This window comes from Vulpes vulpes, chromosome X (genome assembly GCF_048418805.1).
Source record: "Vulpes vulpes isolate BD-2025 chromosome X, VulVul3, whole genome shotgun sequence".
Classification (NCBI taxonomy): Eukaryota; Metazoa; Chordata; class Mammalia; order Carnivora; family Canidae; genus Vulpes; species Vulpes vulpes.
The window spans coordinates 19,517,919-19,639,814 of record NC_132796.1 but is presented as its reverse complement, the minus strand read 5'-3'; the positions used below and the strand labels follow the sequence as shown (position 1 = coordinate 19,639,814).

At 38.7% G+C, this 121,896-nt stretch overlaps 3 protein-coding genes across 5 annotated transcripts in view; 1 reads left to right on the top strand and 2 right to left on the bottom strand.

The window, feature by feature from the left end:
* Nucleotides 1–13,165: 13,165 nt before the first annotated feature.
* EIF2S3 (eukaryotic translation initiation factor 2 subunit gamma) lies at nucleotides 13,166–42,751 on the bottom strand. Its single transcript, XM_072744487.1, has 13 exons — nucleotides 42,666–42,751; nucleotides 31,100–31,364; nucleotides 30,459–30,522; nucleotides 29,248–29,375; nucleotides 29,037–29,158; nucleotides 27,918–28,012; nucleotides 25,573–25,731; nucleotides 24,192–24,326; nucleotides 21,869–21,963; nucleotides 21,386–21,530; nucleotides 19,824–19,993; nucleotides 19,388–19,560; nucleotides 13,166–13,588 (listed from the first exon to the last, which is right to left on the bottom strand). Exons 2-13 carry the CDS (start codon nucleotides 31,166–31,168, stop codon nucleotides 13,525–13,527), a joined length of 1,419 nt encoding a protein of 472 aa, XP_072600588.1. The 5' UTR covers nucleotides 31,169–31,364; nucleotides 42,666–42,751; the 3' UTR covers nucleotides 13,166–13,524.
* KLHL15 (kelch like family member 15) lies at nucleotides 42,486–78,049 on the top strand. Of its 2 annotated transcripts, XM_072744486.1 has the most exons (4): nucleotides 42,486–42,547; nucleotides 43,122–43,322; nucleotides 56,744–57,455; nucleotides 72,660–78,049. In XM_072744486.1, exons 3-4 carry the CDS (start codon nucleotides 56,751–56,753, stop codon nucleotides 73,767–73,769), a joined length of 1,815 nt encoding a protein of 604 aa, XP_072600587.1. In that variant the 5' UTR covers nucleotides 42,486–42,547; nucleotides 43,122–43,322; nucleotides 56,744–56,750; the 3' UTR covers nucleotides 73,770–78,049. The 2 variants fall into 2 exon arrangements, with proteins under 2 accessions (XP_072600587.1, XP_025853226.2); XM_025997441.2 differs by lacking the exon at nucleotides 42,486–42,547 and having other exon boundaries at nucleotides 42,781–43,322.
* An 8,746-nt stretch (nucleotides 78,050–86,795) lies between these two features.
* The window catches only part of CXHXorf58 (chromosome X CXorf58 homolog), a 50,426-nt gene continuing 15,325 nt past the window's right edge, over nucleotides 86,796–121,896 (bottom strand). Inside the window, exons 6-10 of one of the 2 annotated variants that reach the window (XM_072744481.1) lie at nucleotides 120,974–121,105; nucleotides 115,496–115,725; nucleotides 113,183–113,345; nucleotides 87,546–87,649; nucleotides 86,796–86,928 (exon numbers count right to left, since the gene is read on the bottom strand). In XM_072744481.1, the coding sequence (XP_072600582.1) occupies nucleotides 86,910–86,928; nucleotides 87,546–87,649; nucleotides 113,183–113,345; nucleotides 115,496–115,725; nucleotides 120,974–121,105 (648 nt within the window). In that variant the 3' untranslated portion in view covers nucleotides 86,796–86,909. Of the gene's footprint in view, nucleotides 86,929–87,545; nucleotides 87,650–109,185; nucleotides 112,437–113,182; nucleotides 113,346–115,495; nucleotides 115,726–120,973; nucleotides 121,106–121,896 lie in introns of those variants that run through there. The other variant, XM_025997408.2, reaches the window with a different exon arrangement.

Sequence of the window (121,896 nt, the reverse complement as noted above, 5' to 3'; positions counted from 1 at the left end):
CTGATGAAAGAAATACAAGAATTTCTAAATAAATGGAGAAATATTCTGTGTTCATTAACTGGAAGACTCAATATAAAAAGATATCAATTCTCACCCAATTCATACACATGTTTAATGAAATTCCTATCAAAATCCCAGCAATATTTTTATATAGACAAGCTTATCCTAAAATTTTTTTTCTTATCCTAAAATTTATATGGAAAGAAAAAGGAACTAGATTAGCTAAATTAATTTTGAAAAAAAGAGTAAAGTGGAAGAAATCACTATACCTGATTTCATGATTTATTATATAGCTCTAGTATCCAGATTATGTGATATTTGCAGGGAAATCTATAAAGATTAATGAAGAGATTAGAGAACCCAGAAACAAACTCACACAAATATGCCCAACTGACTTTTTTTTTCCAACTGACTTCTGACAAAGGTGCAAAAAGTAATTCAATGGAAGAAGGAGAGCCCTTTTGTCAAATGGTGCTGGATCAAAAAAAAAAAAATTCATAATCCAAAAAATGAATCTCAATCCAAACCTCACAACGCATACAGAAATCAATGCAAAATAAATTGTGTACTTAAATGTAAAACATAAAACTATAAAATTTTCAGGAAGAAAACATATGAGAAAATCTTCAGGACCAAGGAAGGGTGAAGTATTCTTAGGCTTAACACCAAAAGCACCATACAGGGAAAAATGGACAAGCTGAACTTCACCAAAATGTAAAATTCTTCTGTATGAAAGACCGTATTTGGAAGATTAAAAGTCAAGCTACAACTAGGAGAAAATATCTGCAAATCGCATTGATCTGAGAAAGGATTAGTATCTCAAAACTCAATTGTGAAAAAGCAAATATTATAATATGAGGAGATTACATAAACAGACATTTCACCAAAGAGGATATACAGATGGCAAATAAGCCCACAAACAGATGTTTAATTATCATTAGCCATTACAGATGTAAATTAAAACCACAATGAGATATCACTACACACCTAACAGAATAGCTAAAATAAAAAACAGTGACATCATCTGGCAAGGATATGGAAAAAGGAGATATACTGCTGATAGGAATGTAAAATTAGTACAGCCATTCTGGAAAACTACTTGGCAGTTTCTCGAAAAACTCAACATGTAATTACCACACTACTCAGCAACTGCACTCCTAGGCATTAACTCTGGAGAACTAAAAACTTTGGTTCACATAAAGACATTCCATGAATGTTTACAGCAACTTTTTTTTGTTGTTGTTTACAGCAACTTTAATTGTAATAAGCAATAACTGGAAACAACCCAGATGTCCATCAATGGGTGAATGGTTAAACAAACTATATGGTATATCCATACCAAGGAATATGATTTAGTAATAAAAAGGAATGAACTATGAAAGTATGATTCTGTTTATATAACATTTTTGAAATAACAAAATTATGGAAATAGATAACAGATTAGCAGTTGCCAGGGGGTTAAGTAAAGACTGAGGGGAAGCAGGGGTGAGGAGGTGGGCAAGAGGAAAGCAGGTATAGCTACATGAGGGCAACACGAGGGATCTTTAATGATGGAAAAGTACTGTATCTTGACCATATCAATGTCAGTATCTTGGTTGTGATATGCTACTATATATAGTTTTATAAGATATTACCAGCAGAGGACACTGTAAAAAGGGTACAAGGGATCTGTGTGCCATTTCTTAGAAATAATAGCATGTGAATTCACAATTCTCTCATAATAAAAAGTTTAGTTTTCAGGTGTGTCTGGGTGGTGAAGTTAGTTAAGCATCTGACTCTTGGTTTCAGCTCAGATCATGATCTCAGGGTTATGCAATCCTGCCCCACATAGGGCTCTGTCCTCAGCATGGAGTCGGCTTGGGGCTTTCTCATGCTCTCCCTCTATCCCTCTCCCCCACACTTGTGTTCTCTCTCTCTCTCTCTAAAACAAACAAACAAACAAACAAACAAACAAATAAATAAAAATTTTAAGAGTTTAATTTTAAAAACACGGTGGGAGGGGCACCTGGGTGGCTCAGCTGGTTAAGCGCCTGACTCGGTTTTGGCTCAGGCCATGATCAGGTGATGAGATTGAGCCCCATTCAGGCTTAGCAGGGAGTCTGCTTGAAATTCCCCTCTGCCCTTCCCTCTGGCACAGGCATCCACGCTCTCTCTTTCTCAATAAATCAATAAATAAAATCTTTTTAAAAATTAAAAAAATAAAAACAGGATAGGATATAGAGAAAATGGTGCTTGGAGGGAAATTTTTAGCTTTATTTTTTAATTTTTTTAAAGATTTTATTTATTTATTCATGAGACACACACACACACACACACACACACACAGAGAGAGAGAGAGAGAGAGAGAGAGGCAGAGACACAGGCAGAGGGAGAAGCAGGCTCCATGCAGGAAGCCCAATGTGGGACTCTATCCCAGGACTCTGGGATTACGCCCTGAGCCAAAGGCAGACATTCAACCACTGAGCCACTCAGGCGTCCCAAATTTGTAGCTTTAAATATCTATATAAAAGAAGATACAGGGCAGTCCGGGTGGCTCAGCGGTTTAGAGCCGCCTTCAGTCCAGGTCGTGATCCTAGAGACCTGGGATCAAGTCCCATGTCGGGCCTCCTGCATGAAGCCTGCTTCTCCCTCTCTCTGCCTGTGTCTCTGCCTGTCTCTCTCTGTGTCTCTCATGAATGAATAAATAAAATCTTAAAAAAAAGAAAAGATACAAAATCAATAACCTACACTTCTACTTCAAGAAACTAGAAAAAGAAGTGCAAACTATACCCAAAGCAGGTAAAGAAATAATAACGATTAGAACTGAAATCAATGGAACACAAAACAGAAAAACAATAAAATCAAAGAAATTAAAAGTTGGTTCTTTGAAAAAAATCAATAAAACTGACAAGTTTTTAGCTGGACTGACCACACACACACACACACACACAAGAGAGAGAGAGAGAAGAAATGAATAACCAAGATCAGGAATGAACTAGAAGACAGCACTATCCATGCTACAGAAATTTAAATTTTAAAGGATTAAAAGGAATTACATGAACAATTTTCTGCCCACACATTAAATAAATAATTAAGTATAAACCAACTGAATTAAGCAATATATTAAAAGGGATCATACGCTGTGATTTAACCTGGGAATACAGGGTTGATCTAACAACCAAAAATCAATTAATGTAATATACTGTGCTTATAAAGAATAATGAAAAAAAACTGTTTATCTTTATAGATGTAGAAAAAAAATCTCACAAAATCATCACCCACCCAAGATAAAAACTCTCAGCAAACAAAGAATTGGAAAGGAACTTCCTCAACCTAAAAATCTACAGTTAACATCATAGTTTGTAGTAATAGACCGAATGCTTTCTCTCTTAAAATTAGGAAGAAGACTAAGATGTTTTTGCTATTGCCACTTTTGGTCAACATTGTTCTGGAGGTATTATCCAGTATAATAAAGAATAGAAAGGTTAAAGGCAACCAAACTGGAAAGGAAGATGTAAAACTGTCTTTATTTGCAGGTGACATGATCTTATATACAGAAAATACCAAGGAATTCACACACAAAAAAATGATTAGCAGTAATAAACTAGTTGTCAAGGCCACAGGATGTATGATCAATATATGAAAATCAACTATATTTTTATATGTGAGCAGCAAACAATCCAAAAATGAAATTATGAAAACAATTCTATTCACAGTAGCATCAAAAATAACTAGTTAGGGGTGCCTGGGTGGCTCAGAAGGTTAAGTGTCTGCCTTCAGCTCAGGTCCTGATCCCAGGGTCCGGGAATTGAGCCTCTCATCAGGCTCCCTGTTCAGTGGGGTGTCTGCTTCCCCTTCTCCCTCTGTCTGCTTTGTCTCTCCCTCTTCCTCCTGCTCCTCTACTTGTGCTCTGTCAAATAAGTAAAAACTTTAAATAAAAAAAAAAGGACCCAACTCTTTAAAAATAACTAGAAATAAATTTAACAAAAACGTGCAAGACTTGTATGCTGAGAACTAACAAAATATTACTGAAAGAAATTAAAAGAAAATCTAAATAAATAGAAAGACATTCCATATTTATGAACTGGAAGAAGCAACATTGTCAAACGGTAATCCCTTCCAAACTGCATCTATAAATTTAATACAATCTGTATCAAAATTTCAGGAGGCTTCTTTTTTAAGATTTTATTTATTTATCCATGAGAGACACAGAGATGCAGAGAGAGAGGCAGAGACACAAGCAGAGGGAGAAGCAGGCTCCATGCAGGGAGCCTGACGTGGGACTGGATTCCGAGTCTCCAGGATCACACCCTGGGCTGAAGGTGTAGCTAAACCGCTGAGCCACCTGGGATGCCCCAGGAGGCTTTTTTTTTTTTTTTTTTTTTAGAAACTGACAAGCTGAACCTAAAACCTATATGGAAATTCAAAGGATTTAGAATAGTCAAAAGAATTAGGAAAAAAATTTGGGGGGAGGATTTTATTACCTAATTTAAAACTTACTGTAAAGCCATAATAATCAAGAGAATGTGGCATATAGATCAATAGAATTCAATAAATTAACCTTCACATCTATGTCAAATATTTTTTATATAAGTGCCAAGACAGGGGCTCCTGGGTGGTCCAGTCCGTTAAGTGTCTGCCTTTGGCTCTGGTCATGATTCTGGAGTCCCAGGATTGAGCCTCACATTAGGCTCCCTGCACAGCAGGAGTCTGCTTCTCCCTCTGACCCTCCCCCATCTCGTGTTCTCTTTCAAATAAATAAATACAATCTTTTTTAAAAAAAGTCAATGAGATATCACCTCACACCTGTCAGAATGGCTAAAATAAAAAAAAAACACACACAAGAAACAAATGTTGGTGAGGATATGGAGAAAAAGGAACCTTCTTGCACTGTTGATGGGAATGCAAATGGTGCAGCCATTATGGAAAACAGTATGGAGGTTCCTCAAAATGTTAAAAAAAAAAAAAAAAAAAAGAGAACTACCCTATGACCTAGCAATTGCATTACTAGGTATTTACCCAAAGGATACAAAAGTACAGATTTGAGGGGTTACACACATCCTTATGTTTATTGCAGCATTATTTACAATAACCAAATTACAGAAGCAGCCCAAGTGTCCACCAACAGATGAATGGATAAAGATGTGGCATAGATACACAATGGAACATTATTCAGCCATAAAAAAGAATGAAATTTTGCCATTTGCAACAACACAGATGGAGCTAGACAGTATTATGCTACACAAAGTAAGTCAGAGAAAGACAAATACCATGATTCCACTCGTGGAATTTTAGAAATAAATGAACAAAGGGAAAAGGGGTGGCAAATCAAGAAAGGTACTCTTTTTTTTTTAAGATTTAATTTATTTATTCATGAGAGACACACACACAGAGAGGCAGACACACAGGCAGAGGGAAAAGCAGGCTCCCTGTGGGGACTTGATCCCAGGACCCTGGGTCATGACCTGAGCTGAAGGCAGATGCTCAGCCACTGAGCCACCCAGGTGCCCAGGAAAGGTATTCTTAATTATAGAGAACAAACTGATCGTTACCAGAGGGGAGTAGGTATGGATGATGGGTGAAACAGGTGAAGGGGATTAAGTAGGGCACTTGTGATGAGCACTGGGTGTTGTATGGAAGTGTTGAATCACTGTATTGTATACCTGAAACTAATATGTAACACTGTATATTAACTATACTGGAATTAAAATTTTAAGAAATAAACGTTTTTGTAACAAAAAAAAAATAACTCAAAATAGTCACAGACCTAGATGTAGAAACCAAAACTATAAAACTTCTGGAACAAAGAAAATATTTGTGACCTTGGAGTAGGCAGAGTTCTGAGATAGAATCCCAAAAGTATAATCCATAAAAGAAAAAAAAGATAAATTGGACTTCATCATGAAAACTGCACTTCAAAAGACACCAATGAGAAAATAAAGACAAGCCACAGAACAGGAGACAATACTTGCAAATCATGTATCTAATAAGAGGTTTGTATTGAGAATATATAAAGAACTTCTGCAACTCAGTAACAGAATAATCCAGCCAAAAAATTGGCAAAATATTTGAATATCATTTCGCCAAAGGAATATGAATGGTTAATAAGCACATGAAAAGATGCTGTCATTAGGAAAATAAAAATCAAAACGCCAATGAGATAGCACTATATACCCACTAAAATGATTATAATAAAAAGAGAGAGAGGGATGCCTGGGTGGCTCAGTGGTTGAACACCTGCCTTCGACTCAGGGTGTGATCTCGGGGCCCTGGGATCGAGTCCTGCATCGGGCTCCCCGTAGGGAGCCTGCATCTCCCTCTGCCTATGTCTCTGCCTCTCTCTGTGTCTTTCATGAATAAATAAATAAAATTAAATTTAAAAAAAGAGAGAGAGTGTGAGAGAGATAGTACCAGGTGTTGGGAAGGATGTGGAAAAACTGGAATATTCACATATTGCTGATGGGAATACAAAATGGTATAGCTCCTTTGGAAAATGGTTTAGAAGGCTCTTAAAAAGTGGAACATAGGCTTATCATACAACCTAACATTTATTTCATTCCTAGGACTCTACTCAAGAGAAATGAAAACGTGTCTACACAAACTTGGATGCTAATGTTCACTGAAGCATTATTCTTAATAGCCAAAAAGTGGAAACAATCCAAATGTCTATCAACTGGTGAATGCATAAACAAAATATGGTGTGCCTTTATAGCAGAATATTATTCAGCTATAAAAAGAAACTACTGATACAGGTTACAACATAGATGAATCTCAAAAACATCTTATGTGGAAGAATTCAGGTGCTAAAAGACTACATATTGCAGGCGCATGAGGAATTTTCTGGACTGATGGAAAGGTTCTATATCTTATTTGGGCTGATAGATACATGGTTGTATAAAATAACCAAAACTCATCAAACCAAACACTCATGATTTGTGCATTTTATTGAATGTAGATTGTATCTAAATAAATGAATAAAACCCTGTTTGATTCTGCTATGGAAGTCCCAAGGAAGTGTTTGGCCTTCAATATTTATATTAGAAATGAAAAAGACTGAAAAGAAAATTAAGTACTTAGTGAAAAAACAGGACAATAAATCCAAAGAAAGTAAAAGAAAGAAAATAATAAAGGTAAGAAGTCAATGAAATAAAAACAAGAGACCCAAAAACTCAAGAAATGGTCTTTTGAAAAAAGAAAAATAGGCCATGAATCATAATAGTAGGTGATAAAAAACTTTAAGACAAAAGATTGTTGAATTAGTGCAAAATATTGTTGAAGGAGTTTGAGAATACAAACCACTGGACTAATGGGTTTTCTTGTAGTTTTACAATCCTTTGGAGAAGGTTGAAGATGATTCTCAAGGGATAAAGGTCTTATTTGCGTTCGAGCTACACATATTCAGTTATCTTGCCATCACTAAAATGTGTTCCTGGTTAGGTGAAGCTCCTGCTGTGACATTCTTGATGTACATATTATCTATAAAGGACTTACTTTTAACTCTTTCGGAGTTATGATTCTTGCTAAGTTTTTATGTTTGTTGAGAGAATTACTGTATGCATGTAATAGGAAATTATATTTATTAGAAAGTATTTATTGTAAGAATATAAATTGTAAAAAATAAACCAGTCTGACAGTGGTCAACTTTAATGTATAATTTCACTACTATGTAAGTAGCATGAATTCACTTGCTGGCCTTGGCTTTCTTTCTATAAACTTGTGATTCTAACAGAATCAATGCTAATGCTGACATAAAGCTTATTCCTTTGACACCATTCTTTCTGCTGAAGTGAACAACAATCAATAGTGCTTTATGAATTCTCAAAGTACTTTAAGTCAAAGAGATTACTTCCTCGTAGGGGTTTTCATAAAACACTTTTAGGACCAAGATTTTCACCTTCAATTTTAACCAGGGCTGAATCAAAGATGGCTTATAGTTTTAATTAATAATAGAGTAAATGTACCATAAAAGGTATTTAATCACTCCCTTCTAACATTTAGGTGTCTTACAACTGTTGCTATAATAAACAATGCTGAAATAAACATCCTATATAGATCTTTGTGAACATGAGCAAATATTTGTTTATGATGCATTCCCAGACAAGGAATTCTGGGTCAGAGGATGAGATATTTTAAATCTGGATAGATAAAATCACAGTCCTCTTCAAAGAACATTCTAGTTTATACTTCCCAACAATATAGCCTCACCAACACCAATTGCTATAAATCTTTTCAACTTTTGCCAAATTTTTTTAGTATAGTTGACACAATTTTTACAAATTTTATTTTATTTATTTTTTTTTAATTTTTACAAATTTTAATAAGTGAAAATGAATCCAATTGTTTTCACATTTCTTATTACCAGACAGGCTCAGCACTTTACAAATATGTACTGGGTATTTTTGTATTTCTTGTACAAATAGCCCATACATATTTGCAAGATGGATTTTCCCTGCGGCCAAAAGCTGAAGTCAGACATATTGTTTAACAGCAGTGCTCCATCCCCCTAGAATGCAATGTTATGCCCCTGATGCCCAATATTTGTAAACATTCTCTTAAATGAAAGCGTTAACTATTTGTCTAAGTTCTTCCCAAACAGTAACACAATCCTTGAGTATAAAAGTACAATGGCCCAGAGGGCACCCAAGTGGCTCAGTTGGTTGAGTGTCTAAGTGTTGGTTTTGGCTCTGGTCGTGATCTCAAAGTCGTGTGATCAAGGCCCAGATCAAGGCCCACACTGGGCTTGGAGCTCAGCACCCAGTCTGCTTGAGATTCTCTCTTGCCCTCCCTCTGCCCCTCTTCCTGTTCTCGCATGCTCTCTTTCTAAAATAAAGAAAATCTTAAAAAAAAAAAAAAAGCACAGTGGCCCAGGACAAAACTCATTTTCTCTAATCCAGCAAGGACTGACCTTACAAGACAGTCACTGGGCAGTAGCACAGCTCCTCCCTGTTAAGTCTGAGGCACAGAGAGAACTCCATGGAGATGTCACATCCGCTCCTGCCTGTGGGATCACTTGACTGTCACTAACTGCAGTCTTCACCCAGGTCAAATCAGTATGCTCATGAGTCAACATGAGCTCTCTTCCTGCTGGTCCTTAGCCCACTGAATGGGATGCAATAAATATTTTATTCCATTTCTGCTTTTTCATCTTACTGATTTGTTCTAGGAATATTAATATTTCACATGTCATGTAAGTCATAAATATTTTCTCTCAATCTATCATCTTTTACATCTGTGATATCTTTGGCCTCATTCTGAGCTTTTAGACATCAGATCTGTTAACTTCTCCTTTACACCTTTTGGGTTTGTTTTGCACTCCTCATACAAATGATTAAAATTCTTACTTTTTCTTTGTTCTGAATTTTGTCTCAATAAAATGAAATCTTAAATAAGATTTTAAGTAAAAGATCTTTAATCTCCAAATGGTTAGCCATTTGGACTCTTTCCTTTTCCTCACAGACATAAAATGCAGCCTATAGCATATATTATTAAAATTTTATATATGGTTGTTGTTTGTTTCAATGATCAATTTCTGCATCAATACCACACTTCTTGTATTATAGCTTTCTATATTCTAAAACATTGTAAGTCAACTCTCCCATTATAATTTGTTTCTAAAAGTTTACTTACTACTTTTGTGAATTTATTTTCTAAATCTTTATCAGCTGAACAAGTTCTTTAAAGTCTTACTGAAATTTTTATTCAGATTACACTGAATTTATAGCAAAAAATGGCAGCCATCTATACAATATTGAGTATTACCATACAGGAATATTGCCTATTTTCTCATTATTTCTATCTCCTTCTTTTGTCCTTTAGCCAATGTTTTATTCATAAAGATTTTGCAGTCTTGTTAAATTTATACCTGGATAGCTTATACCAACTGTATTTTCTGATCTGTATGTGTGTGTGTGGGGGGGTATAAACTAATTAGTAAATTATTTAATAAACTAATAATTTTTGCATGTTTATCTTGAACCCTTTCACCTCACTGAACTTAGCAGTTCATGTTTTTCAGTTTCTAAGTTGTATTTTCTAGACAATCTTATACCTTGTAAATAATGTTCTATTGCTTCCATTCCCAATATCTGTACCTCATCTGCTAAGCCCCAGAGAACACTGTTGTAGAACTGAAGTGGTAGCTGACATTCTTGACTTGCTACAGACCTTAATGAGAATAGAGAAACAAGCACATGAATTCCAGTGTCATGCAACTGATAACTGCTTCCCATCCTGAATTTTACTCTACTTATTACTTCATTAACCTCACAACTCCACATTTTTACCCAACTCAAACTTTTTACCCCACATATGGCATCTTGGAGGGATGTTACTGTGCTCCAGTATTTCATCATTCAAAACCATGATGCTGAGCACATGACATCAAGTTTCCTTCTCTACATTACCTACATTTAAAAAGTTATTGTGGACTATATTAAATACATCTTCAAGGTATGCTTTTCTCTTTCAATCTCTGTAATTTCCAGGTTATTCTTTTAATTTATTACTGGACCTAATTTACTAATAATTTTATTTATTTAGATTTTATTTGACAGAGAGTGCACGTGCACAACCAGGGGGAGCAGCAGGCTCCTCGCTGAGCAGAGGAGCAATGAGAGGCTCGATCCCAAGACCCTGGGATCATGACCTGAGCCAAAGGCAGACACAACTGACTGAGCCACCCAGGTGACCCAATTTACTAATATTTTAACATGGATTTTATAACTTGGTGAGAATATGTTCCAGTGGTTTTGTCATTTTGTTTTTGGTAGTTTTCTCTCCAGGTTTGGGCAGCAGGGATAGAACTTTGAACAATGAATTATGAGGTCTCCTTTTTTTGTCTCTTCATTTCCCATATTCTGAAAAAGTTTAAACAGAAATTACCTATTCAGGGGCACCTGGGTGACTCACTTGGTTAAGCGTCTGGTGTTGGCTCAGGTCCTGATCCCCAGTCCTGGGATCAAGCCCTGCATCGGGCTCCCTGCTCAGTGTTCTCCCTGTGCCCCTCCCCCGACTCGTGCTTTCTCTCTCTCAAAATCTTTTTTAAAAATTACCTATTCTTTGAAATTTGGCAGAAGATACAGTTTGTGGAAATTTCTGCCGATATATTTTTTTTTTAGTAATCTGAGCTTGATTTTAAGTATACTAAGGATATCTGTTTCAAGAATTTTTAAAAATTTTATGTATTTCTTGAAAAGCATCCATTTCACTGAATGCTTCACCATATTCAATTTTTCTAGAAACAGGATTTCAGAAGTTTTATGAATGCAACTATATGCACTCTTATCAGAAGAAAATTCTTTGGGATGCCTGAGTGGCTGAGCGTCTGCCTTTAGCTCAGGGTGTGATCCCAGAGTTCCAGAATTGAGTCCTGCATCAGGCTTCCCATGGGGAGCCTGCTTCTCTCTCTGCCTCTGCCTTTCTGTGTCTCTCATAAATAAATAAATAAAATCTTAAAAAAATAATAAAATTCTTTTTCCTCTGCAAAATGAAAACACACATACACACACACACCATCTTTGGAGTTTACATTCAGTGAAACAGAACTTAAGGCAGCCTGAAAATCCTTTGCATGTCACAGCTAGGTTGCCCTCATGCTCCCCATTTCTGAGACTTGACAACTTATCATTAAGCTGTACACACAGCTTTCTCTTACAGAAAGAGTAGCACCGGCTATGTTGAGAACAGACCGCAGTGGGGCAAGTATGGAAGCATGGAGGAGTTATGCAGTGCTATTCTAGGTGATAGCCAATGGTAGCTTCAACTATGTTAACAGTGGAGGGAATGAGAACTGGTCAGACTCCAAAAATACCTTGACAGGTAAGCCAAGAGGATTTACACACACAATGTATTATCATCAGTAACAGTGCATTACAGGCAGATAGATTCTCAACCAGGTACAGCTTTTGCTAAGAACCAATGCACTCCAAGTTTTAAGAAAATTAGGCCCACTGTTTTCACATTTGTGTATATCTATTTACATTACGCATAGTGCTTTGTAAATTTGTTGAAATTCATGTAGATGTTGGAAACAGACCAAACTTCTTTCTATTGTGACACGAGATTTACTTAAGATAAATTTAGTCAACTGCCAAAGCTTTGGGTCTTGTTATCCCAGAATTTCTGGTGGCAGAGGCTTACAAAACAAATTCGGACATGTTAAATATAAAATTAATGTCTGGATTAGGACTTTGTTTTATTAAATGTGTCCTTCATGCTACATACAATACAACCCTTCAAAGCTGATCAACTATGCAGCATTATATGCTTCTGCAGAACTTATAAATTTAAGTAACAATTCATAGCCACACCTTCTCAATTTCTATAAGGCAGCTTCAACGCCTGAAAAGGCTTATTAGACTGTGGCATCAAGTTTAATGCAAACTTAAGAAAAGCAACTAGAGACCATTACCGGACTACCAAAACTAAGCCAATTCTGTATTATTTGATACACCTACTTCTCAACTCTCTTAAAATTATTTCTTAACACTAGGAAGTTGTGAAAAACATCAATGCCAGGGCTCCATCCCTAGTCAATTAAATCAGAATCTCTTCAGGCTATCTTTTTCTTTCTTTCTTTTCAGGTTCTCCAGCAAATCTAATGTTAGCCAGAGTCGGGAGCTACTGTTTTAAGAGAATCTTACAAATAAATAAATAAAAATAAAGCATAGTACAGGAAAAGTGTAAGAAAATGGAAACGAAGTTAAAAATGAAAAGGCTCACGCTTTGCTTTCTAACATCATTGACCTCTTGAAAGGTCCAAAAGTTACTAAAATTAGAATCTACATTATAACTGTTATCAATTAGGCAGTTAAGAAAAAGCATAAAATAAGGCCTATAAAGATCTACGTTACTTATCTAGAATCATCTGGTCTAACAGTGTTTTCCAATATGGGGAGGTTATCAGATTTCAGGTATAAACCAATGCAGAAACAACTGGCAGGACACCACAGGAAGAAGGTGACAAACCTCTGGCTCTGGTTTCCTGTGTTCCAGTTCAGGAAAAGAGGGAGAGAACAAAATGGTGTGTCCATGGGAATGAGCTCCTATGCTCTAAAGGATAACTTTTATTAATTTCCTTTTCACTCATAAGAAACCAAAGCTGGTTTTTAAGAACTTGTGTCTTCAAATCTTTACTGGTACAATAGTCCTTCAAGCCTGGAATCAATCAAAGATGAATCATGCAAAGTAAGAAGAAAATCTTTATTTGAAATAGGTTTGATACGTGTGCTACAGAACAGGCTGGTTCTAGCAAATAGTTTCATTTCAAACCTGTACTGATGTATAAATTAGACATTATTTGGGAATGATTAATTTCTGCTAAAATGTAGATTGAATCTAACATTATGCCAATTTTTACATTTATTGTAGACCCTATTTTAGCACTAGAGGTTAAATTTTCATCACCAAAAAATGAGAATAACCTTACAGCTACCACTAAGGTAATGAGCTGTGAAATTAATTTCCCAGTATTGCTTTGAAAATATACCCCTAGGTTGTAATGAGAAATTCCAACTCCATCCAAATGTATGATTTCCCTGGAATTCTTCAGTCATCATCTACTGTTGGCTTGATTGTCACTCCTCTTCTTATTTGACCCCAACCAATTAAACTGCAAAAAAGAAAATTTTAAAAACCATGAATTTTACACCCATTTCATTATCATTACCACACAATCATAACTGGTTTTACTTGCCTATCTGCTAAATTTGAATGTTCCCCAAAACTGCTGTTCCATTAAGAAAGCTGATACTTTTCTTCCTAGGTCCTCAGGGCCACAAAGATGGGCTCCAGACAGAATGAATGACCAAAAAAGCAAACAAAAAGTTGCTACTACAAATATGTTTGTCTTCACTCTACTGAAGTATACTCACCCCTCCAGAACCACCAGAGCCTTCCAGTCCACCTAAGGAATCATGCTGATACACAATCTATCACAGTCTGATTTTCTAAAAAATCTCATTTCCTATCCTCTTCTCTTGAAAAATGCTTGCTTATTTATTTATTTATTTATTTATTTATTTATTTATTTATTTATTTATTTATTTACCATTCACAGCACTCAACAGATCACAAAGGATTCAGCATGACCTTAGCTGGTAATGAATATTAAGGGGAGAACTAGAAGAATGTACACTCTATTAGCAGATTACTCTTAAATAGCAGAGGGACTTCCGCTCCCTCTTACAATGTTTGCTCTAATCAATGACTAGGCTGAATTGCTACCCCAACAATAGCTTCTAGAACAAAACCCATCTAAACATGGGGTAAAACCACAATTCTAAAGAACGTAAAAATCAGGGCAGCCCGGGTGGCTCAGCGGTTTAACACCGCCTTCGGCCTGGGACGTGATCCTGGGAACCCAGGATCGAGTCCCATGTCAGGTTCTCTGCATGGAGCCTGCTTCTCCCTCTGCCTGTGTCCCTGCCTCTCCCTCTGTGTCTCTCATGAATAAATAAATGAAATCTTAAAAAGAAAAAAATGAATGTAAAAATCATTCAGATGCTCTCATTTAACAATTTTAACATACTTGCTAATTTTTAAAAACCTGTTTTTTATTTCAATTTGTTATTATTGAAGTATAATTGACATACAGTATTATATTGGTTTCAGGTGTACAACATAGTAATTTGCCAATTCTATATATTACTCAATGTTTACCATTAAGTGTACTCACCATCTGGCACCATACATTATATTATTGACTATGCTCTCTAAACTGTACTTTCCATCTCCAGGACTTGTTTTATAACTGGAAGTGTTTTTTTTTTTAATTTTTTTTTTCAATTTTTATTTATTTATGATAGTCACAGAGAGAGAGAGAGAGAGAGAGAGAGAGGCAGAGACACAGGCAGAGGGAGAAGCGGGCTCCATGCACCGGCAGCCCGACGTGGGATTCGATCCCGGGTCTCCAGGATCGCGCCCTGGGCCAAAGGCAGGCGCTAAACCGCTGCGCCACCCAGGGATCCCTATAACTGGAAGTGTTAATCCCTTTCACCTATTGCACTACCCTACCCACTTTGTTCCGCTCACCAGAAACCACCAGTTTGTTCTTGGTATTTACGGGCCTGTTTGTTTTTTAGATTTCACCTTTGAGTGAAATCATATAGTATCTGTCTTTCTCTGATTTATTTCACTTAGCATAATACCCTCTACAACCATCCATGCTGTCACAAATAGCAAGATTTTATTCTATTTTTTTTATGGCTAATATTTCATTGTGTATATATACCATATCTACCTCATCCAATCATCTATGGATAGACACATGGCTATTGTAAGTAATGCTATAAGAAATATATATATATATGTATATATTTTCAAATTAGTGTTTTTGTTTTTTTAGGGGTAAATACCCAGTAGTAGAATTACTGGATCACATGATTATTTTGAAATTTTTGAGGAACTTCCATACTGTTTTCCACAGTAGTTGCACCAATTTATATTCCCATAAACACTGCATGAGAGCTCCATTTACTCCACATCCTTACCAACATTTGTTATTTCTTGACTTTTTTTTTTTTTTTTAAGATTTACTTACTTGAGAGACAAAGAGTGTGCACGTGCACAAGGGGGAAGGGCAGAGAAAGAGGAAGAGAGAGAGGAAGAGAGAGAGAAACTCAAGAAGACTCCCCACTAAGAATGAGTGGACCCCAATACAGGGCTTGATCTCACGACACTGAGATCATGACCAGAGCTGAAATCAAGTCAGATATCCAATCAATTTAGCCACCCAGGTGCCCCTTTTTCTTGTCTTTTTGACACTAACCATCCAGTGTGGTGTAAGGTGAAAATTCATTGTGGTTTTGATTTGCATTTCTCCCCAAAAATTATTGATGTTGAGTATTTTTTCATGTGGTTGTTGACCATCTGTATGTCTTTGGAAAAATGACTATTAAGGTGCACTGCCCTTTTTTAAATGGAATTGTTTGGCTTGTTTGGTGTCATGCAAGTTCTTTATATATTTTGGCTATTAAGCCCTTGTTGAACATACTGTTTGCAAATACCTTTTCCCATTTAGTAGGTTGTCTTTTCATTTTTTGCTGTGCAAAAACTCTGTATTTTGGTGTAGTCCCAATAGTTTATTTTTGCTTTTGTTTCCCTTGCTTGAGGAGACCTATCCATAAATATACTGCTAAAGCTGATGTCAAAAATTACTGCCTATGTTTTCTTTTAAGAGTTTTATGTTTCAGTCTCACATTTAGGCCTTGAATTTATTTTTGTGTATGGTGTAAAAAAGCGGTCCAGTTTCGGGGCACCTGGGTTTAGTGTCTGCCTTCAGCTTACGTCATGATCTCAGGGTCCTGAGGACTGAGCCCCGATTAGTGCTACCTGCTTGGTAGGGAGTCTGCTCCTTCCCCCCACTCGTGCATATGTTTTCTATTTCAAATAAATAAATAAATAAAATCTTAAAAAAAAAAAAAAAGCCATCAGTTTCATTCTTTCACATGTAGCTGTCCAGTTAGTTTTCCCAGCATCATTCATTGAAGAGACTCTCCTTTTCCCACTATACATTGTCATAGATTAATTGACCATATAAGCATGGGTTTATATCTTGCCCATCTTATTCCATTTATCTATGTGTCTATTTTTGTGCCAGTATCATACTGTTTTGATTACTACAGCTCTGTAATATAGCTTGAAATCTGAGACTATGGTATCTGCAGCTTTATATTTCTTTCTCAAGACTGTTTTGGCTATTTGGGATCTTTTCCATACAGATTTTAGGATTTATTCTAGTTTTATGAAAAATGCTATGCTATTTTGATAGGAACTGCACTGAATTTATAGACTGCTTTGGACAGTAGCAACATTTCAACATGAGTAATTCTAATCCTTAAGCATAGTATATCTATTTGCTTGTGTTGTCTTTAATTTCTTTCACCAAAGTCTTACAGTTTTCAGAGTATAGGTCTTTCATCTCCTTGGTTAAATTTATTCCTAGATATTTTATTCTTTTTTTTTTTTTTTTTTTTGGTATTTTATTCTTTTTGGAGCAACTGTAAATAAAATTGTTTTCCTAATCTTTCTGCTGCTTTATTAGTATATAAAACTACAACAAACTTGTATATATTAATATTGTGTCCTGCAACTTTCCTGCATCCACCTATTATTAGTTCTAACAGTTTTCTGGTGAAGACTTGCCAATTTTTAAGCAAAATCTAAAGTTTCATGTGGATAGAATCCTCTTATAGTATTACTGAGAGACACAAAAAAATCCTTTTATTTTAAAACCTGTTCTGATCTAGGAAATCATTCTAACCAAGTACAAATAATACATTCCCTGTTAAGAGTTTCTGAAAATTTATTATTTAAGACTATTTTAAAATACCCTGGAAATCAGTGTGTCTATAATAGCAAATGGTATAATCACACCAAAGAGTAAAATCAAATGACAAAAATCACCACAAAGCAGGATTATTTACTTAAAATTCAACCAGAAGTTCAACTCCCTCTAAATTATAGAGTAATAATTGAGATGAATCTTCTGAACAGATGATGAGACACCTTCATGGGGCACAGTATCAAGAAGCCTTAATAAGGGAAGTAAGTAGTGAGAAAAGAACAGAGAACCAAAAGTGATTTGAATAATTATGACAATAATGAGGTCTCAGAACAGTGTAATTGAGAGAGTTTGTATGAGACAAAGCAGGAACAAACATAAAATGCTTCCAGAAAGGTCCAGAGTATCATAAAGTAGTGAGAACCTACTGGAAATTATTGAAGACAGCATCATAAAAATGGTTTAGGGAGATAAATTTTGACTGAGCTCTTAACTAACAAAGGAAGATGAAATTAGGAATCTTTTGCAGTTAACTTTTACGTGTGAAACAATGGCAGTAAGGGGAATAAGACCACACAGAATAGAAAGCAAAGGGTAGATTCAGCAACTAACCAGGTAACTAAAAGCAGAGTCAGAAATCAAAGATATGTATTTCCTAGCTTATCCATTCAAAGGACCTAGAAGGAAGAGCACCCTAGGAATAAGAGCAGACCTAGCACCCAAATCTTCATTTCTAAATATTTCCTACTAAAGGAAACCAGGCTTCCTTGGAGAAATGGCCAATTTTAAAACTGGAGCAGGGGAGGTACAAGATGGGTTTAGAATCTCTTGGGCCAGAAACTAAGGAATTGTTCATATTAAAAGGCAGCTCTGGTGGCTCAGAGGTTTAGTGCTGCCTTCAGCCCAAGGCATGATCCTGGAGACCTGGGATCAAGTCCCACATCGGGCTCCCTGCATGGAGTCTGCTTCTCCCTCTGCCTGTGTCTCTGCCTCTCTCTTTCTGTGTCTCTCATGAATAAATAAAATCTTTAAAAAAAAGAAAAAAAAAAAAAAAAGGACATAGGAGCCAGCTTGAAGAGCTTCTACTAGACAAATCCTGAACAATCAAAATAAACAAGGACATTAACGAAATCTTAACTACTGAATAAAACAGAACTCTGAGTATAACTAGTTAAGTAAATAATAGGAAAGAAAGAACAATAAATGAGAAGTGGTAGGTTGGAGGAAGGGTGTCACCATTTTGTAATCCTAAAATCAAGTTCAATTCAGACACGAATCGTCAGTGGAGGCTAAATCCGGGGAGTGAGATGTGATGAGGAGTAGGTTATTCACACGGTCTCAGGGAGTCTTCCTACAAAATGCTTACTAGGTGCACAGGTAAAAAGACGATGAGGTAGAAAAACTGGCCAATGCTGACTGCATAATCAAAATTAACCTCAACAAGGAGGATCAATCAGATCTCATGTGCTTCTGGCTGTGATTTCCTGAGGAGACATCACCACCTCTGTAAGTATTCCGGCCAAAAATACATAATCTGAATCTAATCTTAGAAAGTATCAGATAAACTCAAATTAAGGAAGAGTAAAAATGTATTCTTCAAAATAGTCAACATTAAGTAAGACAAAGAAAAGCTGAGGAAGTACCCAATTAGAGATAAAAGAGACATGACAGCTAAATGCAGCGCGGGAGCCTAGACCAGAGGGACTAGAGGACATTATTGGGACAAGCTGTATAACTAGAATATCAACTGTAGGTTTAATTTATCGAGAAAGAAGTTTATACATATAAAAGAGTATATACACACACACGTAAAAGTATATGGTCTATCTAGGAAAAGAGAATAGGGGTGTGTGCAATTCTTGCAATTTTTTTAAGTCTGAAATTATTTCCAAATATAGTTTTAAAAAGCCAAAAGAGAAATAATGAATCTAATAAACTCCTGGTCTTTTCATATGTTGTGTGTATCACAAACCGGGGCTAGAAATACAGATTCAAAGTTATCCAAAGAAATAGTTGAGCTAAAGTGTCACTAAGTGTTGTGCTCAAGGTAAACTGTGCGTGTCCAAGATCTTAGGGGAATCGACTGTGTCTTTTTTATTAGATAGTGACAAGGGCTAGTAAACTTACCGCCAATGTTTCTCAACTCTTCGGCTAAGGGCAATTTTTTCCCCTACTTCTGTGCACACAGGATTAGTCAAAACGATTTTGCCCAAGTCAGCCTTGACTGCGCTAACTCTTCCTCCTGTTGACAGGGATCCTATGTTCACCATGAGCACTTCATTCTTAGACAGCTTTTGCACCTAGGAAAAAAAATCGAGGACAAATAAACATCATAATCAAGAAAATGCTTTCTAAAAATGACTGCTTATTTTCCTACATCCTTGCCAACTACAGATTATTGGCAATTTTCCATCTCTGCTAACCTAATATGAGACTTAACTTCCTGAAAGTCAAATTTACTCACCTTTTCTTAATCCCATGTTAGCTATAAAAGAATGAACCTCAAAACTGGTCTTAACATCGCTGCCACTTTTCGGAAATAGGACTTACAGAAAGCACTTACCTTTGCTGCTTTCTTGTCTCCTTCAGTACGTACACCTAGAAGCCGTCTGAGTAAGAAATAGGATATTTCCAATTCTGTGAAGATCTCTGGTAAAGCTCCAACTGCACCAAGTACCTGTCCCACCATTCTGTCAGCCCGGCACAAAGTGGGGTCAATTTTTGTTCCCACTCCTGATATAAAACAAGATAAAAAAGCCCAACTTTTTATTTTCTATAAAGCTGTTTACACAAAACTTAGTCAAATAAGTACAGCATACACCTATACTTTTTTACACACATTTATATTCCCATACTCATATAAGAATTACATAGGGCATAACAAAATACCTGTCTTACCTGAAGAAACAGAATCATAAACTCATAGATTAGTTGGGCATTTGAGAACAATCTCTTGATTTAAATTCTATGAACAGGACAGCCCAGGGGGCTCAGCGGTTTAGCGCTGCCTTCAGCCCAGGGTGTGATCCTGGAGACCCGGGATCAAGTCCCATGTCGGGCTTCCTGCATGGAGCTTGCTTCTCCCTCTGCCTGTGTCTCTGCCTCTATCTCTCTCTCTGTTTATCTCATGAATAAATAAAATCTTTAAAAAGATAAAATAAAAAATAAATTCTATAAACAAAGGACAGAGATGATTGCCTAACTCAAAAATAAGTATGAATATACTTATTAAAGGTTGAAAAAATACAAAATTCATAACGAGCAATTTGTAGAATATTTGCCTGCCATTTCTCCCCTGGAAGGCTAATTAAAAAATTAACTTCAGGACTTTACATATGATTCCTGGGATCCACTTCAAGATATTTTAGCTGTGAATGAGGAGGGAAGAAGATATAAAGATGAAGACTGGTAAAGTATTGGTAATTGTTCAAGCTCAGCAGTGGCTACGTGAGCATTATCATTAAATTATATACAGTAAACTCTTAATTATGGGATAGAAAAGTGAATTATATACCCCAAAACCAGAGAACCAAAAAACAAACTCCTCCTTTACCCAATAATTTCTACTGTAATCCAAAGGTACAACATGTCAAATTCTCACTGAATCTTGTCTTTTTCGGGGCATGGGTTGTAAGTTGTAAATTGTAAGAGACTAGAAAACCTATAAATCATCTCAGTAATTACTTCACAATTGAAGGCATTTTTTAATTCTACCTCAGAGTAAACATGATCTGACAGGATTCAACTGACATTTGTGGATAACTTTCCATTTGCAAAACACACAAAAAAACAACCACTCTCTACCACCAAAATTGTGTAGACAAAAAAGTATACTTAATCATTTTAAATGCTGGATCATAAAACTTATTTTATTATTGCTAAAAGGAGTCACTTCACATACTAAACCAAAATGTGTTCTTCTTTATGCTTAGAAATAATTTTTACAAACATATGAAACCATCTTATGAACTAAAATCAACAGCTTAACCACATGAATGTTCCCCCACCCCAGTCAATTATTTAAAATACTCATTTAAAAATCTACAATGTATCTTTTTGGGTAATCCTTTTCCCATGAAAAATACAGCCATGTTAAAAATGTAGGGATGAGAGAAAAATCCTTACCAATAAGACCTCCTGGAGCAGCATACTGAAGATCATTATGCTCTGCAAAGAGTGACACGATTTTGGAAAAGATTGGTTTACACATGAGTTTTCCTTCACTATCTTTGGAGACAATACCAGGTCTGACTTCTATCTCCTGGCCCACCTGTAAACACATGAGTTAGTAATTAGAATCACTGTGGGATGATACCATTAACACTAACATATCAAAAGTCCTAACAGGGTGACCTCAAAACTGAAAAGGCAATTATTTCTCTTATGTTGAAGACTGTTAAAAAAAGAAAAGAGCTTCAAAATGAGAACCATCCAACCAACTGTTGCTAACTACCTACCACAAAAGCCTATCTCCATATAAAATGTGCTACATCCTCACACACACACACGTAAGTTTACTTTTTCATTTGGAGTATCCATACTATTCACTTCATGATTAAGACCAGGGAAAAACAAACAAAATAACACAATAATCAAAATCCAGTTCACCTTTAATACTCCTTTTAGAATACTACCACCAGCTACACCACCCTTAAGGTCATCAACTTCACAGCCAGGTTTGTTGACATCAAAGGACCTAATAACTAAAAGAAAAACAAATTAAAGCCAATTCTGCTCATTTTAACTTTAAAAGAAATATATTTTTTTCTAAGTTAACTTCTCTAGGATAATAATAGTCACGTAATATTTATACACACAGGGGTGACTTTGTGACAAAATCTATTATTATTACTCCTATATTTATCACACTCTTACTTATGATGAAAATAGTGGAGGACAGCCCCGGTGGCTCAGCGGTTTAGCACTGCCCTCAGCCCAGGGCGTGATCTTGGAGAGCCAGGATCAAGTCCCACATGGGGCTCCCTGCATGGAGCCTGCTTCTCCCTCTGCCTGTGTCTCTGCCTTTCTCTGTCTCTGTGTCTCTCATGAATAAATAAATAAAATCTTAAAAAAAAAAAAAATAGTGGAAATAAAAGTTAATTGATGGGAGCATATTATGGTACATCCATACTATGGAATTTCATGCGGATATTTAAAAAGAATGTTGTTTTTTTAAAAGATTTGAGAGAGCACATGTGCACACACTGGGGGTAGGGGCAGAGGGAGAGGGAGAAATTTAAGCAGATTGCACTGAGCTTGGAGCCCGATGTGGGGCCTGATCCCATGACCCTGAGATCATGACCTGAGCTGAAACCAAAAGTTGGATGCCTAACCGACTATGCTACCCAGGCACCCCCAAAAAAGAATGTTTGACTTATAATGTAATGACCTGAAAGGATAACCCACAAACACTGTTAAAAAAAAAAAAAAAAAACCCAACAACCTAATTAAAGTAACACACAGAGTACGATCCCATTTCTTTCTTTCTTTCTTTCTTTCTTTCTTTCTTTTTTTTAAAATATTTTATTTATTTATTCATGAGAGACACAGAGAGAGAGAGAGAGAGAGGCAGAGACACAGGCAGAGGGAGAAGCAGGCTCCATGCAGGGAGCCCAACGTGGGACTCGATTCCGGGACTCCAGGAACACGCCCTGGGCTGAAGGCAGGTGCTAAACCGCTGAGCCACCCAGGGATCCTCATGATCCCATTTCTACAAAGTAAAACTAAAACAGGAAACATGTACATGTTTATACATAATGATGTGAATAAAGAGGAAGGCATGGGAATAATACACACCACCTGTTAACTTTGGCTACTTCAGGGCTAAGGGGCCAGAAGTGAAAGGCAGGGAGATGGGACTTTTCTTTATCTACCTCTGTATAACTTCTTGAATTAAAATTTAGTTTTAAAACTATAAAACAAGGACACCTGGGTGGCTCAGTGGTTGAGCATCTATCTGCCTTCAGCTCAGGGCATGATCCTTGGGTCCTGGGATCGAGTGCCACATCAGGCTCCCCAAAGGGAGCCTGCTTCTCCCTCTGCCTGTGTCTGTCTCTCATGAAAAAAATAAATAAAACCATAAAACACCTTTGGAACTACATGAACTGAGTTCCTGAGAGCAGTGACCCTTAGCAAGGACACACAGCACAATCACCCAAGAGAACACTTCCCACAATATAAAGGGGGGCACCAGGTACAGGCCCAGAGAAGCTCAAATGTCTGTTTTAAAAAGGCTCCTAAAAAAACAAAACAAAACAAAACAAAACAAACAAAAAAAGGCTCCTACCTCTCTATAGAGGAACCACAACCACATCAGATGATCAAATTATATCAATAGTGGTACTATGAACTTAAAGTGAAAGGGACATGAAAATCTTCATTAATGGTACAATGAAAACATTTGTATGAAAGCTCTTAAGACTGATTCATTCATTCATTCATTCATTCATTCATTCATTCATTCATGAGAGACACAGAGAGAGGCAGAGACATAGGTAGAGGGAGAAGTAGGCTCCCTGCAGGGAGCCGGATGAGGGACTCAATCCCAGAAGCCTGGGATCATGACCTGAGCCAAAGGCAGACAATCACTGAGCCACCTAGGTGCCCTGTATGAAACTTCTAATATCCTGTTCCTGACTAAAACATTTTGATTCCATGGAGAATACTGTATGACTCCATCTTAATCATGTAATATACCATATATATACACATCACAGAAAGATTAAAAGTTGCTTCTGTGTTCAGTACTCTGTCCCTCTTCCAGCAATGCAATCTAGCATTATCAATACAATCCCAGAATCAAAAAATTTTTTACGAAGATTATTATTTATTATCTCTGCAGAAAGAGGAAGTTATTAATAAACACCCTCAAAGGGAACCACCAAAGTGAAAAAGATCAAATTAAGAGTTAAAGATAAATACTATCACTTACCAATAAGTCGGGGTTCTGAAGTAAAGTCTCTTGGGGGTACTGGAATTTTCTTCACTATGTACTCACAGACAACTTCAATATTGTATTTCAGCTGAGCAGAAATTGGAATAATAGGAGCTCCTTCTGCTACTGTGCCTATACAAAATTCAGCAAGATTAAGACTCTTTAGTTTTACAAACGTGATCTTTCTGTTACATCAGTTAAGATAACCAAAACAGATGCCTAAACATCCTCCCACAAATGCCAGCAACAGATGCAAAGTGCTAATTCTGTTCAGAAAGGTAGCAGCATTCTGTTTTTACTCATAAAAATGAATACTAGTCCCCTTTCGGAAAAAAGTTGTTAAAATATATTAACACACATATTTAATATACTAAAATGGTAACACTGTCTAAAGGAATAAAGCACTAACACTCCTGGGAAAAAGCACTTTACTAGTTGAAAGATTTCTAATAACATGTAATTAACCCCCCCAATAAATGTCAGGTTAAAATTACAGACTCTTTACTAATCAAAGACAACTGGCTTATATAATATTTGCTCCCTATTAATTATATGTTAAACAGGTTGGTCAAAGAAATGGACCAAACATAATTAGTTTTTAATCAAAATGACTTATTCTTTTCATCATGACAGAACTAGGTTCATTAGAGTCAACCCTTCCAACAAGGCTGAGAGAGAATTGTCAACAATAGCATGCATCATGTCTTCCCTAAAATGAAAAACCCTATGCTGTTAGAGAAATGAACACTAGGAAGATTTAATATATCATTGTCAGTTCCAAAGATCAAAGTACTCAGTAAGAATAGTCTAAGACTTAAGTTTTTTCAAAAGATGCTTCTGTTCATTAAGGAGGACTTTTTTCCTAAACTGACTAACAGTTTCCAGAATATAACTTCAGTTCTTTCAGCCAGCAAAAATAAACTTTAAACTTTCAATTATAAAATAAGTCACTGAAAAAAAAATTCACTGGGATGAAATGTGAATACAGTCAATAATATTTTAACAATTTTGTTGTTACAGACGGTAACTACACTTATTGAGCACTGCATAATGCACAGAATTACCAGAACTGTCCAATCAGTATGTTGTAGACTTGAAACTAACACAAGAGTACGTCAACTACACTTGAATAAAAGAAAATATTCTAGATATATCTGGATGAAAAAATGTATGCGCTTTAGTTTATCAAATTCACAAACACAGATTTCACTAACTATCTGGTGGTTACGAAGTGGTAGGTAGAGAAATAGGTTTTAAGATCCATAAACTTCTCTATTTCAGATAGTCTCTTTTATTAAAAGTTAATTTAACATCTGGTATCTGGATTAAATACCTCTCAAAGTGATTCATAGATTTATTATAGATTATGGCTTCTTACCTTGTACAAACGCAAGGATCTGTTCATACTGTTCCTTAGCCTGACTTTCTTTTACCAAATCAATTTTATTTTGTAAAATCAAAATATGCTTCAGTTTCATGATTTCTATAGCAGCCAAGTGTTCAGAAGTCTGAGGTTGAGGACAAGACTCATTACCAGCTAGATGATGAAGAATAAAAAAGATGCATGAGAATTAACTGGAAATATCCAGAATAGGCAAATCCATAGGGACAAAAAGCTGATTAGTGGTTGCCAGGAGCTGGGGGAAGGACACAGCGTAGAGTGACTGCTTAATGGGCATGAGGTTTCCTTTTGGGGTAATGAAAATGTTCTGGAACCAGAAAATGGTGATGCTTGTAGAACACTGTCAATGTACTTAATGTCACTGAGTTGTACACCTTAAATAGTTGTAACGATAAATTTTATGTATATTTTACTACTTAAAAAAAGCTTACCTGGTATCTAATAAAGAAAACTTCTGCATGTCCTAGCTATACCAGCAAAAGTCCTACATATCACTGCCAAGCGTCCACCTTTTGTCCTTGTTTAACACTCTGTGCCTGCATTCACTGGAGTCTTCAGATAATTTGGTTCTCATCCCTGGTGCTAAGCAAGAAGCTTGGATCAACAAGTTTGGCATCCCAGGGTCTGCCCCTAGCCTTTGCTCAGGTATAAGGTATACCCTCTGGCTGTATCCAGTCTTAGAGATGCTATGGCCCAGTTAAGCTCCTGAGAGGCAGAGAATAATTAAGAGAAGACACTACAGTCTGTGAATTTCAACTACTACCAAAGGGTACTCCCTAACAAAACGAGATAAGAACACTAGATGTAAAGTGTTCTTTATACTCCTTCATTGTGTACTTGTATTGGAATTCAGAACTCTACCCTGGTAGGAAAGCACCAAAGCATGTGGGGGAAGCGAGACATTCTGGAATGAAGCATGTAGCTATATGGGGGGGAGGGGAGAGGGCTGCCTGAAAAACATGGTCTATGGGAATGACAAGCAGGGATTTTTTTTTAAATTTATTTATTTATTTATGATAGTCACACACACACACACACACACAGAGAGAGAGAGAGGCAGAGACACAGGCAAAGGGAGAAGCAGGCTCGATGCACTGGGAGCCCGACGTGGGATTCGATCCCGGGTCTCCAGGATCGCGCCCTGGGCCAAAGGCAGGCACCAAACCGCTGCGCCACCCAGGGATCCCGCAGGGATGGTTTTTATGTGTCTTTTTATTTTTGTAAAAAGGAAAACTTGGAAAGACGGAGAGAATACATTTTATATCTGGATTTTTCCAAATAAAGATGGCTATGGTAATGCGGGGTGGGGCAGGATGGGGGGGGAACCTAGAGTAAGGCTAGAACAGTGTATTATTAAGAAATTGGCATGTTTTTTTGGGCCCTCCAACAATCATCTTCCCCAGGCAGTGATGTTCAGGTGTCCTACACTATCTACTTGGCATCCTTTCAAAAATTATGTCCCATAGGTTAGCATCTGCCTTCAGCTAAGGTCATAACACCAGAGTCCTGGGATCCAGCCCCACGTCATGCTCCCTGCTCATCGGGGAGCATGCTTCTCCTTCTCCTCCCTGCTCTCGATCTCTCTCTCTCAAATAATATGTCCCATTAGCAATGAAATCTGACAGCTCACATAAGGAATGTAGTACAACTCTAGCTTTGAAAAATTCCAATGAGAAAAAAAAAAAAAAGAAAATCCCAATGAGGTCTACACTTTAGCACTTTATTTTTTTTACACTTTAGCACTTATTATAAATGAGATTTGCATCCAAATAAAACCACTATACGTAACTATTGCAGTGGACAAAAAATATACATACATTTATACACAAATTTAAAACTAGAATAATAAATCATCTCATGTGATCTAGGTGGGAAAAATGCACTACTGACTTTAATTTAAAATATATACTAACCGGGATGCCTGGGTGGCTCAGCGCCTGCCTTTGGCCCAGGGCATGATCCTGAAGTCCCAGGATCAAGTCCCACATTGGGCTCCCTGCATGGAGCCTGCTTCTCTCTCTACCTGTGTCTCTCTCTCTCTCTCTCTCTCTGTGTGTCTCTCATTAATAAATAAATAAAATCTTAAAAAAAAAAAAAAATATATATATATATATACTAACCTATACAGCCCCAGAGCTATCTTGCTTAGTTATTTTATGATACCTGATAGGCAGGGATGTCATCATGGATGACATGTTAACTCCCATTTGTGTCGCTCTTAGGTAACGGATATGGCCCTTAATGGCCTTAGTTCCCCTTTAAATATAACATCTTGGATTTGCTCCACATTGATTTGTCAAAACCAATTCTGATATATTTACCTATCAACAGAAGAGCTGCATCCATCACTGCTGCACCGTTTAGCATAGTAGCCATCAAAATATCATGGCCAGGACAGTCAACAAAGGAAACATGTCTAGCAATTAAGAAATAACGATTAGTCCTAAGATCAATTCAATTTCAAAAGATAGAAATCCCCAAATCCAATCAAAATGAATATGGTATAGAATATAGTATAGAAAATATACTAGAAATGTCACCAATTTGAAAGCTAAAACAGTGTTTACAGAATGGGCAATGCCATCTGAAAAAATGATTTGTAAAAAATTCCTCTAGCACCTTGAAAAGCTGGAACTGCCAATCTGAAGTAGAGATGGTAGTACTATTTTAGCAAAACTGCTACTTACTGAAAATCACTATTTTTAAAGAATGTAATGCTCACATTGTTATGATCTAAAAAGGGGTTAGCAAACTAAAGCCCTTAGGCCAAATCTTGCCTATGCCCACTCAAGCACATATTATTTGCATCTGCTTTCATAATACAAAGGCAGAGATGAGTAGCCTCTTCCCAGTGCCATCTGAGGACCAGAAGTAGGGTGAAGCCAAGTGAGATATTTGCTTCAGGGGCAAAATTTAAGGGAGTGACAAAAAACTCACTAATCAAGATAAATATTTAAACTTAAAAACAAAATTAATGCCAAAAATTTCATGATGGGCAAAATATCAAAATTAACTTAACAATGTCACACTGAGCCCAAAATAGTGATACTGAAGCAAGGGGAAAAAGATCCGTGATTTTGAGCTTGTCTTTTTTTAAACAAACGATATTTTATGACAATTCTTTGCATCACTTTCAAAAAGCACCACCTCGAAATACTGTTTACTGAGGTTTTTGGTTTTTTGTTGTTGTTGTTGTTTAGGATTTTTTCTCTTATATTCTGGGCCCAAGGCAAGGGCCTCACTCACCTCTATCCAGTCCCAGCATTGCCCCAATGTAAAAAATTTCCTTGTGGGCCATCCCCAAACCCCAGTAACATCACTAGGTAGAAGCTGTATCCTCTGATAAAGAACCAGGATATGAATCACACTCAAAAAATAGATAGGCAACAAAAACATTCAGCAATTAGTTTCATTACAATGTGTTTTTTGAAATAGATCACCTGACTAATTTAAAATTCCCTTTGGTCCCTGGAATGTCTGTAGGAAATTCATCTGGTGTACTACTTCCACAGGATCTGTAACATTCTGGCCGAGGACAACTTGGGTCGTCAAGTTTATAAATCTAAAAATTCCAACGAAGAAAATATTCGAACTTGTTATCTGCACATTTAATAATCAAAGTTATTTCTAGTTCCACAGTACACAGCTCACCTTAGCATTAGCATATCCAAGCTTGATTGTAATATTTCTTTCTAGTTCATTTTTGAACCTGACAGTGTGAACTCCAGAAATAGCTTTTACAACTGTGGATTTCCCATGAGCCACATGACCAATTGTACCTATAGACAAAGTTTAAGAAATTAATTCATGTGCATTCAATTACACCAAACACTATTTCAAAAAGCATTGGAGTACAAAATCCAAAGCTATAACTTACTATAAATATCAATGTAAAAGAGTGACTTCAATTTTTCCTCCTTCATATTCTTTCCTACTAAAACCTTATTCTGGTACAGGACTGAATGGAACTTTCCATGTAATGACAATCTCATTCAAAAACTACACTCAGTCCTAGAGACCCAGGATCGAGTCCCAAGTCAGGCTCCCTGCATGGAGCCTGCTTCTCCCTGTCTCTACTAAATAAATTAAAAATCTCAAAAAACAAAACAAAACAAAAAAAAACACTACAGTCAGTATAGTAAGTTATTCATCTTATGTTTCCAATCACATAAAAGACTGCCTTCATTTAAAATAAACACTCCACAAGAAAGAATTCTGTATACTAAGGAACTTTACAGCATAACCAGAGCAAAGTAAGTAGGTATGAGTCCTGACACAATCAAAAAGAATCTATGAAAACAGGAAAACAACCCAGGTTTAATTATGGTAATGCTATCAAGGATAGCATATATCTTATAGCTTTTTAATAACCTGATGGCAGAGCTTTACTATTAACTAGATTTGATTGTGCTGTCTGTACAGGTTGTCAAATACCCTAAATTTACACTCAGTCAACATATCTTCTTCTGTAAAGTTCTAGATGGCAATTGTGGGGAGGGGGGACCCTTCTACTTATTAATAGCTTATATACCAAATAAAACTTTAGAAAATTATGCCTTTGCAATAACCCTGTATGGCAAATACCACCACATTTTCATCTCTTCTGCTACATAGGACTACACCTTGCCTTATGCTACTAAAATTTTCATGTGTCTGTATTTTTTCTTTTCACCTATACATAAACTAAGCATGAACAATATGTGCTTCCCACAAAATCTGGCAGGTGCTTTGCTCACACAAGCTCAATGTCTATTTCCTGAATGTCTGTGACCTCACAAAATTCAGGTAATCACACAAAGGGAGAAGTTAAAATTACTCGTCCTGATCAAGCAAGTCAGGTCACCAAGTTATTCTTATCTTACCTATATTAATTGTGGCTTGTCTGCTGATAACTTCGTGTGAAAGTGGAGTCAACCTGGTAACATCCTACAATGAAACATTTTTATTTTAAAACGCTGTACATAAGACAAATCACAGCTTTTCCTTTGACTTTACATTTGCTACCCACAGCTTGCCACCATGTGAACAGCTCTCCTCTACTCCCTAAAGCACTTTTCCTGCAAAAGTGCTTTCTTGTACTCTGATGAATAGGAAGCCCTAAAAGCCCTTCATCGTTTCAGGAGACTACACCTCCACTCACTATGGGAGATGAGAAAGCCCGAGACCCCCCAACCTCCCACTTTGACAGCATTAGCACTGAGGATGATGTGGATATTCCCTTCCCAGATCTTCAGAAGCAAAAGCCTTAGTAACACTTAGCATTAGGCCTTTCCAGCCGAATCCGTCAGGGATTTGAGGTCCCACAACCTCATATCCCCACGCAAAGCTCGCGCGGACGTGCCGAGGTGCAAGCGGCGGCACCAACACGGTTTAGGGCGCCCCAGTCCGAATCTCCCTAACACATGCTCCCGACATCCCGGCACTGCCTCGTCTCCACGCCTCCCGGGAGGCTCGATCATCCATTTCTGAGTTCACTCCGCATCCCTGCAGAACGTAACCTTACCAAGGTGGCGAGATCCTGGCGAGAAAGGTGCGGCTGCCCCAGAGTCACTCCAGCCTCGCCCCCCGCCATCTTGCTCCGAGAGGAAGGAAGTCGCCTCAGTCGCTGCCTGACCGAAAGCAGGTCCCCTTGTGTGGGGCGGGGAAACGGAGGGCGGGAAGGCCGACTAGGACCCACGCCTGGGAAAAGAGGGGAGCCGGTGCGGCAGGGGCCTCGCTGCTTGGACTTCTCTCCGCTTGGGCTTACGCAGTGCCTGCCTGAAGACTCACTAAAAAACAGGAGGCAAAGCTTCGGAATCCATACGCTGCTGCCCTGGCGGATATTTGTGTAGGCAACGCTAAGGGCAGCCCCAAAAAAGACCCTTTGCTAGGCGGGTGATGCAACCGCCAAGCGCGCTGGCGAGGGAGAAGCCATTTCCGGTTCCCGTAGGGATGGCCGGAAGTTTCCTGGAACCTGGGAACGTTCTCGCGGGGGCCGGGGGGGGGGTGAGGCTAGACGGAGGGGCTGTCCATCTTTACTGATTTCCATAATTTAATAAGGCGAGATCGGCTCGGGGTGCGGCTCGCCTGTAATGGCCACGCTGGCAGCGCTCATGGCCCTGCGCGTCACCTGGCGAGTGGCGGGGAGGGCGCCCTCGCGCGGAGATTTGATGAAGTGGTCAGAGGCCCGGGGATGGGAAGAGCCAAGTCCCTAACTTGTTCTCAGAGACAGGTTTCTAGGGCCCGGAAGGCGGGTCCATGGTGGCTCTAAACTGCACAGCATAGAGTTAACGTAGGATAGAAGCGAAGTGTTGTAAAAGCGCCCAAGAAGGTTTGCTTTTGTTTTAAGCCCATACAGAAAAACTAACTTCTTTAATGGAAAAATTACCATCCAATCGGTATTTTAAAATTTAAAGACTTCGGGGACTTTACTTTTTTTCACAGGGTATCAAAAAGAAGCCGAGTAATTTTTGTTTCTCCCCATGCATTTCTACACTTTTACAAATTTTCTGTCATGAACAGCTGTTCATTTCTAGCCAGCAAAAAATGTAAGGAGAAGCGACTAAGAATTTAGATTACCTGTGTTTATTGAATACTTAAGTAAGATTAATAGGAATATAGGTTTTCTATCACATAAGTTTTAGGTTACAACAGTTTACCTAAAATAGGAAATCTTATTTCAGTAAGTGCATTCATTGGTTAAGTGATGGTAGAGAACTGTACAATGTATTGTATTTGAATGGAAGCATTTCTTTCCTAAATTTAGCAACTTATAAATTTGTAAGTTTATAAATTTAGAATTTATCTTACATTCTAAATAGTTATACCAGCCAATTCAGGAAACCTATTGAGGTGATAAAAATGTAGAAATGTCAACTCATTATGCTATACACCTGAAACTAATGTAATATTGTATGTCAACTATAATGAAAGATAAATGTTGAACTAGTGGTGATGGTTGCACAACTTTGTGAATATACTAAAAACCAATGAATTGTATGGTTTAAAAGAGTGAATCTTGTATGTGAATTGTATCTCAGTGAAAAATAAAATTCATTGATAATGAATAGAACATAATATGCTTTATTGTCAAACGTATCCTGGAAGTAGAAATGTCACAAGAAATAATGTTATTAAGAATTATAAATATTGGCACTGACTTAATAGGTATTTATTTATTTTATTTAACCCTCACAACAATCCAATGAGGTAGATAGTATTACCCCATTTTTACAGGTGAGGAAAGTGGGTCCTTGAAAGATTATATAACATGCCCACAGTCCCACAGCTTCTTTTTTTTTTTTTTTAGTCCCACAGCTTCTAAGTAGCAGAACTGGAATTCATAGGCAATTACAAGCATACTCTTTTTAAAGAGTCGGCTTTGAGGTAAAGCTTGCATACCATGAAATTCACTCACTTTAAATATACAAGTCAGTGATTTTAGTAAATGTACAGAGCTGTGTAACCACAGTCCAAATTTTGAATATTTCTGTCACCCCAAAGAGACCCCTCATGTCTACCTGCTGTTAATCCCCCTTTCCATCTCTGGCCCCAGGCAACCACTAAAGATCTTTGTCTCTACAGACAATTTCTGGACATTTCACATAAATGGAAGCATATAATGTTTTCTTGCATCTGGCTTCTCACACTGAGCATAGTGGTTTTGAGATTCATCCATGTTAGAATAATTCCATCACATGGGCATATCATATTTTGTTAATCCTTTCATCAGTTGATGGATATTTGGATTGTTTGCACTTTTGGCTATTGTAAATAATACTGCTATGAACGTTGGTGTACGAGTTTTTGTTGTGAATAATGCTATGAACATTTCTGTACACATTTTTATGAAAACATGTTTTCATTGCTCTTGGTAAATATCTAGCTGTCCAATTGCTGAGTGCAATGGTAAATCTATGTTTAACATTTTGTGGAACAAACTTTTCTAAAGTGGCTGCACCATTCATTCCTACCAGCAATCTATGAGGGCTCTAGTTTCTCCACATGCTCCCAATGCTTGATTCTGTTTTTTTCTTTTTATTGAAGACATTCTAATAGGTGCAGTTTTCATTTGCATTTCTCTAATGACTAATGATGTGTTGAGCATCTTTTCATGTACTTATTAGCCATTCACATTTCTTTTTTTTAAGATTTTATTTTATTCATGAGAGACAGAGAGAGAGAGAGAGAGAGAGAGAGGCAGAGACACAGGCAGAGGGAGAAGCAGGCTCCATGCAGGGAGCCCAACATGGGACTCGATCCTGAGTCTCCAGGATCACGCTCTGGACTGAAGGCGATGCCAAACCGCTGAGCCACCCGGGCTGCCCGCCATTAACATTTCTTCGGCAAAAAAGCTATTCCAGCCCATTCTTAAATTGGGTTGCTTATTTTCTTATTATTGAGTTGCAAGAGTTCTTTATATAGTCTGGATACAAGTTTCTATCAGATACATGATTTGCAAACATTTTCTGCCAGTCTGTCGCTTCTCTTTTCACTTTTTTTTTTCTTTTAAGATTTTATTTGACAGAGAGAGCAAGTGCGCAGGCAGAGGGAGACAGAGAAGCAGGCTCCCCACTGAGCAAAAAGCCCTACATGGGGCTTGATCCCAGGAATCTGGGATCATGACCTAAGCCAAAGGCAGGCACTTACTATCTGAGCCACCCAGGTGCTCCAGTCTTTTCATTTTCTTAATGGTATCTTGGAAGAGCAAAAGTTTTTAACTTTGATAAAGTCCAATTTATTTCTTCATTTATGAATCATGCTTTTGGTATCATTATTTAAGACTGCTTTACCTAGCTGAAGTTCACGAAGATTTACTTCTAGGGTGTTTTTTTTTTTTTTTTTAGGTTTTCTTTTTAAAGATTGATAGTTTTGGAACGCCTGGGTGGCTCAGTGGTTGAGCGTCTGCCTTTGGTTCAGTGCATGACCCCAGGGTCCATGGATCAAGTCTTGCACTGGGCTCCCTGTGGGGAGCCTGCTTCTCCCTCTACCTGCGTCTCTGCCTTTCCCTCTGTGTCTCTCATGAATAAATAAATAAAATCTTAAAAAATATTGTTTTAGCGCTTATATTTAGGCCTATGATCTATTTTAAGTTAATTATTGTGTAAAGTGTGAGGAAAGAATTTAACTCCATCCAAAAGTTTAAATCTTTTTACATGCAATTGTCCCACCACTATTTGTTGAAAAGACAGTCCCTTCCCTATTGAATTGCCTTGGCATTGTTGTAAAAAATAAACTGACCATAAAAGGGGTTTTTCTGGACTCTAAATACTGTTCCATTATCTATATGTCCATACTTATGCCAGTACCACGCTGTCTTGATTTCTGTAGTTTTATAGTACATTTTGAAATTGAAAAGTGTAAGTCTCTCAACTATGTTTTTTTTCAAAACTGTTTTGGCCCTTCTAGAGTTTTTGCATTTCCATATAAATTTCAGGATCAGCCTGTCAATTTCTGCCAAAAAAGCGGGGGATAGGGGGTGGGGGGGGGAAGCCTACCAGGTTTTTTATATGGATTGTTTTGAATCTGCAGATCAATTTAGGGAGAATCACCATTTCAACAGTATTGAAACTTCAATCCCATAGGGCTATCCTGCCTTACCTATACTTAGCATTGCAATGCCCCTCACCAAAACAGTGCTGTTCCTCTCTCAAGTCGCTGGAAAGCATGAAGCTCAGTGGTCCTTTCAGCCAGGCTTGAGCCCTGCTGTTCATGTAATGCTTTCCCTGCTTCTACTTCAGCTACCACCGCCCCAAGCTGTGGCAGCCAGAACTAACTTACCTAAAGTCCCTCTCTACCCTGTATCGACAAAGACATTTTGTCCCAAGAGAGCTATGCAATCACTGTTTTTTTTAAAGAACTTAGTTTTAGAACCAATAAATAACCTCAGAGCTTGGATTCAATCCCGTCTCTATCCTTAACCACACTCCCCAAACCCTAAAGCTGTGCTTCTGGCAACAGTTATTACTGAAGGCTTTTTTTCACTTCTTTCATTGAGCAAACACCATATAGCAGCTCGTCTTTGCTCCCACTCACCTCAGCTCTGGCGCTCACACTTGGTGTGTGTGTGTGTGTGTGTGTGTGTGTGTTTTCATGCACATCTACTGAAATGCAGGGCTTATGAATATGTGGCTTGTACCCTGAGGCTTCTAAAGTATAGTGTTGCTTTTCATTGGTTCATAAAGAACATAAGAATGATTAACTTGGCGGGGGGAGGAATTTGTCCTTTTTCACACATTCATTTACAAGGGGGCATTGTCTACTTTGTGTTTCAAAGTAAATATAGTCCATTAAAAAACGGTGACATTCATTTCGTCTTTTATAGATAATGGATGTTTAACAACTTACAATACTTTTCTATCTGGCTTGGCATATCACATTCTTTGTTTAACCCGTATCTCACTGGCTACTCCTCTTGTCTCCTTGACAATTCTTTATCTTTTCCTGGATGACTCCCTAATATTGGAGTGCCTCAGGCCCAGTCCTTGCTTTACTTCATTCAGCCCCTTTGTAATCTCATAAACACCTCATGAACATGTGGCTTGCAATGTTGAGGCTTCTGAAACATAGTGTTATTTTTTGCTGTTTTAGCAGGAGTACAAAAATGATTAGCTTTTTAAACATTCTTTGTTCATTTTCAAGGGGACCTTGTCTACTCTGCATTTCCAAGTAATCTATTCAGTTAAATTGGCAACATTCATGGCACCTTTTATTGATGACAGACATTTAGCAACTTCTAGTACCTATCTCTCCAGCTGGTAAGCATAGCACACTCTAGTCTTCTGCACCAGCTCCCTGTTCGGGATAGCTCCCTCCCCTTGGCATGCCCCCTCCTCCTTTCCCCCCACCCCCTCTTCAAGCCTGCTCCTCTTGAGATCTTCCCCATGTCAGGAAATGCCAGTTCCATCCTTCCAGTCACTCAGGCTGGAAACCTAGGTGATATCCTTGACATCTGTCTTCCCTTTATCCCAATATCCAGGAAACTCTGTTGGCTATACCTTCAGAATATTTGCAGTCTGGCCACTTCCTACAGTCTCTCCTTTAGCCAGTGTTCTATTCCTTTGTTAGACAAGTCTCCTTACCCATTTCCCTGCTTTCACATTTGTCTACTTAAATTTTTAAATAGCCTATTTTATTATTGATATGTGTATGTGCGTTATATGTCCAGTGGGTTTTTTCTTTAGTTTTACTGACATACAGCCCTGTATAAGTTAAAGGTGTATGGCATAATGACTTGGCATAAACATATTGTGAAATATAGTAAGTTAACATCCATCATCTCATACAGAGAAAAAAATGTGTTTTTTTCCCTGTAATGAGAACTTTGAGGATTTACTCTCTCAGCAACTTTCAAATATCCCATACAGTAGTGTTAACTATAGTCATCATGTTGTACATTACCTATGCCTAAACTCTTATTATTTACACAGCAGCCTTAGTGTGAATTATATTGCGCCTTTTCTCAAGAGCTTCCAGTGGTTCCCAGTTTCTCAGTGGCCAAAGCCCTTACAATGGTCTACAAAGCTTTACACAGTCTGGTCCTTCACCTGCTTTAAGTCAAACGCAATCTCCTAACTTGACCATCCCAGTTAAAACTGGAACAGTCCTCCTCCTCAACATTCCTAATCTCTTTGTCCTGCTCTGTTTTTTCCTATTGCACTTATCACATTCTGAGGCCACATAATTTGCTTATTTATTACCTCATTTATTTAATCTCTGAAATGGCAAGGGCTGTCATACGTTTTGGTCACTGACAGATCCCCAGGGCTTAGTACAGGACTTGGCACACAGTAGGCACTCATAAATACTGATGGCATGAAAAAGTAAATTAGCGTAGATTAGTATTGATTAGATTACTATAGTAAACAAACAGTTTATGGAATTATATAGGAGTAAAAATGCAAGATCATTTAATATGTTCACTAGTATAATAGTATTAGAGTTGAAAAAGCATGGTGAGAGAGGCCACGCAGGAAGGCCTCAGTCTATACTCAGCGGTCTGGTTTTTCTTCTTTTCCCTCTGTCCTTCTTGTGTCCTACACTATAAGCCTATGAAATTATCAGTGGTTCTCTGAATAAAGCTGCCTTGCTGCCTCTCTTAGGCCTGGAACAGACTGTGCTATGGGAGGTTCTTTACTCTCTTCCCTTTCCCTTTGGACTGAATTTAGAAATTACTTCCTCTGATGGGGTACCTGGATGGCTCAGTCAGTTAAGTGTCTGCCTTTAGCCCGAGTCATGACCCTGGGGTCCTGGGATTGGGCCCCACGTTGGACTCCCTGCTTAGTCGGGAGCCTGCTTTCTTCTCCCTCTCCCTCGGCCGCTACCCCCGCTTGGGCTCTCTTGTTCTCTCTCTCCATCAAATAAATAAATAAAATCTAAAAAAAAGAAATTACTTTCTTGTAAAAGTAAAATTCAAAGCCTTGTTTGACCCTCTCAAGCCCGGGTTATATCCCTTTACCTTTGTGCTCTCTCACAGAGCACCCATGTGGTCTAAACCTGTCACAATGTGTTGGGGACTCTGAGACCAAACCTGAATCTTTCTAAACCCTTGTTAGCTGGCCACAAGCACAAAGCAGTTATTCTCACAACTGCCAGCAGAGAATTACTTGCTAGGGCTTTATGGATGGAAGTGAAATATGAAGCATTTGGTTCCAGAAAGAATCACATTGTTGAGTCCCCTTGGTCATACAAGGTTAAGTCAAGCTATCAATTCATTTTCATTGAGGTAACTCCCCACATTGATGAAATAACACAAATATAAATACTTCAAATATACTCTGTGGTGGGGGAGTACCCTTTGAAGGTTTTCTCTGCGTGTGCCCACATTCCTTTCGGATACTTAGGGATCTGGTACTCTCCTAGCAGGGCCCGGGGATGGGTTTAAAGGCTCATGAAACTGGAATAGAGACGGGACAAACCCTTTCCTATCCTTTTTTTTTTTTTTTAAGATTTTATTTATTTATTCATGAGAGACACAGAGAGAGAGGCAGAGACACAGGCAGAGGGAGAAGCAGGCTCCACACAGGGAGCCTGATGTGGGACTCTATCCCAGGACTCCAGGATCACGGCCTGGGCATGAAGGCAGGTGCTAAACCGCTGAGCCCCCCAGGGATCCCCCCTTTCCTATCCTTAAGAAAGGGTTCCCACCTAATGGCTATAGATCTGACTTAGAGACGACCAGAGAAGACATCCCTGTCTAGGGATCTCTAGAAACCATGTCCTGTTTAAAGAGATTGAATTTTCCTTCTGATGGCTTTAGTTTTTTTGTTTTTGTTTTTGTTTTAAGATTTATTTATTTATTCATGATAGACAGAGAGAGAGAGAGAGAGGCAGAGACACAGGCAGAGGGAGAAGCAGGCTCCATGCAGGGAGTCTGATGTGGGACTTGATACCGGGACCTCAGGATCACACCCCGGGCCAAAGGCAGGAGCTAAACCGCTGAGCCACCCAGGGATTCCCCCTAGTTTTTTGTTTTGCTAGAGAACCAGAGGGAAAATCAAGTTTGTGAGTTGGGAAGTACACAGGGAGACCTGGAGAAATGTGGAGAGGTGGTGACAGACCAGAAGGCTAGAAATAATAGGAGAGAAGTTACAAGGAATAATTCCAGGCAGCCCGGGTGGCTCAGTGGTTTAGTGCTGCCTTCAGCCCAGGGTGTGATCCTGGAGTCCTGGGATTGAGTCCCACATCGGGCTCCCTGTGTGGAGCCTGCTTCTCCCTCTGCCTGTGTCTCTGCCCACCCCCCACCGTGTCTCTCATGAATAAATAAATAAAATCTTAAAAAAAAAACAAGGAATAATTCCAAGGGACAGGTGACCAGCAACAACCAAGGTATGTAGGCATTAGCTAGGAATCCTCCAACATTCATGAAGACATGGATTTCCGATTAGTCATGCAACATAAAGGCTCAACTTATTGGGCTGTAAAAACAACAAATTTTAAAGGCTGGAAAATTTGTGGAGCCTCTCAGATTGCTTTTTTTTTAAGTTTATTTTTTTAAAGTAGTCTCTACACACAATGTGGGGCTCAAACTCACAGTCCTGAGATCAAGAGTTGCTTGCTCCTCCAACTGAGCCAGCCAGGCACCCCTCAGATTGCATTTTGAAGGTTCCCTGTGGTATATGGACCAAAAAATAAAGTTTAGGACAACACCCACCATCCTTTTTTTTTTTAAGATTTTATTTATTTATTCATGAGAGACACAGAGAGAGAGAGGCAGAGATACAGGCAGAGGGAGAAGCAGGCTCCATGCAGGGAGCCCGATGTGGGACTCGATCCCAGGACCCCAGGGTCACGACCTGGGCCGAAAGCGGCGCTAAACCGCTAAGCCACCCAGGCTGCCCAACAGCCACCATCCTGTTGGAATGTGTCAGTGTATAGGTCTTGGTGTGTACTGGCAGAAATTGGTACTGATTTGGGGGGGAGGCTATTGAACTTTGAGGGACTGAGATGGACTGTACCCCAACAAGATGCCTTAAAACCCCTGAAAAGCTATAGAGTGCCTGTCAAAACAGTTTTCAAGGGGAAAGAGAATGCATATGTAACCTTATTAGAGTTCACTGAAAATATAATTCTTTGATTCCCATAGATTAAGGTGGGAGCTGGATACATGCAGTGATTACCAAGATAATTACCTTACTGTAGAGTCTGGGTTTCTAAAAAGCCTCGACTTTTTTTTTGTTTGTTTCAAGATTTTATTTATTTATTCATGAGAGACACAAAGAGAGGCAAAGACATGGGCAGAGGGAAAAGCAGGCTCCCTGCAGGGAGCCCAAGGACTCGATCCCAGGACCTTAGGATCCTGGGATCACGCCCTGAGGCCCTGAGCCAAAGGCAGATGCTCAACCTCTGAACCACCCAGGCGTCCCAAGCCTCGACTTCTTTTAAAAATAAATAAGTAAAGTGGGGCAGGGGAAGATTATACAGTATCCTAAATCCTCAGAACTTCCAGGTAGAAACTTCCTTCCGACTCTACCACCATTCTTAGACCCAAGCCTCTAGCATGCCTCAGGACATTTCAGACTGCAAGGTAGCAGATTTGAGGAGCATTCTCAAACACTTAAGTTAGAGGGCTAGGAAAAGACAGCTTCCATTTGCCCCCGTGGGAATCCACCAGTGTGGAAGGATGCCCTCAAGGTATTTGGGAGCTCCCATTACTTTCCAGTAATTGGTGGGGAAAGTAATTGAATACAGGAATTACCTGGAGGAGTTAGTTTATTTAAATGACGTGGTTTTACTTTGGTCTCAGGGAAGCAGAGTGCTCCTTACTGTACTATAGACCCTTCGATAAAATACTTTAAAAAAATGAGAGTGAAAGAGGTGTCATTACATAGAACATTTTACCCCTAGGAATGGACTCTACATAGTAAATAGATTGGTGAAAAGATGCAGCCCAGTTTCAGAGAGTATTTTTAAAAAGGACCTTTTGGACATAATGAAATATCACATATGAGGCTATGTAATATTAATGTCATAATAAGGGTGTACTGGTCAGAATGGTTTATGGTTTGTGTCATTGTGTCATAGGTATATATACCAGCTACACGGAGCACAGACACATTTTGGTTCCTGCTTGAATGAAGAACGTAAGTTTCTCTCTGGACAGACAGGTCGCTGCTACCCTATGTAATGTATACCTCAAAATTAATGTTATTTGGCTCATATACAGAAATCAAAATTCATTACTTTTAAATGCTCAAGAATAATGTCTGAAAACTCAAATGTTCAAACTTGCACGTATGCCATTTTAAAGTATATTTTAGGGCTTATAGTTTTTTAAAGCTTGTTTTTATAGTTTAAGTTACAAAAGGTAAGCTTATTTCCCTGTCTCCGAAGGGTTCAGGTGATTCTCTATTTTTTCCCACGAACTAGCTACTTCAGCAAAACAGTACACCGTGTGCTATCTTGGCCTCCTGGGAAACATGGCATGTTCAAGTTTGCTAGAAAGAGATAATGATCGCTTTCAGCCACACACCTCACTGTAAATTCATCGGGATATTGGTCTAGAGAGAAAATGGCGGCGGGGGGTGGGGTGGGGGTGGGGGTAGGAGAAATTCCTCAGTTTAGGATTAGAAATGGGCAATGGATGGCTTAATTTAAGGTTAGTTGCAGAAGCACTGGCCTCCAGCTGTGTATTTCTGTTATTTGCATTTTTCTCACAAAGAGATTTCACAACAAATTTACAGAGCAGTCCTATGGTGTAGTTTTAATATTCTTAAATCAAAAAAAGGCGATATTTTAAAAGCATTCGCTAGAACGCTACAGCTGTAGCTTATTTAAAAAGAACCTCCCCAAATCACTGCTCTCTGAATGTGCGTTCTTGCCATCTTATTTTGACGCAAATAGAATAGCGCTTTTAGAGCCGACATTTCTGTGCGGTGCAGACATGCCGTTTTCCATGAATTTTCCCACCTCTGGGAAATGCATTTCCGAAACGTGTAATTGTTGTGCAATAAGCCGAGTGAACTATGACGCAATAATACCCTGCAAGTTGCCGTGCAAAAATGATGTCATTTGGCGCAGATGTAGTCAATTTTATAACAGGTAGCTATGGCAAGGCTTCCTCCCCGTCGTCGCAGATTCCCCCGCCCCCACCGTGGTGTTCGAGATGCAAAAAGACATTTTCCGGGCGTCCCACTCCACAACTTGTGGAGGGTGGGCGCGCCGCAGTAGCTCGAGCCCCCGGCTCGCGCAGACCGAGCGGGACCGCTGCGGCGGGACGAGCACCACCGAGCATTCCCAGCCCCGACGGCGACGCCACGAGGGAAAACGCGTTAGGTCGCGCCCGCAGTGCAGCGCCGGGCCGCCTCATTCCCTCGGTGGGGCCCGCCGGCGTGGCGGGCCTGAGCGTGGGGCCCCGCGGGCGTGGGACGGCCCTGCCCCCACCCCGCTCCCACACCCGCTCCCGCTCCCCCGGTCCCGGAAGTGACGCGCGCTGGCTGAAACATGGCGGCATTGGCGCTCGACCAGGGGGAAGGTAAACACCCTCCGGGCCGCGGCCCGCGCGCGGGCCCCCTCGAGGCGCCGATGGGGGCCGACGGCGCCTCCGAAGCCTGCTTTCCAACTCTCGCCTTCCCACCCTTCGACCTCCCTACCCGCGTGGCAGGCTTCCGCGTTGCGACGACGCCGCATGGGGCCCCCTGCCGGCGGGCCCCGCCTCCCTGGGCCGGCCCCGGGCGGCTCCTGCGGCCCGCAGGGGGCGCGCGGCCCGGAGCGGCCCCTGGCTCGTGGCCCCGCACGCTCCGCCCCTTGCCCGCCCCTTTCCCGCCTTCCTCCACCCCCGGCGTGGGTGATCCTGAGGCTCGGCGCGCTTCGGGGCAGAAGCCCGGAGACGCCGTCGTCGACGCCGCTACCGCCGGCGCTTCTGCCGCTGCCCGCGGCCCCCCAGCCCTTTCCCCCGCCTGTGGCCCCGCGTCGGTCCTCCAGCCGAGCCCCGCCGGGCGCCGCGAGGCCCCTGGTGTTGGCAAGGCCGGGCCCGGCCCCGACGCCGCGCCGCCTCGCGCCGAGCCCGACTGTCTCGACTCGCGACTCAGCGCTGTCTTCTTTCCCAGGACTGGTTCCGAGGGGGCCGCAGGCGCGCAGACTCGCCCCCCGCCTGAGCGCCCCGGCCCGGCCCGGGAGCGGCCCCTTGTAAGAGGTTCGAGGAGCCTGCCGAGTGCCATCCCGGCGCCCGACCGCCCACCGCCCGGCCCGCCGGCCCGCTTCTTCCTGATGCAGACTGCCGTCCACTAGAGGCTGGACAGACCCCCGAGGTGCGTAGCCGCCCCTGGCCCGCCGGCCTGCGGGAGCCCGGGCTTCGTCCGCGGCCCCGTGCTCGGCACGGATTCGGTAGCCTTTTCTGCTCAGACCCGAGTCAAACATTTGGTAGACGCCGGGACCTAATTTGTCTTTGAGTTTACTTAAATTGTTTGAAATATAATTTTTTTTAAGGAGGGGAAAAAAAAACGGAAGAAGCATAATTCAGCCATTTTTTGCAGCACACAGCTGCAGGTACCATGATTATTTTCTCCCTAACCCGTTCCTTCCCTTTAAAAATTCTGTTTATGCCTGAAATAGAACTATGCGAAATGCGAAGCATAAAACGTGGAATAAGAAGGTCTGGGTTCGACTGGGTGACGCTGAGAAAATCGCTTACCGAACCTCGGTTTCTTATCTATGAAATCTAGTCAGTAATAGCCACATCACAGGGTAGCGAGGACTATATGAGGTCATATATGTGAAAATAACCTATAGCTGTAAAGTGTTGTAAAAATGCAAAGCAATTTTTTAAGTAACCCTTGCCAGAGTGGTTAATGTTGTAGTGGCTAACTGTTGCTGCCTCCCCCCCCCCCCCGTATTATAAGTATAAGCAATAAGTACGGAATAGCGAAGCAGTGCCGTGAATCGACTAGAAATATATAATAGTCACGTTGCTTGGCCTTCTTCCTACGAAATGCTAACTGCTTATTTAAATAACGGTATTCTTTAATTCAAATTTAACGTTACTCTACTGCTTTGCTTTTCATTTTTCTAGGCCGCTTATGCCCTTTTTCTTACTCGGAATATTTATTTAACACTTATGTTTTAGTCTTACATATTTTCCGAATTTACATTTATTTTTGTTGATTTCATTAAATTGTGTCTTAGAAAATGCTTTTAAGATATATACTCCAATTTTAATGCTGTTTTTCGTGTCTAGGGAACAGGATGCCTGAGTATCTACTAATTTGAGAATTGTTTTTGAAGAGCTTACAAATGCATTCAGATGTCTGTGATTCTTAAAAGATCTAGAAATGTAGAAATTTTCAACTTTTTGACAATGTAATAGTGTTTATATAATTTAATTCTCTTTTTAAATCGTCGCAGCACTTAGTAGGTGTTTAGAACCAGTTTTTCAGTGGGAATGGGTGTTAATTTGCACTCTTGCTGATTTAACTTAGGAATAGAGTAAATATTTGTGGTTTGAGAAATTGGATTTATTATTTGTCAGAATTTATAATATATATGTGTAACAGTATGGAATTGTTCTTACTGGGTACATCAAAAATGTAGTATGGTTTGGCTTAAAAATGGTTCACAAAAAGTGAAAGAGAAGCATTTTTTTAACTATATTATTATTATTTTTAGCCAGCAAATGGTTTTCTGATTTTTTTCTGAAATGTTTTATTTTATAATCCAATACCAGTTGTTTTTGTATAGGATGCCTTTGTGTTGTGTAAAAAGACAAAATAATTTAAGCGGGCAGGATTAAATTAGCAAATGGAAGAGCCTATTTTAATGTTCTAGCTTTTATGCATTGGACTTATCATTTGTCCTGAAGATAAAATTTTGGCAGATCACCGCTTTATTGGGAATTTCAAGGTTTGACCTTCTCTCTGCCTTGATTTGGGTTCTCTGGGGCTAAAATCTTGGAACCAGGGCTGGGTTGGCTTTGTGGGTGTTCGGAAGAGCCCTGAAGTTGGTATAATTGCATATAAAACTGGCATTGTTCAATATAAAGGTGAATGGTAAAATTCATGCTAATTTAAATGTTTAATTTTTCTTCACTTAGAACGCATTAAACAACAAAAAAACACCATGACAAGTCAAGAGAAGCCTCAGAAGAAAGGAGAAGGCTTTTTATTTTAGTACTTTTAACGACATTTTTTCCTTCTTTTGGATAAGGGGGCCCAAATTTTCATTTCGCTTGGGCCCTGAAAATTAGCTGGCCTGTTGTCAGCTTGCCCTTCACATTGTAAATATTTTAAGAGTAAATAATATTAACTGAGAGGAGAATGAATATTTAATTTGAGGGGTTGAATTAATTTATTAGCATGTATTTCCCCTTAACTGGAATGGTGTAGTTGGTGTGGAGTTTTTTATTGAAGAAGTCACTGGTGAAGCATTGTAGGACACTGTTTAAACACAGAGGCTCTGAAGTGGGGCGGACCCCCAACACCATGACTTAAGAATCATAGCCTTGGGCAAGTTTCTTAACCTCTGTGAGCTTTGATTCTTCTCATCTTTAAATCAGGGATAGTTACAGAACTTGGAGAGTTATGAGGATTAAATTTATCTCTTTACCCAACAAATAAATATTTATTAAGCACTTACTATGTGCCAAGTGCTGTTATTTCTAGGTTGTGAAGGATACAACAAAGCAAAACTGAAAAAAAGAAAATAAAACCCCAAAAGTAAACTAAATAAGTAAAAGAGCCTGTTACCTCTATTTTAATATACTATGGAGAAAAATAAAGCAGAAAGGGAAAGTGAGGATTTCTGGTTGTGGGGGCGGGTGAGATTTTTTGGTTTTTCTTTTCTTTTTTTTTTAAAGATGGGGTTTGGGGAAGGCCTCACTGAGATGACACTGGAATAAAGACCTGAGGGAGCTCTCTATATATCTGGAAATCTAGTGAACATCCCAGGCAGAGGGAATAGTGAGTGTAGAAGCCTTAAGGTGGGCGTGTGGCTGTTTTTCAAGAAACAGCCAAAGAGGCCAGTGTATCGGGGCAGGATGAACAAGGGGGGAGAGTAATAGAGCATTATTATTAACCATCTTAATCATTGGAGGGGCTCTCATGATTCATCTTTGTTGTAGGTATATGTTGTACTGCTACTGGTCCAAAAGTGGAAGGCCTTTTCAGATATAGAAATTTTTACTTTGGAAGAAACTAGAAAAGGCAAGGTATTTCCTCAAGATACTCTGTTTTTAATATAAGGCCTTTAAAGCTCATCTGGCTGAATCATTGAAACAAATAAGAACAGATAGAAAATGTATTCCTTTGTCTCTGATAAAATCATTGAATTTAGTTAATGATTGTACATCACTTAAAGATTTGCAGGAAATCTGTATCAGAACATCAGGACCTTCCAAAAGATTTAGTTTTTTATAATTCTTGTAGAGAACTAGGATGTTAACATTATAATGTTGATGATTTATTGTTAGGAAATAACTTAGAAGATTTGGGGTTTTATTCCCCAATAGAGGCTTTTCCTAGAATTCTCACTGGATCCAATCTCTGAAGGCTAGGGAAGCTGTTTTCCATGACATCACTCTTGGACTACTACTGCTCGTACTGAGGAATAGGCAGAGGAGCATTAAATGAAAATCTCCTGATGAAAAAATAGCATTAAAGCAGGAGTGGCTTTTTTCTTACAAGGTTTCTTGTATTATAGAATGATTAAATGCTAAACATACCTGAAAAGTGAAGTAATTTGGATAATAGGTGCCAACCTGAGACTGGAGAACCCAGAGCCTTCCTAAAAGCTTAGTTAAACAGTCATTTACAATTTGGTACTGAGCTATAAAAACATTTAGATAGACAAGAAAGAATTTCCAGTATTAAACAAATTAAAGTTATGCAGCCTTTCCTTCCATATTAAACTGAGTTGTTTCTCCATTTGAATAGTGTTATCCAAGAGTAAGATGACTGTTGATAGAGCTAATACAATGAGTCTGTTTTTAAATTTTTCTTGCCTTTTAGATTGAGAATTTAGCCACTTTGAGATTCCCAGACTTTAAATTTTCTTCTTTGTAAGTTACAGAAATTGTGAGAAACTTTATGACTCAGAAATTAATTCTATTTTTATCCGTAGTAAGCCTTGCATTTTCTTTTCAGTGTGCAACTATGGGATTTTCTGCATTAGTTATCAACTTTGGTAAGCTACCGGTTTGAGGATAAAGGTAGTATGAAATGATTTAAATTTTTCATTGAAAAAAGTATATCAAGCTCTGAGAATCTAGCTTTTATTCCAAATGACTTAGGATTTTGTATGAATTTTTAAGGAGCTTTGGGAGGAATATGAAAGCATTTAATTATTGCTTATGGCATAAACATGGAGGTTAATTTTGAAATGTCTTCTATTAAATTGCCTAGAATTTGCCTTCAAATCGGAATGGCAGCCTTCTAACTGAAAAGGAAGCATTTAATTTCTTTGCCTTTAATTTCCTGTCCAATTTTACCCCCACTAGACTTCTTTCTTTACTGGTCACTAGAGAGTTTAAACTGTTAGAAATTTCTGTGATATAAATAGCATTAATAGTCTTTCAGGGCAGAGGTAGGAAAAGTATGTTTTGTGTATATGCGTGTGTTGCATTGATCTCTTGATCATACCTTTTGGTCTCAAGACCTCATACTATTAAAAATTTTGGAGATCCTAAAGAGCTTCTAGCTATGTGGGTTGTATCTGTTTATATTTACCAAATTTAAGTTAAAACTAGAAAATTAAAAAATCTAATTAGCATTTTTGCCGAAAATTAAATGTTTTCCAAAACCAAACAATATTTGGTGAGAAGAGTGGCATCATTTTTACCTTTTTGCAGATCTAATTAATGTCTGACTTAATGAAAGACAATGGGCTTCTTACCAGCTTCTGCATTTACTCTGTTAACCATATCACACGTCTAGCTTCTAGAAAATACTGAGAGAATGAAAGTGAAAAAACAACTTTAATTTTTATTTTTTTAAAGATTTTATTTATTTATTCATGAGAGAGACAGAGAAAGAGAGGCAGAGATGCAGGCAGAGGGAGAAACAGGCTCCATGCAGGAAGCGGGGCGCGGGACCCGATCCCAGGTCTCCAGGATCACGCCCGCGGCGGAAGGCGGCACGAAACCGCTGAGCCACCCAGGCTGCCCGAAAAAACCCAACTTTTAAAATCATTACTATGAAAATAGTTTTGACTTTGGCAGAGTCCTTTAGGGGACTAGGACCCCATTTGTCCCTAGACGACATTTTGGAAATTGCTATACTAATCATTATGCGTCGAAAATATGAGGCTTTTTTTTTTCTTTAATCAGTGCCAAGTTGATGAAATACTCTTAAGTATTTTTTCCCAGTAGTGTATGTCTTGTCATTTAGTTTAAGTTGGTTCCGCTTTTTTTTTTGTTTTTAGATTTTTTATTTATTCATGAGAGACCCAGAGAGAGAGGCAGAGACACAGGCAGAGGGAGAAGCAGGCCCTATGCAGGGAACCGGACACGGGACTCGATCCCAGGACTCCAGGATCACGCCCCGGGCCGAAGGCGGCGCGAAACCACTGGGCCACCCGGGCTGCCCTGGTTCCGCTTTTGAATAAAACCTGCCATTTGAAAATTTGAAGGCTAAGTGTAGAATGTATGTGTATATATATATATATATATATACACACACACACACACACACACACACATACATATATATGGGTTTATAAACCATGATTTCCTTTAATCTGATGATCCGTTTTTGAAAAGTGAGGATACAGAATTTCTGTACATTGAACATTTTGTATGTTAGTAAATCTCTCTCCTCAGATCCCCTTAATGGATTTTTTTTAACCAGCTCTCATTGATATGTAGTTTTTTTAAGTTTATTTACTTATTTTAAGAGATTTTATTTATTCACGAGAGACACAGAGAGGCAGAGACACAGGCGGAGGGAGAAGCCGGCTCCATGCAGGGAGCCCGATGTGGGACCCGATGTGGGAGGCCCTGGCCCGAAGGCGGCGCTAAACCACTGAGCCACGTGGGTCTCCAGGATCACGCCCTGGGCTGAAGGCGGCGCTAAACCACTGAGCCACGAGGGCCCCTCGGTTTTTTTTGTTTGTTTGTTTGTTTTTATTATTTTAAGGTATGTAGTTCTTGAGTTTAGTTTCACAGTGATTCTTAAAATTACTTATTCTGTAAGTTGCTATAATTCTTAGAGATTTCTTATGTGTAAGTTATGTTTTACTTTTTGTATTTTTACACTTTCCTTTTAATACTTAATATTTTTTATTTGCTTATATGTGTGTTTTGTGTTTTTTATTTTAATTTAAGCCTCACTTTTTTTTCCTTTTCTTTGTAGCTTCCAGGGTATGAATTGTGAACAAGTTGGTTTTGTTTCATGTGTTCATTTGTAAGTTTGGTTGTTTGATGCCTTAAGCATTGATATTGTAGATCCGTGCTGTCCAATGGAATATAAGACATGTAATTTAAAATTTTCTTATAGCCATGGTTTTTTTTTTAAAGTAAACAGATGAGATTACTTTTATTTTTTTATTTTATTTTTTAAAATATTTTATTTATTTATTCATAGAGACACACACACACAGAGAGACAAAGGCAGAGACACAGGCAGAGGGAGAAGCGGGCTCCATGCAGGGAGCCCAATGCGGGACTCGATCTCAGGTCTCCAGGACCATGCCAGGCTGCAGGCAGCGCTAAACCACTGCGCCACTGGAGCTGCCTGAGATTACTTTTAATATATTTTATTTAACCCATTATATCCAAAATATTATTTCAACATGTGATCAGTACAAAAATTTGTGTAAATGAAATTTACACTTTCTTTTTTGTACTAACTCTTCAGAATCTGGCATTTATTTTATACTTACAGCACATGTCAATTTGGACTAGCCACATTTCAAGTGCTCCATAGCCCTGTAGCTAGTGGCTTGTATGTTGAACAGCACATATGTAGAAATTAGCTACTCAGGTTAGGGCAGAAAAACTTGAAGAGCCCATACAAGCTACAAAATTATATTTGTGTGATGAGAAAAAATGGAAAAAAATGCATTGCAAAATGAGGTCCAGTGTTTGGACTACTAGTACATATCTTGATCTCTCATAAACTTACATTGTGATGAATTCTAGGAGGGTGTGGAATCTGTAGAATTGATTTTTGAGGGGTATCAAGTTCCTATGGTTTTGTGAATGGTGAAAGAGCAATAGGCAAGAGTTGGACAATGGGAGCCAACGTTGAGTGACCTCTGGTGGAGTGCCTTGCTCTGGGCTAGGCATTTAAGTGAATTCATTTAATCACCACTGCCACTCAATAATAAGGTAGTGATGATAATTCCTAATGTGTGGATGGAAAATGAAGTCAGGAAGTTAAGAGACTCTTCAGATCATGCAGGTGGTAAGTACTAATGAACCACTCTTAATTTCAAAGTTTTGCTCTTTACAACAGAATACAAATTCCTTTATATTTTTTGCAAATCAGATTCTGGTTTTATCTCTATTTTTAACTAGTCGTATGACCTTGAAAAATTTCACCCATCAACCCTAGTGTCTATCAAGTTAAGTTGGCCTGGGTCCTAAGAGACTTAACTGATAAGGCAGGTTGGGGTTTGAAAGAAGTACTGTGGCTAGGGAGAAGGGTTTTTCCAGAGACAACCAGACTTTTAAAGGGTCAGGTCTATTTTATTGGTTCCAGTAGCACCAACTGAAGAGGTATAATAATAAGCCCTAATATTTTGGTGTCCTTAAGGGCTGTATACTGTTCTAAGTCTTTATGTGTATTAACTGATGTAATCCTCACAGCACTATGTGAGGAAGGTTCTATTGATATTGTTGTCACTTTTTTCTTTAAGATTTTATTTATTCATGAGAGGCAGAGAGAGAGGGATAGGCAGGCTCCCCATGGAGCAGGGAGCCTGTTGCAGGACTCGATCCCATGACCTTGGGATCACAACTTGAACCAAAGGCAGATGTTCAACTGAGCCACTCAGGTGCCCCTTTGATGTCACTTTTTTTTTTTTTTTTTTTTTTTTTTTTACAAATAAGGACATGAGAACCCAGAGAGGGTAAATAGCTTGCCCCTATGTCACAGAGCTGGTAAGAGGTAGAATGGAGATTCAAACATAGGCCTCTGACTCCACACCTGTACTCTTAATTCACTACTTTCATTTAGAGATTAAATCTTGGGTCAGTTAATCACTGAATATTTCATCATTTTCTGCTTATACACATACTTCCTATTAAAATGTAAAATACTGCTGCTGCTTTAAAGCTGTTAGTCTTACTGATAGATGCACCAAGCTTTTTCATGGAGAAAAGAAGTTACTGATATGTCCCAGCTATCACAAATTAGTTTTAGAAGTCCATTTAGATCAAGTAAACTTGACAAATGAATTGCTAAGACTTGAAAAATAACCGTATGCCTTTGTAAGTGCATTATTATACCTCTGTAGGAGAATAGTAGAATAAATGAGAATTTTATGACTAAAAATTTTGGGTGGCTCATGTTAAATGCTCTTGATTTTACAGATGCAGAGATAAGACCAAGGTTTGAGTAACTTCAAGTATAGCAATTTCTGTTCTAAAACCATGTTAGTTAGGGACCTTGATGGTAATATGAAGGAAAAACCCACCTGAGGTAGTAAGAAGGGATTTAGTTTAAGCATAGAAGAATTTCTCTTAGAACCCGGGAACAGGAATAGAGGTGGGCCCTATTAGCAACTGGAAAAATGAGGGTGTTGGGGAGCACTCCCTATCCTCTCATCTTAGCTTTATTCTTTAGCCCATTGGCTTTCTCTGATAACTCAGCCTGCGTGGCAGGCAGAAGTTGGTGCCCACAGCTGCTCCTTGACATATTCCAGGTCCAGTCATACATACAGTCAGTGCATGTCTCTTTTATCCCTTTTCTAAATTCTTGACAAGAGAGTGTTCATCTTGATTCACGTTTCCCACCCCATTCTGACCTTATGTGACTAGACAGGATCACGGAGTGGAAGCCTGCCTGGTTGGAGTCCCCCTTAGTGGGCTGGGTGCCCTGAGGAGTACGAGTGCTGTCCTTATGGTTTAAGGGTCTTTTGACTCCAGTTTCTCCTCTCCGCGCCCCCCCCCTTTGATTCTGTGCTCTGTGATGTTTTTACCATAGTAAGTATCTGGAACCTAGATTGCTTCTATCTATCTATCTATCTATCTATCTATCTATCTATTTATTTCAGAAAGCATAGTTTATTTTTTTAAATTTTTACTTCTTTTAAAATTTAAGTATAATTAACATACAGTCTTATACTAGTTTCAGATATACAATATAATGATTCAGCAATTTTAGACATTTCTCAGTGCTCAAGAGAGAGAGCACTCTTATTCTTAAAAAAAAAAAAGAGAGAGAGACCTGTACTCTTAATCGTCTTTTTTTTTTTTTTTACCCATTCTCCCCACCAACTTTCCCTCTGGCAACCACCAGTTCTTTGCATTTAAGACTCTGTTTTTGTCTCTTTTTTTTTTCCTGTTCATTTGTCTTTTAAAATTCTGCATATGAGTGAAATCATATTTGTCTTTCTTTGACTTACTTAGCATTATACCTTTTAGGTCCATCCATATTGTTGCAAATGGCAAGATTGCATTCTTTTTTATGGCTGAGTAATATTCTGTCGTGTGTGTGTGTGTGTCACACCATGTGATCTTTATCAATTCATCAATCGCTAGACGCTTGAGTTGCTTCCATATATTGGCTATTGCAGGTTGGTAAAGCCACTGTGAGAAGAGTCTGGAGGTTCCATAAAAAATTAAAAATAAAATTACCATATGACCCAGTAATTCCACTTCTCGCTATTCACCCAAAGAAAACGAAAACATGAGTCCAAAAAGGTATATGCACCTCTTTGTTTATTGCAGTATAGTATCTCCTTTTAAAAATTTCCTTAGATTCAACTTTTTTCAGAAAGGTAGAAGCTGTTTGAGACCTTTTCAGATAGTGATAACTGTTAAATAGGTTTACTTTGTTTTTTTTAAAAAATTATTTACTTAAATTAATTAATTTGATAGTGCACAAGCTGGGGGAGCAGCAGGGAGAGGGAGAAACAGACTCTCCACTGAGCAGGGAGCCCAGTATGGAGCCCAGGACCCTGGGATTGTGACCTGAGCCAAAAGCATACGCTTAATCAATTGAGCCACCCAGGTGTTCTGAGAGGGTTAACTTTGACAGGAAGTGAAATATATGGTATTTTAGGTTATTTTTATCAAAATAACAGATTAATAAAACACAAAGCAATCTACTCTCAGTATATGAATGCCGATGTCCAATCTTCTATTACTAAATCTTCATTAAATGTGACCAATATCTTGACAAGTCAGAGTGATAATTGGTGTCCATAGTGATCCTGAGAAAGATAATGAAATATCAGATATTTCATCTGTTTTAATTTACTGTTTTTTAATTCCAGTTATTTTGAAAATTGATCATTAGTGTGATGTGGATAGTCCTCTATTAACCATAATGTTCGATTATTCAGATACCACACTGTGTGATGTTCCTTTTCTTCCCAGTATGCAGTTGTGTGTATATGCCTCATATCACTTAGAAAATTCAAAGCTCTAATTCTAATTTTACCTCTAAAAATAACATGGGGGAAAGAAAAACCCTAGTAGCTTACTTTAATCTTGAATGTATTAGTAAAGTTGTTCTGCTTACAGTGTCTAAGATATTTTATATCTCTTTTCCAAATGATAAACAGCCCTCTTGTGTTCTGCCTTTCCAAAATGAAAGTATAGCTTTTGGATTAATGGAGTACTAATAAACTTGATAATAATTTCACCTTGTGCATACTTGCTGTTTTAGGTAAGTGAACATATTATGTCGTTTAATCATTAAGACTGAAAGGTAAGTTAGGGACAAACTGGGACAAGAGGCACTTAGAATGCCTCTTGGTAAGATGGGAAATACAGAAGCAAGAACCGATTGGGAGAGAGTAGAATTATGACTATTTTTAGGCATGATGATTTTGAGATCCCAGTTACCCAGAAGAAATATCTAGTGGACCATTCACCATTTGGACAGAGATGGTCAAGGTATTGGTAAAGGTAGGTATTAGGAGAACCCATGGGTTTTTAAGAAGTCATTTAAGGAGACACAATGTTTAGATGAAAAGAAAGAAGGTCTGAGAGCAGAATTCTGGGGGAACAGCAGTGTTCATTCAAGAAAAATGAGCCCAGGGAGGAGATTGAGAAATAAGTAGCCCAGGAATAGAAAGAAAATCAGGGAAATAGTGTCATGAAACTGAGAAAGTGTTGAACCAAGGGAGTAAGTCATGCTGCAGAAGGATTCTGAGAAATAGGGACTAGGATATAATCTTTATTTTTTTATTTTTTTAAGATTTTATTTATTTGAGAGAGTGAGAGCGAGAGAGCATGAACATGAGCAGGGGAGGAGCAGAGGGAGAGGGAGAAGCAGACTCCCATTGAGTAGGAAGCCTGATGCAGGATCCTGGGACTCTGGGATCATGACCTGAGCTGAAGACAGCTTCTTAATTGACTGAGCCACTCAGGTGCCACCCCCACCCCCCGCCTTTTAAAAAGATTTTTTAAAATGAACTTTCAAAACAATAATACACTTTTGTGGCAGATAGATTAGAAAACACAGTTTAGCAAAAGGGAAAAAATTAGAACTGCTTGATAGTCTATCATCCTGAGATAACCATTTTTAACATTTTGGTATGTTATCCTTTCTGACTTTTTTCTTGCTAATTCACAAAGTTTTGTGGGTTAAGATGACTTTAGACTGAGATAACTGCTGAATCAATGGGTTAATGTGTCAAAAAATTAAACATAGGGTTTCACAGATAACATATTGATGACAAAATAGAAAAACACAGTGATCACCTACTCACAAGAGTGGAGAAATAGTGCTTTTAGCATGTCCATGGAAGCTGCCTTTTCACTGTCATATCAGAGGGCTCTGCCAAACCTAGGGTGCAGAGGGGATTCCCAAAAGGCCCATACTTCCATGCCTAACATAATGCCTGGCACACACGAGGCACTCTTTCAGCAAGTAAAGGAGGCGGCCTTGGTAATAGAGTGGGGAGATTGGGTCTAATGCCAGAAAGTCCAAGCTGGAGGACAGAGGTAAAGTTTGGAAGTGATAGGCCAAGTAAAAAGAGAGGTGGAGGTTAAGCCTGAGTGAAAAGTTGACCGTTTAGATTTTAGATGGGGACCGGTTTTCGATTGTGGTGAGATCCAACAGGTATGGGAATAAGGTTTTAAAATGGAGTAAGGGGGGGGGGTTGTAGGAGTTGAGGTGGCTAGGGAAATTGGACTTTTAGGGTTTTGCCTGAGTGATCCAACATTGAAGAAGTGGAGAACATCAGCTTCGGCCAGAGTTGTCCGTGAACTTGCAGGAGAGAGTGATTGATCAGGATGTGTGTATTTGATAAGTGACAAGGAGGAATAGAAGATGGATTTTTATCTGAGCAAAAGGGCATGTTTTAGAAAAAGGACAGTAGAAACCTACAAGAAGGCTTAGAAGGTAGGTTTTAATCTGTACAAGAGGGGTTTTTTTGGTATTTAAATCAGACTGTGGAGAAAATTTGGTGACTAGCAGGAGCTGGTAGGGAAGTTTGTTTACACTGAAGCAAGGTTCCACTGGGCACAGAGGAAAGGGTAGGGAGGGAATTTGGGATGGGAGGAGGCCCCTGAGCAGAAGAGAGGATAGATGGCCATTGGCTGACAGGGTGGGAAGGAGGGTGGTTGTGTGAAAAGGAGAAAATTTGCTTCATAAACAGTATAATAGACTGAATTAGTTTATTCTGCTTAGGAGATCTAATTATTCTAACTATCTTGGCTTCATTTCTCTGATATGCAAAAAATATGGTTTCATTCCCTTTAAAAATTATTTGTATTTTAAATATGTAAGCAATGTGTGATCATTGTATTTTAGAATAAGGTTAATGAGGTAAGTAAAAAGGAGAAGGCAAACCTCAATTTCTTGAAATCTTACTACCCAGGGATATCATTTTGGCATATGTTCCTCCAGGCTTTTTCAAATCTCAACATACACATGTATATTTTATTTTGGAAAATAGACCAAATAAACTGCAGTTTCCTTCAGTGTTTTTTCACATAACAATACCTAATAGACATCCTTTGTCAGAATAGGTAGATTGCTGCCATTGTTTTTAGTTGTTACAGTAATCCATTAGACAACAGCACCGTATTTATTTAATAATCTGTTGTTGGGCTTTTGAATATTTTCCAGTTTTCTGTTATAAGTAAGGCTAGAAAGAAAAAATCTTGTATGTATAACTTGGCATATTTATCTTATTACTTCCTTTGGGTAAGTTTCTAGGTTTTTTTCAAGGTCAACAGCAGTGCTTTTTGGTTTGATTTCTTTTTTGCTGCTTTTTCTCATAATTCAGCATTTGGCAGAGAAATCTTTTTGTGTTGATAATTTGGGGACATATTGAAATATACTTGGTGAACAGTGTAAAACCAATGGGCTGGGCATATACTGTTTGTTAAGTTAATAATCTACATTATTTGATAGGTATGTAATAGACTTTTTTTCCCCAGGTGAGGAAGCCAAAAAAAGGGAAGCCTTTAGGTTGTCTTCTCCCAAAGGGCTTGTACATTTAAGACTGAGGCAGTGAAATTGAGATAATTATGAAAAATTGTTTAAGCTCCTAAATTAATAATGTCTTCAGAATGCATGGAAATGATTAACACAGTTTTCTTTGATTACCTTTTTTCCAGGTGATTCATGGCAGGGGACGTGGAAGGATTCTGTTCCTCCATCCATGACACCAGTGTCTCTGCTGGGTTCAGAGCACTGTATGAGGAGGGATTGCTTCTTGATGTCACTCTGGTTATTGAAGATCATCAGTTCCAGGCCCATAAAGCACTCTTGGCCACCCAGAGTGATTACTTCAGAATTATGTTTACTGCAGACATGAGGGAGCGAGATCAGGACAAAATTCATTTAAAAGGTCTAACTGCTACTGGTTTCAGCCACGTCCTTCAATTTATGTACTATGGAACTATAGAACTGAGTATGAATACTGTTCATGAGATCCTTCAGGCTGCCATGTATGTTCAACTTATAGAAGTGGTGAAGTTCTGCTGCTCTTTTCTATTAGCGAAAATCTGCTTAGAAAATTGTGCAGAAATTATGAGACTCTTAGATGATTTTGGTGTTAACATCGAGGGAGTCAGGGAGAAGTTGGACGCCTTTCTGCTAGACAACTTTGTACCACTCATGTCCAGGCCTGACTTCCTGTCTTATCTGAGCTTTGAGAAGCTCATGTCTTACTTGGATAATGATCATCTGAGCAGGTTCCCAGAGATAGAGCTGTACGAGGCTGTGCAGTCTTGGCTGCGGCATGATAGAAGACGCTGGAGACATACCGATACCATCATTCAGAACATCAGGTTTTGTTTGATGACTCCATCCAGTGTTTTTGAGAAGGTCAGTGCATTTGAAAGCAGTAGATAGGACTTATTTAGTTAAAGCAGTATGTTTTTAAGGTAAGATTCTAGGCTTGGTCAGGAGTTAAAAAGAATAGTTTATGTACAAGCAGTCTGATTTGTAATAGTTTATGTACAAGCAGTCTGATTTGTTGTAGCTTTTGCATTTAGGTTTAAGAAACACATTTTGTGGGTGAAAGATGAACCAGGTAGGTAGTAGAGTAGTTTTATTTTAAAAGTACTTTTAAAGTTGGAACATAAGTATTTAACTCAAAATATTCCAAGTTTGCTTTAACTTTTCTTTCTTTTCACAGAGTAATTAAATCTGAACTGGGTCAGGCTAGCTCTATTTTTAAAAGTTAATTTAAGTAATACATGCTGAAATTAGAATTGAGAGGAGTTTCGTTAGTTTTGAATGATGTGCGTTAATGCAGTTCTGTATTCCTCTAAACTGTAGTGAGTAAACATAAAATTGCTCTTGAAAGCCAGTAGGCTCTAGTGGTGATTCTCCCCTACCCTGACCTAGTTGATTTTTTCCCCTACTCGTAAGTAGTTCTGTTTTTCTCCTCTTTCACTATGAATACTAACCGAATTTAACCATGAAAACGTTTATGTCTAAAACCATTGTTTTGGCATTTCTAACTAATAGACTATAAATCCTCTGTCTACATCAATGAAACATCCCTGTGCACATTTTACCGTGTAATAGTTCTGCTATCTGAAAAATAGTCTTTCTCCAAAACAGCCTTGGCCTTTTTGTATGCAAGCATATTTCATTTTTATATCAGAGTCTCACTTGTGATCCTTTCGTGCTGAAAGGAGAGAAAGCAGTTTCAGTAATTGCTTAACTTAATTGGTTTCTAATCACATGGTTACCTCTGGGGCTCTGTTTACCTCTTGCATCATTTCTTCTTTCTAGAAAGCACACTTAAATCTTTGGTTCGACACCCTTCATGTTAAATAGTTCTTCAGCTTTAGTTACCACACCTGGCGATAAAAAATATAATATTTGCAAAGGGGGAGTTATTTACACCATTTGAAAAATAACACTCAGCAGCGTGGCATGTTTCCACCCCCCCCCCCCAAATGCTATGGAATATCATTAACTTATACTTTTAATAGAAAACCCAATTTTACAGGATTTTATCTTTATTCTCAGAATGTACTTGATCTGGCAGAAATTATTGAAATTAAAAAATACATTTCTTAATTACTTTTTGTTGGGTGATAATCGGCTCCGCATCAACCATGTAAATCATTTGTCTGATTTGATTTTTTTTCCCTTACTATATGTTTTTATTGCTCTCTTTCCTTGGGGAATCCTGTTTTATCTTTATACATTAAATGCAAATGCTTTCCTACTACTAAAACAAAAACCCTCCAACTTCAATCTAAATGGAAGTACTGGTGAAATAGGAAATAAAACTTCTCCTTTTGTGGGACAATATGATGGATAATTGTTAGCAGTTGAGTGCAGAGCCTTTTTATATTCTAATTACCAATTCAAGGTGGTCAGTAGTGACAGTGTCTGAAATGAAAGTTAATACCATTGGATAGTTTTATAAATTATATGAAGCATCACTTGTACCTTCTGATGGATTTTGTTTGCTTATAATAGCAGAGGAGGTGGTTATTAACCATTAGCCAGGTATTGGGTATCTCCTCAGAATAGAAATGTTAAGGCTTCCTTCTTGAGTTAATTTCTTAGAAAAACTTAATAAGGCTCTGGCCACAGAGAAACCGTTGTTTTTGATAATATAATGGAAATCTCTTAGTTTTATTTTAGTAATACTGGTAAGATAAATGGTAGTCCGTGATTCTGGTCTTAGCGATGTATGAGAATTAATGCTTATCAAAGGAATCTGTGGCTTCCTATTTTATTTTAATTCCAGTAGAATTAAACATATATTGTTATATTAGTTTTAGGAGGAATGTATGGCTTTCTCAATTTTGAGAAACACTATGTTAGGCAGATTTTTGAGAACTCTTCATAGACCAAACTAAAATGGAAAATTTGGTTGGGAAATAATTTGAACTATTTTGTACCATATGATTTTGATCTCCCTTGAAAATAGGGCCCATCTATTTTTCCTTTACCTTTGGTATGCTGCAGGTCTCACACACAGCCATTTTAATACCTATTATATATGCATGGTGCCAGAAAGGGCACAGAAATAAAGATATGTTACATCTGGGCTGATCTCTTTAGTAAGAGAATTTACACGGGGAAAACTACAGGCCGTTTTGATTTGTGTTTTTTTTTCCTATTTGCTGAAATTTAGAAAAATGGAATATAGATAGGCACTTATTTTTAGCTTTAAATTGTTAAAAATACTTATTAGATTTTCTAAACATAAATGTCTGAAAGAATAGTGGAATGATCACCCATAAACATATACTATAGGTTACTAGAGTTATCATCTTACCACATTGGCTTTTGCAATGTAAAACCATTTGAAAGAATGTCGTGGACATATGGTACTTCATCCCTAACTACTTGAGTTAGCAGCTCATTTTCCAAGGGTGAGGAAATTCGACATAACCATAATACCATTGTTGAAATTAACAGTCATTACTTAATGTCATATGATATCCACTTCATTTTCTAATTTTTCTCACTTGTCCCCCAAGTGTCTTTTTTTTTTTAGCTTTTTTTTTAGGATTTAATCAAGGTTCATACCACATATTGAGTTATTATGTCTTTGACTCTAGAACTTTCTCTCCTTTTTCTTGCTTATGATGAGGATGTTCAAGCATACAAAAAGTTGGAAGAGTAGTATAGTGGATAACTGTAGCTGTCACCTAGATTCAAGAACTGTTAACATTTTACCATATTTGCTTTATCTAGGTTTTTCTTTGCTGAATCTTCAAAAATAAGTTGCAAACATCATAATACTTCCATCCCTAAAAATTTAACATGCCTCTCCTATACAAATAAGGACTCTTTCCTACCCATGTTCAATGCCATTCCATCTAGGTAAATTAACAATATCATCTAATAGCTAGTCCATATTTGAATTCTCCCATTTCTCAGAATGCCCTAGAATCCAGTCATTATTTATGCATTACTTTTGGTTATGACTTCTGTCTAATCTTAATCTAAAACAGTCCCCTGCTTTTTTTTGTGTGTGTGAGAAAGATCAGAACACTGGTTGTCTTAGTGTGTCCCACATTCTGGATTTATCAGATTATTTCCTTGTGTTGGTGTTAACTTAGTTCCTCTTTTCCTTACGTGTCCTGTTAACAACACCTACTTTTCAGCATTGTGTTTCTTCAGGAACAGTTATAGGAAAATGTTGTAATGCCAAAGACATTTTGGCACTTATCAACTCTGATCAAACTTAGAATTTACCATTTTTTTCATTAGGCTATGTAGCCCAATCCTATGACTAAGATAATCAAGAATTTTATTCACAGTATTGTTAGATTTCTTTTAGATTCTTAAAATTTACCTCCTTACGAAAAAACTGAGTCTTTCCATTCAATTAAATGGGATTAAAACTAGCTGAAGTCAATAAAAGATTACTCATTCTAATAAAAAAATTAGTGTATATCTGTGATCCTAGAGCTGTGCTGTTCAATATGGTTACTGCTTGTGGCTATTGAATACTTGAAATGTGGCAAGTCTGAATTAAGATTTAAAAAATTAGGATGACAAAAAAGGTGTAAATATCCTCGTTACTCATTTTTATATTGATTATAGTTTGAAATGATATTTTGGGTATACTGGGTTAAATAAAATACATTATTAAAATCAACTTCACCATTTTTACTACTTTAAATGTGGCTACCAGAAAGTGTAAAATTGATCATTGGCTCACATTTGTGGCTCTTCATATTTCTGTTGCACAGCGCTGCTCTAGAAGTTCAAGGAGTGAGTTGTTCATTAGAAACTCTCTAAATATGTGTGCAGTAAACAGCCTTTTCTCACATATTAAACCCTTCTCCTGGTTTCTCAGCCATTTGAGATGTTCTCTGCAGTTTAGTGTTAAATGAACTTACCTACCTACCTAACTGTTCCATAGAATGACTGATGAAGTTAACTTGAGTATAGCATCTCTGTCAGAATCCTTAACCCTGGCATCAGGAAAATAAAAAGCAAGTGAACAAAGCTTGGTGAAATAAGCCTGTGGAGACTTTAATTTTTCCTTTGGTAGTTATCAACAGATCTGAGCAGAGGCTTCATAGGGAATGGGGCATTCTGCTTCTCCTCCAAGGAATAGCCCTCCTTCATCGCAGGGACCTGAACCATGCCTTCTAGCTATGCTGAAATGCTTGGGTTTATTCTTCTGCAATATCTTTCCCCATTGTCTTCTACTTTTCTCCCCAGCTGAAAACAGACGATCTTAACTTTTGTACTGAGTACTCTATGTGACCATCACCAAGAGATCAAGACTTCCAGATTTCCTTACCAGAGTTTGTTAGAAGCAGTGAATCTACTTAAGTGAACACCTTATATATGTCACGTTGTGCATCGAGTGCTCTACACATAGGTAGATTCTGTAGGTTATCTCCATTTTATAGATATGAAAACGGGCTCAGAAAGGTTAGGAATCTTATCCCAGAATAGGTGGCACTGCTCCGAATGGAACGCAGGTCTGCTTGCTTCCCAGTTCAAGGGCTTCCTATTCACAGCCACTAGAGCAGGGAGAGACAGGACCCTGAGGGGCAGAAGCTAACACTTACCCTGTGGCCCAGCTTGGGTCATTTTGAAGTTGTTGAATATAGAATCAGGAAAGTCCCAGTGTGTTTGTGTGAACAAAATAGCCTGAGAAATTTAATGGTACTGAAAAAAGGTACAAGGTGTAGGAAAACTTTCATATGTGCAAGCATGATTCTGGGATTTCAATGTATAATCAAAGAAAGCTGAAAAGAAATTTAAGTATCTCCTTTTAATACTAGCTGTTGAAGAGTTCTCATGATTCCTTTTGTCTATAGTGAATTCCCAGTTTTAAATCTAGACTTCATTTTCAGTTTTTACTTACACACATGTCTTTGGCATGTTTTTTTTTTCCCTAGCTCTGAGGGTCTTTTTGCATCTGTTAACAGAGATAATGCCTGACATTTGTCACTTTAATTTCAGTGATGTGAAGATTTAAATAGTTTAAACCTTGCTTTCTGTGGTCTTTTGGTTTTTAAAAAACAATTACTGCTTTATTAAAAACATTTTATGAAGTAAATTTGGCAAAATACGTATTATACTTTTTTGTAGCAAAATTGTTAAATTATTCATTAAAATACCCGTATGTTGATTCTCTAGTACAGTGACACTTTAATATTTTTGAACCCAGGGAATCTTTAGTATCATAAATATGTATAAGGTAAGAGCATGCCAATGATTCCCTTAGAAATTATATTAATCATAATATCTTCCAATTTTTCAAAAGGAAAGAAACTCTCAGTCCTGTAAAGATTAAAAACACATTTGTTCAGCTTATAATTAGGCTTTTACGGTTGATTTTTCATTGGCTGTTTAGTAAAGGAGCAGAATATAAACATGTATTCTGCTTTATTCCTAATGTTTTATAAACTACCTCCTGATATTCAGACTCCCTAATGTGCTTTTTTCTTCATGTAATAAATGTAATTCATCATATTACCCCAAACTTGGATTTATGTAACTTTTAAAGAACAAAGCTAATGTTTTAGTTAGAAAAAAGTTCTCTTTTACTGAGAATATATTTGGATTTAACAAACCATATCTGCGTTTTATGAAAACTTTTTATATTTACAACTTTGAGATAATATTGATAGTCTGCTGAAAAAAAAGCTTTCTTATTAGTAAAAATTGATCCTAGGATCAGAATTTAAAAAGCTTCAGAAGAACTTACTAGTACTTTTTTTAAAAAGGTTTTTTATTTTACTTAAGGTGCAGAATTTGTGGCTTTAAAAGCTACACGTTAAAATGGGGATAATGTGTCATGCTCACCTTGAAATGGAAAGAATTCAAGGATTACGAATTTAAGTGTCCAAGTATACCTTGGATACTTAACAACATTAGTAGCTCTCAGAACTGGTCTTCACAAAACACTGATAAACTTCCAAATATTTTCTCTGTTAGCATAGTTGATTTAGATAGCATTAACAGTGGACTTGAGGGCATTGATTATCCTTAATGTCATGCTCGGATGATGTGATATCCAGGTTAATTGAGGTACAGACCACTTGTAATGAGCAATATCATATGGGTAAGGACACATTTATGTAAAGTGTAGGTGCCATATACCCTCCAGAATTCCTTTACTGTGACATGTTTTGACTAATCTAGCAGTTGAGTGAGCCAAAATTTCTGTCCAGCAACCAGACCATTATTACCTGTAGTGTACCACAGTTTAGTGGAAAACTCAAAAAATTTATTTCTAGTGACTTCAACTACAGCCAGACAAATGTAGAGGAAAAAAGATTAGCTTCTAGCCCTCACAGAAGTACATGAGAAACAAGCAGTGCTGTGTTTGATGATACAAAATTTTTACTAAACCAGTAACCTAGATTTCAAATGTGAAATTTAGAGTTCCTAATAAGCTTGAGTTTTTGAAAAAGTTTAAAATTCCCTTCATATATTAAATAGTACTTAACCAGCTGTAAACTTGAAATTGCTTAAATTAACAATCAGCTCACTTGCCCCTTGGAGTGAAAGCACAGAGATGAGCAGTTTTTCGGGTAGAAACTAGGTCAATAGGTTAAGCGGACTTTTGCATTTCACTTAGTGTCTTTTTCTGCATCCATCTGCTTTTTGCCAACCTCCTCCCCAGCCCTGTGGACTTGTATGATTGTAATTAACACATGCACAGTTCTTTAAAAAGCACTCAAAGTGTCTTTCTCTTCAAGTCTTCTATCTTCTACATACAGAAGCAGAGTGCTCTTGTTTTCTGCTTTTGAACTTGGGTTCATTGCAGGTTCCTGGAGGGTGCAGTAATTCAGGGTGTTGACTGGTGTTAGATCCCCTGGGAGAGTGTGGTACGAGGTGTATAAAGCAGGCAGGAACCTACTGAAAATGAGAGTTTACAAATTCAGTCTTGCTGATTTTTCTCTTAAATAAAATAAATGAGAAATGAAAAGCCTAGAATTGGAAATTAACCATGAAGTAAAAGTGAAGGAAGAGATGGAGTGCAAATAGCTATATTGACTTGTAAAAGGAGAAAATTTTTTTTAATGAACGAGGGAGAAACCAAATGATAAGCAGACATCAAACAAGATCAGAGATGTCAGAAAATGGAGACAAGGTTAGGAGCAGGAAAGGAACAAGGGCAAATACTGAGATTTTAGGCTTTAAAGTTTTAATTCTCAAATTTAATATTTACTTAGAAAATGTTTCATGTATCATAGGTAAGCCTTGATCATTCAGAAGTTAGTTTTAGGATTAAAACTTTTTGGCTTTATTTCTGTTTTAAAATATTTACATAATTGAGAGTATTTCCATAAATAGGAAAAATTCTAGAATGTAGTTGTGCTATCTAAATATTACTATAATCAGATAATATGGTCTTAAGCGGCTTTTTAGAAATCACATCATTTTCTACCTTTTAGGCTTGTGCACGCACACTTGCTTAATTTCTAGTGGTGTTCTCTGACCATTGCACTGAAATTGGAAGGAAATTAGACTTTCTGAGCATACTTATTTTTGAACTACATATTTTTCACTCTAGAGAAGTTGAAGGGATAGAGCTAACCAAATTGTGCTGAAACTCAGAGTATTATCTTAATGAGGGTCTACCTCATCCCCATTTATACTGGTTACTTCTGAAGTTCTTTTCGGTAATTTAGACTGTTGCCTGCTTGAAGGAGAGAGGATAGGTAAATCCTTATTAAAATTTGTCTTTACTGTTTGGTATTTGACTGCAATTACAGTATTAGAGGATTTGTGCTTGGCAGGAACTGATTTTTTTTATAGCCTTATCCTTGGTCATTAACTTGGTTTTTCAGGACAAAGGGATTAATTAAAGGTATTTTGCACCTAGCTTTTTTGTGCTGATTGTAACATAAATGAGTAGAAGCTTCAGTTCTGAGCATGATTTTATAAATAGACTTCTCATACCAGGATGGATGCTTTTGTAATACAGTACATAAAGACTGCTCCACATTTTGCTGAATATCAAAATAATACTAAATGTAGCTTTGGTTCCCAAGGGTATAATTTGTTTTAGTAACTGCTTTGTTTCTGGATATTTCTTTTGAACAGATTGGATCATGGAGAGGGAATGATAAAACTGATAGCCAGCACTCCATCTTCCTTCCACTAGACACCTTATATTCATCATTCTGAAATTTAGGTTAGCATTTTTTGGTTGTAGAAAGGGCCAGAGGTGTCTTCATGCAGCTGATTCCTTTTATAAGGAGAAAATATGAAACCAGAGGCTTGTCCATAGTCACACAGTGACTTGGGGACAATGTCAAGCCTAAGACCTGGGTTCTTTAGTTAAGGAATTACTCCAGTTACCAGTGGCCACCTCCCACCCCCACTGATGAATAATAAAAGACAAGGGTTGTTTTTGGTTTTTAGTTTATACTGGGCATTTAAAATACATTTCCAAAGGTGAAATAGATAATATCTGAAATTGGCTGGCTAAAGACCTAAAAGAAGTTTAGATAGTAGCCATTTATTTTTTTTTAATTTTATTTTTCAGTAATTTCTGCACTCAGCATGAGGCTCAAACTTACAACCCCGAGATCAAGAGTCACATGCTCTACTGGCTGAACCAGCCAGGCACCCTAGACTGCAGCCAGTTTTAGTAGCTTTTTTAAGTTGCAGATTTTTAATCAAATAAGGGTAATAGGCTCTGTGAAAATGCCTGTTTTAGATACATTGCTGTTTATGTTTTAATTGTCAAAATTAAGAGTGGTATATACAAATTACCTTTAAAAGTTAAAATTTTAATGGATTATGTAACGTTTTGACAGCAGAGGGAAAAACATGGAATTTTTGCCCAGTGGTAATGGCTAGCTATTATTTCTTCAACTTACTATATATGTACAGGAACCACATTCAAAATTAATAATTTCTCACATTTTCTCCTTTATATGCATACACACAATTACATTAAATTAAAAGAAAATCATAGGAAGAAATGGCCAATTTAAGATTTTCAGATCACTGTTTTTAAGAGGTAACTTTTTTGTAATATGATTTTTAAGTATTGAAGTAAGAAAAGTGATAATATATTCTAAGTGTTAAAACAAGACAGCTTTTTTAATCCTATGAAAGGATAAGGAAAGTAGTTCTTTAGAACGTGAAAGAAATGTCATTTTTCTCCATATCTTGCCTTTGGAAACACCTGATCTATAGATAATCTGTTATGTGAGGAGTGAATGTTGGGAGAAATGCTCTCTCTACAAAAAGATGAGCCACATGTTTCTTTTTTGATAGCTCTCTTTGTTAATGCATTTAAATGACTCCATTCACATAGGTTTTAGCCCTATGCTTTTTGTTTTAAAGCAGAGTATATCTGTAATTACTTTGTCCAGGATTATCAAAGAGGCATTAATTCCCCATTTCTATCATGAAAGAAGAAACTAATTATGCTTATTGATATTGTGTGGTTTTAGAGGAAAATTGTAGCTCTGGGAAAAGGACAAGGTAGATCTAGAACTTCTAGCTGTGGCAGGGATTAGGAGCTAAAGTTCTTTGGTTAGAAGACGTTTTACTGTATAATCGATTATCTCAAAGGCACAACTTTCATTATTGAGGGCCTACAGGTAGAATATGCTGGATAAAGATAGGTAGCTGTTATGTGGATTTTAACAGAGTTGAAGTAACTTTTTAAACTTTGGAACTCGAGTTTCTAAGGAACACAGTTGAATGAATGGAGATGAGAAAAAAGGAACCTGAAGATTGGATAGAAAATGAGAGACAGGAAAATCACTGTAAGAAGCAGTTAAGCTGACTCAATTTGATGGGATCTGTAAGAGCCTGGGTTTGGAAGGTGGAAGGCTGTCACAGGCCATTATGCCTCGTCCTCACGTGATGCCAGAACCCCTCTCCTGTGCTCCTGATCCACAGTCACACTTGGATTACCTCCACTGGCAAGATTGCTCACTGGCTCCAGAGATAGACAGTCCTGACTTGGGGAAAATATGTATCCATACCCTTCTTACTATAGTCCTTGTAAAAAAAGCCAAATACAGACCTATATAGAACCTGAAAGGGGGCAAGTCCCCCAAAAGCTCACTGGTAACTGTTGTACGGGTAGACATATGTTTTCCTCTGAATATACTGCCAACTGTATAAAACAGTCCATTTTTACTTTTTGAGAATATTATATATACTCTTAGGCAGTTTTTATCATTTGACATTTTGAACATCTGTGTTAGTGCATGTGGATTAGCCTCATTCTTTTTAATGACTGCATATGGTAAAGATTGTAGACCAGCCGAAGATCTTCCTTCTTCCACTTACTGGTCCTAAAAACAGTTGCTATCTTTCTCCAGAGTCTTCTCTTGAATTTGAACATTCCTCATCAGTTTTACCATTTTTCCTATGGTTTGGATCCCTCTATTGTCTTTGGGATGTGGTCCACTTAGTGATATCTAATTTGTAGCAATGGAACTCAGCCCTCTTAGCTGTGGTTTCACCAAATGGAGAGGGTGGGATTGTCTAGTTTAATTCAGTCCACGTTGTTACTCTGCCATATTACATTGTTAGTTCGTGTTGAGGATAGTCAGTTGTAGCTTTACATTTGGAGTTCACAGATCCCTGGAGCATTTGATAAAAGCTGTGGACTTCTCATCGTCTCACCTTACCCCCCCACCCCCACCCCCGGATGCATTAAAATAATTATTGCTGCAGTTTCAGGTGGTTCGTGGGTCCCTGGTGTTTCTCTTTATGATTAGATTTGTTAATTACTTTGCCAAAGTCATAGGTTCTCTCATTCTCTACCAGTTCTGTTACATCCTCAAACATTACACTGGAAATGGTCAAGTCTTGCCATTGCTGGGTGAGTCATGCTGCCTCCCAGCGTGTAGTGCTCTTATCGCAACTGGCATTTTTTTTGTTTTTGTTTTTGGTTTTTTTTTAACAATCCAGGATCAGCCTCAGGCTAACCAGTCTGTAGTTTGGAAGTCTGATTTATAGTACTTTCCCATTCTTCATGATTCCACACAGATTACAGAAAACAATTAAGCAGCTTTATCTGTGAAGCCTCTCAGGATTCCAGGATGTGATTTTGAGATCAAATGACTAACTTGGTGAGAATATCTATCTAGTTTTTCTTTTCTTTTTCCTCAGCCATCTTGGATTTAAGTTTCTTCTTGTCATTGTGTTTGATCTTTAGATTAGAAAGAATAAAACATTCTTAGCCAAGAATGGAAATAAAATAGAAGGCTATTGGTCTTTGTTAATATTACATTAACCACCCCATCCAGGAGGGGCTCACTTTTGCCTCTACTCCTTTTCACTTTAACCTCTAAGACACCATTTGTTCATTATCTGGCACTTTGTTAAGTCACAGTTCATCCTGAGGCTTTAGCCTTGTTCACGGTATTTTTAAAGCTCCGTTTCACCCTTTGTAATACTTATTTTATGTGCCTGTTTTTTTTTTTTTTTTTTACCATCTGTCGTAAGTGGTTTTTTAACATCTGAATTCCAGAAAGCTCTCTGTGCAGCACATCAGATTTTTTAGATACTTTCCCCTTTTCTTCCCCTCATCAGTGTGTTTTGCAATTATGCAGTCAGCATTATGCTTTTGAGAGCCTCCAAGCCTTCTTGAGCTTCTTTACACAGTTTCCGATCTTGGAATTGATCCTAATTTTCCTTTAAAAAACTTGAAATCTGCCTATCCAATATGTGCAGCATTCCCCTTCCTTTCTCAATCTCCAAATGACATGGCTGCTTTCTGTAAAGCTTCCTCCTCCTTGCATCTTACCGATCATGTTTTATTGGGCAGGATTAGGTCCAGAGTAAGTTTTCTCTCATTTTTCCTCTCATTTCTGAAAGGCTGAATTTTTACACAGACCAAAAACACATCATCAAATGCATTGACTTAAGCTGACTGACATTCCACAGATGTCCACTGGTCAGTAATAGTAGCTCATAATAGCTGTTATTTGTTGTATACTGCCATGTGACAGGCACCATATTGTCCTTTTCACATATATTATCTTGCTTGTCTCCTACCTTAGGGTTATGAGGCATAGGTGCTATTATTGTTTTCCCAGTAATACAGATGAGGAAATGGGTATAAGGATGTTGAGTTACTTGCCCAAGATCCCACAACTTGTGAGTGCCAAAGTCAGATATTTTCTAAATTGGATTCTTAATTGCCACACTGGGCTGCTTGATGTGGTGCTTAATTACAGTGCTGGACAGGATTCTGTTACTTCAAAACCCGTGTAGCTCTCAGGCCACTGGCTGTGCACAGTAGGCACTTAAATATTTAATTTGAGGTTTATGTTTCTTGTTGATTTCCAGGGTATTGCTGTTTAGCTCTTGCAGATAAAAAGATGAGGAAAATGGGTGAGGCACACCATTAGGCAATTCATAGAAGAAATGAATGGAAAATGAAAAGATGCTCATTTTTACTAAGCAAATACATTTTTTAAAATTTTTATTTATTTATGATAGTCACACAGAGAGAGAGAGAGAGGCAGAGACATAGGCAGAGGGAGAAGCAGGCTCCATGCACCGGGAGCCCGACGTGGGATTCGATCCCGGGTCTCCAGGATCGCGCCCTGTACCAAAGGCAGGCGCCAAACCACTGCGCCACCCAGGGATCCCAGCAAATACATTTTTGATGACCCGCTTTTGAAATGGCAAGACTTTTTGTTTATAAATACGATACACAAAAAAGAATGCAAAGATGTTTGTGAAGTTTCAGAGATAATCACTATTAATGCAGGCATTCATACACAAAATCTTTTTAAATTGGGATACCAGTGTATTTGTTGGCTTGTTTTTTAAGATTTTATTTATTTATTCATGAGAGACACAGAGAGAGAGGCAGAGACACAGGCAGAGGGAGAAGCAGGCTCCATGCAGGGAGCCCGACGTGGGACTCGATCCTGGGTCTCCAGGATTGCACCCTGGGCCATAGGTGGTGCTAAACTGCTGAGCCACCAGGGCTACCCTGTTTTTGTTGGTTTTTAAAAACTGAATATATTGTGCACATCATTCTGTGTCAGTACGTACTCAGTGCTGATGGCTGTACAGGTTTCCATTGTTTATCTTAAGAGATCAAAGCTCACTTCATTTCATTTGTTCATGTGAAGTAAGAGTAGTCGAGGGTGAGACTTCAGATCTTAGATTTTTAAATTTATTATTAGTCTCTTTATTGAAATTACTTCTTGACCATTATTCATTATATGATCTCTTCCACACTTGCTGTTTTGCTAGGAAGATTGGGGTTGGATGCCCAGTCATTGTGATCCACATGATTGAGTCTTTGTTTCAAGAGTCCTTATACTATCTTTTCTTTGAGAAGGGTCATTAGACTAATTCATTGAACATGTTGAGTGCTTTAATAAATGAGTTTGTCATCTAGACAAACTAAAGAGTAGTGGAAGCTCTGCTGTCCCCTTCTAGAAATTGATTGAGCTTTGGAGCAAGACTGTCCTGTTCAAGGTTTGGATCCCAGTTTTGCCAGTGTGAGTCACGTGAACAGTTGGGGCCGGTCACTTAAGGTTCTCTGCCTCGGTGGTTTCATCAGGAAAACAGGGATGATTATTACTCTCTGGTGGGAGAAATAACTTAACTTGAGATATGACACGTAAAGCCCCAGTGCAGTATTGCTACCTGTTTTTTTTCTCTTGTATGTAGTCAGACAAGGAATTCTCAAACTTTTTTGTGCCCTTTACCCTTGTGGTAGCCCTGTGAAACCCACGAAAGGACCCCTTCTCAGAATAACGATTTTTAAATCAAGTTAAATGCTTTGGATTACAAAGGAAGCCAGTTATATTGAAGTACACTTAGCAAAATACTTAAAACATATTTGTGGTACTTTCTGTTTCAGACTTTATTTTTGGACCAAGGTGGGAAGTAAATGAGAAAGATAGGAAGGAGGGAGGAAAAAGAGGAGAGGAAAGAAAGAGGGAGCTCCTGAATATATATGCCTGGTGTCGGCTCCCACCCCAGATTTCCCACAGGCTCTGAGACATTTCCACCTCAGCATCCTCTCAGCAGTTCAGATTGATCCCCAGTGAAGTGGCATGCCTCTCCAGTGTCCCTTAACCATACCACTCTCCAGAGCACCTCAAGTCTAAATCCTCAGATCAATTCGGGTCCTCACTTTTGCACCCTGTTGCTGCTTCACATCAGTCATGTGCCTCTGCCCATCTTCTCTCTCAATGTCAGATTTTCTCGCCGAAATAGAAGACTCTCATCTCATCCTTGACATTATGATCCAGGCTTTTTCTTCGTGCTTGTCCAGCCCCCCTGCCTCTTCTCCAAGGGAGTCCGTGAGCATTTGGGGCCAGTGTGGTATGTGCCACATCTTCAGTCCTGCGGCACTCACAGATGTGCTATACACTCTTTTTCCCAATTGGCAACGGCCTCATTTACTTGTTGGCCAATCTGTATCTGTTTTCATTTCCCCAAACATATTCAAAGTTCTTTGAGGAAACAGACCCAGTCTCATACTTAAGATTTTTATTTCCCTATATAACTTAGCACAATACTTAAAAGTGCTTCATAAGATCTTGGTTTAAAAAAAAAGTCATCACAATGAGGTAGTTCCAGCTCCAAAAACAAAAAGGAAAAAAATGGACCTTGCCAACCGGCTTATGGTTTTAGGAGTTGATGCAATCAGACCAAATTTTTCTGTCAAAAACCTACAGAGAATTTTGTATACGTTTAAGTTTTTACTAACTCACTAACTTGATTGCCCAAGTTATTCAGTCATGGTTGGTCTTAACATTGTTCCTCTTGGTTAAAACAACAATGGCTGTGATTTCCTCTACTGTGAAACCTCTGCCCTCACAGACACCACTTGTATCCCAGGGCCTGGCCTAGAATAGATGATTAGTACATTTTGTTAGAAGAATTTAGCTTGTGCCTTGAAAATAGCTTGTTTACTTTAAAAGGCTTGGGGATGTGCATAGATTATTATAAAAACAAATAGGATAAAAGCTTTGTTTAAAAAGAAAGTCTGTGATTGTAACAGGAAAAGCAGTTTTAGGATAGTCTGGAATCACATACTAATCATCTTAGTTGGCTTTGATATTTTGTTTGCCATTGATGTTCTTTCTTTTGGTTAAATTCTCTTACTTGTATTCTTAGGTTAAGACATCCGAATTTTATAGATACTCCCGACAGCTGCGCTATGAAGTTGACCAAGCATTGAATTACTTTCAGAATGTTCACCAGCAGCCTCTGTTGGACATGAAGTCAAGCCGCATCCGCTCTGCCAAACCCCAGACTACAGTATTCCGAGGAATGATTGGACATAGCATGGTTAACAGTAAAATCCTCCTGTTAAAGAAACCAAGAGTCTGGTGGGAACTGGAGGGCCCACAGGTTCCACTGCGCCCGGACTGCCTTGCTATCGTCAACAACTTTGTGTTCCTGTTGGGTGGTGAAGAACTGGGCCCAGATGGTGAATTCCATGCTTCTTCCAAAGTGTTCAGGTATGACCCAAGGCAGAACTCTTGGCTCCGGATGGCAGACATGTCAGTGCCACGTTCAGAGTTCGCAGTTGGTGTTATTGGCAAGTTTATTTATGCCGTGGCAGGCAGAACCAGAGATGAGACCTTCTATTCAACTGAGAGATATGACATCACCAATGATAAATGGGAATTCGTGGATCCTTATCCCGTTAACAAATATGGACATGAAGGGACAGTGCTCAATAACAAGTTGTTCATCACCGGTGGGATCACCTCATCTTCCACCTCCAAACAAGTGTGCGTGTTTGACCCCAGTAAAGAAGGGACCATAGAACAGCGGACCAGAAGAACGCAAGTGGTTACCAACTGTTGGGAGAATAAGAGCAAGATGAATTACGCAAGATGCTTTCACAAGATGATCTCTTACAACGGCAAGCTTTATGTCTTCGGTGGCGTCTGTGTGATCTTGAGGGCCTCTTTTGAATCTCAGGGATGCCCTTCCACAGAAGTGTACAACCCGGAGACTGATCAGTGGACCATCTTAGCATCCATGCCAATTGGCAGAAGTGGCCATGGTGTGACTGTGCTGGACAAACAGATAATGGTTCTTGGAGGCCTTTGCTACAACGGTCATTACAGCGATTCCATTCTTACTTTTGACCCGGAAGAGAACAAGTGGAAGGAAGATGAGTACCCACGGATGCCCTGCAAGCTGGATGGTTTACAGGTGTGCAACCTGCATTTCCCGGAGTACATACTGGACGAGGTCAGACGCTGCAACTAGTGACGTCTTTCTCCCTTTCAAAAAAGCCAAACACAAAATTCGTTTGTGACAAAGTAGTTAATTAAAAAAAACATAAAGAAAAACCTCACCAGTTTTACTATCGAAGCCATTGGTCTAATAGCGTAAAAAATGTTTCATTCTGTGCTAGCATCCTTTTATTTTTCTTTTCAGTGGCCTCAAACTCATGCAATAAGTTCATTCTAAGCGCTAGCTCTTGAAACTACTTCCAGAAGCAGTTGAATAGAGTGATCCACTTATCTGGGAAGTTGATTTTATGCTTTAAAACATTTCTTTCAGATGTCAGCGTAGGAGTCCTGCATCTTCTAAGAGAAGACCTGATAAGTGTCACTGGGTGTAATTTTGGTTCCTATCTCAACCTGAAGTCTTTTTGAAACGTTTATTTCAGTGTATTACAGTCTGTTAGACCTTTTGGTTTTATTATTTAAGGTTAAAACTCTTGACCTTTTTGCATGGCTTTTTGCTGAAAATGCAAAAATATAAATTTTCTACAAAAGTAACTTTTTTATATTCAAAACACTATTTCTAAGCTGCCTTCTCTTATCTGCATTGTGTTAGTGAAAGCATATCCATACTTGCATACATCTTATGAACATATAAGGCACATCTCCTTTTATGCGTGGTTAGGATTCTATATTTTTAAGCTAGTGCACTTGCACACACAGTTTGCCATACTTGTTGAATTTTAGATGTAACGTCTTTTCATGTATTAACATTTTTAGAAAGTTAAAATAACTGGAGTCCTCATTTGGTATCAAAGTAGCCTATCTTCAGTCCATACTGATTCAGTAATATCTGAGCTCCTTGTATTCCTGAAACACGTATGGATTTCTGAAAACTAACATTTTATATTTTATTTTCACAAGTAAACATTAGTGTTCCTTATCAATGTATGTCTTCTTTTTGAAAATGTTTTTCTTTGCAGTCTGTTTAACGTTACCCTGTTTTTAGTGAGAATCGGACTGGTATACGCAGCCCTGGCCCTGCAGCGTGCAAGCACTTTTAAAGAGAATTTAGGTAATACCAGACTCCTAAATAAAGGCCCCTTAAAAGTAAGTGCAACTCCCATTCTTTACATTCAGTAAGGCTGCTGCATCTGTTATTGAATGGAAAGTAGCAACTCGTGGAAAATTTGAGCTCATTTTTGACTTTAGAGGTAAGAAACAGAATTATAATCTTACTGGTCATATCTACTTGTTTATTTAGTACAAAATACTTAGTCGCACTGGGGATGTAAGCCCTCAGCCTTTGTTTTATTTACTGAAAGCTACTAGCATGAAGGATGGGAACCTCAAAGTTCAGAATGGTTCAGGAATAACTGTTTAAAAGCATTTATGATAAGTGTTTTAGGATTAGCCGCGCACCTTTCAATTCTTGAAACTCGAAGGAAAAACACATAGTTGACAAAATTAAGCAAGAATAACTGGGGAGTGGATCATTCAAATTGATACCATTTTCTCCTGAGTAGAGTCTATATCTGATACAGACAAGTTAGTTCTACACTGGCAAAACTTGCCAGATCTTAGGATGTTGGTGCAATATTGCAATGCCTTCTTCTATGGCTGTTGTATAAATTTTCTAGTTTTTCTTTTCTTTCTTTTTTTTTTTTTTTTTTTTTTGCTGCTGCCACCACTGAACACAAAATGGAAGAGTGAAGTCATGGAAATGGAAATGTGAAGACTTTTGCTTTGTGTTGTTTTTGTTGTTGTTGTTGTTGTTGTTAATTGAGATAGACAACTATGACAAAAACGCCTGATTTTAAAACTCCAGAACTGAGAGGCATTTGAGTTTAAGAAACAGGTACACAAGTAGTTTTTGAGAAAGAGAAACATTGGCATTGATTTTAGAAATAAAATTAATGATACTCTTTTGTATATGAGACTTAAATTTTTATTAAGTGGTTCTATCATTTACTTTCACTTTCTAGAAATAAAATTCAGTACCTTTTTTCCCATGGTTAATATGGGTAAAAGTCTTTTCCTACCTTTAAAAAATCCTTGTTAGTCATTTTACTTTTGAAAACTAGCAGTTAGGTTAGCCGTTTAATTGTTTTTCTAATGTTATTAGTTGGTTTAGTGTTTTTGTGTGTGTGTGCTGTCTTGCTCTAAAGAAAATAACAATAACGTCTTCATTATTTTCCTCATTGTTGTCTTTTGCTGGAAAAGACCGAGACAGGGTACCCCTATCAGGCTTTTACGCTTTCACACACCAGTGGTGGTTCTCTTTAATTGTTTAGATATGACTTCATAGCCCTAGTGAGGGTAAGATCTGGGCAAACAGTTGAATATTCTTGGTCTTCCTTTCTCAAGACACAAAGACCAAGATCAAAGTTCGTGTTTTGGAAAATTTGTGAAATCTTAACTTGAACTAACTCTGGGTTCAGCTTCATATGTAAGTCATGTCTGACCTGATGTTAGCTGTTATCAGTTTTGAGCTTTAAGGATAGTTGCTATTGCTTGGGTTCTGAATGTATGAGAAAACTCATCTTGTTTAAATGTAGTGCTAATATAGGTTATTTTAAACCCATGATTAACTTACATTCCCTTTTAAAAATATGGTTTAATTGTTGAAAGAGATTTATTTTTGTTATACTAATCTATGGAAAATGTTTTCATAGAAGTTTTTTTCAAGTTTATTTTTTGTGTGCTTCATTTGGAACCATTTTTGTTTATATACGTTGTATGTGCTCAAAATAGTGGTTTTTTTAAAAAAAGTCAGAGGTTGGAAACTATACAGTGTAACTGTTGTGATCTTTGTGTGTTTTCACTTTATATTTTAAACAGCAGACTTTACAAAAATAGCTGATCTTCATTAATTACATCTTAATTAGAAATGTTTGTTCTCTTCTGTGTCTTTGACCTTCTCAGTTTTTTATTTTAATCTGCTTAAAGAAAATCCTTGCACTACAACCATTTCATAAAATTCAAGATTCTCACATTGAAGGTTTTGTATTGGAAGAAATACTACTGGTTTTTAAAAGAAGCAAAGCTTAATTAATAGAATTATTAGCTTTTCTTGAGACAGCATTCTCTGTGTCCTCATTACTCTGCTCTGTGTGCGTGTTACTCTAATTTGTGAAATATTGACTGAGCCCTTCACTTATCTTTTCTAAAGCAGCACCTTTGGACACCTCATTCTGGGAAGCCTGCTCGAGTCATAGTAAAGGACACACACATTTGTGTGGAGAGAAGTGGTAAAAATGGAGAGTTTTGTCTTAATTACATGAAACTAAGCTTTAAAATATTTTATAACAAATTATTTGAGCTGCATAATCTAAACATGTCAAACGTTCAGTGGGACTATTTTTATATATGTATATGTGGTTGTAGGTCATAACATTTCAGTTTATAATATAAATTGATATTTCAGTTTATAAGCTATCTCAGAAAAGACTAGCTCTTTTGAGAATACGTAATTTAAAGTTTCAGACTGAAGTAAAACACAACATAGACAATAGTGTAAATTAGATATAACTGAGGGCTATCTGGCAGTAAAACTGCTAGTGCCATTTTTCTTTTTTGCCTATTACACGTTTTTGATTTTTTTTTTTTGTACTCAACATTTTTAGGGATATGTTTGTTCAATCAGATTAGAGTTGGTTTGGGAATAAATATCTTCTAAAAAGAGATTTATCTGAAAAATTAAAGTCCTGAAAAATTAGTTTATTGAGAGTTTATAAAGTCAAATATTCAATAGACATAGCCTGGAATAGGTAAGCTTGTGGAAGTCCTAGCCTTTCAGTACATACACCCGTGTAACTTTGGTGTTACACGAGCAACACTGAGAGAATGCCATCAGCTTGGTTTGTTCCCCTTTAATATTCTTGGATTTTCATTTTACATCTTTGGGAACAACTGCATTAAAAACCTTATTAATCAGTATATCAGTAAGGATTAGGTGTTTGCTTTCTGAAGGAGAGTTCCAGTGAGGTGGTCAGAGAGGTTATTTTCTACCTAACTCGCATATGCCCTCTGCCTCTTGGGCATACTTTGTCTATAGAAAAATATTTTGACCTTTAGGTACATTTTGGGCCAGTAGTCAAATAATCCTAGGGCCGATTTAAAAAATCTTAGAATAATTTAAGGTTTGCCTTTTATACCTGTTTTGAAAGCCTTTACATTTTTGTCAGGTAATTTTTCCCAAGCCGTGAATATAATCTATTCAAACATGTTTATGCTATCCATTCTGTTTTTAAATTGAAAAAAAAATGTTAAAAGTGTTTATGAAGAAAAGTTTAAATAAAATATTTTTAATCTTTAAAATATTTATCTCATTATTTGCTATCTTTATGCAACCCATCACTTTGAAAGTCACTCATGACTTGATTAACAGTATACATTTTGTTTTCCTTCAGTGTGCCAAGGAAGTGCCATAAAACTGATTTCTACCAATGCTTTCAGCCACAGATTCAAATGAGCACATTAGAGTGAAATTATTTACACTTACATGCAATGGAAATTGTATAACGAAGCCAAGTAATTAAAGTTCCACTAACAGAGTTTTGCAGAGTGGAAATGCAGTGTGGTGATCTTATAGGTTTCCTGTAGCGTTTATGATTGATTGTTCTTAAAGGCATTTCTGAAATTAGCAAAAAAAGGCAGAAATGAAGCCGGTACATCACAGGCACTTGGATATACATAGGCTCCTGTGTGCCTTCCTTAAAATGGACTCCTGAGAAACCTCAGCAGGATTCCCTGGGTCCTGGCCTCAAGCCACCTTACCATTATCAGCCTCTTTCCGTCGCTTCCCACACTCCATTCTCTTGTGATCTTTGTTAGTTTCTAGCCTCAAATTACTTGTCTTCTTTCCCCGTCCCTGTTTGTGAAATCCCCTTATTTTCCCACCCCAACTCAGATGCTCTCCTCTCTTCCAGAAACCTGTGTTCTCTCTCCCATTGAATTAATTGCCTCTTCTACACTCAGCATATTTATAGCTCTTCATTTCATTTTGCATGATCACTGGGGTGTAATTCTTTCTCCACAACGACATCCTAGTCTCCGTGGATGAAAGGACCTTCTTTTATTCCCCTTTGTACCTTCACTTCTAGCAGGATACTTTTTGTGCACAATAGGCACAAGCTAAATGTTGCAGCACGTGACAGATTCCATCTGAGTTACAGGCAGATGCTGTAGGTGTTCGGAAGAGAGAGTCCCCTGCCAGTTTTGTCTGCTGCTCAGTCTGCACATTCCCTGTTCAACCTCACCACACCTGTGGCTTCAACAACTTCTGACACCTGTCAAATCTGTATGTCTTAACCCACAGTTCCAGCCATCTCCTGAACATCTCACGTTTTTAATCACAATTTCAAGCTGAATGCGTGCAAACCTGAATACATAATGTCTTTCCCAAACACCTGCCCCTTGTCCTGTGTTCCCTCCATTGTGCGGCTGGACCGTTGCCTGCGATTGTTCAAGTCAGAAGCCTGACAACAGTCTGCCTCTGCGTCTCTCTCCGTCGCCCCAGCATCTTGCTTCATCCAGCCCTGTCGGTTTCGACTCTCTGCTGCCCTCTCGCCCATCTGCACTGCCCTTGTTCAGGCCCTGGTTAATGCTTACTGGCCTCTTTGAGCTGGCTTTCTGATCTACCTCTATGATCTCCTTTCTACACTGCTGCGCAAGGGAGCTTTTAAAAGGTAAATCATCCTGAGATCCAAGAGCCTTTCATAATCTCCCTTCACCCTGAGAATAAGATCCAAACTCAGCAGCATGCCACACAAGGCCCTTCGTTTTGCTCCCTTAGTACTTGTCCAGTCTTCTACATCCCATGTCCCAGCTACGTAAGCAACTTGGAGCTCCCCGAACATGGTTTTCTCTGGCCTCTCTGCCTTTGCACATGCTCTTCCCCCTTGCCTTTCCTGGCTAAGCCGCCTTTGACCTGCAAGGACCAGCCTGGACATCAGTCTTTGCCAAGTCTTTAATGCCTTGGGCCAGGTTCATTGTGCTGTTGGTCGTAACCCCAGCACCTTCTGAGGCCCGGGTTGTGACTTTTCTCTATCTCACCCTTAACTGTACTCCTTGAGGGCAGATACCGTGTCTCTATTTTCCAAGAGTCTGACTTAAGCCAGGCATGCAGGAAGGCCTCCTTAAAGAAAAACAGAAGCTTGGAAGGTTATCAGTGAAATGCTCCTGGTGAGCAGGGGCACTGTATTAGAGAGCCTGATTGGCTGCTGAAATTAGCCTCCCTAAGGGATTTCCTCCATTCATTTCCACTACCAACCATTCCCGTGTCTAGAAGGTTGATGCATACAGCTATCATAGTTGTGAACATACTTCTTCCCTTAATATATCAGTATTTCTGATCCAGGCAGAAAATTTCAAGTAAAACCAAAGGGTGTTTCAAAGACCATTAATCCCTTGAAATGCCCTGTGGGGTTAAAAGTGTTCATTGGTCACAATGTCGAGAAAACAGTACACATATTTTTTCTTTTCCTAGAAAATCTCAGCAGCATATTAAAAGCTCTGAGAAGTCCTGATGTTAACGCCTTTTGATTTTGTTTAGCTTAGTGTAAATCAAATTGTTGACCACAGAACTCTTTTTTTGTGTGGAATGTATATGATCCTTGAGTGCTCTTGAAAAAACCTGGCTAGGGAATAACTGGAAGAAAACAAGTACAGAGGACCACTAATTCAGGTGCTCTGGTCTGTACAATTAGGTTTCCTCCTGCAGATCCAGTTAGTTTCCAGGCTGAAGTCGACATTTTGCTAAGGTGACCTTACCCTGGGGATTTGACAACCCAAGGAAGGTTCCACTTCCTCTCCCAAGGAGTAGGATGAGTTTGTATCATTAATCTGTACAACTTTGATAGTTTTACAGAGTAGGACTTCCAGAGTCGCCAATTAAGGAGGTCAGCAGATCCTTTCCCTAAAAAACAATGATAAAGCTGAGCAAACTAGTAAAAAGAAAAAAAGATTCTGGAGATCGATCAAAGGCATACCTCAAATCGGAGAAACATTTATGCAAGATGTGCAGACCCACTGTAAGAGCGGTGGGAGTCTGCTATTTGAGCCAGGGCCTACTCCCATCTCAGCCCCCCCCCCCCCCCCCCCCCCCGCCTATGTGGCACAAAGGTTCACGGGGCCCTCAGGGGGACCTGCCCTTATCTGGAGCATGGGCAAGCCCCTGTCGTCGTTGCCCACGCTGCCGCTAGCCTGAGGTCTCAGCAGTGATTGGTGTTAGCAGATTGGCCGACAGGAGCAGCCAGAAACTTGAACAGACCTTGGTGGTCCAGACGGTCGTGTTCACGGACAAGGCTGTGTGCACCCAAGGGGGGCCTGAGACGGCCCTAGCAAGCTGCTCCAACTTCGAATGCGTTCCCGGGGTCGCCCAGGTTCCGGAGCGAAGAGTGGAGGCCTTACTGGCTCAAGGTGGAAGTGTAAGTTCCGGTTGGTTGCTGGCTGCTTAGCTCTGCTGACCTGGGTGATCTCTGGGAATCCAAGTTAAAAAAAAAAAAAACTAAAAAAAATTGAGCTGAGTCCTCAGGGGCCACACACGGGGGTGGGGGGGGGGAGGAGGAAGGGAAGAGACTTGGCAGAAATCTAGCAGGCAAATCACAGAGCGCCTAGGAACCAAGGGAGCAAAAGCGCCTCATGGAGGGCGGCCGTGGCCCCGCGGTTGAGCGTCGTCTTCGCCGGGGGGCATGACCCTGGAGACCCGGGATGGAGGCCCGTGTCTGGCTCCCACATGGAGCCTGCTTCTCCCGCTGCCTGTGTCTCTGCCTCTCTCTCTGTGTCGCTTATGAATAAATAAATAAATCTTTAAAAAAAATTTCTTTTAAACGCCCCACGGAATGCAGAGCTGCTACCATATAGTATCCAAAACGTCAAGTTTCCAACAAAAAATGATGAGACCTGCAAGGAAACAGGATAGTCTGAGCCATGCCAGGAAGATAAGGAGTCAGTAGACATCTAAGGGCTCAGAGTGCTCATGGAAGTCACTATGACTATAGCTTTGTGTCCTGTATTTCACATAAAATTGTATTAGAAATAATTTCAAGATTCATTAAAATTTCTTTGAAAATACATTTCATGATTGTTTAGTGTTCCATAGTATGGCTATACCATATCAGTTACTATTGATGAGAGTCAAGGAAAGGTTCATGGAGCTATTGGCATTTTTACTTGGTCACGGCAATTAAGATTTCTCAAGGTGGTGAATACACAAAAGGGTTTCAAGAAAGGATGTGCAGAGAAAGCACAGGAGGTCACATGAAGCATGCACCCAGATCCAGTCTATCAGTCTTCTATCCAAGTGCATTCTAGTACTGGTAGAAATACTCAACATAAAACAGCACCTAGGATATTTGCTCTGGATGCAAAAACAACCAGCTGAAAAGTGAGTTCATTTTAACTCATGAAAACATTTTTTAACTCTGAGAATTAAAAAAAAAACCACTGACCATGGAAAACATAGACTGCATAAAAATGACACAATAAAACTGACAATGACAAGACTTTACACATCTGTAGCCTTAAGTTGGGATCCCTGGAAACTGACTCCTAGAGAAGAATGAGAGTATAAGGAATTTACTGAAGAGGTCGTTCCAGAAAGCATCATTGGTAGGGAGGGGGAAGTTAAGACAGGGATGAGCCAGTAAAGGGTACATCTTCAAGCAGTTTTCCACTGGAGGTAACTGGGTTCGATCCTAGGAAAAACCTGGGAGTCATCCCACCAGAGGATGTGGAAGCTAGGGTATTTACCCTCCAACTCACATCTGTCATTGGCTTAGGATTGGGGGCAGTTGCAGGTGTTTGCACTCAGGGGCCAACTACCATTTTTCCGTACTGAAGGGTGAGCACCAGGGGGGTACGGGTGAGTCACCACTACTATCTGCTGTTTGTTAGTGGTTCAAGACAATTGGAAGAACCACATTTTCTTGACAAAATTTAGGCCCATAAAATTTGCAACACGAGAAACTGGCAGACCTAATTGCCATGAAAGTAAACTCACATAAGTGAGTTTATCTCTTACAAAAGAGGTTAAAATGTAAAAATTTTTATTTGGATGAATTTTAAAACTAATCATGGTGACATTTTTATGAATAAGAATTGTCCAGATGAAAATAATTGCATTAAAATAAAAGCAAATAAAAATACTAGAAACATTTTATCTGCCTTATATAGAAAATTGATATCAAGGAATTAAAGTGATTTGAGTTTGCTTGGGAAAATATGTTCTTCATAAAATTTCTTCGATGTTGGCATGATTCTGATTAGAATGTTTGTACTAACAAACATGGAGTCACAGTGTCCTCGGGCTCAAAACAAGAAGAGGATCGAAACATCCTGTTCTTGAGTTGCTAGAGGCCAAAAAATGAAGAGGTTTTGTGCCAGGGGAAATTGCATGGGTAAATGCAGAGTGGAAAAGCATATGGAATGCTTTGGGAATGATGAATTCCTTACTGACAGAGCTATGGGAGCAGATGTTAAGCAAAAAAAAAAAAATCATATTCATGAATATTCTGTGGATCTGCAGATTTCTTTGTTGAAGGATAAGAGAAAAATTGGATCTTACAGTCCACGAGTAAAACTCCTCACAACTTTTTATTAAAACGTCCCATGACCTTATAGAAAAATAATAAAAATCCATTAAAATGATGAGAGATTGATGGACAACATAATATAAAATTGTGAACAGCCTTGAAAATAATTTTAAGGCAAATAGACTGAGAAGAGATGCATACTTCACCTTATGGGATACTCAGGCTTCTCTTCATGAAAGAGAGCAACTGGAGAAAGATTTTTTTTAAAGGTACATTGTTCTTGCTACACCAATTGTGCCCTGATGCAAGAATTTGGGCCTTTACTAGCCAGAAGCCTGGGCACTCATAGCTCTTGATCCCAAGGAGCTATACTATGAGGCAGGAAGTTTTCTTCCTGAGTTTTGCCCCTGGCCTTGAAATCACTCTGTGTCTTCTACCCACCTTGCTCTCGCCCCCTCTAGTCTACCCACTGCCTTTTTCCATTTTTACATTGAAACAGAGCAACCCTGTTAATCAACTAGGCAGGAAGTAAGGGCAGACTGGCCGTGGTATAAAACGTATCCTCCCTCATTACTCACTCACAGTAGGTGACCACAGACATAGGAAGAACCGTCTCACTTGCTGTCATTGGCTTCCAGTCTCACAGATGAAGACGACAAGAGGAAGGTGATAAACCACAATAGCATAAGGAGGTACAATAAGGGAAAGCCTGTTAGAAGCTGGAGTGTGGACAGGAAGCCATGCCCATCAACTAACCCACTTCTCAGCTATAGATTTATCGAAGGGGTGGGAATACTACCCGAGTGCATAACAGGTTGGGACTAACGGCCATGCCCACGTTCTGTTGACACACTGGGTCAGGAAGGGTCTTCCCCTACTTATGTATGGATTAAACAAAAAACCAAATTGGGATCTACAAGCAAAGACTATGGCATACAAGAAATTATGGAAGACTCAAAGGAAATACTTCTGGAAAATTCCTGGCTTTCAGATCCGGAAGAAAAAGTCCAAACTATTTGGCATCTTCCAAAGATTGCAAATAACCAATGACCTCTGTGCAAAAGAAGCAAAAAGGTCCCAGGTAGATGAAGAGCAAAAGTCTAAAAGGTAGTTGACTCAAGGAAGATTGTAAGAAAATTCCTTGAGCAACAACAGAATTAAAATCCATATGCAGTCAGTAAAGAATAGAGAGGCTCTTATAGGAAATTCACCTGCTGATAAGAAAAGACATCCTTGGGCAGCTCCAGTGGCTCAGCGGTTTGGCGCCGCCTTCGGTCCAGGGCGTGATCCTGGAGACCCGGGATCCAGTCCCACGTCGGGCTCCCTGCATGGAGCCTGCTTCTGTCTCTGCCTCTCTGTCACTCTCTGTGTCTCTCATGAATAAATAAATAAAATCTTAAAAAAAAAAAAAGACATCCTTTCCCAGAATGCAGGTGAAAATGAAGAAGACATTCAGTTCTTCACCACATGCCTCATGAACACCTACTACGCGCCGGTCACTCCTAGGCACTGGATCTAAAGGCCCTCGCGGTACCATCGGAGTGCGAGGGGCAGCCCTCGAACCGGCGGTGCAAACTACCACCACTGCCAATGATGACGGTGGCCACACCCAACAACTGGTCCTAGAAAGGCTGCCTGGGAGAAGCCAGGTCAGGTTGGGTGGTTAGAGAGCATCTCTCTAAAGGAGGAATATGTAGCTGGAGCTAAAGGATCAGTAGGAGAAACCCACAGAGTAGAAAGCGGGCAGGGCTGTGTCGCGCACGATGTGGCAGATACCAGCGCCAGATCCCCCGAGGCCACCTGAGGCTGGGTGAGAAGTCTCTATTTTATTTTAAGGGAAATGGGAAGTCATGGAAGGGTTCTAAGTAGGTGGCTGACGTGATTTACGTTTTAAAAGGTCGTCTGGTCCCTGAAAGGGGGAAGCATGAGAGCCAGGAGGGGCCAGGGCAGCCTGAGGGGGGCTGAGCGCTAGGGCAACGGTGGCCGCGGAGTGGGTGGCGCTCCGACAACCTCCGGAGGTTACTGTTGGCACAGCCTGACGACAAGTGCTTATACGAGGTACCGGAGAAGAGCTGGGTCCATCCTTTTTTTTAAAATTTTTTTTGCAGCTTTATTTTATTATTTTTTTTATTGGAGTTCAATTTGCCAACATACAGCATATCACCCAGTGCTCATCCCGTCAAGTGCCCCCCTCAGTGCTCGTCACCCAGTCACCCCATTCCTCCCGCCCACCTCTCCTTCCACTTCCCCTTGTTCCTCAACAAATTAAAAAAATTTTTTAAAGGTATTTCTATTTGTAATTTCTTGAAGAATCCCCATAATGTTTTACATAATGGCTGCACCAATTTGCATTCCCACCAACAATGTATGAGGGTTCCTTTTTCTCTAAATCTTCACCAACACTTGTTATTTCTTGTCTTTTTGATATTAGCCACTCTGACAGGTGAGAGATGATATCTTATTGTGGCTTTGATTTGCATCTCCCTGATGACTAGTGATGTTGAGCATTTTTTAATGTTTCTGTTGACCATCAGCATGTCCTCTTTGGAAAGACATCTACCCAGATATTCTGCCCATTTTTTTTGGTATATTTTTTACTGGAGTTCGATTTGCCAACATATAGCATAACACCCAGTGCTCATTCCGTGTAGTGCCCCCCTCAGTGCCCACCACCCAGTCACCCAACCCCCTGCCCACCTCCCTTCCACTACCCCTTGTTCGTTTCCCAGAGTTAGGAGTTTCTCATGTTCTGTCACCTTCTCTGATATTTCCCACTCATTTTCTCTCCTTTCCCCTTTAATCCCTTTTATATTCGAGCTGTGTCCATCTTGAGCAGAGGGGGTTCCTGGGACCCAGCGACTCAGTGGCTCCTCCTGCTCACTCTGCTTCAAGCCCCCCATCACGCCTCCCTCACCTCCCTCGCAGCTCCCGGACGCTGCTGCTACAAGGCCAGTGGGACCAGGAGGCCCAGAAGCTGGTTCCCGATGTGGCCCAGCTGGTGACAGCCAGTGGCTCTGAGGCCTTGCCTGGGTCTCCTGTGGCCCAAGAGCGGTGGGGGAAGAGCCAGGGGAACCGTGATGGAGATGAATACCATCACCCATGTCCACGCCCCCGGGGAGCTCAACATTCAGAGGGGGAGGAGAGAGATGGTAGACACGGAGAACAGAGAGCCAACACCAACACACAGGTACTTGCTGCTCCTGGCCGACAGAGGCCATAACGAAAGATCTTCTGGAAAAAGGTTTTCCTCAGCCTGAGACACATCTCTATCTGCAGACTGAAAGAACTCACCCCGCCTCAGGGAAAATCACCCACCCGCACATCCACACAGTGGGGCAACGATTTTTAAGGACAACTTTTCATTACAAAAACCCCTGCGATCACTAAGACAGGAGAAAAACTCATCATTTATTGAGGGCTCACCTTGTGTTCTGCACACTCCTTGGTGCTTTCCCTGAGTTCTCTCATCTAAACCTCATGGCATCCCAATAAAGTGGTGATGCGCATCTTCAAGTGGACTGGATTCAGGATGTCCAATGGTTTGGTCAGGACCCCTCTGCTCTCTGGCTACCTCGGCTCTCTTCGAGCCCACACTGGAGGAGACAGGCTTCTTCTAGATGGGCACAGGCAGCTCTGGGCTCAGGTCATCGCAGCCCAGTCCCCCTGGAAGAAAGAGAGAGAGTCTCTCTTCTGGTTTTGCCACAGAAGGACTCCATTGTCCCTGTGCCATGTGCTCGTCATTGAGTCCAGTGCAGCGGCCAAGAGGATGGAGTGAGATAAGTGGCTAGAGCCTCAGGGTGCTATGATTATAAGCCCAGGCAGAATTAAAAGGTTGGAGTGAGGAAAAATTAGCAAATAAAAGAGAGGAAGGATGGTTTGGCCAGCAAATGCAAAGAGCCCAAGACAGGGAGGTCTCTGAGTTGCCCCACTTTACAGATGATGACAGCAAGGGCTGGAAAGGTCCAATAAGTAGCCCGAGGTGACACATCTAGAGCTCTCAGGCACCAAGCTATAAGGCAACAAATTCAGTTTGATTTCAGGCTTCTCTGTAGCATCAGCTTTCAGAAGAAAATGGAGCCACAGCGAGTTTTTAGAGAAAAGGATTGCTAACTGAAGATTCACACACTCTGCCAAATTGTCTTTTACAATAATAGCTAACAAATATTAAGCACACGCTGTGTGATAGGAACTGTTCTAAGTGCTTTATATATACTGACTCAATCACTCTACCACCACCCCTCATGTTAGAGATGAGAGAACTAAGAGTTTAGATAACTTACCTAAGAGGTGGGCTGGGGCCCAGGCAATTGGATCTTTGAGCCTGTGCTGTGAACTGCTCTTCCATACTTCCAGGGTTCAAATTCATACCGTCAACACACATTTCCTGAAAAAAATTGAATGCACACCATAATAACAAGGGATTAAAAAAACCCAAATTCAAAAATGAGAAAATTGTGTCAAAATGACAGTTTTTAAAAGTCTACATGATTACTCTGTATCCGAATCTAAGATTTTAGTAATAGAGAGAAGAAGGAGGAAGGATAATAAAAGTAAGCTCAATTTGGCCAAATCAGTAGGTACTAAAAGATGATCGTTTTTTAAAATTCTGATAATTTAAGAAATACAGGCCACAGAATGCCTTTTAAAATTGTTGTCCTGGGATCCCTGGGTGGCGCAGCAGTTTGGCGCCTGCCTTTGGCCCAGGGCGCGATCCTGGAGACCCGGGATCGAATCCCACATCGGGCTTCCGGTGCATGGAGCCTGCTTCTCCCTCTGCCTGTGTCTCTGCCTCTCTCTCTCTCTCCCTGTGTGACTATCATAAATAAATAAAAATTAAAAAAAAAATAAAATAAAATTGTTGTCCTACTTCAATATTTTATTTAGCAGTTTTCCAAATACAGCTGGTGCCATAATATCCACTAAAGGAAAACAATAAGGTTTTTGTCTTTTTTATTTTTATTTTATTTATTTTATTTTTTTTTTATTTATGATAGTCACAGAGAGAGAGAGGCAGAGACATAGGCAGAGGGAGAAGCAGGCTCCATACACCGGGAGCCCGACGTGGGATTCGATCCCGGGTCTCCAGGATCGCGCCTGGGCCAAAGGCAGGAGCTAAACCGCTGCACCACCCAGGGATCCAGGTTTTTGTCTTTTTTAAAAGGTAAATAGAGGTTTTTTTTGTAATATGAACTCACAGATTCACACGTATTTGATGTGTTTCTCGCCACTGCAATTATGCTTATTAATACTCAAATTATCCCAGCTGTGGGTAAGGGGATGTTTGAGCTGGCCCCTGAGTCCTTTTGTCATATCCTAATATGTCTGATAGATTTATTGCTATCAAAACAAGACCCAAGGAATGCTTAAAGTCCATATATCCCAGTTCTAAGAGGAATATATATGCCTTCCAAAGCAATGAAGAAGATAAAAGCCAGTACTCATAAGAGAGAAACAAATAGTCAAACAAAGGAAATGGCAAAGAAGCATTTAAAAATAGCATAGAAGATGAAACATAATTCATTAAATGTATTCATTATAATGAGAAGTATAAATGGAACTTACTCTCATATTTAAAAATAAAATTTCTCAGACTAGATTTAAAAAAAATCATTTCTATGTTAATTAAAAACAATCATACAAGCACACAAAAAGATCAATGTAGGAGAATGGGAAGGTAGACGATGAGAAGCAGACACAAATGAAAGAAAACCTAAGATCAAAATACTTAAGTTAGAAGAATTTGAGACAAAAATCCAGGAAACAGCACTGAAATGTAGACAATCAAAATATGAAGGACAGAGATTCAATTAATGATATAATTAATGTCTTATTTAATAGTTTCCTGGAAAGAAACATGTATGTATTCTAGACATTACGACTTTTCCCCCAAAGTCCATGGAACATGTACAAACACTGTCTGTATAGCTCTATTAACAGGGGCATGTAAGCAGGGTTCAAATGCTGAAGAAGACTCACAGAACCCAAAAAGAACAAAGCCTGCAAATGTACAGTTTATTATAGGGAAAGGACATGCTATAGCAAGAGCATGAATATCAGAATATACATCACAGCCTATGACTCACAGTAGGCATTTGCAGAAGCCAGGTGCAGGCTCCTAATGTCCCTTTTCTGTAAGGGTCCGGCCGGATGTCTCCTGGATCTGGAGCCACTGATGTGCTCACAGAACGCTTTGGAAGCAGGGAGACTAAAATGAAGTAGTTGCTGAGGTTGTTTATATGTTGCTGGTCACCTAGGCATATCTTGGCTACAGAACCAACAGAACCCTGGGGTGGGGACTGGGGAGTATCACTCCAAGTGATACAGGTACAAATATTCAATCTTATCGTTATTAAGAAACAGTGCTGACCAGCTGTGTCAGACTGCTCTGAAACTCTTTGGACTTGTGGTCACAGAGACATTATACATCGACTATTCATGCTTTGACCAAGAGTCAGTGTTAAGCAGGGGCCTTAATTTAAGCAAACAACTCAGGTTAATTACAGACCTGCTGTAATTAACCTTTGCAGTGCAGTAGCAAAACACTAAGTATATTTCAATAGTTTCCAAAATGCTGAAACCACACAAACTCTATTTTTGGACCACAACTCAAAAAAATGAATAAATGTGATGAATACAAAGTAATCAAAATGCAAATTAAAACAAGATACTTTTTGAAGAATGTAAGTCTGATGAAAATTAATAAGAATGTTAATATCTAGCATCAGCAAGGATCTAGGGGAAGTAGGCCTCTTCATTCACTGCTACTGCAAACATACATTTATAGAACTATTCCTGGTATATCATGGTAATCTGTATCAAAATCCTTAAAAAGGTACATTCTCTTGGCCCAGAAATTACATATTTGGCATTTCATCTGGAGCAAAGAATTGAGGATATGGGCAAACATGGATGTTTATTGTAGCACCGTGGATAATAGCAAAATGTTGGCAACAATAAAAATTTCCAGCAATATGGGGTCTTTTTCAGTAAGTTATCTCCATGTATTATCCAAAATAATTTTGTAGAGGTCTATTTGTGGCAGGCTGTTAGATGCATGTCTAAAATACTTTCCCTCTTCTTTTATACTAACAGACAGAACCCAGATACTGTTAAGGGCATCAATGTTCACCACTCCAGGCACAAAATCATGAAAATCCAGTTCCCACTTTCCCAGCTTCCCTCATGCCTAGAAGTGGCCATGTGATCCAGTTCCAGTCAATGAAATATAAGAAGTCTACTGGAAGCTTTGAGAAAGTTTTTTGGTTTTTTGTTTGTTTGTTTTGCTTTCCTAATAAAAGGAAAGATGCTGTTGATGAAAAAAAAATTTATCCACTGCAGATCTTATATTGAGAATAATTAACCATTTCTTAAGCAAAAGTTGGTTGGATTTTCTGTTATTTGGACCCCAAAGTGTACCTCATGGTGGCAGATACTATGATGTGCTTCCCAAGATCCCCCTTTAGGACTTCAGATATTGGGAATTCTATGGGCTGACAGCCTTCATCTGCCAGCTATCTCCAGGAATTGCACTCACTTGAGGTTGGCTGCCTTGCCCAGTGTCACATCCCCTTCCCAGAGGCAGCCCACATCAAACTTCACAAGAGTATAAAGGCCCAGTCTTCTTTCTTCAATTTGGGACAACTCTGTATGGCCCTCCCAGCGCCAGAGCCAAAGCCCTGTGACTGACAACTACACTTCTGCCTGAAGTCCTCCTTCTGCTTAAACCTACTTTACCCTCTTCTCCGATGGTATTGATCTTAAAAGCACTCCCTAATGAACTCCCTGCACTCAAATCTTGGTCTGGGTGTCTGCTTTCTACACCCACAGCATCACTGACCACATTTCTTTATGTAAAAAGTTGTTTGAAATTATGTTGCTAAAAGATAAACAACAGGTTAGAAAGCACTATACAAGCACTATACATGCACTATACAGGTTAGGAAGCACTATACAAAACCACACTAAACAAGTGGTTTTCTTATTAGATTATACATCAACACAGGAAAAATTTCTGCTAGGGAAAACACTAATATTTTAACAGCAAGTCTTATGTTTTCAAGAATGTGCTGGCTAGATGTTTGGAGAAAGTCCTAGTTCAGAAAGCAGTTTTAATACTTCAATATATAGAGCAGTGGTGGGTAAGTAATGGGGTGAGGGACAGAAATGATAGGAAAGCACAAATCCACAAGAACTAGAGGTCATATGTACTGTGAAGGTATCTGCTGATTCCTGACAGCCTAGAGCCAAGTTCTAATGAGTCATTGCTGTGGGGGACAGGAGACAAAGCCTAGAGCCCAAGCAGCATGAGAGGTCAGTTTGGAGACCCTTTCATAAAGGCAGGAGAGCCCAAGAGCAACAGCCTCAAGAAGTTCAACTGGACAAAGCCCACCCTGCAGACAGAGCTGGAAGACATGACCTTCATGGGAACAGCCAAGTTCAAGCAAACTCATATGGGTGTGGGCCAGATCTAAACCTGAATCGCTGTGATCCAAAATAATCCCTGTGCCAAAGACAGAGTTCAAAGTGGATCTTGGTAGTACCCATAGAAAACTACCAGAAGAAAATAAATTTTTTCTTTGGAGGAATACCTTGACAGCTTTCAAGGAATTACCATAAAGTTACAAATTCAGAATTTTAAAAAACACTAAATCTCCAAGGATCAGCATACACATCAAACTTCAGGATCAGGTGTGCGCACACACACACACACACACACACCAAACTATAGATCGTGAGACGTTCAAACACAGAGTATAAAACAGTGATGTGAATTGTGTATCAAGAATTAAAGATAGGGTTACTGGAATAAGGGTGCAGAGAGTGTGAGAACTGACTGGACAGATTCAGAAGAAAATCAAATAGTTTAATAAAAAGTAAGAGTTAATTTTTAAAAATTTTTAAAGATTTTATTTGAGAGAGAAAGTGGGAGAGAGAGAGAGAGAGGCAGAGGGAGAGGCAGAGGTAGAAACAGACTCTCCGTTGAGCATGGAGTCCAATGTGGGGCTTGATCCCAGGACTCTGGGATCATGACCTGAGCCAGAGGCTGATGTTTAACCAACTGAGCTGATGTTTAACCAACTGAGCCACCCTGGTGCCCCAAAAAGTAATAATTAAATTAGAAACACAGAGGATGCTATAAATAGCAGATAGAACTCAGGGAAAAATTAAAGAATTAGAAGATAGATATAAATAAATTACCAATAAGACAAAAAAGATAGCATGATAGAAAATATTAATTAGGGGTTAAGAGAAGTAGAGCATAGGGAAGGCTCAATGTATGTTCCAGAAGAAGAGAAGAACAATTATAGAGGAAAAGTCAATATACAAAGAGATAAAGTCTCAGGAATTATGAAAGACAACAATATTCAGATTCAGAAACCCAAGAATTCCAAGCAGGGTAATTAAAAAAAAAACCACACTTAGGCACATAGTAACAAAACTGCAGGATAACAAAAGACAAGCAGAAGATTTTCCAATAACAGTAGCCAGAAGGCAGTGGAATGGTATTTTTGAAGTAGCAAAAGAAATAACTGTCAACCTAGAATTTTATACCCAGCAAATAAACTTTTATGAATGAGGGTGAAATAAATGTGTTTTCATAAACAGACATCATTAAAATAACTTTTATTTATTTATTTTTTATTAAAAGAAATTTTAAAGAACATGTCCCAGAAGGATAAAAATGATTCTAGGAAGAACATCTGGGACATAAGAAGGAATAGTGTGCAATATTCAATATTGTAATGGAAGTCCTAGCCAGTGAAAAAGGCCAGAAAAAGAAAAGGCACACATATCAGAAAAGAAGAAATAAAACCTATAGACAAACAACTTGCCTATGTAGAAAAACCCAAGGAGTCTACCAAAAAACTACTAGAACTAGTAAGTGGCTTTACCAAAGTCATAGAACATGAGGTCAATATAGAAAAATCAACTGTATTTCTGTATACTAGCAATAAACAATTTGAAATTTAAAATTTTAAATAGTGCTATTTACAAAAGCACCAGAAACATGAAATCCTTAGGTATGATTCTTACAAATTATGTGCAAGATCTGTATGCTGAAATTTATAAAACATCAATGAAAAAAATCAAGATCTAGATAAATAATGTCTTCATAAATTGGAAGACTCATTGTTAAGATGTCTGTTGTAGGTAGCCTTTAAGATGGCCCCTAATAGTCCCTGCCTCCTTGCATAATTCCCTTCCCTAGAGTGTGGGCAACACCTAGTCATGCACCTCTAATTTAAAAAGTGCCAAAAATGATGTTGCTTCCTAGATGAGATTGTAAAGAGTCTGTGGCTTTGGTCTTTAGCACTCTCTCACTCTCCTGCTCTGAGGAAAGCAAGCTGCCATCTTGTGATCTGCTCCATAGAGAGGCCCACAGGTCAAGGAACTGAGGTAGGATTCCAGCCAATAGCCTGCAAGGAACTGAATCTTGCCAATAACCATGTGAGTGAGTTCAGAAGCAGAACTTCCCCCTAGTTGAGCCTTCAACTCAGCCCTGGCTGACAACTTGATGGCAACCTTGTGAAAAGCCTTCAGGCAGTTACTCAGCTAAGCTGCATCCACATTCCCTATGCACAGAACCTGTGAGATAATAAATATTTGATGTTGTAGACTGCTTAATTTGGGGGCTAAATTGTTATGCAGTAATAGATAACACAATGTCAATTCTCCCCTAATTGACAGGTAGACTCCATGCAATCTCAGCCAAAATCCCAGGAAGACTTTTTGTAGAAATTGTCAAGCAGACTGTAAAATTTATACGGCAAGGCAAAGGAACTAGAATAGTCAAAACAGTTTTGAAAAAGAAGAACAAAGCTGGAAGACTCACAGTGCCTGATTTTTAGATATGATAATAAAGCTAGAGTAATCAAGACATTGTGGCATTGGTAAAAAGGTAGACTGATAGATTTGTGGACCCGAACAGAGAGTCCAGAGATAAACCCACACTTATATGGTCAACTGATATTTTTAAAAGATTTATTTATTCGTGAGAGACACACAGAGAGAGGTGGAGACACAGGCAGAGGGAGAAGCAGGCTTCTCGCAGGGAGCTCGATGTGGGACTTGATTCCAGATCCTGGGATCAGGCCTTGAGCCGAAGGCAGATGCCCAACCTCTGAGCCACCCAGGCGTCCCTGGTCAATTGATTTTTGACAAAGGCGAAAAGGCAATTTTTAGAAAGATGATATCTTCAACAGATATTGCTGGAACCACTGAACATTCATATGCAAAACAAACACATTCATATGCAAAACAAAAGAACCTCATTGGATATCTCACATGATGTACACAAATGAATTAAATATAGATCATAGGCCCAGATGTAAAACCTAAGACAATAAAACTTTTAGAAGAAAATCTTTGTGACTTGGGTTAGACAAAGATTTCTTCTCTCTGACACTATAAAGACAATCTACAAAAAATTGATTAATTGGACTTCAACAAAATTCCACTCTTGGAAAAACACTGTTGAGAAAAGGAAAAAGGAAAAAATAAGGTAGAAGACAAATCATAGCCTGAGAAAAAATGTTCGCAAAACACATATCTGATAAAAAATATTGTAAGCAGAATACATGATGAACTCTCAAAACTCAGTAATAAGAACACAAACAACCCAACTAAAAAATAGTCAAAAAAATTTTAACAGGCACTTCACTAAACAAGATGTCTGGATGACTAAAAAAAAAAAAAAAGCAAAAATTAAGTTGCTCGACATCATTGGTCATTAGGGAAATGCAAATTAAAACCATAATGAAATACCACTCTATTCCCTCAAAAATGGCTAAGATTAGAAAGACTGATAGTATCAAGGGCAAAGCAAGGATGTCGGGCAACTAGAAATTTCATGCACTGCTGGTGGGAATTGGAAATGTTATAGCCACTTTGGAAACCAGTTGAGCAGTTTCTTATAAAGTTAAATATACATAGATTAAATAATAGCCCCCCAAATATGCCCACATACCAATCCCTGGCATTTGTTAAAGTTCTTTTCTATGGTAAAAAAAGACCATGCAGATGTGATTCAATTAAAGATACTGAAATGAGGAGATTATCTTGGATTATCTGGGTGGGGATGATGTAATCACAATGGTCCTTCTAAGAGGGACGGAAGGATTCAGAGTAAGAGGAGAGGGTGGTGTGATGATGGAAGTAGAGACTGGAGTGATACGCTTTGAAGATGGAAAAAGGGGCCTTCATCCATCCTCCTCTATTCTAACTGAAGGAGGAATACAAGTGGCCACTAGAAGCTGAAAAAGGCAAAGAGAATGAGTCTCTACTCTAGGCCTCCAAAAGTAACACCTTGATTTTAGCCACATAAGACTCATGCTGGACTTCTGTCCTCTGGAACTATAAGAGAATACATTTGAGTTCTTTTAAGCCACTAAGTTTTTGGTAATTTGTTTTAGCAGCAATAGGAAACTAATATAACTTGCCATACCACTCAGCAATCCCACTTCTATTTACCCAAGAGAAATGAAAACATATGTTATGTTTTGTTTAGACAAAACTCTGCATGCTAATGTGTATGGGAGCTTTATTCAGAATCATAAAAAACTGGACACAATCCAAATATTCTTCAACTAGTGAGTGGGTAAACAAACGGTGGTACATCAATAAGATGGAATAATATTAATCGTTTAAAAAGAATGAATTTTGAGTGCCTAGGTGGCTCGATTGGTTAAGCATCCAATTCTTGATTTTGGCTCAGGTCATGATCTCAGGGTCAGGAGATCAAGCCCTGTGATGGTGCTTAAGATTCTCTCTCTCCCTCTCCCTCTGCCCCTCCCCCACCACCTGGCTCAGGCGCTCACTCTCTCTCTTAAAAAAAAAATAAAAGGAGTGAGATACTGATGAATGCAACAATGGAAGAACGTCAAATGCACTATGGTAAGCGACAGAAGCAAAGCTCAAAAAGCTACACACTGTGTGATTCCATTTATACGGCATTTTGGAAAAAGGCAAAACTATAAAGATAAAATAGAGATCAGTGGTTTCCAGAGGTAGGGAGTAAAGATTGCACACAAGTATTCATAGCAGCATTATTCTCAAGAGCCAAAAAGTAAAGACAATCCAAATATCCATCAACTGATGAACAGATAAATAAAACGTGGTCTATCCAAACAATGGAATGCCTCTCACATGAACTACTGATACATGCAACAACATGAGGAATCTCAAAATAATTATGTTGAGTGAAAGAAGCCAGACCAAAAAGGAGCACATGCTATTTGATTCCATTTATTACAGAACTCTAGAAATTGCAAACTCATTTATACTGACACGGAGCAGATTAGTGGTTGCTGGGAGACGGGGGCTGGGAAAGGCAGAAGGGAGGGTCTAAAGTGGCACAAGGACACTTCTGTGGATGCTGGAGGATATATGTTCACTATTTTGATTGTGGCGGTGGTTTTACGGGTACATACATATGTCAAAACTTATCAAATTGTCCTTTCAATATGTGCAATTCACTGTGTGTCAATTATACCTCAACAAAGCAGTTGAAATTTTTTTAAATTAAAATTTGTGCATTGTGTATTGAGAATATTTTTCCCTGGCCCAATTTTCTATGTGAAGATTGTAATCATAGTCATGCTTGACTGGGCACCTACCATTTATTAGTTATCAGAAGCAGAAAAACAGGGATTAAAAGGCTGTTGTGTTTCTCCTCTTTGAAAATTATTCATTTTTTTACTTGCAGATTTAAACTTCTTCAATCAATGTACTTCAACATTTGGCCAAAATGGGAACCATTTTAGGAAAGTCAGGGAGGAAATAAATAAAAGGTAAGAAAACATAAAACTTAAATTAAAAAATTCTTTTCACACTGCTTTGCCTGTTATCACTGTTGATCTCTCATCTCAGTCTGACCAGAATATTGGTACTATTAATTTCACCACCATGGAGCTTCAAGTCTGGAACCAAAGGAGAGAAAAAAATGCAGTTTTGTCAGAAAAGGAAAGTGACTCTGTAATTCAGCCCCTGTTCCAGCTCTTCTTCCTGTGCAAGGGCAAACATTTTTCAGACATTTAAGGAAAAGATAACTGGAAGCACTATGAATGGCATATGAAAAATTAACCAGAATGAGACAAGCTCCAAAAATGAGAAACATTGGAGAAACATTCAAGGTAATCTTCTCCTCTTTCTTCTCCTTTTACCTCTCCCCTCCCCCTCCTTCCTCCCCTTCTCCTCTTCTTCCTCCTCCTCCCCCTCCCTTCTTCTTCCGTCTTCCTTCTTCTTCTTTTGCTATGGATATCCAATTATTTAAGCATCATTTGCTGAAAAGACTATTCTTCCTCCATTGAATGGCTTATGCAGGCTTATCCAAAATCAATTTGGTTTTTTTGTTTCGGTCTATGTCTGGGTTCTATTCTGTTGATCCATGTGTCTCTTTCTCTGCCAATATCAATCACACTGTCATTTATACTGTAGCTATAGAGTGTATTAACTTCTGATAGAGTGATTGTTTCCATTTTCTTCCTCTTCAAAATTGTTTAGCTATTTGAGTTCCTTTGCCTTTCCATATAACTTTTAGAATAAGTTTGTCTATAAGAAAGTCTTGCTGGATTTTGATAGGAATTGTGTTAAACCTGTATATCAGGTTTGGGGAGAACTGACATCTTTACTATATTGTCTGCCAATTCATGAACACAGTGTGTTTCTTCGTTTATTTAAATCTTTGGTTTCCTTCAGCAACATTTAGAATTTTTCAGCATACAGATCCTTTACACATTTTTTAAAGATTCCTACTTTGTTTTAGTTTTTTGGGGGGATAGTGATTTTAAATGGTATTGTTTTAAATTTCAGTTTCCACATGTTTATTGCTAGTTTACAGGAATAGATGGGTTTTTGTGTATTTATCTTGTACTCTGCAGCCTTGCTGAACTTGTTAGTACTACAAGTTTTGTGTTTTTTTTTCCTGTAGATTCCTTAGGATTTTCTATGTAGACAATAATGCCATTTGCAAATAGGGATAGTTTTCAATCTTTTTTTCTGATCTTATTTCCTTTTTCCCCCTTTGCCTTTTTATTTTTTACAATAAAGCACTGGCTAAGACTCACAGTACTATGCTGAATAAGAATGGTGAAAGTAATCCATTCATGGTAAAAATCCTCGACAGAGTAGGTTTAGAGGGACTATACCTCAACATAATAAAGGCCATATATGAAAAACCCACAGCTGACATCATCCTTAATGGGGAAAAACTGGGAGCTTTTCCCCTAAGGTCAGGAATAAGACCAGGATGTCTACTCTCACCACTTCAATTCAACATAGTACTGGAAGTCCTAACCACAGCAATCGGACAACAAAAAGAAATAAAAGCATTCGGGGGGATCCCTGGGTGGCTCAGCGGTTTGGTGCCTGCCTTCAGCCCAGGGTGTGATTCTGGAGTCCCGGGATCGAGTCCCGCATTGGGCTCCCTGCATGGAGCCTGCGTCTCCCTCTGCCTGTGTCTCTGCCTCTCGCTCTGTGTCTCTCATGAATAAATAAATAAATAAATAAATAAATAAATAAATAAATCTTTAAAAAAAAAGAAATAAAGGCATTCAAATTGGTAAGGAAGAAGTAAAACTTTCGCTATTTGCAGATGACATAATACCATATATATATAGAAAACCCTAAAGAATCTACCAAAAAACTGCTATAACTGATAAACAAATTCAGTAAAGTCACAGGATACAGACTCAATATAGAGAAACCTGTTGCACTTCTAGACATTAATAATGAAGAAGCAAAAGGAGAAATTAAGAAAACAATCCCATTTACAAACACACCAAAAACAGTATGATACCTAGGAATAAACCGACCAAAGAGGTGAAAGACCGGACTCTGAAAGCTATAAAACACTGATGAAAGAAACCGAAGAGGACATAAGGCAATGGAAAGACATTCCATGCTCGTGGATTGGAAGAATAAACATTGTTAAAATGTCTATATTACCCAAAGCAAACTACACATTTAATGCAATCCATATCAAAATACCAACAGCTTTTTTCACAGAACTAGAAAAAACAATCCTAAAATTTGTATGGAACCACAAAAGACCCCGAATGGCCATAACAATTTTGAAAAAGAAAAGCAAGGTTAAAGGCATCACAATTTTGAACTTCAAATTATATAACAAAGCTATAGTTATCAAAACACTATAGTACTGGCACAAAAATAGACATATGGATAAACAGTACAGAATAGAAAATCCAGAAATAAACCCACAATTATGCGGTCAATTAATCTTTGACAAAGGAAGAGAGAATATCTAATGGAAAAAGGACAGTCTCTTCAACAAATGGTATTGGGAAAATTGGAGAGCAATATGCAAAAGAAAGAAACTGGACTACTTTTTTACACCACACACACACAAAAATTCAAAATAGATGAAAGACCTAAAGGTGAGACCTGAAACTATAAAAACTAGAAGAGATCATAGGGAGCAATTTCTCAGACATTGGCCATAGCAACATTTTTCTAGACATGTCTCCTGAGGCAAGGAAAATAAAAGCAAAAAGAAACCTATTGGAAAAAAAAAAAAACCTATTGGGACTACATCAAAATGAAAAGCTTCTGCACAGCAAAGGAAACAATCAACAAAACTAAAGGCAACCTGCAGAATGGAAGAAGATAATTGCAAATAACATATTTGATAAAGGGTTAGTATCCAAAACATATAAAGAACTGATATAACTCAACACCCAAAAAACAATCCAATAAAAAAATGGACAGAAGACATGAACAGACATTTCTCCAAAAAAGACATTCAGATGGCTAACAGACACATAGAAAGATGCTCCACATCCCTTACCACAGGGAAATGCAAATCAAATGCACGAGTTATCACCTCACACCTGTCAGAATGGCTGAAATCAACAACACAAGAAACAACAGGTGCTGGTGAGGATGTGGAGAAAAAGGAACACTTGGGCGATATTGGTTGGTGGGAATGCAAACTAGTGCAGCCACTGTGGAAGACAGGATGGAGTTCCTCAAGAAGTTCAAAATAGAACTACCCTATGATCCAGCAACTTACCCAAGGAATACAAAAACATTAATTCAAAGGGATACATGCACTTCTATGTTTATAGCAGCATTATTTCCAATAGCCAAGATATGGAAGCAGCCCAAGTGTCCATCGACTGATGAATGGATATATATATTTTTTTCAGCTGTAAAAGAGAATGAAATCTTGCCATTTGCAGTGACACGGATGGAGCTAGAGTATTATGCTAAGCAAAATAAGTCAGTCAGAGAAAGACAAATACCATATGATTTCACTCATATGTGGAATTTAAGAAACAAAACAAACAAGGGGAAAAAATAAGAGAGAAACAAACCAAGAGACAGACTCTTAACTATAAAGAACAAACTGATGGTCACCAGAGGGGAGGTGGGGGGAATGGGGGAAATAGGCGATGGTGATGAAGGAGGGCACTTGTGATGAGCACCCGGTGATGTACAGAAGGGCCGAATCACTATATTGTACACCTGAAACTAATAGTACACTGTATGTTAACTAACTGGAATTTAAATGGAAACTTACAAAAAAGAGTAGTGAAAGTGGACATTCTTGTCCTCTTCCTGATCTTAGGAGGAAAGTATTCAGTCTTTTACCATTATGTCTGAGGTTAGCTATAGAATATTTTTTAGATGCTCTTTATCAAAGTGAGGAACTTCCCCTAATTCCTAATTTGCTGAGAGTATTTATTATGAATGAGTGTTTAACTTTGTTAAATGCTTCTGCTTCACTTATATCATCATGTGATTATTCTACTTTAGCATGTTGATATGATGGATTACACTGACTTTTGGATATTGAACCTTTACATCCTGGAATAAACTCCACTTGGTCATGGTGTATACTTCTTTTTACATATTCCTGGGTTTGATTTGCTAATTTTTAAATATTTATTTATTCATGAGAGACAGAGAGAGAGAGAGGCAGAGACATAGGCAGAGGGAGAAGCAGGCTTCCTGCGGGGAGCCCAATATGGGACTCGATCCCAGGACCCCAGGATCACACCCTAAGCTGAAGGCAGAAGCTCAGCCACTGAGCCACCCAGGCATCCCTAATTTGCTAAATTGTATTTCAGGATTTTGGTGTCTAAGCTCACGAGTGATACCATTGTGTAGTTTTCTTTTTTGTACTGCTTTTGTCTGTTTGGGGTACTATGTTATACTCAAAATGATTCTTCTCTCCAGGTAGCCATATTCAATTGTAGAGAAGAAAAGGGAGGGGGGGGTCTCTGGGGTCTCTCTAGTCAAATCAAGGTTCCAGCCAGTACTTGGTAATTTCATGAGTGTCTTCCAGGCTTAAAATTCTATGAGTTGTAGCACCAATTCTATGGAAACTATTTCAGAAAATTGAAAAGGAGGGAATACTTCCCAAATCATTTTGGAGCATTAGCAAAGGAACTAAAGTGACTATCCTTGACACAGAGTCAAAAGAAGATAGGATGGTCAGAGGAGTGGAAGACTCATTTCCTAACTACAGTTGACATTTGCTCTCTTCACTGCACTATAAAATCAGGAAATGACAACTGAATTCAAATATTGAGGAAAGAATGAACCAAAGCAGTAAGGACTGGTCTGTCTTAGGTTGGCTTTCCCAGAAGCTGACTAAGGATTCCAGGGCAAGTAGTTTATCTGGAAGGTACAAAAACAAACAAATGAATGGAAATCTCAGTAGGAGAATGAGGAAGTTACTAGAGAAGTAAGACAAGGAAGACCAGCCAGCCAATAATGTGTGTTATTAAGTTTCTCACCACTGAGGGTGACCAGGATTTACTTGTGCAGGGGAGGTTCTGAGAACACACACACACACACACACACACACACACACACACACACACATCTCAGTTATTCTACCAGAGACAGGAGCCATGATCTTTATCCACCAACTTCTTTTGGGAGCCGAGTGAGGGTCACTCAGGAGGGGGATTAATTGGCACTTCGGGCCTGCAGTGCAAAAACCAGCAGCGGTGGGCTCCAGCAGCAAAGTCCCCTGAACAAAGTCAGTCTGCTTATCAAAAACAAAAACAAAACCATCAGTTTTACCTGTTGCTCCAAGTAGGAAAGGAATAAATATTCCTTTTCCAGGTTTTGCATTTGTCTTTCAATCCACTCTGCTCTTTTTTTATTGTTTTAAGATTTTATTTATTTATTCATGAGAGACACACAGAGGGGGTGGGGGCAGAGACACAGGCAGAGGGAGAAGCAGGTTCCATGCAGGGAGCCTGACGTGGGACTGGATTCGGGGTCTCCAGGATCACGCCCTGGGCTGAAGGCAGTGTGAAACCGCTGAGCCACCCGGGCTGCCCTCTGTTCTTCTTTTTGCAGCTGTTTCTCTATACTGACATTTACAAAATCACAATTTCCCAGATTTCAATTTATTTATTTTTAAGGATATTATTTATTTGAGCCAGAGAGAGCAAGAGAGATGAGCGAGGGAGGAGCAGAGGCAGAGGGAGAAGCAGACTCCCTGCCAAGCAGGGAGACTGATGCGGGGATCCTGGGATCACGATCTGAGCCAAAGGCAGAAGCTCAACTGACTGAGCCACCCAGGCACTCTTTCAGGTTTAATTGTGAAAAGCTGTTTATCATCAGCACGTTGCAGTGGTCTTCCTAATGATACCATTAAATATGAATAGAGATTTTTATGAATAAGAAAAGAAAGGTGGTGAGGGGCTGCTAGTTGGCAGTTAGGCTGCCTGCTGCAAAGCAGTAAAGGCGAATGGGAAATGGCAGGACGTCCACAGCACCTGCCACAGCTGGGTAGGGGAATCACATTTTGGAGACAGAGAGAAAAATTACCTTCCAGAGAAAGATTTGTTTTTTTTTAGCAGGAAAATAGGAATATCATGATTTAATTTATTCCAAAATTGCTCAAACTGTAGAAATATATTCCTGGGAGTGACACTGTAAAATTTTTGTCAGAAATAATGTTCCTTTGATGTTGTGCTTTCAGAAATAATCTGGGAAGGCAAAAAGGGACTGGCAATGCATAGTCTTTGCATCGAGCATTTTTACTTTAAATTGACATAAATCTGAATATCATGATCTGATCCTATTTCCTTTAGAATATTGAAAGAATTACATTAACTTGCTTGTGCTAAATGAGAAAGTACTCTGAATGAGAAAAAAAAAGCAATGGGTTGCATGCTGAGAATAACTTATGGATTAATATTTAAAGTTTCTGAAGAGATGATGTCATAATAAAACTCCCTGGGACAGATAGTATAATGGCATTAGTCATAGATTTCCGGAAATGCTGATCCAACATCTTTTAACACTGGAGGCTTTTTATTTATAGAAACCCGTTATAATTATTGATCCAAAATAAGCTCAGGTTGTGTTTGATTCTTAATATTCCATGATGGGATGGTATAATTTTTCATATTTATTTTTTTAGTCTGGCTGATAGCCATTATATCTTGAAATTTTTCACTTTTAGAAATTCTCATATCTCTGCAAATCCTGGAGAATTTTGAAGCATATAATTTGACAGGTTAATTTGAATGCCAAGGATTGTCATAATTTAATATTATGAGGGAGAAATGAATATTCACTTTTCCAAAAATACAGAAGGAAATGACTTCCTCTTGGAGAACTTTAAAAAATGATACACATGAATATTTTAAACTTAATGTCATTTCTATGAATCATAGCTGAATATAATATTGTAAAATTATAGAGTAGGGTTGAAAATTTTGAGGTTTGGGGCAATCTTCACTCTTTCCTATCTTGTTGGTCCACAAATCTGAACATCTTACCTTACTTCTAAGCAAAGATTTAATAGTAGAGGTGAATTAAATTCATGTTCCTAAAACCCCATTTTGTAAACATAATATATATGTAACATAAAATGTTCACTAGTACACTATGAAAATAAGCCACAAAACTCTTAAATTAAACCAGTTAAAACAATTTAGCCAGCCAAGTACTGTTCATGAATAGGAAGCCTTGATGTTTGGTTTTTCAGCAAATCAACATTTCTTCAAGTTGTCAGTATTATACTAAAAGTCATTAGCATTAATTAGAGAGACTATTATTGCTTTATCATAGGAAGAAGTTTTAGAGAGCATCAAGTTATAACATATTAATCTGTGTGCTTTTGTTAACTTAAGGCTCTGATTACTTAGAAATATCTAATGATATTTCCCCCCTCTTCTTTTTAAAAAACTCTTTCTTGCTGAGTTCCTACAAACTGTCCCTATGAAATTTGTGATCACTGTCAGTAGCGCTTGGGAAATGTACTGGTGTTAAACCCAGCCTTGAAAACCAGAGGTTTCTGTACAAGTGGTTCTACATTTAATTATTTCTTCAGGAAGGCATGGCTACACTAGTATCAGTAGTACGTCCCCTTTGTCAGTTCATATATGCTTCACCCATAAGGCCTAACACTTTTGGAGATGCCGTCTGAGTTGGCAACCAAGCTAATGTTACAGAGTGAGCCAGAGCAATTCGTCCCTTGAGGACATTCTGTCAGTTGCCTGAATTAATGACAGTTCTTCAAAAATTACTTCGTGTTTTTATAGCATCCCATTCAGGCATGTACTAAATGTTCAATACATAGTTACTCAATTAGTATTTTGGTTGTTGTCATTGTTGTTGATAATAAAGATCGAGTCTCTAGGTCCACCTACCAATTTCCAGGAAGCACAGAGGCCAAAAGAACATATTAAGCTATCCCACAGGAATTCAATCAGCAAAATTCAGATCATAGGAGATTCGACAGATAAACACTCTGGTTTGTCAACAAATTATAAGGAGGAACAAAAGAAGTGGGCGGGAACCTACAGATTAAAAAGAGGTAAAAGCCATATAAAAATAATAGAGGAAACGAAACCGTAGTGTTTGTGTTTGCGGATGCATACTTAGGTGATAAAACTATAAAGTAATGACACGGTTACCATAAAGATCAGAAGTATGGTACTCCTAGGGGAGGGGGAGCCAGTGGAGAGCTTCTGCGGTGGTCGGCCTTGCTGCTTTTTCTGACATGGATGGTAGTTACAAAGGTCTGTTGCCTTACAATAATTCATTAAACTATATATTTGTTTTATATGGTTTCCTGTGTGTTATACTTAATTAAAAAGTTTAAGAAATAAACAACCAGCATGATATCACAACACAGAGGTGAGCAGAGATGTCCAGTAGCACGCTGTTATTTGGCATTTCTACCAGACAGATGCAATACATAAAAATAACCTCGAGACCACAGGATCATAGTAAAATGTAAAGTAATTAGGAAGTGAGGTGTTTTTTTTTTTTTGAAGATTTTCCTTATTTATTTGAGAGAGACAGAGAGAGAGAGACAGCACAAGCCAGAGGGAGAGGCAGAGGGAGAAGCAGACTCTCCGCTGAGCATGGAGCCCAATGTGGGCTCAATCACAGGACCCTGGGATCATGACCTGAGCCAAAGGCAGACGCTTAACCAACTGAGCCACCCAGGTGCCCCAGAAGTGATGAGTTTTGAGTAACTAACTGTGCTTTTAATATAATAGTTTACTTAATTATAAGGTTATACAATTTTAGTTTTAATAATGGCTGTATTTAACAAGTGGTTCATGAAATTTCCAGAAATTTCACAACCAGCTTGAACAAGATAAACATGGTCTATTCTGGCACACTTGTATCTCCGTCCCAACAATTCTCCTGTTTTCTTGTGTTTAAATTTTTTTTTGTTTTTAAAATCAAATGTATACTTGCACAGAGTTTTAAAGGTCAGATGGTTCTACAATGATTATTATAAAATCCACTAGGCTCTGCCTTTCTTTCCCCCATTTTCTGATCCTTAGAGGCAACCTTTTCAATTCCTGTTTTAACAAATTCTGTTGAAGACACCAGTCCAAATGGATTAGGGGCCCCCCTACTCTAGTATGACCTCATCCTAACTAATTGCATCTGCCACAACTCTATTTCCAAATAAGGTCACATTCCGAGGTACTGAGGGTTAGGACTTCAAAATATCTTTTCCCAGGGAGAGGACAGGACACAATTCAACCCATAACAGTGGGGAAGGGATTTGGTGTTCTAATTACTTCTTACACAGATTTTCAGCCAAATCCTTTTCCTTCACCCTTCGCTTCCAAAGGTAACTTGTTTGCTGTTGCCAATTCTCGAGTCTTGTGGGGGTCCCATGGGGTAAAGTGGTTTCTTAGTTTTCCTCAAGGCCAGTTTAAGTTAGGTTCTCAGACCTGCTACGTCAACTACCACTTAGAAGTTTTCCAACTGACAAAATTCTGTTTCTGTTCTCTTTATCATTGAAGGCTTATACCTTTAAAAAAAATCTCTTCGCTATAATTTTATTGGCGTTTGAGCATGCAGCTGAAACTAAGGTATCGAAGCCTACATTTTTAGCCAGAAGTTCTTCTACGTGTATCTTCATTCTCTGCCTCTCAAGTGGTACCTTCTTTCTTAATTCTCTGACATCTCAAACCACAAAACATTTAAGGAAAATACTTCTCTAATCTCTATATATGTGAAGAGTAGAAAAATAGAGAGAGATGAGGTAGGGGGAGGGAGAGCCAAGTTCAATTGATTCAAAGCCCATAGTCTCTCGATATCACTCTGCCTCCATGAAGTAGATAAACAAATATAGTACTTACCCCTCAAAAAGAGAGCGGCTGGAAAGCAGTTCAACAATGCATGTGAACTGTTATAAAAATGTTTAAATTCTCTGATGCAGTAAGTAGTACCACTCAAGATTTTAATCCTGAGGATATAATTCAAAAGAATGAAGCGACAATGCGGACTTTCACTTATGATGAGAAAATGGTGAACTAAATATTCTGAAAAACCATTCCACTGCAAAAACCACAGAAACCCTAAATAAAATACAGAAAAACATCTTTAAAAAATGTGTCATTGAAAAAAATGTGTTGTTTTGGGGTGCCTGGGTGGCTCGGTCAGTTAAGCTTGTGCCTTCGGCTCAGGTCGTGGTCCCAGGGTCCTGGGATCAAGCCCCACATCGGGTTCTCCTTCTGTCTCTGCCTCTCCCCCTTGCTTGTGCTCTTTTGCTCTCTCTCTCTCTCTCTCTCTCTCTCTCTCTCTCAAATAAATAAATAAAATCTCTAAAATAAAAATAAATAAAAGGTATCATCGAGGGTTGCCTGGGTGGTGCAGTTGGTTAAGAGTCCAACTCTTGGTTTCAACTTGGGTCATGGTTTCAGCATCCTGAGATTGAGCCCTGTGTTAGGCTCCCTGCTCAGCACGGAATCTGCTTGTCCTTCTCCCTTCTGCCCCGCCCCATGCATGTGCGTGCTCTCTCTCTCTCTCTTTCTCAAATAAATAAACCTTAAAAAAAAAGGTATCGTTAAACTTCTAAGTAGGAAAATCCTCAGGAGTGAGAAATAAAGAGGGAGCTCCAAACTAACTATGGTCTGTGACTGAGGACCCTAAGCATATCCATCACCTCTCAGGAACCTTAAGTCTTGGGTTTGAATGACTTCATGTATGTGTGTGAGACAAGGTCTTGGAACAGGGAAAGTAGGGAATTGGAACTGAGACATCTGCATAAAGTCAGACTCTCACAGGACAGTAAAGTGAAAGAAAATGGAGGTAGATGAGAGAGAATGTGGGACAATCTTCTACATAACTGAAGAACACAAAATGGGAAGAGAAAACCTTAAAAGTTGTCAGAAAAGAGAGGTCAGGTAAAAGGCAACAACTAGCCTGGCAGCAACAGTGGAACATTAATTTCAGATTGCTGAGAGAATACCACCATCTACATAGAATTTGATACCAACTTAAATTATGTATTTAAGAATAGGGTGAAGCGGCACCTGGGTAGTTCAGTGGTTGGGTGTCTGCCTTTAGCACAGGTCGTGATCCCCGGGTTTTGGGATCAAGTCCCACATTGGGTTCCCTGTGGGGAGCCTGCTTCTCCCTCTGCCTATGTTTCTGCCTCTCTCTGTGTCTCTCATGGGTAAATAAATAAAAAGGAACTTTTAAGAGTACATATTAGGATAAAGAGAAACGATCCCAGAAGGAAAGTTGGAGATTTATAAAACAACGTCTAATTTGGAGGTTAAAAATAAGATGGTGCACTCAAATATTGGATAAACAATGACTTTTAAGACCAAGAAGATGGTGATTAGCCATCTGAAGGCCCCTGGATAGTTTGGGAGGGGGCTGGAGCTATTGATTTAGATTTTAAGCACACATGCTAAAATTTAAGAGTAATCACAAAGAAGAGAAATAGACCAATAGAGGGAACAGTATGGAATCAAAAAAATAATCTGAAAAAAAAACTTGGAAGGGGAAGAAGATATAGAAAAAGCAGGATAGATATCACAAGATAAAATGGTAAAGAGAATGTCACATGCCAACAATCAATTAAAATCACAGTAAAGTGTAAATGTTCTAAACTCACCAGTCAAAAGAAAGATATCCTCAGATTGGACTAAAATGAAACAAAACAAAACAATCCAGATATTTGTGGTACCGCAGAGAAAACCTAAAATACAAAGACATAGTATATAAGAATAATTAATGTTAGCTGCTGGAACAATCGACCCCTAAGATCACTGGGGCTTAACACAACAAGGTTTAATTTTTGCTCACATCACAGTTCATCAGGTCAGGCTGCTGCTCTGGCTGTCACTCCTTCAATCAGTGATATAGGAATCTGGGATCCATCGATCCTAGTTCCACAGTCTTGGAGTTCTTTGTCTTGAGCCACGTGAGCACGGGAGAGAGAACATATAAAGAGTATGGATGGCATTTTAAGGGCCAAGCCTAGAAGTGGCATACATCGCTGCTACCCACATTCTCCGGGTCCCAACATAACTGCAAAGAGCTGGGCTTCTTCCTGAGTTTCCAGGAAGAAGAAATGGAATTAGTGAGCATCTAGCCAGTCTCTGAAACATAAAAAGGATGAAAATATGAAGAGATGGAAAAGGATACGCCAGGTAGACACTAACCAGAAGAAAGCTAGAGTAGCTCTGTTTATATTGGACAAAATAGTCTCCAAGGCAAAATGGGTTATTAGGAATAAAGACAGTAACCACAAAAAGATAACATTCAAGAGACATTAATTCCGAAACTATGTATGTACCTGATGATATCTTCAAAAAACAAAAAGCAAAAATTGACACAAGGAGAAAATTATAGAACATATACCTTCCTCATTAACTCTTGTCACATAGACCAAAAATTAGTAGTATATAGAAAACAGAAATAATATAATTAACAAGCTTGATCAAAAGGACATGAGTAGAACCTTGTATCCAGCTAAAGAAAATGTACATTCTTTCTTAAAAGTTCAAGAAACATTTATGAAAACTGATCATATACTTGGCCATAAAGTCAACAATTTTCCCAGAATCAGTATCGTACAAATCATGTTTTCTGATTACAGTGCAATTAGGTCAAAAATAAGTATCAGAAAGAAAACCAAAGGAAAAAGACTGTATGAAGATATTCATTCTAGGGTTAATTAGCAAAATGAAAAATTAGAATCACTGAAGTAAATTATGCCACATCAATCCGATGGGCTATCATGTGGCCATTAAAAATTATTTTTTTACAGAGGATAATAGGAGAAGAGAGGGGAAAACTGAATGGGAAGTCATCAGAGAGGGAGAAAAACCATGATAGACTCTTAACTATAGGAAACAAACTGAGGGTTGCTAGAGGGGAAGCCAGGGTGGGAGAGGATAACTGGGTAATGGACACTAAGGAGGGCACATGATGTGATGAGCACTGGGTGTTATTTTTTTTAAAAAGATTTTATCTATTTATTCATGAGAAACAGAGAGAGGCAGAGGGAGAAGCAACTCCATTCAGGGAGCCCAATGCGGGACTTGATCCTGGGACCGCGGGATCATGTTCTGAGCCAAAGGGAGATGCTCAACCACTGAGCCACCCAGGTGTCTGGAGTACCTGGGTGCTCAAACACTACATCTGAAACTAATGATGTTGTTGGATAACTGAATTTAAAGTAAAAAAAAAATGTTTCAAAAATAAAAATTGGAAAAAAAATAATAAAATAAAATAAAAATTGGGGCACCTGGGTGCCTCAGTGGTTGAGTGCCTGCCCTTGGCTCAGGTCACGATCCCGGAGTCCTGGTATTGAGTGCTGCATCAGGCTCCCTGCGGGGAGCCTGCTTCTCCCTCTGCCTATGTTTCTGCATCTCTGTGTGTCTCATGAATAAATAAATAAATAATTAAAAAATTAAAAATTAATTTTTAATGGACTATGTTTAAGATATATTAAGTGAAAATTTTAAATCTGTTACTTATGATTACAACCATGTGAAAATATGTATGTATTTAGAAAGATATAAGCAAATGAAAGCAGTTGTTATTTTACAGTGACGAGATTATGTGTAATTCTACCTTTAAAAAGATTTTCTGTGATGTGGTTACACTGTTTAATGTGAGTTAAAATAATCAATAGAAGACCCGATCTCTGTCTGGCAGTGGATGCTATTTATGCCTTAATATCCATTATCCTTTTCTTTTATAACAATAGAATTTTAGTTGGGTACATAACTGCCTAAAACAAGTGTACATTTCCCGGCCTCCCTTGTAGCTAGGCGTTACAATGGGACAAAGTCAGAGCTAATGAAATATGAGAAGTGGGTGCCCTGAAATGTAGAGTCTGTTCTTTTGTCTTTTTCGTTCAAGCTGTTACCTGAAATCTTCCCTAGCTTTGTTATTGCACATACTATGGGTAGATTGAACCTGAATGGAATTTGATTGGATGAGGGACTGCTTCCCAACTTAATGAATGAGTATGTATGACTCATGAGGATAAATACATATTTTCTATTCAACTGGTGCCCAGTACAAGCTCTGAAAACAAGGGGATTATCCATCCTAATTTTGGATATCAAATAATAATACATTAATATGGAAGAGTACATGTTTATGTTAAATATATTCTAGTGGGAATCATACACATATACTCCAATATTCCTTATCACTTAAGAAAATGTTTTAATAGAGAATGAGATCTATTTATAGACTGCTTTGCCTGAGTTAAATCAGCTATCAACCTCCATATTTTAAATGTTAAACAAAATCAAAAATTGTATTTTTAAAGTTCAATAAAGAATGCACTTTGTTGGGGTGCCTGGGTGGCTCAGTTGATTAGGTGTCTGCCTGCAGCTCAGGTCACCATCCCAGGGCCCTGGGATCAAGCCCCACGTTGGGCTCCCTGCACAGTGGAGAGTCTGCTTCTTCCACTCCCTCTGGGCCCCCACCTCCACTGCTTATGCTCTCTCTCCAATAAATAAATAAAATATTTTAAAAAGGCAAAAAACTAAAAAAAAAAAAGAATGTACTTTGTTTAATTATCATAGTTCCTGGTAAGGTTTGATATAATCTAACAGCCTAGATCACAAAAAATATCAATAATTTGTACTATACCAGGAATAAGATGATCAGATCAAAAGGAGATCAGTAAATATTACTCAAAACCTTTTTTATACTTGAAAAATATCCCAATACAACATTGAAGCAGATGAGACATTCTGCCCCAGGTCCTTACAATCCTCGATAATGATTAGGTATGCTAGGTTGGGTCTACTGTAGTAACAAATTCATTATTATTTGTATTATAATTTAGAATAGGTCAATCAAAAGGTGCTTTGTAAAAACAACATGCCAGTTTAAAAAAAAGCTGATGCAAGAGCAGCCTTTTATTCTGTGAATTCTAATATTTATGTTAAGCATGGCCTGTTTAGATGTTTTTAAAAATGAAGGAAAATCAGAATTGAATAAAAGTTCCAGGGATTAATTTACTAATCATTTCTTGAGTAAAACTATATACAGCTAGTTCAAGGGCATATAGTAGAAATAATTTATTCAGATTAAAATTCTGTCAGTAAAAAATATTAGTGCTTATGGTAAGACTAAAATGGCTTAAAAATCGGTCACACATTTGGTTAAGAGAGCATTCTGAGGGCTTGTTTATATTTCATTTTCCTTTAATATGCATATTAGCAAGACAGACTGTTAAATAATTTGGTTTTCTATCAGTTAGCTGTATATTAACATGATGGAGAACTATTAATATACAAGTCTTGATACCAGGCAAATAATTCCTTTTCTTCTTTTCTCAATTCCTCATCTGACACAAGCTCATCAACTTTCACAATGTCAAAAGATGGGGTAGAGAAGATGATTGACTGTTGTTGCTTTGTGCCTGGTTTGTCCGTTTGTGGTTCCTAAGTAGAATTATAAATAAAGAGGAAAGGATTTTACATTTGGTTTTTTACTACTTTCTGTTTTTATATGGACTGTTTATACTTAGCCTCATTTCAAAAAATTTATACCATATATAGATTTTTTTTTAATTTTTTTTTTATTTATGATAGTCACACACACACACAGAGAGAGAGGCAGAGACATAGGCAGAGGGAGAAGCAGGCTCCCTGCACCGGGAGCCCGATGTGGGATTCGATCCCGGGTCTCCAGGATCCTGCCCTGGGCCAAAGGCAGGCGCCAAACCGCTGCGCCACCCAGGGATCCCCATATATAGATTTTTAAAGAATTACAAAGTAATACATAGCTATGTTAGTTGTAAATATTCCTACAATGTAGGAATATACTGAGGCAGACTTTATGCATATAGTTTTAAATAAGTCTAGATAGAAATGACTTTTATTTTGAGAAAAGCACTATTTGAGATGTGCTGAATCAATAGTGTCAACATACAGAGATGACTATTGTTGTTTGCCACTTTATACAGATGTGAGGCCAAAACAGCTGGTATTTATCAGATTAGCTATATTGTTGAAGAATTTTTAAAACATGTGTTACCAAGAGGAACACAGCTTTATACTATCCACATATATACCAAAGGTGTTTTAGCCTTGAACTTGTAAATTAGGAAAATTCTACTTACAGAAGAAGAATTACTAACAGTTTGACTAGTGTCCAAAACAATGAATTCAGTACGAGTTCAACTTACAGTCCCCACGGAAGCATTTTTTTCTTTAGCCATCTTATAAGCTTTTTTCATTTTTTCCACATTCATTAGAGCTTGCTTGGATTGACGACCCAGATGTTTAATTTGATTCTGCTGTTGGTAGGGCCGATATAAAGGTTTGATAGCTGAAACGGATGAAGGGCATCTAGAAAAGATTTGAATTGTAGACAGAAAAAAATGCACAAAATAACATTTAAATGTAAAGCAAGTTGCAAATTTTATTAAAGCATCTTCTAGCAACTAGATCATAGGCCTCTGTATTTGGAGCAATACTGTATGTAAGTTTTTAGGCCAAAGGCATCATTTCTGCTTAAATTATAGGGCATAGCTCTTTATTTGGCACTTATGAAGGTGTATAAATGATGATGTGGATCACAATGATGATGAAAATTATAGAACATGGTATCAATTTAAAATCAGTTTTCCTGGAAAATACCATGTAGTAGTCATAGTAACACAAAAGAGTATTAAATCTCATAATGGCTGAAAAAACAAGCTGTCTTTATCAGTGTTGGGATCAGATACAGGTGGTACCATGCCCACAGTCCCCTAGGCCTTACCACCATGAAGTACATAGGCCCAACTTCCAACTGCCAGCATTGGCCTCTTTTGGCATGACAGCTTTCTTGTGGAAACGAGAGCCCATGCTCTGGGAAAGTGCCTGAGAATTAGCACTTTCCCTCAGAAACAGTCCTTAGCCACTGAGTGATGCACATCAGCCTATAAATATCCCAACTTCCTTGCCCCCACAAGATAACTTGAGGTGCATGTTCTGTAATGGCTTGGATACTCCCAGGAGGGATTAAGCTCCCCTCACCCGCAGAAGTAACCTGTTTGCTAACACACGCTGTTTTGGATGCCTGCCCTTCCTTGTCTCCCTTTCATCAGTGATTCTGGGAATCACCTCCCAAATAAACTACTCATACTCAAATATTTGATCTCCTGAGAGATCCCAAACTAACACCGCATTCAAAGAAATCTGCAAGAAAGTATTTTTCCCTCTTTAATTGATTTAGAATTTGGCTACTTAATTTGGCTCTTCAAGTGGCTCATTCTTAGATAATCAGTAGCAAGAGTCCAAATAGCAGAGAGCCTAGGGTTATATATGGTGGCAGGGAAAATTACATCATTTATTTGACCTTGGTGGTAATAGGGTGGTTCTATATTCAGTGTCTATATGGATGAGTTAGAGAAAATCTATTTCATGATGACAGACTGCACCCTACACCAGGCCATCTGTCTGGCAAATGTATAGCCTCGATCATAAAATATATGGGCTAAATTATATTATTGGGTCAGCACCACTCATCTCTAGCCCTGAAAAAAACCCAGTGTGTTTGCCTGACAAGAAGACCAGTGTCTCCTCTGTGTACCAAAGGAGTATTTTTTCATTTCAAATATGACTCCATGGAAATAGACTACCAATAGATGCTCTTCAATCTGATTATCTCTTTTTCTTAAGAAAGCAAGCTTCATTTGTAAATAAGATGGGCTAGGTGAGACTTGTAATGGAAAGAAAAAAGGAATATAATTGGAGCAGTCATATTCTGTCCGCATTGTTTCAGATCATAATACAGTCTCTTTTGCTACAACAGGAGCTTCTATAATGTGAATTGGCTCACATGCTATTGCTAAAGAAGAGAATAATGTCACTGTAATTTATATGCAATTTGTCCTCAGCAAGGGGAGCCAGAATCGCAAGAGTAGAATTATAACCTTCAGCAGAAAAGGAAAAGGTCCTCAGCTCTGTGTCGCATAGGCAACAGGGGCCCTTTGGGCTGTATTTATGAAAACAAGAATTAGCACCTGCATCTAGGGCTCTCGCCCCAGAGGCACCCTTGACCCCACAGTCCACCCTTGCTGCCCCCACCATACTCCCCACCTTGGGGGGGGGGCTTTCTGGTTATTGGCGGGTTGCACTGCCTCTCACATACCCTGAAAAGGCAGCCATGCCAGCCCAGGGCTCCACCTCCATCTGCATTACCTCTGTGTTGACTACCCGCTCCAATTAAAGAGTTGCCAGCGTTTCAACTCTATTGTCCGTTTTTTAATATTTGCTGTGGCCCCCTCTAGCCATCCTGAGCTGCCTGTCTGGTGGTGCGAGTTATCTCCCCAGGTTCCAATTGTCCTTTTGGTTAGTGCTCTACTTACAAAGATGTGTACGTTTTGAGCAATCTGCCCCAACCCTATTTTTCCCATATGCCCTATTATTATCTTTCATGAGCTATTTGGCAGAATGTGAACATTTTCAGAAACGCCCCTAGTATTGTAACCCCAGGAAACTGTTACTTTTACCTAACTTCAGAAACAATCCGTAGCTGACGCTGACGCATCTCTTCTGTTTGTGGTCTCTGTAATAGATACTTCATTTCTTTTTGTAGACGGTTTGATATTATTCCAGACTCTGCATAATCAACTATGTCATATATTATCATTGTCCTGGGGATGTTTTTGAGGTCTAATTTTCGCCAGTAGTTATTTCTACCACCAGAAGATGCAGGGGTCTCGTCCAGAAGACTGGAATACTATATGGAAAAAACAAGTAAGAATGATCGGCTGTGGGTACTCCAGAATGGTTTTACACACATTTCCCAAGGTTCCAATGTCCAATGTCACTTCATCCAAAAAGTATTCCTTGATCCCATCTCTGAAATTAATCAGCAACTTTCTTCTATGGCTTATTACTGACTACTTGATGTTTTAGCTGTGTACTTAGCGCCCCCACCACAAGGCAGGATCCTTGTCATACAGCATCACACACATAGTATCCCACTCACTCAATCTTTATTTAATGATAAATATTTTTTAATTTAATGAATAAACATTTTAATGCCAAATACATGATCTGCATACCTGGTAGTGCTAGTTCATAATATGCTTGGATCGAGAGGACATTTGCACAAGAAATAATGAGTTCACCTCTGGTACCAAGTGGTGAATTTCACTATTTTCATTTGGAGCATTTTTAGAAATCTCACGTTTATGTATTTATTTTTAAATTTAAAATAACAAATTAGGAATGTTAAAATGCATATATATATATATATATATATAATCAACCTTATAAAATGTTCATTTAAGAGACAGGAATAGGGCTAGAGGATCTACAATGCTGGGACAGAATATCAGCTAGGTATTTAAGGTATGTCTCTCTCTCTCTCTCTCTTTCTCTCTCTCTCTCTCACATGCACACACACCCCTACACCCCCACAAGCAGTCTTTATTTTGTATCATTTAGGCATGGACAGATTTTAATTACTACCATTTGACTGAATGACCCCAGTCCTTCAACATGTCTCAAATTTCAGTTTCTGCAGTATAACTCAATAACTGCATGAAGTACAAACTTTGCTGATAGCTTTCCAGTCCATAGATCACTACAGAAATAACAGATATGTGTAGTGAATAGTGACAAATCATGTCCCTTCTTCCAAAGTGTCAGTGATTGGCCACTGATGATCTGTTATTCAGGTCACACACAGAGAGCAAAGTATGTAGTTGTGTCACCTCTTTGTTTCCCAGTAATAAACACATGTGCCATTTTACAAAAAAAAAAAAAAAGATAATCAAAAGAATAGGCCAACAGAGAAACAAAAAAGTGATAATGTTGGAAATGAAATTCAAATTAAACGTAAATGCAGTTAGAAGAAATAAGGGATATTGACATTGCCGTCATTCAAGAGACTGCGGGTAGGCAGCAAGAGGAAGGAAAGTGGTGAAGGTGAACTTAGCAGCATAAATGAGGAAAGTGGTTGTGATGAAAAGGATGCAGCTGTTCCAGGGGAAGTGACGCTGACAAAAGACTCTTCACATTAAAGGAACTTTGAGAGATTTCATAACATTTAAAGTGCAAAGGATAAAATGTTGGTAGGTAATCTGAACTTAGAAAGGAGTGTGGCGATTCACTAAGGCATAGAAAAGAGGCTTACTATGTATTTTAAGTTATATGAGAAGACTAAGAAGGTAAGCGCTGTTTAAACTATTCCTCATAAACTGTTTTTTTAAAGTTTTATTGAGATTCACATCCCATACAATTCACCCATTTAAAGTATATAGTTCAATGGTTTTTTAGTATATTTATCGTTGATAAAGTTTTTACAAGGAAATAAAACGTTTTAATCCTCAACGTTTCCAGTGTTTTAAATTATCATATAGTAAATGTTTTGTTTTTCATTTTCCTATATATTTATAACAGAGAGTTTTTAGTTTTGACAAGCTTTTTTTTTTTTAAAGGTATGGAACAATCATGATTTTTCCCATTGATTATTAAATTCGATTTGCATGGTTTCAGCTTGCACGGTCATTTTTTTAAAAGATTTTATTTATTCATAACAGACAGAGAGAGAGAGAGGCAGAGGGAAAGGGAGAGAAAAAGGCTCCATGCAGGGAGCCTGACGGGGGACTCGATCCAGGGTCTCCAGGATCACACCCCGGGCCGAAGGCGGCGCCAAACCGCTGCGCCACCGGGGCTGCCTGCACGGTCATTTTTTTAAAGGATTTTATCTTTTTTTTTTAAAAGATTTTTATTTATTTATTCATAGACTCAGAGAGAGAGGGGCAGAGACACAGGCAGAGGGAGAGGGAGAAGCAGGCTTCACGCAGGGAGCCCGATGTGGGACTCGATCCCGGGTATCCAGGATCACACCCCAGGCTACAGGCGGCACCAAACCGCTGTGCCACCGGGGCTGCCCAAAGGATTTTATCTTTAAGCAATCTCTACGTGTATTGTGAGGCTTGAACCCATAACCCTGAGATCAAGAGTGGCATGCTCCACCAACCAAGCCAGCGAGGTACTGCTGTACATTTTCATGACCCTGCACTACTGTGCAAAGTGAGGACTGACTACATATTTTACTTGCTGAGAGTGTAGTAGTAAAATGAGTAAACATCTCAGAACTGTCAATGACCTTCTCTGCGCTTTGCTAAGTGACTTGGGCAAGTTTTTTTAAAAATTATTTATTTATTCATGAGAGAGACAGAGAGATAGAGAGGCAGAGATAGAGGCAGAGGGAGAAGCAGGCTCCATACAGGGAGCCTGATGCAGGATTCAATCCCAGGACCCAGGGATCACGCCCTGAGCCAAAGGCAGATGCTTTAACTGCTGAGCCACTCAGGTGTCCCAAGTTTTAAGAAATCTTATTAAACTCCATTTTTCTCATCTGTTAAAGGGTCACATAATCTACAAACTTGAAGATTAAAGGAGATATACTATACATAAAAAGAGCCAGCAATAGTGCTTGTATCCGTAAGGGGCTCAATAAATTGATAAAATGATTGTCAGCAATCACCATGCTTCTCTCTCCCAACATGTCTATTGGGGACTTCTTCCTAAGACACCAATCCTTGGCACAGTCATACGCTCCAAGTATGTGAGCCACATCCTTTGCAAAGATAGTTGGCATCCCAAAGTGCTATTTATTTCTATTATTTCAAATGAGGGTTGAATTCCCTCATTTTCCAGGTTAAGACTCTAAAGGAAAGAAAACAGAATTGGGAGTCTCCAAGGCACTGCATTAATTTCATGTGTCACAATAAACTAGCTGAGTGGACAGTTAAGGCCATTTATTATTATTATTATTATTATTATTATTATCCAGAAATTTTGTATCCATTGTTTCTTTAGAACTTGTAAAATGGCAGTAATAATAGTACCTACCTCTTAGAGTTGTTGTGAGAATAAAAGGAGGTGGTACTACACCAGCATTTGCTATTATTATTATTATTATTATTATTATTATTATTATTATTCAGGTATCTAGTTTAAGGTTCCTGACTTAGTACTGCTGTCCAATCCATTATGCAAACCAGGAACCTAGGAGCCATGCCAGACACCTCCCCTTAGCCTGCCTTGCTGTCTGTCACCAAGGCCCATTGCTTTTACTCTCTAATTATCTCTTGTGTCTCCAGCCTCACAGCCCTCAGCCAAGATACCACCGTCTCTCCTGAAATACAGCAGGAACATCCAAACTAGGAGAAGGCTCTTGCTGTACTCTAATCCATTCCCTATACTGCAGCCAGACAGATCCCTTCACTCATTAGATTAGATCATCTCATTTCTTAACACATTAAGAAGCACCAGCTTCTACCTGCACACAGGATCAAGAAAAAGAAAAATACCTTGCTATTGTCAAAAGGCCTGTCTGATGCTCTCTTGCCAGCCCTCCAGGCTGCCTGCCCAAACCTCTGCTCTCTCTTCTCCAGCTCCACAGACCTGCAGTTCCTCCTGCCACAGAGCCTCTGCCTGGGGCACAGCACCTGCTCAGCCCCAGACTGAGGCTGTGACACATTGTTGATTGCCTGCCCATCAACCATTTCCCACTTCTTCCTTGCCTCCAGAGCCCTGATTTTTTTTTTTCAAGTATGGAGCAGCCACGTGTTCTAGGAAGGAAGGCCCCAGCACATGAACCATGATGGTTCTAAGTCAATGGTGGAAAATGATCTCATTTCCTTTTATCAGCAATTAGGTTAGGATTCTGATCAATGGGATCTGAGGGGAAGTCTGTTGGGGACTTCTGGAAAAGATTTTTCTCTTCTTTCTTTCTTTCTTTCCTTTTTTTTTTTTTTAAAGTAGGCTCCATGTCCAGCATGGAGCCCAACACGGGGCGCTTGAACTCACAACCCTGAGATCAAGACCTGAGCTGAGATCAAGAATTGGATGCTTTACCAACTGAGCCAGCCAAGCACCCCCAGAGATATTTCTTCTTGAGATAAAAAGGAAAATGGTGCTTAAGAGTCCCCTTGTTTCTGACTTTAAAGGAAGTTAAGAATGTGATAGTCATCTTGTTACCATGTGGAGGAAGACAAGAGCATGTAGAGGACCCTGATGTCCTTGAGCTGCTGTATTATTAGCTGGCCTGAGACCCACCTCTTTGTAGACTTCAGACATGGGACAGTACAATTCCCTTGCTGTTTAAGCCTCCTGTGGTTGGGAATAATCTGTCACTTGTACCACAAAGCACCCAAATAATAATAATAACCCCTTCTCACTAGGTCAAATCTCCATCATGCACTCTCTTAGCAACATGTACTTGATTTTTTTACTTTTTACCAAGATAAAATTCACAAAATATAAAATTCACCATTTTAACCATTTTAAATGTACCAATCCAGTGCATTTAGTAAATTAACTCTACATAGCACTACTATCTAATTCCAAAACATTTCCATCAACCCCAAAAGAAAAGCCACATTCATTAGCTATCATTCTCCAGATGCAAAGAGCCAAATATTTTATGATTCCATGAATACAAGCTATCCAGAATAGGTAAACTCAGGGAGACAGGAAGCTGATTAGTGAGTGATAGGGGCTGGAGTGATGGAGGGACAGGGAGTGACAGCTTAATACAAGGGAGGTTTCCTTTTGGGGTGATAAAGTTCAGGAATTAGATAGTGGTGGTGTCTGAACAACACTGTGAATATACTTAATGTCACTGAATTATACCATTTAAGATGGTAAATTTTATATTATGCTTATTTTTCTATAGTGAAAAAATGTATGATCCTTTCCTCTTGGAGGATAAGGTCAGAAGAGTTTTTAAAGATTATTTATTTTAAAAGATTTTACTTATTCATTTGAGAGCACGAGCAGGGTAAGGGGCAGAGGGAGAAGCAGGCTCCCCAATGAGCAGGAAGCCCGATGTAGGACTCGATCCCAGCACCCTGGGATCATGACCTGAGCTGAAAGCAGGCGCCAAACCAACTGAGCCACTCAGGTGCCCACAGAAAGCTTTTTTAAAAATTGTTGTTTCTAATATCTAAATCTCAATTCCTTACTTGCATGTAGTCTTTCAGGGTGACAATATCTATTTTATCAGTTATTTTGAACTTCTGGAAAAGACATTCATCTTCCATAACCTGATGGTAAAACTTCTTTTTCCCCATAATTTTGCAAGCATCAGCCACTGCCTATAAAGAGAATAGAAAACAGATTTTTAAAACAGTAGTATAATAGCAATAATTATCAGTGCACACTTTACATATTTCTTCTGACAAACACATCAAATACTGTTCCTTTCTTCTAGCAGCTTGCTATTCAATAAAAAGACTGTATTTACAAAGAAAAGATTGTATAAGAGTTTTTAAACCACTTAAAATTCATTTCCATAACCATATCTACATAGTTTTAAAATGTAATGTAGCTGAGTCTCCAACCCTCAGAGAACCACAGTGTTTTAAAAATGTTTTTTCCCCTCTTAAAAAACATTCTTTTCCCTTAACAAAACAAATCTGTAGCGTCATTCATGCTGTCAAGGCAGAGAAAACTTCCTTGGTTATTAAACAGGTTGCCCTAGGAACTGCAGTGAAAGGTATTACTGGGCCAACTCTCTTTTATGCACTAGTTAATACCTCACCCCCAAATGGAAACATGTATGTTTCACATTGCTTAGACCTTCCTCTCCTTCAGACTTCATTCTCTGTGGCCAAAGAGTAGTGAAGCATTTTTTTTTCTCTCCGAAACGCTGGCATTTTGTACTAAAGGAAAATACCTGAGAGGGCAGAGGTAGAAGAATGCCAGAAAATATGGAGGCCCAAATCTCATCTGGCCCTGTCTGTACCATACCGTTCCACATACGCCCATCCTTTGCTAAGAGCTATACATAGACTGAGTAGAGACTTAAGTACTCCCCACCCTCGTTCCCACCCCCCATAAGTATGTGCTGACTCTTCTAACACATATTTATATTACATATCTATGC

Coding starts and splice junctions, on each gene's coding strand:
- KLHL15 (XM_072744486.1), top strand. CDS start 56,751: ATGGCAGGGGACGTGGAAGGATTCTGTTCCTCCATCCATGACACCAGT. Junction 57,456..72,659: donor CATCCAGTGTTTTTGAGAAG/GTCAGTGCATTT, acceptor TTGTATTCTTAG/GTTAAGACATCCGAATTTTA.
- EIF2S3 (XM_072744487.1), bottom strand. CDS start 31,168: ATGGCGGGGGGCGAGGCTGGAGTGACTCTGGGGCAGCCGCACCTTTCT. Junction 30,523..31,099: donor GCCAGGATCTCGCCACCTTG/GTAAGGTTACGT, acceptor GTTTCATTGTAG/GATGTTACCAGGTTGACTCC. Junction 19,561..19,823: donor GAGACAAGAAAGCAGCAAAG/GTAAGTGCTTTC, acceptor TTTTTTTCCTAG/GTGCAAAAGCTGTCTAAGAA.